We start from the raw sequence: 129,375 nt of genomic DNA, 5'->3' as shown, positions 1-129,375 counted from the left end.
TTGAGAGTGGAGACGTAGCACATATTCTGCTGGTCACTTTAACCAACCTTTGCTGAGAGTATTCTAATAAGGTTCTGGGAATGCAAGTGTAGTCTGCCCTCTAGGAGCTTACCTTATAGTGATAGTAGTAACAGGTGTCATATTTTGAGCGCCTATTATATGGCAAGCACACTACATGCATTATTAATAATCCCTACATCAACCACACAAGATAGGTATTGCTGTTTCTCTTTGACAGATGAAGAACCCACAGCTCAACTGGAAACTTAGCCAAGCTCACACAGGCAGTCAAAGTGTAAGAGATCTCTCTGTTTTAAAGCTTCTGGTCTTTCTACTGTTTACATGACCTTTCCCTCCTGTGTAGTTTGGTCCAGCGGAGAAACTCATAAAGTATTTATTTCATTAAATAACATGTGGGGAGTAAAGAGGCTGGTATGAGGCATCAGCCTTAAGGGATCCTATAAGCATTACTGAATTCATGGAGGAGTATGTTTAAATAAGAACCTGTCCAGTATAGAAAAAACATTCCCTCTGGTTCACTAACCACTATTTTTTTGTTGAGGGAACATTGAACAAGTGGAACAAAGGGACCGAAATGTATAATGAGGAGTTGCTTGACCATCCATCTATCCATGTTTTCATCCAACAACTATTTATGGAGCATCTCTCTGTTCTAGGCATTTTGCTAGATGTTGGGGAGATGATTAAAAACAAGATAAGGACATTTTACAGTTTAGGAGAGAAGATGGGAACTTAGCAAATTATCTCACAAATAATGGACTTTATAAGTTAAAGTTCTAATAAGTGCTATGGAGAACTTAGACATAGCGAGACATGTAAGAACAAGTCGTAGAGAAAGCTGATCTTGCCCTAGGGGTCAAAAATGGTGGCTTGAAAAAGTGACATTTAAGCTTGAATTTGAATGATGAATAGAGGGTACTTAGGTATAGAGAAGGGAAATTGGTATTCCAGGATAAGTAATCATTCATTCATTCATTTATTCATTCATTATGATTTTTTTCTGAATGCATAGTATATACCCAGCACAGTTCTAGATGCTAGAGATTCAGCAGTGAGGAAAGAGAAACTAAAATCCATGCATTTTGGGGAGGCTACTTTCTAGTTAGGGAATGACAGACAAATAATTAAGAAAGTAATGTACTCTATGGAAAAAAATAAAGCAGGTAGTGTTAGAGAATGAACATTTTCGACAGTGTGTGAAAAATCTCAAGTCTGAAGTATTAGGGTTTGAAAGAAGACCAGGGTATCTGGAGACAGAAAAGCAGAGTGCTGTGAGGTTGTCTTTAAAAGTAGGCTGAGTCCAGATCACATAGGGGCCACACGATGTGCTAAGGATCTTGTAGAGCAAATGAAAATCAATAAGAAATTAGAGCAAAGGAGTTAATCATTAATTTATAATTCAATGGAAAATCTGTTCTACTCAATTTGATGTGTAGCACTTTCAAAAACACATGTGGTGTGCAGAGCAAGCTACCTTTGAATTAAAAATCATTCCCTTTCATTAATATATAATCTCAATAGGGAAAATACAATACTTGCAAATAAGCACACCATCCAAATATATATTAGTGTTTAATCCAGCAGTGGGATATAGAGAATAAATGTTTAAATCAATGATATAGAAGCTGAAAATAACACATTAATCTTCATTCAATACTCATCTTACAAATGTGGTCTCATTAAGAGTTCTCAGCATGTAGTGTATTTTTCATTTTCTAATCTCAATTGATCTCAGTTAATAAGGAGGCTGTTGTTCAAAAGAATGATCTTGTTCAGGATGATTTACCATGGTTAAGATGGCAAAGGAAATTGGAAATTTAAAGATCTGTTAAAAAGACCTAGATGTCAGGTTAATTGATACATTTTGGTTACCCCTTGAAATTACATCCATTTTTAGAATGCCAGATGATGTCTCCAAAGAAGAAGAATTACCCGTTAAACATATTGCAGAATCATCATCAAATAGTTATTTATTAAACAGTTCAACAAACATGTACACATTCTTTCCATCAGCAGTTTTTTTGTTTGTTTCTTAGAACCAAATATTCATTATATATAACACTCAATCACAATAATGAATACAAAAGTAGCCATTATGGAAAACAATAATTTTGCAAAAATAAAAGTTTTATTGCCCTAATTCATAATGAAGATCTCTGGTACCCATTACTGAGTTTTCCCTGCATAGCTCTTTATCCATGTTTTCTCATATCTCTGTCCATTCCTGATTAGAAAGAAATTAAAGAATTTAAAGGTCATCAGATTTGGCTGTAAAGTGTTTTCTACACCAGTCACTTAAAGTATATAAAAGGAGATGTAACCCGTTTACCTCAACACCATCCTTATTGCATAGCCTTCCCAAAGTTGATTCTTAACGTCTTCATTTACCTCCAGAACTTCATTATGCCCAAGTGCACTCAGGTGAGATTTTGTACCTAATGGAGGAACATATAAATTGTCTCTAATCCAGCTCCTTCCCCTCTCAGGTGATAACTGTAGCCTTCCTTTCACCCAAGCCCAAAACCTTGGAGTCATCCCTGACACTGCTCTTCTCTCACCCCACATCCAATCCATCAGCAAGCCCCATGTACAAAAACCTGGCCACTCACCACCACCAGCCTTGCTAACACACTGCTCTGAGCCACTCTCATCTCTCAGCTAAGTACTGCAGTAGACTTCTGACTGACCTCCCTATGATCACCTTGACCTTGCTGCTGTCTCCCTACACAACAACCAGAGTGAGCATGGCTCAGAACCTTCCATTGACTTCCCACCTCACTCCAATAAAAAGCCAACATCTTCAAGCTCTGACATGAAGTGCTGCCAACCACACCCTCACTTCACCAGTGCCTCCCTGTCCACACTTCCTACTGTAACTAAAAATGGGGTCTGGCTACTCTCCCCTCAAAAGCCAATAAAGAGGCAAGTTTGGTGGAAAGGAAAGTTTGCTTTATTTTGGATGCTGGCAACTGGGTGGAGGGCGGACTCCTGTCCAAAAGCCAACTTCCCCCCACTGACAATCAGTGGGTAAGAGCTTTTATAGGTGAAGGGAGGGGGCTACATGCAGAAACAGCACAGCCAGCTCTGACAGTCATTTTGAAATTGGTCATCAGGGGTCTGACCAGCATCACCTTGTTTTAAATACAGTTAATCTTCAGTTCCAGGGTTGGTTTGTTTCCATTTCTTGAAGGCAGTTCTCAGAATTGTGGCAGCTGATGTCATGGACACAGTTTGGTCATCATGTAACTTCTCCACCTGATGAGGGTTTCAATATCTATAAGATAGCTCAAAGGATAGGGCTCAGAATATTATGTATAGCCCTGAGGAGGAACTAAAAGTCCTTGAATTTGCTTAATGACTAAACTATTATTATTTGGTCTCCTTTGACTGTTTTCCTTTATTTCTGTATTTTCTCACTTCTCTGATTAAACTTATTCTTTTTTGTTTGTTTTTTTGTTTTTGGGTTTTTTTTTTGCGGAACGCGGGCCTCTCACTGTTGGGGCCTCTCCCGCTGCGGAGCACAGGCTCCAGACGCGCAGGCTCAGCGGCCATGGCTCACGGGCCCAGCCGCCCAGCGGCATGTGGGATCCTCCCGGACCGGGGCAGGAACCCGCGTCGCTTAGTATCGGCAGGCGGACTCTCAACCACTGTGCCACCAGGGAAGCCCTAAACTTATTCTTTGGCTAAAGTTTTTTCCACAGACAAAAGGCAGGCAGAGGACATGGGAAGCAAGGACCGTAGGGTCCTGCTCTGTTTCACTACCATTCCCCGCAGTCCACTCTGCTCCAACCACACTGGTCTTTCCACTCCAGCTAGAATGCAGCAGGCACACTCTCACTGAAGAGCCTTTGTGCTGGCTGCTCTGCCCAGAAACCAGACAAATGTTTTGTTCACTCCTTCACCTTTCTTAGGACTTTATTTAAGTATCACTTTCTCACCCCACTCTGTTTAAAATTGCAACCCTCTCCTCTCACCCTCCTACTCCTACAGAACCCTTATTTCCTTTCCCAACTTTATTTTTCTTCATAGCATTTACCACCATCTATCATGTGCTATCTTGGTCTTGTTATTCCGTCTATGTTTCTTGCCCCTGCTCCCCATGAGAAATGAGATTTTTATTTATTTTACTCATCATTATATTCCCAGTTCCTAGAACAGACCCTGGCACATCGTAGGCACTCCATCAATATTTGTTGAATAAATGAATGAATGAATGAAGAAATACAACATAAGTGATAAAATATTCAAATGATGGTATAAAATACGAAAATTTTTGGAAATGCATTTCCTAGATCTAGTCATCTTCGTCATGATTCTGATACAGAAGAGACACCTATCCTTCTAATTTTTTTTTTTTTTTTTTTTTTTTTTTTTTTTTTTGCGGTACACGGGGCTCTCCCGTTGCGGAGCGAAGGCTCCGGAAGCGCAGGCTCAGTGGCCATGGCTCATGGGCCCAGCCACTCCGCGACACGTGGGATCTTCCCGGACGGGGGCACGAACCCGTGTCCCCTGCAGCGGCAGGTGGATTCTCAACCACTGCGCCACCAGGGAAGCCCCCTTCTAAGTTTTAAGTCTGAAACCAGTATGCAAAGGTTCTTACAAAATCTCTGGCTGTCTTACTGGGGCAAAGGAAAAAACTTTGGACAGATGTTTCACCCAGCACTTTAGAAGGAAGTAATCACTTTCTCATATTCAAAATGTACTCTCTAGAAATGAATTCATATTTTTAAATATTTGACTCCTTTTCATTGGTGAGAATTTCAAGGAGTTGTGCTAATAGTAGCTGTTATTGCACATCCAAAAAACTTCTATAGTTAATTAATTATATGTGAATACCCAATTTGTCCCAAAACACAATTGAAGATATCATTTCAAAATAATTTTATGTATGTTTATCAAGACAACTAAAATTACTTCTCTAAAGAATAATTACCTGTGAAAACTCCTTCTGAGACAAACCGTTGCTAAAAGAAGATGATGCTTTCCAAAACGCAGATATGTAATGCACAAACATACACACACAGATGCACACATTGGCTGTTATAATAATAGTAGTGATGGTAGTTTTGATGATGGGTTTTTCTTTGTTCACACCCTTCCTCAACTCTACTGATTAAGCCCTAAACATTATAAAAGCTCTGAGTTTCACATAACACTGGTTTTTGTTCTTCACAATTCTGTTGCCTTCCTTTAAATGCGCCCTAGATTGCCTCTTTCACACTTGAAGTGTGGTACTCAGAACCAAGCACAGTATCCCAGGTGTTTTTGACCAGTCAAGCAGAATGAAACAAGCTACCACGTTCATGTTCCTTGTTCTGAAGATTATATTTTTATTAATACTGATTAAGATTATAAAGCTTCTGGTGAAACTGAATGTCAATGTAGACTTGCTCATTTGTTGATTCAGTGGACAGATATTTTTTGAGGCCTTACCATGTGTCAAGCACTGAACAATTCTAGGAAATATAAGAATGTATATTGGGGTAGGTAGAATAATTCTCCCCTCAAAGTTGTCCACATCCTAAACCCTGAAACCTGTAACTATGTCACCTTATATACCCAAAGGGACTTTTCAAGTGTTAGTAGTTAAGGATCTTGAGATGGGGAGAGTATCATGAAATATCCAGGAGGGTCCAATGTAATCACAAGTGTCCTTAACAGAGGAAGGGCATAAGGGTCAGAGTAAGAGAAGGGAGAAGTAGAGAAGGACAGGAAAAGAGAGATATTTGAGGAGGACACATTGCTGGCCTTGAAGAAGGAGGAAGGGCTCATAAGCTAAGGAATGCAAGCAGCCTTTAGAAGGTGGAAAAAATAATTGGAGAATTAGATTCTTCCCAAGATCCTGCAGAAGGAACACAGCTGTGCCAACACATTGGTTTTAGGACTTCTGACCTCCAGTACTATAAGATAATAAATTTGTGTTGTTTTAAGCCACTAAATTTGTGGTAATTTGTTAGAGCAACAATAGGAAACCAGTACATTTAACAAAGGAGCTGATCTGATCTGGGGCAGGTCCTAGAATCTCTTTTGAGAGCTGAAGATGAGGAGGATAAAACCGAGTAAGTTTGGGAAAAAGAGACAACATCCCAGACTAAGAGACTAGTCTATGAGGTTGAAGAGGAGGACAGCTGGTAATTACAATTATTTAAGAGGTCAGTGGGGAGAAAGAGAGTAGTTTTAGATGCTGGAGACAGGGAGACAGGAGGTGAGTAATTTTTTTATAAGCCATTCAATGAAATGGGAATAATAATGGCATATATCTTAAAGTGTTGTGAAGATTAAATGATTCATTTAAGTGCCTGGTACATAATAAAATAATCAAGAAATTTTAGCTGTTATTGTTAAGTTTGAATTTAGAATATTCAAGATTTGATTTCGAATATGGTATGCAAGGTAAATTGATATTCAGGGTTATAACAAATCTACAGAAAGGTACATAAACATATAGAGACGGATTAACAAAGAGTTATACAGTGAGTATCTATATAACCACAACCCAGGACCCTGTTCTCATAGAGCTTACAGTTTAGAGGGAGAGACAAACATTAATCAAATAACCATACAAACAAGTAGAAAATCGAGTCTGGGACAGATGCCTTGAAGGAGATACAAAGTGAATGTCATAATAGCAGGATTTGTCCTAGTCAGAAAGAACAAAGAATTTCCTGAGGAAAAGATACTTGAGGCACAGCTAAAAAATAAAGCAGAAATTAACCAGATCGAATGGGAAAGGGAAGAGCATGCCAAGTAGAAAGAACAGCAATTGTGAAGCGACTGAGGCTCTGAGGAGCACCCATTATGAAGAGGCCTTTGAAAGAAAAAGTGTGAGAGAAAGTTGGGTTGAGCCAAGATTTGAAAGGCTTTAAATGCCAAGCAGAGTCATTCCTTCCTAGACCATGTGAGCTCCTTGAGGTTGGGTCTTAGTCAATTCTGTATCAAACCTGGAATAATATCTGATATATAACAGATGCTCAAAAGACTTGCTAAACTGACTTGAGTGCAGAATTTATTTTGTAGCTAATAGAAGCCACTGAAGATTATTTTGGTTAGGTAAATTATAATCTTGCCTGGTTAGTGCTAGTAAGAAAAGTATGTAGCAGGTGCTACTTTAGCAGGTGGCTGATGTCCTGGAGGATTGAATTTTGTCTGTGCACTCTGAAGGCTTTCCCAGGTGAAAGGTTAACAGAATTACACTCTGAAGGTGGAATAAGAGTGAAACCTATTTGCTAAACTGATCCAATGATAAGAATGAATGTGAGGGCACTTGTTAAAAACATAGCTTCCCAGGACCCATCCCAGACCCTCTAAATCAGACCCAGGGAAGATGTAAGTAGCTGTATTTATTAACAAACACTGTACCTGATTGTTATTCTCAAGAAAGTTTGGAAAACTCTGGTATAGAAAACATTCAAAGGAAAAGGAAAGGCATGTGACAAAGTATGAACATCTTAAAAAGCCAGAGGTATTTTATGGAAGTGACTGGGAAGTGGGGAGCTGAGGGGAAGCAGTTATTGCTGAGGCTGGAAACTGTGAAGAGCTTTACCAGTTAAGTTTGTCCCAACTAAGCTAAAAAATCTTGTGAATAGTGGAGACCCAGTGGAAGATCTTAGGGCAAGGAAGTTAGTTTTTGGGGAGCAAATTACTCAAGAAATTGAAGAGTACAGGTTTGAGAGACATTTTTGAGACATAATTGAGAGTGTTTAATGGCTACTTCCATGAGAGAAGTAAGAAAGGAGAGGTGGAAAATGAATCCAAGGTTTCTAATGTGGCAGACTTCCCTTGTTAGGGGATGATGTGGTAAGAAAGCATTCCAGTTTAGAATTAGAAATATGGAACTAGAAACCTCCAGTTTGGGAGCAAGTTCTCAGGGCAGAGAATGTGGTTATGGGATCATTGGAACCATGGGAATTTCACTTGAATGAGGATGCAATTTGATAAATAGACCAAGCACAAAATTACAGGGAAACAGGCATGTTTAAGTAGCATCTAGAGGAGAAATCAGCAAAGGAGACTAAACAGAGATGGAAGACTTAGCAACTGTGATCTTGGCTATCTGAATCATTTAATGCTTCCTATACTCCCAAGCTAGTGAACTGAAAAAATAAAAACATCTCCATTAAGATTGGACTGATAAATGAATCTTTGCCACCTATCTAGAACATTTTAACAGTAAAATTCTAGAAAACCTGCCATTGGTTGATCCAATCAGCTAAAAGAAACATACAAAATCTAGGTAAGCCACTGATTCTTAAATTAAAGAACACTAGAAGTCTTTGATACTTGGATTTTAGTCCTCTTCCACTAATTTGGCCAAATTATTTAACTTGTATGAACCTGTCTTCTCATTTTCAAAAAAAAAAAAAAGGTCGGGATAGCTAGATATCTTGTTATTTCCAGTTCTAAAATCTAAAGTTTCTCCAGAGACCCAAGCAAAGTCTGAGATGAAAATTTTAAATACATTTATTCAAGAGCAAATCTTGAAGTAAGGATACCTATTTCCCAACCCCGCACTTCCCTCTTCCTCAATGAATATTGATTGGGAAATATTTAAATTTATATAGGAGGCACTGGATATTTTTACAATTCCTCTCAGTACAGCTTTGTCACTCGTCCACTCTGAGTCGTGTCTTGTGTCACGTCAGTGGAATGGCATCCATTTGCATCCCACCTAGAAGAGCCTCTCCTTTTTCAGTATCTTTGGAGTGGTTGTCAAGCACATGAAGCTCCCTACCTCCCTACATCCCAATGGAATCACCACAAGCTTTCTTCAGGACGTGTGTTAAATGAGTCTGTGCTCTCAACTGAGGGACCCTATGCGGCTCAGTGCACACTCAGGACTTCAAGAGCTAGAGACGTTTTTTTTCCTACTAGAAAGTAAAAAGTAAGGGCAGGGCAGAAAAAGAAACGTCTACTTTTAAAAAACCCTGACTCCTTTGAAAGGAGCATTTATATAATCAAGTAACACTGGTGTAGGACGAGTGAGGAATTGAACCAGGGTCGGTCTACTTCACTTGATTCCTGCAAATACTTGTGCCAAACTGTGCTTCCTAGAGTTATGGAGTTATGTTAATCGAAAAAAAAAAAAAAAAAATCCTTGTGAGGCCTTCCGGGACTCCGATTGCAGCACGGAGGAGGGAACGCACGCACGCACGCAATCTTCCATAAAGGCAGCTGGATATTTTCCTAAGGACTGGGCGACAGGACTTCCGCCTGTGGGAAAACCGAACAAAGAAACCACCTTTTTCTCCTGCCGCCTCACTAGGCGAACCAGACAGCAAACATTCAGAACAGGGAACTCGGATCAGCCCGATCGCTTTCAGTACGCGCCCCGCCCCACCTGCGGGCTCCGCCCCTGGGTCCACCCCATTCCCAGCAGGCACCGCGCGAGTGATCTAGTCCCGCCCTGCCGCGGCTGTGCCCGCCTCTCGCGGCGCTGGGAGATGGCGGAGTTGGACATTGGGCGACACTGCCGGTTGGAGCAGTGCCGGCAGCGAGGTGATTCAGGAGTCCCTAGCTCTGGTCGCGGGAGGGAAGGCCGTGGGGCGAGGCGGAGTCTGAGGAGGCAGGGCGGTCGTGTCCCTTGGTGGGGGGGGTCTGCCTTGACATGTGTTGATGCCCTTGATGCCCCTTTTGTTGCCCTTGAGCGTTTGAAAGAGGCTCCTTGGAAGGGAGCCATGCGTTTCTCCAAAACATACCTTGCAGTCTGAGCTTTGATTTTCGAATGCGCCTTGCCAAGAAGTCGCTTCGCGCCCACTCCTTTCTGATGATCACGGGCAGGGAGGACGCTTCGGTCTGGGAATCAGGAGAGTTCCCTTCTGAACGTGCCACTGAGACCTCGGGCAATCCACTTCTCTCCCAGACTTTTTGTTTGCTTATCTGTTACTTATCTGTCAGAGGAAGGAGTTGGGTGAGATCAGTTTTTAACCTCATTTTCGCGGGCTGCTCAGGAGACGAGCTTATAGTGAGAAGGCCCTTAGCTTTTCCTCCAGGTGATGATTACGCTCTCTCAGCTCTGTCATTCTTTGATTCTGATTATCACTGATTCAGTAAACATTTACTGAGCACCTCTTTTGGTGCTGGGACCACATAAGGGTATAAAATATAGCCCTTTCCACAGAAAAGCTTTCAAGATAGGTAGCTGCTTTTTAGAGCATTAGTAAGGGGATGTTCTCTCTCCGCTGAACTGAGAGACCTTGTGATACACATAGCCCAGCCTTATAGCCAGTGGTAGTGTGGTACGGGCCTTAGAAACATCTGCAGCAAGTGTCCTGAAGCACTAGAGCCACACAGAATGCTCAGTCTTTGGTATCTGGCTTTCACTCCAAATGGATGCTACCACATCTGGCTCATACTACACTGGGTGACAAAATAGGTTTGATCTCCCATTGCAGCTACAGTCATTGGCAGCAGGTAGCCACCCGGTCACTGCTGAGAAGGACTCTGGGGTTTAGCCCAGAATTAGTGGGAGTGCTACAGTTGATAAATTATACCTGTTGTGTGTGGTGGGCAAAAAGACACAATCCCTGCTAGGTTATTGTTACTTTCAGCACCCTGATTTGTATCTTTCACCACTGGCTGTCATCTTCAGCCGTTCAGCAGGCAAGAACCAATGTTTCCTTGCAGATCTTTCATAGGGAAGCTTAGCCAGTTGGGTTTTGACTGTAAGTTATGTAATTCTGGTATACCTGATTATCTCTAACAAGTCCATAATATCTACCATTTGTGACATAGTTCATCTTCCTTTCCAACTTCAGGTGTCTCTTAAAGTGTAAATACCTGAAACGAGGCCAGGGTCTAGCTCTTTTGGACTCTTGGAGAGCAGTTAAGATTTAGAATACGATAAGTGAGGATCCTAAATTTCATTTAGCTGCTGGATGAATAGAAGGATGGTGTCAAGTGTTAGGAAATTATCTTGATCTTAACTCTTACCCCTGGATTCTCTTGGTTTGCGTCTAATATTTAGTTGGTCACCAAAGTCTCAACATAGTGAGCATGTACATTTTTCAGATTTGAAAGAGACATAAAAGTTTTGTAAAGTATTATATACTTCAGTTTCCTTCTCTTTTTGACAAATGTTTACCTACTTTCTTGCTATGAAACAGATACTTACAGTAACACACTTTCAGGACAACAGTGACGATGCATTAAGTTCGCTTTTCAGGTGAAGGAAGAACTATATTTGGGCCCTCTTGTCCGACAAGCAGAAACATCCAGTGGTCCCTTTGGGTTATAATAGGACCTCTTCTTTTTCTTTTGGGTTAGGATACTCTGTAGGATGAGATATTTGGGGAGCAATAGTAACTTTCTCTAAAGTGCAGTACTTTTTGTTTTCATTTTGTAAAAGTGGTGTGATTAGATATAGCCAGCCTCACTTGGCTGTATACTGTAATTTAATATGAGGTACACTGAAAACAATTTAGAGAAGAAATGATTGTATTCAGTGATTTATGGTCAATTGTCACATCTAAGAATGGATACTTTCATGTGCTTTCCAAAAATTCATTTCCTAACTTAGTTGTTACTTAGTCCTAACTTAGTTGTTCCTCAACAGCAAGGAGAGAAACAATTCAGGACTAAAGTTTGCAGTATCAATCAATCCATCCATTGAATTTCTAGAATTTCTTTGAACACATATCTACCTAGTCACCACAGGATTTTTCTTGAGTTGAGTGTATTCAAAACAAGTTAAGTGCTATAATTATTCTTGTTAATTACAGGTATTATCTTACTATTCTTATCTTTTACACGTATCTCATTTGGTTTTTACAGTTACCCTGTGAAGTAGGTGTGGCATATAGCATAGATACATACACACGCACACATACATACATATGCACACAAACACAATATACTTATATCTATGTCTATTTTTATGCATATTACCTAATAATAGAGCTTTGGTTTTGTATACATACACATACATACACTGTATACTATATATCAAATATATATATATATATATATACAATATGTATGTATATAATCCAAAGCTCTACTGTTAAGTAACTTGCCTAGCACTGCTAGATTAGCAGACAGTGGAATCAAAATTGAAACCTAGGATTGTCACTTCAAATGCAGGATTTTTGCAGTATACTGTCCTCAGAAACAACACCTAGTAAATCTGGGAAACAAACAGAAAACTCACAGGACTTCTTTTTTTTTTTCTGGTTTAGCATGCTACAGCAAGTAACATTTATCTTCTGATAATCCAGTTAATTTCAAAGTGCTTGAGGTTGTGATGGCTTTTGTTTAACCACTGCTTGCTGCACTAGGATATTGTTCAAAGAGGAAAGTTCTCCTATAGCCATAGTTCAGTACTTTGAGATTCTTTTTACTTAAGAAAACTAAATCAAAATCAGTTACTGACCAGAATATATAACATTTCCCCTCAATTTTAGATTTTCTTCCATTTGTATGTGATGGTTGTTCAGGAATATTTTGGTAAGTTTTTATGCTTTATTGGGGAGTAATTTCAGTGTTTATAATATGAGATTTATTTCTAAAAAGTAGAATGATTTAAAATAGTTTTTACTTTAGCCACTGATATCTGATAATCATTATAGTAATCACTTGGGGGAAAATAACAGACTAGTCATAGACTCTGATTACTTGTACATATATGTGGCTAGTCTTTACACTTTCCAGAAATGGGGTGATGTGTGTGATTTTTATGTAAAAGTCATATATATATCTTTTAATCACAAGGTGAGAACATATCCACAATATAAAGAATATGGTAAAAAAATCCAGTTATGATTATTAGTCTTTATTTTAATTAATAAAATGAAAAGAGCCCAACCTTTATATTTCTTAAATTGAGTACTGTACATCCTTTGCACACACATCACATGCAAAGTAAAACCTTAAACTTTCAAGTATCAGGTATTTAATTTATTAAATAGAGCACTGAAAGAATAAATTCTTTTCAGAAGATGATTCCGAAAGATTTATTTGAAGTAAATAAAAATAATGCATATTTTTAAGTCATTCAGAACTAGAACACTCCTTTGACATTTTATTACTGATTATTTTTGAGAAATAAAAGAATCAAAAGGGTCTTTGCATTTTCACACACCTTAAAGCACTCAAAGTAAAGGTAATTAAGAATGGTGAATTTTTGTACTCATTGAAGTTGAATAGTAGTTGGGTTTTAAAACTTTTGAGACTATAGATGCTCTATCTTTTATTTATCTGTCATTTCAGTTTATTCTTATACGTAGAGCTGTTAATGTAGTGTGAGTGTAGTTAATCTTAAGGATACTAACCATTAAAATATCTCAAATTACTGCAGTTATCTTTAAGTACATTATTTGATTACATTTAAATAAACACTTTTTTGTTGTTATTTAAGCCTTGAACACAGGAGCAGGGAGTCACATAGCTGTCCTGAGGTATGTTAATATCTCCCAGTAAAACATGTTTGTATTTATGTACTTTCATTCAGAATTTGATTCAATTTAATCCCAGTGTACCACAGATTAAAATTTGGCAGACTAAACTGATTATGTAAGACAGTCTTTATTTATATTATTTTTCTCAGTATGTTTTAACATAAACTAGTCTACTTGGTATTTATAAATTTTTGTTCTTATAATTCTTATTCCTTTGTACTTCAGTTCTGTTTACGTAGCCTGCTTAATAGCTTTAGGCTCTATATTTATAAATACATAATGGAATTAACATCCTCATCGTATACTCCCTCCAGTTTGCTTCACTGTTTCATTCATTTTCACTAGTGCCTGGTGTTAGGACTCTGTGGTAATACATTGTTCTGACTCCATCAGCCTTAGGTCACCAGGAGCAAACCTGTAGTCTAGCAAAATCTCCCTACCCTAATTTGGACCAAATCAAGAGATAAAAAGGGCTGTTAAATAGAAGCCAAAATATCATCTTTATTACTGATAAAGAATAAGTTGAATGATATAGCTTAGTGTAGAGCCAAAAGGGTCTGCAAAGGAAATCCAGAATTAGGTGGATTTGCCCACCAGTCACAGCAATGCTACACCAGGTTAGGTTTCCAAGGAAAAAAAGAGAAACCTAAGCCTAATATAATTTTCTCAAATTTGTAATCAGAGAAGTTATTCCACCTCCCTTGGATCAGAGATCAGCAGAAAGTTAAACTGAATTTATTCCATTTGGAAAGAAGCGTTTACCTCACAATTTGCAGCTGATATTTATTCCTGCCCACCATTTACCAAACACTTTACCGAGTCTCTTGATTATAGAAAATTAAGGTTAAATGAGCTTCAGTCAAAATCTGGCCCTTTGAAGTTTTGGTGATTTATTTGAGAAAATAAAAATTAAGTAACATATTGGTATTATTCAGGATTACTTAGAAGGAAATACTCATATAGAGTCATATAGTAAACATATTGATGTTTGTTATACAGCTTGTAAATCTTCCCTGGGTTTTCCTTTTTCATATATGATTTGATTTCTATGAATGTCTCTTAGAATGTCTCTCAATTAGATCTTATTAATTTAAAGGTGAAATAAAAATCTTCTACCTTTAGGCCATTGGAATAAATTTGAAAAAATAGTTAAGGAGTTAATTCCAACAAGATGTAACTATCATTTATATAGAGGAATGCCCTTTGGTTATAGATTTCAAGCAATTACAGTTGACCCTTGAACAACAGAGGTTTGAACTGTTTGGGTCCCCTTATACGTCGATTTTTTTCATTAGATATGTACTGTACAATGCATTGGATCTGCAGGTGCAGAACTGCAGATACGGAGAGCTGACTGTAAAGTTATACTTGGATTTTCAACTGTGTGGAGGGTTTGTACCTCAGCCCCTGAATTGTGCAAGGGTCAACTGAGTTCATTCAGTTCTAAAAACCTATTAATACTCAAAATAGCCTGAGTGATCTGGATTTTTTTTTTTAATCTCATAAAAGCTCTTTTTCCTCTGATGTAATATTTGCTAGTAATACAGTATTAAATACAAAATAAAGTATGTCATTGTGTGGGACTTCCCTGGTGGCACAGTGGTTAAGAATCCACCTGCCGATACAGGGGACATGGATTCGAGCCCTGGTCCAGGAAGATTCCCACATGCTATGGAGCAACTAAGCCCGTGCACCACAACTACTGAGCCTGCGCTCTAGAGCCCACGAGCCACAACTATTGAGCCTGCGAGCCACAACTACTGAAGCCCACGCGCCTAGACCCCATGCTCCGCAACAAGAGAAGCCACTGCAATGAGAAACCTGTGCACCGCAACAAAGAGTAGCCCCTGCTTGCCGCAGCTGGAGGAAGCCCGTGTGCAGCAATGAAGACCCAATGCAGACAAAAATAAATAAATTAATTAATTTTTTATAAAAAGAATAGTATATCATTGTGAAAACTGTCTTTAACCCTCTGTATCATGGAAAAACATATAATTTTAAGTGTTCTTTTACATGTATTTAAGCCTCTAAAACCAGTATAGAAAGTAGATATGCCTTGCCATTTGAGGAGTGATGAGCTGATTACCTAAGCATATTATTATGGAGGCATCTTTGTGTAGTATGTTACAAAGTAGAAGACTAAAATTATGGAGAGTAACTGAGTAGTCATTTTAACTTGACTTAGAAGATAAATACACCACAGTAGGAAAACTTTGAAAATGTAATGTAGAGCAGTCAGCACAGTAATCATTTCTCACACGAACAATCTTTTTTTTTTTTTTTTTTTTTTTTTGCATTACACGGGCCTCTCACTGCTGTGGCCTCTCCCGTTGTGGAGCACAGGATCCGGACGCGCAGGCCCAGCGGCCATGGCTCACGGGCCCAGCCGCTCCGCGGCATGTGGGATCTTCCCGGACCGGGGTTTGTGCCCCCCTGCATCGGCAGGCGGACTCTCAACCACTGCACCACCAGGGAAGCCCCTCTCACATGAACAATTTTTATAATCTATTTGAGAGTGTGTGAGTTTCTCCTATAAGTTTAAGCAAAAATGATATGGATATCCAGAATAGATTTGTTGATTTGCTTTAAATGTGAAATATAATGCCATGTCCCCCATTTTACATTTTCAGGTGACTGTAATTGAGAGACTGAAGTCAGATACACATACATCTTACCCATGCTCATTCAAGGACTGTGCTGAAAGAGAGCTTGTGCCAGTTATGTGTCCTTATTGTGAGAAGAATTTTTGCCTGAGGTGATCACTGAGACCATTCAAACTCTGTATATCTGTTTAAGTCACATGCAAATACATGAACTAGTGTCACTCTTCTGTTATTCATAGACATCGTCATCAGTCAGATCATGAATGTGAAGAACTGGAAATCCCTAAGTCTCGTATGGCTGCCACTCAGAAACTTGTTAAAGACATTATTGGCAAGTATCTAGAAAGCTTGTTTTGTTGTTTCCCTACTGCTCTATACTCTATATGAGTTCCAGAGCCCTGCTTCTTGTGTCAGCTTGCCAGTTATGGAACGTGTTGTTAGCAACCCTGATGGTTATAACTTGCTATAGATTTTGAGGACATTCTTGTGTCAGTATTTCTCACAAGGCTTTCCAATGAAAATTTGGAAATGCTATGGAAATACCCTACCAGATGTTCTCTTTTGTCGGACCATTTATATCAGCTGGTTAGCCATCTTGGCTAAAAATTGTATTCATGAGGCTAAAGTAGTGGTTTACATTCTTTAAAGATTAAAGTTTAAGCCCAGTCATCTGTCCTGTGAGAGCTGCTGATATTCTGACATATGAGGAAAGAATGTATCTGTGATTTAGACCAGTCTGGCTGCTACCATGTTAGTTCAGCTGAATTTTCATTTTATATTAAGGATGTTACTTTAAATTAAATTAATCAAATTAAAATCTTCTAAAACCACATCTTAAAATTTTCTGTAGAAGTGTTAGTGATTGCTCTGGATGAAATAGATTTAAACTGGAAAGAGGCACACATAACTTGAGTTTTTGACGTGGAAATCACTTAGGTCAACTCAGTGGTATTTTTCCATTGATCATATCTATAAAATGAATGTGGTCTCTATATATCTCTATTATATGTAATTCATGTACATTTCAGGGCCATAGTTAATAAATAATAATAAAAATAAAACTCTGGAAAACGTAAAAGTTCTTATTTGCTTATATGCTTACACTTATTTCTTAGATTCCAAGACAGGAGAGACAGCAAGTAAACGACGGAAAGGTGCAAAAAATAGTGAAACAGCTGCAAAGGTAGCATTGATGAAATTAAAGATGCATGCTAATGGAGATAAATCATTGCCACAGGTTGGTCTTAGAGATTTTAGGAAACAAAATGTTCTAAATACAGTTGGAGCTCCCTTTTTACTCTTCCGTCTCATTAAGTATGAGAACCTTATATGTATCATTTCTACTATTACATGGTATAAGTCTGCATAAATAATACATAGTTTTTATGAGTGTTTTTCACTTTATAGAAACAGCAGTAAACCATATGTGTTCTTCTTCAACTTTTTTCTTTTACCCGTGGTATCATTTTTTAAAACTTCATCCATGCTGATATGTTGAGTCTTGTTCATTCATTTTGATAGCTCACATTTTTCTGTAGTATGAATATCCATTTATCCATTCTTTTAGTGAACACAATTCAGATTTCTTTTCCAAGTTGTTTGCTATTATAAACTGTTCAAAAGTGAACATCCATGTGTACTTGTAGGAACATTTCTCTAGGGCAGCTTCTTTAAAACTCCATATTGCCAGTTACATTTTCTATAACAATTCAGTATACATGTACATTCATACATACCTTAACACAGTTTCAGTAAGTAACTGATGTGTATGTATATACCTTATGCGTATGTGTATATTCTGATATTTTTTATTCTACTTTAAAGATTGTTGATTTTGTAGCCCCTGAAGAGTTGAGACCATCAAATTGAAAAATGCTACTCTAGGGAACATACCTAGAAATAGTAAAGCTGGATCATGGGGTCTGCTCATCTTCAACTTTACTAGATATTTTCAGCTTTTTTTTTTTTAATAGATATTTATTGGAGTATAAGTGCTTCACAATACCAAGTTAGTTTCTGTTATACAACAAAGCAATTCAGCCATATGCATACACATGTCCCCATATCTCCTCCCTCTTGAGCCTCCTTCTGATCCTCCCTATCCCACCCCTCTAGGTCATCGCAAAGCTCTGAGCCAATCTCCCTGTGCTATGTTGCTGCTTCCCACCAGCCAGCTATTTTACATTTGGTAGTGTATATATGTCAGTGCTACTCTCACTTCACCCCAGCTTCGCCCTTCCACCCCCATGTCATCAAGTCCATACTCTATGTCTGCCTGTTTATTCCTGCCCTGCAACTAGGTTCATCAGTACCATTTTTTTTTTTAGAGCCCATATATATGTGTTAGCATACGGTATTTGTTTATCTCTTTCTGACTTACTTTGCTCTGTATGACAGACTCTGGGTTCATCCACCTCACTACACATAACTCAATTTTGTTTCTTTTTATGGCTGAGTAATATTCCATTGTATATATGTGCCACATCTTCTTCATCCATTCATCTGTCGATGGACATTTAGGTTGCTTCCCTGTCCTGGCTATTGTAAATAGTGCTGCAATGAACATGGTGGTGCATGTCTCTTTTTGAATTATGGTTTTCACAGGGTATATGCCCAGTAGTGGGATTGCTGGGTCACATGGTAGTTCTGTTTTTAGTTTTTTAAGGAACCTCCATACTGTTTTCCATAGTGTTTGTATCAACTTACATTCTCACCAACAGTGTAGGAGGGGTCCCTTTTCACCACACTCTTTCCAGCATTTATTGTTTCTAGCTTTTTTGATAATGGCCATTCTGACCATTGTGAGGTGATATCTCATTGTAGTTTTGTTTTGCATTTCTCTAATTAGTGATGTTGAGTATCTTTTTATGTGCCTCTTGGCCATCTGTATGTCTTCCTTCGTGAAATGTCTATTTAGGTCTTCTGCCCATTTTTTAACTGGATTGTTTGTTTTTTTGATATTGAGCTCCATGAGCTGTTTGTATATTTTGGAGATTAATCCTTTGTCTGTTGATTCATTTGCAAATGTGTTCTGCCATTCTGAGGGTTGTCTTTTTGTCTTGTTGGTTTCCTTTGCTGTGCAAAAGCTTTTAAGTTTAATTAAGTCCCATTTGTTTGTTTTTATTTCTTTTACTCTAGGAGGTGAGTCAAAAAAGATCTTGCTGTGGTTTATGTCAGTGTTTTTCCTGTGTTTTCCTCTAAAAGTTTTATATTGTCTGGCCTTACATTTAAGTCTTTAATCCATTTGGAGTTTATTTTTGTGTATGGTGTTAGGGAGTGTTCTAATTTCATTCTTTTACATGTAGCTGTCCAGTTTTCCCAGCACCACTTACTGAGAGGCTGTCTTTTCTCCATTGTATGTTCTTGCCTCCTCTGTCGTAAATTAGATGCCCATATGTGCATGGGTTTATCTCTGGGCATTCTATCCTGTACTATTCATGTAAATTTCTGTTTTTGTGCCAGTACCATACTGTGTTGATTACTGTAACTTTGTGGTATAGTTTGAAGTCCGGGAGCCTGGTTCCTCCAACTCCGTTTTTCTTTTTCAGGATTGCTTTCGCTCTTCGGGGTCTTTTGTGTTTCCATGCGAATTGTAAGATTTTTTCTTCTAATTCTGTGAAGAATACCATTGGTAGTTTGATAGGGGTTGCATTGAATCTGTATATTGCTTTGGATACAATAGTCATTTTCACAATAGTGATTCTTCCAATCCAAGAACATGGTATACTTCTCCATCTGTTTATGTCATCTTTGATTTCTTTCATCAGTGTTTTATAGTTTTCTGAGTAAAGGTCTTTCACCTCCTTAGGCAGGTTTATTCCTAAGTATTTTATTCTTTTTGTGCAATGATAAATAGCAGTGTTTCCTTACTTTCTCTTTCTCATTTTTCATTGTTGGTGTATAGGAATGTCAGAGATTTCGGTGCATTAATTTTGTATCCTGCAACTTTACCAAATTCATTGATTAGTTCTAGTAGTTTTCTGGTGGCATCTTTAGGATTTTCTATGTATAGTATCATGTCATCAGCAAATAGTGACAGTTTTACTTCTTCTTTTCCAATTTGTATTCCTTTTATTTCTTTTTCCTCTATGATTGCTGTGGCTAGAACTTCCAAAACTATTTTGAATAAGAGTGGCGAGAGTGGACATCCTTGTCTTGTTCCTGATGCTAGTGGGAATGCTTTCAGTTTTTCACCATTGAGTATGATGCTTGCTGTGGGTTTGTCATATATGGCCTTTATTATGTTGAGGTAGTTTCCCTCTGTGCCCATTTTCTGGAAAGTTTTTATCATAAGTGGGTGTTGAATTTTGTATAAAACTTTTTCTGCATCTATTGAGATGATCATATGGTTTTTATTCCTTAATTTGTTAATGTGGTGTATCACATTGCATGATTTGCGTATATTGAAGAATCCTTGCATCCTTGCATCAAGATCCCACTTGATCATGGTGTATGATCTTTTTAATGTGCTGTTGGATTCTGTTTGCTAGTATTTTGTTCAGAATTTTTGCATCTATGTTCATCAGTGATATTGGTCTATGATTTTCTTTTTTTGTGATATCTTTTTCTGGTTTTGGTATTAGGGTGATGGTGGCTTCGTAGAATGAATTTGGAAGTGTTTCTCTCCCTCTGCAATTTTTTGGAAGAGTTTGAGAAGGATGGATGTTATTAGCTCTTCTCTAAATGTTTGATAGAATTCGCCTGTGAAGCCATCTGGTCCCGGACTTTTCTTTGTTGGAAGATTTTTTTTTTTTTTAATTAATTTATTTTTTGGCTGCGTTGGGTCTTCATTACTGTGCGTGGGCTTTCTCTAGTTGAGGTGAGTGGGGGCTACTTTTCATTGCGGTGCGCAGGCTTCTCATTTCGGTGGCTTCTCTTGTTGCAGAGTACAGACTCTAGGCATGTGGGCTTCAGTAGTTGCAGCATGCAGCCTCAGTAGTTGTGGCTCATAGGCTCTAGAGCACAGGCTCAGTAGTTGTAGCACACAGGCTTAGTTGCTCTGCGTCATGTGGGATCTTCCTGGACCAGGGTTCGAACCCGTGTCTCCGGCATTGGCAGGTGGATTCTTAACCACTGCTCCACCAGGGAAGCCCTGTTGGAAGATTTTTAATTATGGTTTCAATTTCATTACTTGTGATAGGTCTGTTTATATTTTCTAATTCTTCCTGGTTCAGTCTTTGAAAATTGTACCTTTCTAAGAATTTGTCCATTTCTTCATGGTTGTCCATTTTATTGGCATATAGTTGTTTGTTGTAGTCTCTTATAATCCTTTGTGTTTCTCCATTGTCAGTTGTGGTTTCTCCTTTTTCATTTCTAATTTTATTGATTTGTGTCCTCTCCCTTTTCTTCTTGATGAGTCTGGCTAAGTGTTTATCAATTTTGTTTATCTTCTCAAAGAACCAGCTTTTAGTTTTATTGATCTTTGTGATTGTTTTCTTCGTTTCTATTTCATTTATTTCTGCTCTGATCTTTATGATTTCTTTCCTTCTACTGACTTTGGGTTTTCTTTGTTCTTCTTTCTCTAGTTGTTTTAAGTGTAGGGTTAGATTGTTTATTTGAGATTTTTCTTCTTTCTTGAGGTGAGATTGAATCGCTATAAACTTCCCTCTTAGAACTGCTTTTCCTGTGTCCTGTAGGTTTTGGGTCATTGTGTTTTCACTGTCATTTGTTTCTATGTATTTTTTTATTTCTTCTTCAGTGATCTCTTGGTTATTTAGTAGAACACTGTTTAACCTCCATGTATTTGTGTTTTTTACAGTCTTTCTGCTATAATTGATTTCCAGTGTCATAGCATTGTAGTCAGAAAAGATGCTTGATATGATTTCAATTTTCTTAAATTTTCCAAGGCTTGATTTGTAACCCAAGATGTGATCTATCCTGGAGAATATTCCATGTGCACTTGATAAGAAAGTGTATTCTGCCACTTTTGAGTGGAATGTTTTGTAAATATCAATTAGATCCATCTGGTCTGTTGTGTCATTTAAAGCTTGTGTTTCCTTATTTATTTTCTGTTTGAGTGATCTGTCCATTAGTGTAAGTGGGGTGTTGAAGTCCCATACTATCGTTGTGTTACTGTCAATTTCTCCTTTCATGCTTGTTAGCATTTGCCTTTGTATTGAGGTGCTTCTGTGTTGGGTGCATAAACATTTATAATTGTTATATCTTCATCTTGGATTGATCCTTTGGTCATTAGGTGGTGTGCCTCCGTATCTCTTGTAACAGTCTTTATTTTAAGGTCTATTTTATCTGATATGAGTATTGCTACTCCAGCTTTCTTTTGAATTCCATTTGCATGGAATATATTTTTCCATCCCTTCACTTTCAGTCTGTATGTGTCCCTAGGTCTGAAGTGGGTCTCTTGTAGACAGCATGTGTATGGGTCTTATTTTTGCATCCATTCAGCCAGTCTGTGTCTTTTGGTTGGGGCATTTAATCCATTTACATTTAAGGTTCTTATCAATATGTATGTACCTATTACCATTTTCTTAATTGTTTTAGGTTCGTTTTTGTGGGTCCTTTTCTTCTCTTGTGTTTCCCACTTAGAGAAGTTTCTTTAGCATTTGTTGTAAAGCTGGTTTGGTGGTGCTAAATTCTCTTAACTTTTGTTTGTCTGAAGTTTTTGACTTCTCCATCGAATCTGAATGAGATCCTTGCTGGGTAGAGTAATCTTTGTTGTAGGTTTTTCTCTTTCATCATTTTAATTATATCCTGCCACTCCCTTCTGGCCTGCAGAATTTCCACTGAAAACTCAGCTGATAACCTTATGGGGATTCCTTTGTATGTTATTTTTTGTTTTGCCCTTGCTACTTTTAATATTTTTTCTTTGAATTTAATTTTTGTTAGTTTGATTAATTTGTCTCTTGGTGTGTTTTTCCTAGGGTTTATCCTATATGGGACTCTGTGCTTCCTGGACTTGGGTGACTATTTCATTTCCCATGTTAGGGAAGTTTTCCACTATAATCTCCTCAAATACTTTCTCAGACCCTTTCTTTTGCTCTTCGTCTTCTGGGGCCCCTATAATTTGAATATTAGTGCATTTAGTATTGTCCCAGAGGTCTCTGAGATTGTCTTCAATTATTTTCATTCTTTTTTCTTTATTCTGCTCCTTGGCAGTTATTGTCACCATTTTGTCTTCCAACTCACTTATTTTTTCTTCTGCCTCTGTTATTCTGTTATTGATTCCTTCTAGTGTATTTTTCTTTCCAGTTATTGTGTTATTCATCTCTGTTTGTTTGTTCTTTAGTTCTTCTAGATCTTTGTTAAACAGTTCTTGTATTTTCTCAATCTGTGCTTCCATTCTATATCCGAGATTCTGGATCGTCTTTACTATCATTACTCTGAATTCTTTTTCAGGTAGATTGCCTGGTTTTTCTTCATTTATTTGGTCTTGTAGGTTTTTACCTTGCTCTTTCATCTGTGACGTATTTTTTTGCCATCTCATGTTTTTCTTTTAATGAGTGGGATTGTTTTCCAGTTTTACTGGTTGTTTGGCCTGAGGCTTCCAAGACTGGAGTTTGTAGGCTATTGGGTAGATTTGGGTCTTGGTGCTGAGATGAGGAACGCTGTGAGCCCTTACTCCGATGAATATTCCCTGAAGTCTCAGGTTCTCTGTTAGTCCAGTGGTCCAGACTCAGAGCTCCCACTGCAGGAGCTTCCGCCCAACCCCGTGCTCACAAATCAAGATCCTACAAGCCACATGTGGTGGCAAAAAACAAAAAAGAGAACAATAACAAATAATAGGAAACTAACAGATGTGTTAGAAAGAATGCAAAAATAAAAATATAGATGAATCAACAACTGGAAGGTATATCAGTACCACAGTAGTAAAAAAGAGGAGGGAAAAGAAACAAAAAAGGAGGGGGGAAGGCCTTGGCTGTGGAGAGTGGGGCCTAAGCAAGGATGAGGTTTGGGTGGTGGGTGGGGCCAATGCTCAGATCCCACAGGGCTGGAAAAGGCCCTAGGGGCTGTGGGGGGTGGGGCTTAGGCTCAAGGAACAGAAGGAGCCCAGGCGTGCCCCCCACTCCTGGTCTCAGAGAAGAGGAGACCTCACCTGGGAGCTCAGCAGGCTTCCTGGGCTCGAGTGGGCAGAACAGACGCCCTCCTTTCCTCTCCTGCTGTTCCGGTGTGGGGTCTGGGAGGGCTCCTACTGCCTGCCTCTCCTGATCTCCCTGCCTCCCTCCTATGCCCCCAAGGAGCCACGCAGCCTGTAGTGGGCTTGGAGAGCAGGGGATTGGCCTGGGAGCTCAGCAGGTGAGTGGGCGGGCCAGTCACCCTCTGTTCCTCTCCTGCTCCTCCTGGAGGGCCCATTCCACCTGCCTCTCCTAATCTCCCTGGCCTCCCTCCTATACCATCAAGGACCCACGTGGCCTGGAGTGGGGTTTGGAGGGTGGGGGACCAGCCTGGGAGTTCAGAGGCTCCCTGTGCCCAAGTGGGCAGGACAGTTGCCCTCTGCTCATCTCCCTCTCCTCCTGGATGGCTCCTCCTGCCTGCCACTCCTGATCTCCCCAGCCTCCCTCCTATGCCCCCAGGACCCTCATGGTCTGGATGGGGCTTTGTGTGTGTGTGGTGGCGTGGGGGGACCAGCTTGGAAGTGTAGCAGGCTCCCCGGCCCCGTGGGCCAGGCGATCGTCCTCTGCTCCCCTCCCACTCTTCCCGGAGAGTCTCTCCCACCTGCCTCTCCTGATTTTCCCGGCCTCAGGGGTGCTGGTCTTGTCTGGCCTCCACTTCTCCTCCCGCCTCAGTCCTCCTACATCCTACCGGTTCACTCTGGGGTTCCTCCCATCTCCTTGGGGGTTAAAGTCCCCCACCAGTGGCTGACAGGTGCCCTAGTTGTGGGGAGATGCTAACTCCACATCTTCCCACACTGCCATCTTGCCTTCTCCCCTCCTTGTCAACTTTTTATTTTAAGTAGTTGTACAGATTTATCTCCTTCTTGTAGTGTCTGAGAGTTTCAGTGTTTCTTGCCACCATAGGGTATTATTCATTGTTACCAATCTGATAGATGTGAAATGATACTTCAGTGAGGTTTAAAGTTGAATTTCCCTGTGACTAGTGAGGTTCAGCTACTTTGCATATGTTTATTGGATATTGGGCTTTCTTTTGTGAATTATTTGTTCATATCCTTTGCCCATTTTTCTGTTGGGTTGTGGAACTTTTAGATTAAGTAGTTGTACAAATCTTCTCAGTCTGTAGCTTGTCTTCACTTTGCTTTTGATCTCTTTAGTAATTCAGACTTTCTACATTTTAATACACTCAAATTTATTAATGATTTCATTAAAATTATACTTTTAAAAATAAGTTATTTTCTTATATTTTCCTTTAGAAGTTTTATTTTATATTTTTGTTTAGCTCTTTATTCCATCTGGAATTTAATTGTAAGTAAGTAGAGGTAGAGATTTCTTCCTTCCCCTCCCACCCAATGGGTTACCTGTCGTTGTAACTTAAGATATTGAAGCGTTCATCCTTGTAATGACATTTCTCTCATACACCAGATTCTTTTGTATATGTGGGACTAGTCTGGGGATCTCAATTCAGTTCCTTTGGTCTGTTTGTCTCTCTCTGCATTAATTCAAACTGTCTTAATTATAATAGCTTTATAATAAGTAGGACAGTCCTCTCCACCTCATTCTTTGCTTTCAACTGTGTCTATTCTTGGCCATTTATTCTTTTGTAAAAATTTCAGGATCACTTTGTCCTGTTCTGTTAAATGTTGATTTTGATAGAAATTGTGCTGAATTTAAAATTAGAGACAGTTGACATCTTTAAAATTTTACTCTTCCCATTCATCTCCATGGTCTATCCAACTTTATTTAGGTCTTTTATGTTTTTAAGCAACATCCTATAATGCTTACCATATATATTTTATGTGTCTTTTCTTAGGTTTATTCTTAGGCTCTTCATAATTTTTGCTGCCATTGTAAATGGTAATTTTTTTATTTATTATTATTATTTTTTTTTTGTGGAACGCGGGCCTCTCTCACTGTTGTGGCCTCTTCCGTTGCGCAGCACAGGCTCCGGACATGCAGGCTCAGCGGCCATGGCTCACGGGCCCAGCCGCTCCGTGGCATGTGGGATCTTCCCAAACCGGGGCACAAACCCATGTCCCCTGCATCAGCAGGTGGACTCTCAACCACTGCGACATCAGGGAAGCCCCATTGGTAATTGTTTTTAATTAACATTTTTCTAATTGTTTATTTCTAGTTGTTGTATAATGTCCTTCCATCCAGCAAATAAACTCTAATAGTTCCCATAGTTTATAGTTTTCCTGGCTTGTTTTCTGTGCAGTCACATCTTCTGCAAATGACAGTTTTGTGAGTTGTTTTTTTTGTTTCTGTTTTTGTTTTTTTTTCAGATTTGCTTTTCTCTTGCTCTTCCACCTTCTCATTATTATTGTTAGTGCATTGGCTGAAATTGCCACAACAATGTTGAATAATATGAGTGATAGCAGGCATTTTCATCATATTTCTGACTTTTAATGTAAATTATTCTAAATTTTCATCATTAAATATTATATTTGCTGTAGATTTTCGATAGTAGCCTTCCTTAGGTTAACAATATTTTTCTATTCCTAGTTTTCTAGGAATTTATATCAAGAATAGGTATTAAATTTTGCTATAATTTTTTTCCCTCCATCTAGTAAGATGATTATGTCGAGTATTTTTTCCTTATCAATGTGGTAAATTACACTGATCAATTTTTTTTGTTGTGAATCACCCACATATTCTGGGATAAACCGGTTGACTCTGGTATATAATTCCTTTAAAATGTGCTGCTAAACTGATTTACTAATATATTATTTAGTGTTTTGTCTTCATGTTAGTAGCCAAAAAATAAAATTAGTTGAGTAGCTTTCCCTCTTCTATTCTTTGAAATAGTTGGGTATTATTTGTTCTTGAAGGTTTAGTAATGGTTGTTATAACTTTCAGATTTGTTGCCTTTTTTTGAGGGGAGAATTTTGAATACTCTTTTACTGTATTAAATAGTTCTTGGCTTATTTGGATAATCTATATCTTCTGAAATATATTTTGGTAAATAACATCTTTCTTAAAAATTTCTATTTGATGTAGATCTTTCAGTTTATTGTTATAAAGTTGTTCAACTTATTTTCTTATGTTCCCAAATCTCTATTGTGTCTTTCATTAGTCATTCTTAATAGTTTTCATTTGTACTTTTCTTTGATTTCCCCTTGAACAGTCTTGCTAGAAGTTTGTGTTTACTTTTTAAATTTATATTTTAGTTTTTTCAAAGAATCATGTTTTGGTTTTATTGACCTCTCTATTGTTTCTTTGCTTTCTGCTTCACTAATTTTGCACTTATATTATTATTTCTTTTTTTCTGCTTTGTTTAGATTCTCTCTGATGTTCTTTTTCTAACTTCTCACACTGAATAATGAACTTGCTTATTTCAACCTACTTGTTAGGTGTATTTTTTTGTTGTTTTTTTGGTAACCTTATTTTGATATAGTTTCAAACCGAAAAGTTGCAAGAATAATACAAAGAATATTTTCACATTTGTTACCCAAATGTACCAATTATTTACATTTTGTCCTGTTTGTTATTTCATTTGCATTCTCTCTCTGTCCATATGTATATGTGTGTGCATGCTTACTAATTTTTGGTTGGCTTGATCTATCAGTTTCTGAAACAGATGGTATCAAAATCTCACTGTAGCTGTGGTTTTGTCAGGTTTTTTATTCCTGTAACTCTAATAGTTTTGCTGAGTTGTATATTATCAGATACATTGAATTTCTTCATCATTATGTCTTCTTTATGAATTTTGCCTTAAATCAAGTTTTGAATTATAATATTGTTTCATTACCTTTCCTTTGATGAATAGTTAACTATTATGTCTTTATCCCTCTATATTCAACTTTTCTTGTTGTTTTATTTTTAGGGTGTTTCTTATAAGCAGCATGTAGCTGGACTTTGTTTTTTTAATCCAATTTGATAGTATCTTTCTTTTATAGGTGAGTTGAACCCATTTATATTTATTATGATCACATGTATTTGAATGTATTTCTTCCATCTTATGTTTTTTGCTCATCATCCTTTTCCTTTTATTATTTATTTCTCTCCAGTCATTTTTTGTATCGACTGAATTTTCTGTATTCCCTTTCATTCTGCTGGTTTAGAAACCATTGATTATAGTCTTCTTTGATTATCCTTAGTATTTCTTTTTGAAAACTTTTTTATTTGTTTTCAAAATTATAAAGATACATACTTTCAACAAGGGTAACTTTAAAAAAACTGTATAAAGGAAAAAAACTAAACACACCCTCCTGTGCTCATGTCCATCTCAACTAAGGATGGTTTTGCCCCCTTGGGGACATCTGACAATGTCTGGAGACGTATTTGGTTGTCACAACTGGACATGGGGGTGCTGCTGGTATCTAGTGGGTAGAGGCCAGGGATGCTGCTAAATGTCCCACAGTGTACAGGACAGCACCCACAGGAAAGAATTTTCTGGTCTAAAATGTCAATAGTGACATAGTTGAGAAGACCTGCTCTAAAGTATCCAATAATATTATTCACGTTACTTTGCAATTATTTTATTACTTAAAACATAATAGCAAAAACTTCTATAGCACTAACTTTGTTCCAGGCCCTCTTCTATCACATTTAATCCTCACAACAGGCTTGTGAAATATGTACTATTATCTCTGCCTAATAGACAAGAAAACTGAGGCACAAAAAGGTTAAGTAACTTGGTAGTAACACAGCTAGTAAGGGGAGAGCTGCGAATTGAAACCAGGGAGACTGCCTCAGAAACCATGTTCTCAACACATCTAACACTTGATCATAGAGCATGCAGGTCTATAGATAGTACTTCTTTCCCTGTATCATTAATATTTGTGTGTGTTTATACATATATATACTGATATATTATTTATCTATATAGTACCCATGTATATGTATGCATATACATGTGTATAATTTTACGTAAATGAAAATGGCTATTGGTATATGCATACAAAGACATAGTTTTAGGGTCATTATTTCATAAAAATGGCATGATATTCATTTAGTTAGCACTTTTTTTTGAATACATGCTATATATCAGGTCCTGGGGGTACAACAGTTGGTAAAACAAACCTGGGATACAACAGTAGGTAAAACAAAGTCCCTGCCCATATGAAGTTTATATTCCAGTAGGACGAGACAGCTATTAAATATATACTATAATTTCAGATGGTGATTAAGCCTATGGATAAAAAATAAAGCCCGCCTCAGGTAGCTAATATATCCTTTTATCTCTATATATTCTTCTCATGAATGCCTAACAGAAATTCCCCCAAGGGACCTGGTATGGTTCTAAATCATTTTCTTTAAAAGCTTGGATAATTTTCCAAGTGGTGTGGATCTACTGCGACTTATATCACCATTTTCCTATTGGTGAACATTCACTTTGTTTCCAGTTTTGGCAACTGTGCTAAGAAGTTTCCTATTTCTGGTTTCCTATTTCTGTGAGATAAATTCCCTGGAGTGTGTTTTCTGGGTCAAAGGGTATGTATATTTTAAATCTTAATAGATGTTGCCAAGCTGCTTTACAAAGAAGTTGAAACAATTTACATTTCTAGCATCAGTAATTACAATGGTCAACTTTTATTGACTGATTGCACTATGCCAAGCATTGTTTTGTGGCTCTAGATTTTTATCTCCCTTAGTACTCATGGCTATCATATGATATATTATTATCCTCATTTCACAGATTAGTAATCTGAAATGAAGTGCTATTAAGATCACTCACGTGGTCAGAGCCGCCTGCCATTCTACCCTGTTTATTACTATACTGCCTCTTGTGGCCATACATGAGAGTACCTTTCCCCTCCAATGTTTTCCAGTAGTTGTTTGTCTTTTAAAATGTATTCCAGTCTAATGGCTGTAAAAAGATAATTCCTAATTGCTTTACTTTGCATTTCCTTGACCACTGTTCAGTTTGAGCATCTTGTGTTATGTTCATTGGCCATGTATGATTGCTCTTCCTTGAATTGCCCATGCATATCCTTTGATCATTTTTCTTTTAGGTTGTTATTTTTATTTTTATTTCATTTTTATTTTGCTTGGTCAACTATGGAAATTCTTGGAGTAGAATGGATATTAATCCTTTATCTATAATCAGTCTGCTTTGGAATCTTTTTTCAAAATCTGTCAAACATCTTGATTTTACTTAGGTATCTCATTGACATCAGTGTTCTAAATTTTTCTAAGGTCTGTCTTTCATTTCTGTTTTCTTAGGGTTTTCATTATTTTTCATCTGTCTTTAATAGATCTGGAATTTGATGTTAGCATATGAGATAAGGACTCAATTTTATTTTCTTCCAGTTGATTAGCTAGTTTCTGCCAACCAATTAAAGAATTCATCTTTGTCCTATTGAATTGAAATGCCAAATATCACCTTCATGATAAGTTTAAAATTTATTTTTACTAGATCAGTTTTTGGATTTCCTATTCTATTCCATTCATCTATTTTTTATTCATATGTTAATACCAAGTTGATTTGATATAATAACTTTATAGACTGTTCTAATATATGATAATGTAAGTCCCATCCATATTTTTCCATAGTTTTTCTTAGCAGTTTTTTTTTTTGCTTTATTCATCCCTATGAACCTTGTGATTATTATATACAATTTTTTTTAATCTCTCAGGATTTTCATGGTTGTCATAATGAGACAAGGTTGTGACAGACTCCAGCAGATACTGTTAAAGAATGTAGCCTCTTTAAAGGTCAAAATGGAGAAACTGAAAGAAATCATTATAAAAAGCAAGAGAGAACACAGCATGGTTTTAGGCAGAAATGTGGCTTCTCTTCTTTGAAAGTTTCCCACAAGGATGTTGGCTGTGAATAATAGTGCCTACAGGAAGTGAGAAATCTGCCATTTATGAGAAGCCTGATTTGCCATTCTCAGGAGGATTTTATACCCAGTTGGCCTCTTCCTTTTGATTCTAGGGATTCTGGCTCCTTCCCTACCCACCAGGTGCAAGTAACTGAGGCAAAACCTCTTTGATACATTATCAAGTGATTTCTGTGAAGTTGGGTGAAGTAAAATTCAACTTCCCAGCAGCATCTATTAACAAGTCCTGACTGAGGATCATTCCTGAAGGATTCTCTGAATTTGCATTATATGATATATTAATGTTGAGAGAAATAACATTTTTATGACATCATTTTCCTATCTAAGAACTTTACGTCTTTTAGGTCGTGTTTTATTGCCTTCTGTAACATTTTATATTTTTCTTCATTTAAGTCTTATTACTCCTTGCTTATTTTCATCTCTAATTATCTTATGGGTTTTTTTTCTTTTGTGAATAGAATATTTCCCTTTACCTCTATTCCTAGTACTTACTGTTAATATAGAAGAAAAAGGTCTTGAATTCTGTATATTCATCTTATTCAATCACATCGCCAAATTCTTCTATTTATTTTAGAAGGGTTTTTTTTGCCTTTGATTTCCTAGGTATACAATCATATCCCATTGACAGTAGCTTTAGTTTTTATTTTTTAATAATTATACTAGTTATTTCATTTTCTTATATTACATTATCTATAATCTTCAATATAATGTTTTATAATAATAGTGATAATAGGCATGTGCTTACATTTAAAAATTTTAATGTGTATAATTAAATACCAATTCTCCTCTCAAAATCTAAAGTTACTTTGTATTATATCCTCTTGAATAAGAAAAAGAGTTTGACATGCTTTATGCAGTTGAATATCTTCCATCCCATCATCTTTGTTCACACAAGATTATTTTTAAGTCACTTGCTATTTAAATTTACCAATATATTTTTGAGTTTCTTTTTTCCTTAAGACTCACTTTTATTTTGGCTAAAGTCCATTCTTTAGCAGTTCATTCATTAAGAGTCTTTGTTGGTAAACTCTTTCAGTCTTTTGTTTGTCTGAAACTGCCCTTATTTTCCCTCACTTGAGCTGGATTATCTGTTAGATTCTCTCAACTCTCAATGAATATACTATTCATTGGCTTCTTTTGTCTATTGTTCAGGAAACTTGGGCTGTAGATCTTATTCTTGTTTATTTATGGGTAATTTTTCTTTCTTTTTTTTGTGTGTGTAGCTTTTAAGATTTTATCAATATTTTCCAGTTTCAGTGCAATGTTGCTAGGTGTGGATTTGTTTTAATTACACAGCTTGACCCTTGAGATTGATTTTAAAATCTGATTTATCTCTTACTCTTGGAAAATTATTATTATTTTCTTTCTGAATATTACTTCCTTTTCTTCTCTTCTGGAACTCTTACTAGACATATTTTAGAGATTTATAATTTCTATCTTTATGTCTATTTGTGTTCCTTCTAGATGACTGCTTCAATTCATCTTCCAATCAATTAAAACTTTTTATTGATGATTATAGAAATTTATTGTGCTTGAATTTCTTATTTCAGAAACTGTATTATTAGGTTTTTATATTTCTAATTGGATCTTCATAGCTTTTCCTGTTTCATTTCTGCCTGTTTCGGTTTTACAACTTTCTGTTCCATTTTTATGAATATTATTCTTTATCTACTTGTACATCCTAAGTAACTTTTATAAATGTCTTTTTCAAGCTTATTTCGTTTCACCTGCCCATAATAAGTTAACCTTTGATTTGTTTTGAAATTTTGGTGTACAGCTTCTGCATGTTCGTGTTGAGTAGGAGTTTCTTTCTGTGTCTCTCTTACTGTTTTCACTCACCTCTCCCTGCTAGGAGTCTCACATTTTCTTCCACAGGCCCACCTACCCATGACCTCTATTCCAAACCCAAGTTTGAGATTGGCAGTTTGTGCTTCTGCTCTACAAAGATTTTCAGATTATTACAGCTCCATTTACTGAGCTGGAAGGCTTTGGCTTTGTTCACTGTCAAGAGGTTTTATCTGTGCTTTTCTGCCTCCCTATATATCGGTTTTTGTAAGCAATAGCCTACATCAACATTCAGCGATAACTTCTTAAGCCTCCTTTCCTGGAGTGCACGTCCCACACAAGCCCCTGCTTTCAATCAGTGAGCCGGACGTAGGTGCTCCATCACCATGTGACACTGTTATTTCCCGTTAACCCAAAAGCTGAGCTCTTGCTACCTCTTCCTCTTCTGGAGCCCTGAAAGTCTGTGGCTCAGCCTGCCTACTGTCACTTTGCCTTTCTGTTTTATTTTTGGATCCTCAGACTTATTTTTTTACTTTTAGGTGAGGGTATATCTTTTTAAATTTCTCTTTCCACATTAATGCTCTTGTTGCTGTGTTTTTGGAGCAAGGGGCTATGAGGTTATAGAGTTGGCCCAAAGCTTGAATTTCCAATGATTTCTTATTTTTCTTTTAATACTTGTTCTCTGTAATAGTGCACTCCACTGGTCTCTAACAAATCTAAATTCCTTAGTGCTGAGATAGAAATGTGTTGAATCTATTATTTCTTAGAATAATTGTGATCTTTCCCTACAACCTAGGGATCCTCCAGTTATGCTGAAATATTTACTGTAGTAGGAATTGGTCTGTAAAGCCAGCGCTTCTTTAAAGCGATTTTAGGAAGAAGGGAAAATCAGAAGCCAATACCTTTGCTCCTCTTCTTGTTTCCTACATTTGTTAATTTTGCAAGAAAGTACAATATAAAGGAAGCATATAGTGTATTCTGGAGGAACCATCTCCAGATTTCTGAATCTTTCTCTTTTGTTGATATGGTGCTTGTCTAACTGTTGTTGTTGTTGTTTTTTTTTTTTTTACGTTTCTTTGTTTTCAAAAGCCCTGCTGTCTCTAAATATGCAGTGAGGTCTTTCAGGTGAAAAGAAATGTTATATGTCTCAGGAATCTTTTAATTGTAAGTGACAGAAACTTGACAGAAACCAACTAGCTTACTTGAAACAATTTTTCTTTTTCTCACATAATGGGGAGTGCTGCATTGATCTGGTCTCAAGGTATTGACTGAATTCCAGGACTTAAATGCTGTTGAAAGAGGCCATCTGTTTCCTTGACTTCTCTCTCTGTGAGTTAGACTCACTGTTTTTCATTTGAGGAAACTTTTCCACATTGGTTCAGGAATGGCTGAGAGGCATGGAGGATAGCTGCAGGCAACCTCAGGTTTAATTCAGCAAGACTTAAAAAAAACTCTGGACAAATATTGCTCCTCCCTGCCCCCAGGTTTTGAATGTAAAATCCCAGGAAAGGACCTTGATTGGCCTAATGTAGGTCACATGCCTATTTTTACATAGATCATCCTGACTAGGGTCTTAGATCCTCTGCCCATGCATTTAGGTGGATGATGGGGTTCTATGATTATATTCCCACTAGAAGTTGTATCATTAGAGGGTAATCCTTCTCTGACCAGGAGGAGAGAGAAAGAAATGTCACCAGACAAAAACAGATGTCCATTTCATGTATATAATCTATATTTTAACTTTTTATTTTTACAGATGGAAAGAATTTACTTTCAGGTTTTCTTACCTAAGGGGAGCAAAGAGAAGAGTAAGCCAATGTTCTTTTGCCAGCAGTGGAGCATTGGAAGGGTCATAGACTTTGCAGCTTCTTTAGCCAGTCTTAAAAATGACAATAACAAATTAACACCTAAGGTAACAACAGGTTATAACTTTTTCCCTAAAAGTTTTAGAATACTCTATAAGGCATGTTAATTACATTATGATGTATTTCTCTCTTAACAGAAATTGAGGTTATGTCACAGTACCTCAGGAGAAGCCTTACCCTTGGATCATATTTTGGAAACGTGGATTGCTAAGGAGGATTGTCCTTTATACAATGGTGGAAGTATTATCTTGGAATATCTTAATGATGAAGAACAGTTTTTAAAAAATGTTGATTCTTACTTGGAATAGTCATTCAGGGAGTCAAGTAGAAATCACAAGGAAAATTCAATGTTAATCAAATTCTTTTACTACAAATACTATGTATTTTTTATTTTTAAAACTTGCTTTTTATTGCAATTATGTCATAATTTACATTATCAGTCTTCTATTAAATTGGATTTGAATTTTTGTGTTTTCAAGCTTAGCTATGAACTGACATTTAGCAAGTTCTCTTATCTAATTAACTTTTATTAGGTTATGCTGTAACAACAACAAAGATATATTTCTCATTTGGTGAATGTCAGCTTTGATTGGCTGTGACTCTGCTCTGTGGTATCTCTACTCCAGAATCTAATAGGAAGGGATGACCCCTTTTGGGAACATTGCCATTTTTATGGCAGAAGAAAGAGATGGCTCTTAGAGGATAACATGTATCACTTTTGCTTTAAGCAAGACACATGACCAAGCCTACCATCATGGAGCCTTATTATCTATCTACATCATGGTATGTAAATTGATGTGTATACATGAATCATAGAAACTTAGAGGTCATCTCACTCACTCTTCAAAGTTTGTGGATGAGGAGTCTCAGGCCTAGAAAGGGAAAATGATTTTCTTGTTGTCACCTAAGTGCTTTGGGGCATACCTCTGATAAAAAAAACTCCCTCCAGTAGGATTCACCATTTTGTCTGTATCATATAGTACAGATAAGAAGAAAGATGGGATAGCTAAACTACATTACAAGTCCTTTATATATATATACCAAAGCAAAACACATGCCAAAAGTAACTACATTTTACCAACACATTAAAATTAATGCTCCTGACTGATGTATTCTATCTATACTCAGCAAAGTACTACTATAGAGAAGAAATAGAAGTTATTTCTGTTTGTTATTTGTCCCTTTCCTACTTTGCGATAGACAGGGATAGTGGCTTTAGGTTTAATTAAAGGAATAAACTCACAGTTTTTATTTCATCTCTAACTCTTTCTTCATATTATTTTCATGCCGTGAATGGAGATAACTTCTGACTTCTATCAGCTGCTTATACATTCATTTATTAACCTAGTTATTCAAGTACCTACTAAATGTAAGGATTTGATTCTAACCGCCTTGGTGGATACAATGAAGAGATGTATACGTACTTAAAACTATAATATAAAGCAGTGTGGCAAGTGCCAATGAATATACAGTAAGTATAGCTATGTTCTAATAGGTCTTTTATCAGAAACCATAAGACCAGAAGTAGAAATAATCTTTAAATATATTCCCACATACCAGAAAGGTTTTTTTGTTTTGTTTTGTTTTTTCTTGCGGTACGCGGGCCTCTCACTGTTGTGGCCTCTCCCGTTGCGGAGCACAGGCTCCAGACGCACAGGCTCAGCGGCCATGGCTCACGGGTCCAGCCGCTCCGCGGCATGTGGGATCTTCCCGGACCGGGGCACGAACCCACCTCCCCTGCATCGGCAGGCGGATTCTCAACCACTGCGCCACCAGGGAAGCCCCCAGAAAGTTTTAATGCAAATACCTTAGCATCTGCATAATTACTTGCACACGGTAGATGACCGACACACGTCTCATGAATTGAACTGAAGCTAAATATACCGGAAAAAATACCAATGCGGGTTGAAAAGAAGGGAAGTAAGGCGGGCGGAGATTGAGCTACACTTAAGGATACTAAAGAAGAGGTCCTGTCAATGATTAGAAAAGAGACAAAGCAGCATGGAGGGAAGGACTTAATGTCATCTGGTCCCAGATAGTGGAGCAAACTAGTCTGTAAGAGACACAGGTGCCAGCATTCTTGGAGGCTCTGTGGACGGGGGCTCCGGCCTGAGAAGTCTCCTGAAGAGAGCAAGAGAGGAAGTCCCCCCAGTGTCTCGTTTCCAAATTACTCTGAAATCAGGCATATTTCTCAGGCTTTCTTTTAGGGCTTTCAGTTGAGTCTGCTTAATATAATTCTAGGGTCGGCTGTCCGCACCGCTTCTTAGAATCTTTCTACCTGCTCACAGGCAACTAGAATTATAAGCAGAAAACCCACAAGTAGAAAAATGTTTTAAATTCAGATAAATATCTAACTACATATAGTATGATACAAATGAGCTTAAGCTTCATATAATCAGCCAGTAAACACACATGAATAATAAATTACTAGATTTTTCCCAGATTGTCAGATTTTATTCCAGGCAGTTTTCAGATAAGAAGCCTTGGAGAACCTGAAGAAGGGGAAAGGCTATAGATGGAAGGATCCGAGGAAAGCAAAATTTACATTCCTCACCTCTTTGACCTGGGCGACAAAAATTGTGAATTAAGATATTTGGTCACATAACTGTAAAGATAGCTTTGGTTTCATAAAGTTCTTGTCTTATGTTTGTTTTGTTTTTGTCTTTTTAAACCAGGGAAGTTCCCTGGGAACTTAACTGAAATATCACAGAAACATTAGTTCCGGTCCCTCTTTTCAACATCGGTATAGTGTATTTTGTTTTTCTCAGTGTGGTACATGGAAATAAAATTTATGGACTATAAAGTCTATTGTATTTGAAAGATTAACCTACATGAGTCAAATATTTAAAAACTTGTAAAAATATCCAATAGAAATTACTTTGACAATTTTTGAGGAGCAAACATTTTATGATCTAAAATACTTAATGTGTAACTGTCATTGTTGCATTTGACACAGATTGTGTCATGATTACAGGAAGGATCTGCTGAAATGATTATATGATCAGAGACTACTAGATCTGTAGGCTCAGTAGTAGATAACTGTAGTGAGGTTTTTTTTCTTGTTGTTCTTTGTCTTTTTTTTCTGCTTAGCATCAGAAGCCCCTCCTCGTGTTTGGGAAACAGAAAGCGTTTGTGAATCTGTGGGTTGAAGTTCAAAAAACCTGACTCTTTTCCTTATTCCTGGCAGCCAAGACAGGCATATGACCTAAGTTGGGTCAATTGAATATCCTTGCCCTAGCTGTGAGTAAGGAGTAGTGTTACTAGGAAGGAATAAAAGATTAGAATTAGTCAGTGGGCTTCGATTGCCCCATTGTGTCAGGGTCCAAGTGTCCAGCATCAGTGGTCCCTTAACCAGGCTGTACCTTTGGCCATGGATCTGGCTATGTGCTCTCCCTAGGTTGCCAAGCTATCTGGTAACCATCCAGGAATTTTTTTTTTCTATCTAAGGACACCACAAACAGTTCCAGTTTTTGCCTAACTGATACCATCACTGTTTATAGAGTCGTGGGAAAGCCCTAACTAGCGTAAGGATGCTGCAAGGCCAATTTATGGGCTCTGCAGTTTCCTAAGTAATGATAAAGAGCCACCAAGACTCAGTTCCAGGAGGGAAGAGTCACCTAGCTTGATTACTGCGGTATACTTAGCTCCTAGCTCAGGGCCCTAGAACACATTCAGTAAATTTTTATTTGATTTTGACCTGAATGAATAAGATAGTAACACCCACCTCTAGGCCTCCTCAACATCTATTTAAAATTTTTGGATCCTGTCTGCTTTTAGTGTAGATTTTCCTTAGGAAGGAACAGAACTCAAAAAAAGATGACACGAAGGTTTTAAAGTCAAGTAAGTAGGAGGCTGTTTTTCCAGTGGCAGAAATGAGGAAGTCAGGAGTAAAGATTAGGTTTCTGCTGTGATAAATTGAACCTGTTAAATGCTATGACTTTTACATGTCGTAACTGTCGGTTAAACCGGTTATGTCACTCATTAGATAGCTCTGTATTTGTTTGAAAAGTACAAGAGTCCCTCCTACTGGACTTTGATCTAGCAGAAACAACTGTTACCTAACAACCTCAGACCATCGCTGGAACTGTATGAAGAACGTTCTTTAGTTTATTTAAATGGTTTTGCACATGTAATTTATTTAAGCCTTCAAAATGATTAGAAAACTTTTTATGGTCCTGCTTTTGTCGTCTGTGACTCTTGGGGAAGCAAGGAAATCGTTTCTCAGTTTTCTGAACATAGAAAAGACTGAAATACTATTTTTCACAAAGACTGAAGAAACTGTCGTTGTAAGGTCAAGTTACAGAGATAAACAGCCAAACTCCAGCTACCTCTTTGTGCAACTAGAAGATCCTAAAATGCTCCAAGTGGTGAATGTGACTAAGACCTTATCAGATGTTACCAACTTTACCATAAACCTGGTGACAGATGAAGATGGGGAGACAAATCTGACCATTCAATTGTGGGCTTCTGAAGGTAGGCAAGAAAGACTCATTGAAGAAATAAAGAATGTCAAGGTCAGAGTGCTCAAACAAAGACAAGACAGTCTTTTCCAGACATCAAACCTTATTGATAGAAATATCCTTATGCTTTTTCTACCAATGATACTGTTAAATAAATGTGCGTTTGGTTGTAAGATTGAATTACAGGTGTTTCAAACAATATGGAAGAGACCTTTGCCAATAATTCTTGGGGCAGTTATACAGTTTTTTCTTATGCCATTTTGTGGATTCCTTTTGACGCAGATTTTGGCATTGCCTGAGGCACAGGCCTTTGGATTTGTAATGACCTGTACCTGCCCAGGAGGGGGTGGGGGCTATCTGTTTGCTCTGCTTCTAGAAGGAGATGTCACTTTGGCCATTTTGATGACTTGCACATCAACGTTATTGGCCCTGATAATGATGCCTGCCAATTCGTACATATATAGTAGGATGTTAGGGTTATCAAGTACTTTGCATATTCCTGTTTCTAAAATTATGTCAACACTCCTTTTCATACTTATACCTGTATCAGTGGGAATAATCATCAAGCGTAGACTACCTGAAAAAGCAAACTTCCTGGAGAGGATCATTAGACCTCTGAGTTTTATTTTAATGTTTGTAGGGATTTATTTGACCTTCAGAATGGGATTAACGTTTCTAAAACCAGTGAACCTAGAGGTGCTTCTATTGGGTGTCTTAGTTCCTGCTTTGGGTTTGTCGTTTGGGTACTTTTTTGCTAAAATTTCTATGCTGCCTCTTCCTGTTTGTAAAACGGTCGCTATCGAAGGTGGGGTACTGAATAGTTTCTTAGCCCTTGCTATTATTCAGCTTTCCTTTTCACAGTCCAATGCAGACTTGGCTTCTGTGGCTCCTTTCACAGTGGCCATGTGTTCTGGATGTGAAATTTTACTGATCCTTCTGTTCTACAAGGCTAAGAAAAGATGTATCCTCATCATAGAAGAGAAGAGAAAGAAAAATCCCCCGGTCTAACAGTTAAAGCTTTACTGAATTTTCCTACTCTGAATGAGGTACTGTGGGAGATTCAAAGAATATCTGAAATGATGCCTGCTCTCAATTCACTTATGATCTGATTGAAAACTTGACATTAGGGGAGAAATATACATACAGATAATCATATGTGCTAAACACCCAATGAATAGTACAGACAGTTAAATGTACAGGAATTCAGAGGAAGGAGACTACTTTTCAACTGTGTTGGCTTGGAAATGTTCTATAGAGTTGGATTTGAATATAATACTTTATTATGGTCTCTTGAACAGGAAAGAGCAATTAAAAAAAAAATAGTCCTGTAGTGATTGTGTATTTATGGAAGGGCTGCCCTTCCATAATAGGCATTTGGTACATGCTCACACAGTGAATGAATATGTAAATTCCTATTTGGACTCAATGTCTTAAACTAAATATAGCATTTCTGCTCTCATAATTGTACTCCTGTCTGTCATCTCCCACTAAAGACTTTACCATTTACCCTGAAGCACAGGGTCACCTCTTCCCCCTCTTCTCCTTGCTTCCCTTTTCTTTCTGTCATTATAGTCAAACTATTTCCTACAGGCAATTTCCTGTGATATCTTTTTATCAGTCTCCTCTCTCTTCCCAGTACTACCGCTTTTGTTCTGCCCTAGATTGCTGCTTCCCTAAACCTTTCTTACCGGGCTTTTGGCCTCTTTGTCCACTCTCCAAGCACTGGCAGATTAATCTTCCTAAAATCTAACTTTGATCATGTGCTTTCCCTGCTACAAAACTTTCTGCCTCTTGAATAAACTCTGTATTCCTTAGTGAGGCATTTTCTACACTCTGCTCACTGACTTCACCCTAGCTTTCCAGTTTTATCTCCCCTCCCACTTTTTTTTTTTTTTTTTTTTTTTTTCCGGTACGCGGGCCTCTCTCTGCTGTGGCCTCTCCCCTCGCGGAGCACAGGCTCCGGACGCGCAGGCTCAGCGGCCATGGCTCACGGGCCCAGCCGCTCCGCGGCATGTGGGATCTTCCCGGACCGGGGCACGAACCCGCGTCCCCTGCATCGGCAGGCGGACTCTCAACCACTGCGCCACCAGGGAAGCCCCCCTCCCACTTCTTTAAACGCAGTCTTTGCTCCAATTAACAGGTAACTTGATAACTCATGACTCTGCCTTTGTTCACACTGTCGCTGCAACCTGAGGGGACCACGTCATCTCTGTCTAGAGTTTGACCACTCTCACAGACCTCGCTCAAATACCACCCTTGCCATGAAGCTTTGACTAATCCCCCTTAGCTACTGGGAACTGAAATTTCCTGTCAATTCTCATTATAATTTTTTTTTTTTTTTTGCGGTACGCGGGCCCAGCGGCCATGGCTCATGGGCCCAGCCGCTCCGCAGCATGTGGGATCCTCCCGGACCGGGGCACAAACCCGCATCCCGTGCATCGGCAGGCAGGCAGACTCTCAACCACTGCGCCACCAGGGAAGCCTTCATCACAACTTTTTATGCTCATAGTACTTAGCCAACCTGGCTTGCATTACAGCTATTTGTGTTCCTATCGTATCCTCCCTATTTTGCTATAAATCCTTGAACATGCAAATTATAAACATAATATAATATGTAAGCAATATAACAATATTAACAGTACAATATAATAGTATGAACAGTATAATATAATAATATAAACAATGGAATATGATAATACAAACAATATTCATTTTGATACTCCCCATAATAGCTAGCATATTTCCTGTGTGCTTATTCAAATAAACTGTTGAAGTACAGACTAGGGCCCAAATGAATAGTATGCTCGTTTTTATACCACTGTTGAGTTTTCAAAAGCAATTTTTAGTATCTAGTTCCAGTTTGCACTTCTCTCCATCACTCTAAATAATTCTGCTTCCCACATTTCCCAGGCCCTTAGTTATAGGCAAATTACTTAACCATCCTATAGAACCATTTCCTTATCTAAAAAATGGAGATAATAGTGTAAACTCCATCAAATTGTCATAGGAATTAAATGAGATCATATTGACAATGTACTTAGAACAGAGTACATGCTCAGCAAGTGTTAGCTGCTATAATTATTTTACCAGACTTTAAACTTTGACCCTGATATATCTACTGTTGGTTTGAAATGCTAATCTGATAACTCTGCATAGAGCCTAAAACTTCGAACATTTTCCTATTAGTGTTATTCACCATCTTACTCATAGTATTAGGGAATTTTTGTTCAGTTTGCCAGCTGATAAGACAACCAAAGTTCTTTTTTTCTTATTTCACCAAATCCAGATGTTAATACCAAGATTCATCAAAGCGCTGGTTTGCATGGTGATGGATGGTTATTATTCACCTTATAAAATGTTAATTGCCTACGTGAAATGCTTTACTACTGAGTCCTTTAAATGGAAATCTCCACTTCGGGGTTTAAAATATAATTAAGCTTGCATAAATTTGACTTATGTCCATTTTCATGAACATATTTTACTGATTGGGAGACAAGAAACTGCCTTTCTAGTTGCTCTTTATCCTTAACTTTGTGGTCTCGAGCAAGACACTTCTCTGCAGTTCAGTTTTCAAATCTGTAAAATGAAGAGATTCAACTAAGGTTTAAGATCTTGCTTAACTCCTAAGCCTGTAATTCTGGCATAAAACTCTGGGACATTAACACCACGGGCAGGGCGATGGGTTCAGGTTGACAAGAATAACCATTCACAGCTGCTGTTTTCTACTTAAAGCAACAACCAAAATATGAGTTTCTTGAGGGGCAGGGACCACAAATTATTCTTTGAATTCCCTACAGTTTTTAACCAATACTTTTAATTGAGCTGGTGCTCATAAAACATTGAATTATTTAATCATTGATGTCTATGAAAGTCACTATCATTTACTCTAGGGCCAGATTATGCCGGGGTCTGCAATTCCAGCTCTGTCACCAACTGGGTGACATTGGTCAAGTTACTTAATCTCGCTATGCCTAAATTCATGCGGAAAGTGGGGATAATGATAGTACCAACCTCATGGTATTGTTTTGAAGATTAAATGAGTTAGTATTAGTAAGGTCCTCAGAATAATGCCTAACACATAGTAAACTCTATAATTATTATGGTTACTCTCTGCATGTTTGATCTGGCACCTTAAAAGCAGATGAACGTGTACAAATGGAACTTGGAATATATTTTATTTACCTTATAGATATATCATGGAAGATTGAGACTTTTATGTAGGAACATTTGTCTAATTTGGATGAGGATGAAGTTATTCAAGCTATTTATTTATTGTTTAAGAATGAGAGGCATAAAGCAGGCTAAGTAATTGCTTGAGTTCATACCAACCCTTTGTCCAACAATAATCAGTATCAAGGCTGCAAAGAACAAAAGGCTTTATTTGAAGTCTTAAGAATTGCAATTCAGGAGACAGAGATTTGGGACTTCCCTTGCAGTCCAGTGGTTAAGACTCCACACTGAAGGGGGCCTGGGTTGAATCCCTGGTCAGGAAATAAGATCCCACATGCTGTGTAGCACGGACCCCTGCAAAAATCAAAATTTATTTTAAAATTAAAAAAAAAAAAAAAGGAGAGAGACAGGAGACAGATTCGGGTAAAACTGAAAGAGTATTGCAGGGGAGAGGAAAGAGTCAGGAGCTTATGCAGGAAAAAGCCACAAGATTGTTCAAGAATTATGACTGACCCTGATTCAAGAAAGGAATTATTTGTCCTTAAGGCTCTCATGAGTTATTTTAGGGTAAGGGTCCAATAAATATCTTGAGTTTCTGGAACATTGGGTAGATGTTTTGGATACATGTGTGAAGATAATAAGTGGTCAAAAGTTTCATTTGGTCTGAGACATGCATAGGTCACACTTCCTCGATGGCCTCCTGGCTCCATTTTAGAGAGCTCTCTTAGCAATACCAACTCCATTTTGATTTTCCTTTCACACATTTTACACAGCCATGATTGGTTAGACAAAAGATCCAGAGGTAGAGGGATAAGCCATTTAAAAAAACAATAAACTTTCATTCTAACCTTTAATAGAGATGATTCTATGATGCATTTTTTTTCCAGAATTAAAAACTCTATCTATAATTCCAACCTATATTATGTCAAAATGTGAAAACTTGTTAGGTATCCTGAAGATTCCACCCATAAGGAACCTGCATTTTGTGTTTATAAATTTTTGTCATTTTTAATCAAAGTCCGCTAAGTAACTAACTATTAATTAAGAAGGTCTTGGTATGTGGAATCTGCATTTTTTTTTTTTTTTTTTTAAATGAAAGGAGTTGCCATTTGAAAGAAGTCAGTTCCAGGACTTCCCTGGTGGCGCAGTGCTTGACAGTCCACCTGGCGATGCAGGGGACACGGGTTCGTGCCCCGGCCTGGGAGGGTCCCACGTGCCGCGCAGCGGCTGGGCCCGTGAGCCATGGCCGCTGAGCCTGCGCGTCCGGAGCCTGTGCTCCGCGAGGGGAGAGGCCACAGCAGAGAGAGGCCCGCGTACCGGAAAAAAAAAAAAAAAAAGTCATCTCCAGAAACTAAATAAAGTTAGCAAGATACCCAAGATTGCAGGAGAAGAAATCACCATGAAGGACGCTGTTTATTATGCAAATACAAGGCACCTATCACTCATATAGGTGATGACCAGAGCACTCTGTGGCTTGACAAAGGCCATCCTTCCCAGAACCCCTCCACGAATAGTCAGGTGTCTGGGGAGGCGTCAGGGGCATTGGATCTTGCCTCTCTTCCATTTTGAGGGTTAGCATAATTGGAACCTCTGTCATTGATGCAAGTCCGCTGGTAGGAAAGGATATCAAAAGCCCCCAAGAGGGAACTCCCCATTAGGGAAGTCTGGAACAGTGATCTGGTCACCACACCAGGGAGCAGATTTTGTCCTGGTATAGTGTGTGGCTAAGATTGGAACCTGACCCCTCCGTAACCCCAAACCATCTTGGCACAGCAGACAGTCTTCGGGGTTGGGAACAGCGGCTGCAGATGTGACTATAGCTTTAAAAATTGCCCTTTTGGGAAGCCAAGATCAATGCACCAGGTACCGAGGTCTCTGCAGCCATCTGAATCACTCACAGCACTGGACAAAAATCTTTCGGATTGTGTGGGACCAGTTTGCAACACTGCCAAAACCAGATCGGAGCGCTAGACCTCCCTGTGTACTAGAGGATTCTTCATTTCACTTTCAGTCAGGCATTTGAAAGCAGAACAACCTCCTTGGACTGAAAAGTCCCTGAGTTACTTGAGGACAATTGTAAAGTAGCAGCTGAGGCTCCTAGAAAAAGATTGTACTTCTTGCTCATTAGAGGTAGGAAGCTTGAAATGGTTTTAATTTGAAGGAATGAGATATTCTATCTATCTTCACTTCGATTACACCGATTTTAGCAGCTTTGTTTATTTAAACGAGGCTTAAAGAGGACTCAAATGACATTTCTGCAAATGCCTGGAAAATTTTATTTGGTTAAAAACCAACACTTGTCACCACAGAGTTGGCAAGATTTTTATTTTAAGATGACTGACAATGAAGAACCAAAAAGCTAATTTCTAAAGTTTTTTTTATTTTTTTTAATCAAGAAAACAAAAGGATCATTTGCTAGACAAATTGAGGTGTTCAAATCAGATACTTAGAAAGAGACAAAGTTCTGGCTCTTTGTGAGGCTTGAGAATTGGTCCCACACTTCATGTCATTCATCTTTGGGAACTCTCATTTGCAACACATTGGTGACAATACCCTGTCTTCTGATCAAGCTAAGAGAAGCAATCACTGCAAATGCAAGGAGCCAAATAACCGACTTCCCCGATCCTGTTGTGGCTAGGACATCTTTTACCTGTGCACTGCCTTTTGCATTATAATAGTAAAACTATATGATGCCAGACCTGTAATTTCAAAAAGCGGAACTATTTTAAGGACCATAGACTAGTCCTTGTATTTCATGTGATGCAAGCTTATCGTACCATTTATTCCCTGAATATGGACTTTGGAATCAGTGTGTTCTACTCTTTGCTCTTGCTGTGTGACTTGAGGATAAATAACATCCCCTGAGCCTCCGTTTCCCCGTCCATATGATGAAGCTGATCATATCTTCTCATGGAACTATTGCAACCTTTAAGTAAAATAATGCGTATGAAAACAAAAGTGCCTGAAGCATGGTAAGTCCTCACTGCATGGTTACCGAATGAATTATTGAGAATAGGGGCAGTTGGTTCTGGCCAATAAATGTCTGTCTGTCTACCTATCATAGGTTTACTATAGTGTATATTGTTGGGGAGGAAGAAAACTTTCCTCTAGGAGACCTTCTAAGTTCTTCTGGCTGGTCTAAGAATTAAATTGACATGAGACAGATTTAACAGGAGAAAATCAAATTTAATTTTATACATATGCGAATCCCACACACATAAAGAGGCCAGAGACCCCACATGCATGAGAGGGTCAGAGGCAGAAAAGTAAAATGAGGACTACATGCCCTCCTGAGCTAAGGAATGAGATGGGGGCCTGGGGCTTCCAAGGACAGGAGGATGATAAGAAGAAAAGCAAATGTTTGGTAATTAGATATTTGCCCTACCATATAGATGGGGCCCTTTAGATAAAGCATATCTCCAGTAATAACTCTCTTCTGAGAAAAATTTCCAGTTTAAATTCTTCTAGGTAGTTAAGGGAGGGAGAGTATTTTCTCTTGCACTCACCAGGTCTCAGTTGCCTTTAGCTCAAAACAATCCTCATGCAAAAATGGAACATTTGGGGGACACTCCGTTATGAACCCCTACGATATGTATATAGTGTAGCTTTACCCAACATAGTTTTAACAAATAAAAGTTGCAAAGCTGGAGTCGTATCTCTAGTTTGTGTTTTGCCAAAAGAGTAGTATGGAATAAAAGACAGGGACAAAGAAAGGGAAACAGGAAAATTGGAAGGAATGGAAGACCTAAGGGATGGGCAAAATAGAGGAAAGGAATTTTTTTTTAATTACAGAAGAATGTACAGGCAGGAGAAAGAAAGAAGAACCACAGACGAAAAAGAGGCCAGATCTGGAAGGACTAGGCAGAGGGGGACGGGTCAGGAAGCGATCACCTGCACATCTTGGGGCTGGGGGTTGGGGTTTGGAGGGCTGTGCTCCGTTGTAGGGCGGGGCCAGAAGAAGCCTAACCTCGGGGGCGGGGCTCCAGGGGCGGGACTTCCTGTCGGAGGCGTTACCAGCTTGACCCTTCTCGCCGTCCGGAAGAGCCCAGCGTTGCATCCGGCTAGTATCCTAGCGAGCCTCAAGCCCACCACCCCGAGGTGAGACCTTCCTTCCTGCGATCCGGGGGGGTCGTCGGGCGCTGCGGGCGCGGGCGGCTCTCCGGAGTGGTTTCGAGTGGGTGGGCTCGGTCAGCGGTGCGGGGTGGCGCCCAGGGACAGAGGCCGCAGTTGGGGCGCCTTCACCCCTGCGGTTTTGTCCTGAGCCACGGCCGAGTGACACCAGGAACGGTCCCTGCGTGTGTAGCGGTTTCGCCCCCGGGATCTCGCTGAACCTTTGCGGCAGCTTGTGTAGAATAATCCCCTCTTTTTCATTTTACCGATTCCAAAGAAGCTCAGAGAGACCTGGCATACGTCCAGAGGCGTGTAGTCCCGGTATAAGCCCCTGATCCCGTGCTGTCCGCAGTCCCGCTGCCGGGGACAGGTGGCAGGAAGGTGGCATGGCTCCCACCGCAGGGAAGGTGGTAACCAGGACAGAAAGTTGAAAATATTTCACGTGTTTGTCTCTGAGAAAGTGAAGGTGAACAAAATGTGTTCCTTTTTGAGATGTACTCAAAACTGGTTGGAAAGATAAGGCATGCACACAAATGACCGAAATGTAAGGAAAACATTCCTGAGTGCCCTAAGAGTGAGGTACAAAGTTTTATGGAGTCTTCCAGGCTTGGGTGTCCTGTGAGCTTCTCATGGCATGTTCCCTCCTAAGGAATGTCATTCAGACTCAGGACTCAGTCGTTGCCTACTCAGATGCCTTGCATATTTATATCTGCAGGCCATACCTCTCCTCTGAGGTCACGATCCATACAGTCAGCTGCCTAATTGACATCTCCTTTTGGTTTCACAAAGGTTCCTCATCCTCTACTAATTAAACTTTTGTTCTCCCCACCTCCTACCCAGATCCCAAATTTCACTCTTCTATTACTCCGTGTTTCAGTAAATGTCACCATTATCCGTTCAGTTGCCAAAGTGAGATATCTGGGCATCATTAAACTCTTCCTCTCCCTCATACTACATATCCAATCTATTGCTAAGTGCCCTCAGCTTTACCTCCCAAAACAAATATCCCCACTGTCTACTCGTCCCTCCACCCTCTAATCCATTCTGTTCAGCAGCCACGATGTAGTGATTCCTCATGGCTCTCAAATCAAAATCTTACCTCTAAGGCCTCGCTGGGGATGATCCCTGCCATCCCCCGGCTTCACCCCTCCCCCATTTCTCTTGATCTCTGAGCTGTCACACTTAGGCCTTTCAGTGCTCTTCCCATACCAGGAGTCCTGCAGTTGAGTTAGTTAATACCTATTCTCTTGTCCATCAAATCTTGGTTGAACCACGTTCTCAGGGAACCCGTATCTGGTACCTAAGACCAGGTCAGAGTTCCCCTGTTACATGCTTCTCATTGCACTTCTGCTTAGCCTTTATTACATTTGTGATGTTGCATGTGGTCTGTGATTTTTTTTTTTTTTTGATTAATATCTGACTACCCACTAGAGAGCAAGTGTGAAACTCTGCCTGTTTTTCCTCACTGTGATGCATTGCACAGCATATAATAGATATTCAGCACACAGCTCTTGAGTGGTTAAACAGATTATGACTTCTGGGTGGAGAATCCCTAGAAGAAAGGGTAGCTTTTGAAATGAGCCTGGAAAAATTGGTAGGAGATATCAGTGCTGTTAGCAGAGGGAGATATGAATGGCTTAAGCAAATTTTCTGGCTAGAAAGCAGATTCATAGTGAGAACATCTAGTTCTGTTTAAGCCTAGAAGAAAGAAATGGGAGTAAGTAAGAATCAAAAAAAAAAAAAAAAGTTTGGGAACGATTGTTGAAGTGCTCTAAGCAGTTACTCCTATAACTCAAAACGTGGCTTCCTTTTAAAATTATTTAAATGCTCATATCAAGAAGAAGAAGCAACTAGCAGAAACAGCTCAAAGTATCTGTCCTTTGTCCTCCCTTCCCTTCCCCTCCCTCTCCTCCCCTCCCCATTGGGATTTCCAACCAGTCTTCAAGGTGAAACTCTGTGTAAGTTATTCTCAAATCTACAGATGACAAAATTAGGGTTGCTTTATAAATGATCCACATTTTTCTGAGTCTGACAGCTGGAAAAGCTTCACTGTCCTGGGTACAGGTTTTAGAGTGTGGTCAAGCCAGTGGGGAGTTATTTTATTTTTTTTAATTTTTTTATTTTTTTGTGGTACGCGGGCCTCTCACTGTCGTGGCCTCTCCCATTGCAGAGCACAGGCTCCGGATGCGCAGCCTCAGCGGCCATGGCTCACGGGCCCAGCCGCTCTGCGGCATATGGGATCTTCCCGGACCGGGGCACGAACCCGTGACCCCTGCATCAGCAGGCGGATTCTCAACCACTGCGCCACCAGGGAAGCCCAGTGGGAAGTTATTTTAGTCTTCTCTTCAGAAGTCAGTGGAAAGCTGGACAGTTCAGAAGACAAAAATGTGCTGTTTTTTTTTTTTTTTTTTCTCTCTGAAACTTGGGGAAATTCCTTTTTTACTTTATTGTTATTTTTTTAGTCCTGGAATTTTCCTTCCTCAGAATGTTATGATAGAAAGAGTAGTGGACTTTAAATTCAGAATTGAGTTCGAATTCTGACTGGGTCATCTGCCTAATAAAACCTTGGGCAAATTATTTATAATCACTGAGCTGTAAGTTCTTCATCTTTACAACCTCATTAAAAATAAATTCACATGTATAAACTACTGAACTACTTGACATTCAATCAGTACATGTGCCTCCTGCTTCTTGCCTTCAAAGCTTCTTTAATTTCTATCCGTGGTTAGTGGAATGCGCGGATGCCAAAACTGCAGGTACTGAAAAGTGTCTGGGTTCCCTGTGTTCTTTCTCTAATTTTCACTTTATTCTTAACCCGAACATGCACCTGTCTTTTAAGATATTTCTTGTGTCCTTTCTTCTCCATTCCCTAGACCAATGCTGTTTTTTAAAGTGTATGGTATGGGCACTTTGGAGACATTATTTATTTATTTATTTATTTATTTGCGGTACGCGGGCCTCTCACTGTTGTGGCCTCTCCCGCTGCGGAGCACAGGCTCCGGACGCACAGGCTCAGCGGCCATGGTTCACGGGCCCAGCCGCTCCGCGGCACGTGGGATCCTCCCGGACCGGGACACGAACCCGCGTCCCCCTCATCGTCAGGCGGACCCTCAACCACAGCGCCACCAGGGAAGCCCTGGGAGACACATTCATAGAATACTTTTTCTTATTAAAATGTTTCTACAATAGAAGTGAAGTAATTTAGATAAAAAGTGTTTCTTCTTGGACCTGTGAGTGAATACTAAAAAAAACTGAACTCTAGAATCAGGTAGAGGGTGAATCCTGAATAAAAGTATTTTGCAGATTGAGGAGTTTTTGTGAACTAACTATTCCGTGATTAATATTTTTAGGGATTTGCAACTGCTGCATCTTTGTATGTGTTAAATCTGTTCAGAAGATGGCTGATCCTTGGCAGGAATGCATGGATTATGCAGTAACCCTAGTAAGACAAGCTGGAGAGGTATGAACTGAAATCTTTTCAGCCATGATGTGTTGGATGTGGACAGCGTGTGGTTGCCTTGTTAAACAAAACATGTACTTGGATTAATCTGTATTTGTTTTCATTTTATTAAACTTTAGTGGAGTGATACTTTAATTTTATGTCATTAAACTTTTTGTGATGACAGTTGTGAATCTAAAATAGGATGTAAGATTCTATGATTTTATACCTAGTAGGTATAAAGGATTTATTTTATTTTATTTCATTTACACTCTGGTAAGAAATATTTAAGAATATCATGTAAGACAGATTGAATGTTTCAGACCATTTCTGTATTTCTTCTTTTAGTTGATTTAAAATGACTTATGCTGTTCCTATTTGCTTACCAAAAAATCTTTTTAGATGGCTCGTGAAGCCCTAAAAAATGAAATGAATATTATGATCAAAAGTTCTCCAGTTGATTTGGTAACTGCTACTGACCAAAAAGTTGAAAAAATGCTTATCTCTTCCATAAAGGAAAAGTATCCATCTCACAGGTATTTCTTACTTCAATTTCTGGTGATGAAAATGAAATCTAGGTTGGAGTCAATAGTACTAGACAGAAATTTTGATTTTTAGACTCAGTAATTGACTATACTTAATTTAAGCTGAATGGGAATTTATTTGGAGGGTGTTGGGCAGCTCAGGAGCCCTGAGAGCAGGACTCAGGTGGGACCCAGGGAGGAAGGCAGAGCTGGGTACCATTGGGTTAGGGTTAGGGTTAGGGTTAGGAGCCATTGCTTCAGATGCTGCTGGTAGCCTCACTCCTGACTGCTCACTTTGGATATCGTTACCCCATTAGCTCAAGATTACAAATCCTGGGCAAGAACATCTGCTAGCTAAACTCAGATTGTTTGCCTAAGCTCACACTTCCAGGGAGCAGTGAACAGGGGCTATTTGGATTCCTTTATAGTAAAAGGAGTGTTTGGATGCTGGGAAGTTGACGTGACAAGTGTCTGGCACAGACAAGATTTTAAAGTTCAGTTTCATTCTCTATATTGCAAACATTTTTAGGTGCTAAAGTCATGGTAGCTTTAAGGAGTTTGAGAGAAAATACTAAAATCAGGGCTTTCTTTATAGGCACAGAAATATAACCAAAATATTGTCATCATTTTAAGGGTTTAACATTGTCATTCTCTACTTCTTTGTGATCATGCCATTGGCCATTCCTGGTATTTTAGTCACTGAGGAGAAAAAAAATGTTTAAAGCTAAATATATGCCTTCTCAATGAAAAGGTTTATAGCCAAGAGAAAAAGAGATACAAGAAAATTATGATAATGATTATTAGGACTGTTCAGTATTGAATAAAGGACATAAATAAAAAAGAAAGTAGCAACAGAAAGAAGAAATCCAGTGAACTCAGACACCATTATTTACACAATTCACCTGAGATTTACTGTGTGGCGTGTTTTAGGAAAGCATGTAGACACAGTAATTTTGGTGGGTGATTTGCTTTCTCATTGACTTATTTAACGTTCTGTATATTATCTATTGCTGTATAGCAAGTTACCCTAAAAACGTAGCAGCTCTAGACAGCAAACATTTATTATCCTAGAGTTTTCTAGGGTCAGGAATATGGTAGTAGCTGGGCTGCATTGTTCTTGCCAGGGTCACATAAAGTTATAGTCAAACTGTGGGTCACCTCGGGCTCAACTGGGGCTGAAGGGTCCATTCGCTTATGTGATTGTTGGTGACTTCAGTTCCTCATGGGTTGTCTGTGGCAGCTCCCCTCAGTTCCTTACCATCTGGGCCTCTCCACAGAGCAGCTGATAACATGGTGGTCAGCTTCCCCCAGAGCGACAGAGGGAAGGAGAGGGAGGAAGAAATAGATGGAAATAAGATGGAAACCTCAGTGCCATTTTGTGAACGAGTCATCCAAGTTGCACTTTGTCACTTCCACTTTGTTCTGTTGGTTAGAAACGAGTCACTAAGTCCAAATCCACACTCAAGGCAAAGGGTGTTAGGCTCTGCCTCTTGAAGAGAGGAGTATGAGAGAATCTGTGGACTTATTTTTAAAACCTCCACATTTCCTTCGTAAGTTCTCATCTGCAACAAATTCCCTTTTCAGCATGTGTGCCTTCACTTATCCTGGCATTACGTCTGAGAATTTCAGATTCTGTTATTTTTCACATGACTTGGTTCTGGGGGAAGTAAAGCTTTCTCACTTTCATTAGTCTGCAGGAAAAACAATAGAAAAGTGCAGTGTACGGACTTTTGGTATGTTTTATAGTAGACCCTGGGTAGCTTAAGGTTTGAAAATTGTTGAAAGCAATGTAAAGATTCAGAGTTTGCAGCCATAAAAAGAAATGAAACTGAGTTATTTGTAATGAGGTGGATAGACCTGGAGTCTGTCATACAGAGTGAAGTAAGTCAGAAGGAGAAAAACAAATACCGTATGCTAACACATATATATGGTCTCTGAGAAAAAAAAAATGTCATGAAGAGATTAGTGGTAGGACGGGAATAAAACACAGACCTACTAGAGCATGGACTTGAGGATATGGGGAGGGGGAAGGGTAAGCTGTGATGAAGTGAGAGAGTGGCAGGGACATATACACACTACCAAATGTAAATTAGATAGCTAGTGGGAAGCTGCTGCATAGCACAGGGAGATCACCTCTGTGCTTTGTGACCACCTAGAGGGGTGGGACAGGGAGGTTGGGAGAGAGGGTGACACAAGAGGGAAGAGATATGGGAACATATGTATATGTATAACTGATTCACTTTGTTGTAAAGGAAAAACTAACACTATTGTAAAACAGTTATACCAATAAAGATGTTAAAAAAAAAAAAGATTAAGAGTTTGTCATTTTTGTTTTTAGTTTCATTGGTGAGGAATCTGTGGCAGCTGGGGAAAAAAGTATTTTAACTGACAGCCCTACGTGGATCATTGACCCTATTGATGGAACAACTAACTTTGTACATGGGTATGTTTGAAAAATTTTAATATCGTAATTACTGTTTGTATATTAACTGAATGGACTGTTGGATATTTTGTTCACAAACATATATACTTTAGAGAATTGTGTAAATTGTAGAGTAGTTTGTAAGTGTATTATGCATAATTTTCATCAGCTGTGGCAGAGGTGATGAACTATTAATGTTGTAGACTTGTCTTGTGCAGGGAAGTGCCCTGTTCACCATTCTTTTTCTCACTGTTGAAACCACACAAAAATGTATGCAAGCAACATTGCTGCTTTGAGATCAATTAAGGAAATAACTAACTCAATACTGGAGTGTTGTCTATATAAAATGGGTTCAATCCAGGAGAAAAAAACTGTTAAAAAGAGCATGGGTTTTAGGATGTGTGAATTGTGACCTTGAGCAAGTTGCTTAATCTTTCTAAGCCTCAGTTTTTATTTTCATTCTATAAAATGGGCACATTAATGGTACCTGCCTCATAGAATTGCTTGCTGATGGGACTCAATGAGTTGTACATGTATATGAGAACTTACTCTAGTGCCTGGCACAAAGTAAGTATATAACTCAGGATATTTAGAAGAAAGCCAGATGGAATTGCCAGTGAGAGTTCAAATGAGTAGCCTAGTTTGGTGGGATGACACATAGTTGTTACATTTGAAGTTACCACGTAGCTGTATGTATCTTTACTAATAGAATTGTTAAAGCCATAAAGCTAAGATGTAGAATCGATACGTGATGGAATGTTAATGTGGAAAGATGCTCATAATATTATATAACATAGAGAAGATTGTAATATAGTGTATAGTGTGATCCCATTTTTGATAAAATTATATTCATGGAATTCTACACTTAAATGGTATGAAATGGCGTACAGTGCCAAGTGGCCTTCCCACTTCTGACCCCAGCTTCTCAGGACCCATCTCTGGAGGTGACCATTTTTATCAGCTTCTTGTGAATCCTTTCAGAGATGTCTCATGCCTGTAGAAGCATCCTGTATGTATGCCTCTCTACCCTCCCCATCCCCTACGATTTACACAAAGGGTTGCATACTGTACACACAGTTCTGGGGGAGGAGGGATAAGACTGTTCATATGAAAAAATCTGTAAGCAGTTTTATTATGAAAAAACATGTTTGTTGAAAATAAGTTCTATTTTGATAAATTTATGTGTGTGTTTTTTTTTTAAAGATTTCCTTTTGTAGCCGTTTCAGTTGGCTTTGTTGTAAATAAGAAGGTATGTTGTTTAAATTTATGGTTGGTAAAATGCCTTGCTCTCATTTTCTGAGAAAGAGTAAATGTGTCTCCATAATAAATTTAGGTTTGTCTCTATTCAATTTATGTAGCTGCATTATTTTGAAATAAACTCCAGAACTGTTAAACTTGACATGATACTTTTTCCACTGAAGAAAATGTAATGTTTTCTGAGAAGATTTTATAAGGAAAAAATACACACAAGTAGCTGAAATGTGATTCAGTATTTAGTCCCCATTATATATATGATAGAGTCAGATAAGATAGGCGTTGAGGTAGGGTCTAAAATGCTTAAAGGAAGAGGTGCTCTTTGAGCTAGGAATGCTTTAGTAGGCATTGTGAAAGGAAACACCATGTAGTGGTAGGAGCCAAGCATGGTTAGAAAATGCAGACTATGTTCAGGAACCTGAACCCTTGCTGTATCTAAAGTCCAGTAGAGTACAATCTCTACCTGTTGCATTTCCGTGCTGTTTGGGTATTTGATTGATCAAAACACGAATGATGTTTACTAACATCTTACAAAGCTGTCTTCAGGGGGCTTGCGATATATTTGATCAGCATGTACACAAGAGTTAAGAAATCTCTGAGAATAAAAACACAGATTAGTGCAGATGAAATCTTAGGCAGAGGATTGTGTTAATCAGTGAGAACATTCAAAGGGAGATAGGTGAGCATTTCTCATTTAATCAGCCCTGGGCTGTTGAACTCCCAGTTCAGTGCAAAAGTTACATGTGCGAACAGATAAAGGTAATATGTGGTGGAACTGTGAAAAAAAAAAAATACTATGAGAACATGAAGAGGGTGTAAAGCAATTCTGCCAAGAGTAGTTTGGGGAAATCTTCATACTAAATGGAAGGGGTCTTAGAATTTGGTCATGTGAGTCGGGTCACAGCAAATTAGGGGTTTGCCAGACAAAGAAGAAAAGGAAAGCATTTTAATCAGAAAGAACAGTTTGGAGAAGAGCATGATGTGTGTGGGAACGGTGAGGTGTCCATTGTGAGCAAAACTCTGGAAATGGCAGGAGGAGAACCAATGAGGTGAGTTAGTTGTGGTCTTGCCATGAGGCACCGTGGCCTGTCCATGTCAGAACATTTAGATTTTTGTTTTTAGGTGGTAGGAAACCAGTAGAGGTTTTTAAGTGCAGAGTGACAGATAATTCCAGCAACAGCAACGTAGAGGTCACACCAGAGGGGCAGGTGATTCTGAACTCAGATAGAGGTGGGGAGAATGGCTGAGGAAATGCCAAAAATCAGGAAGTGTTTTCAAGATAAAATTGGAAGGAAGTGACTAATGGGGAAGGAATGAGGCACGAGTGATCAGGTAGTGAGTGAGTTTGACGTCCTCAATTGAGGTTTCTGCAAGCCTAGGTTCTGAAGCACAGCTACTGACCTGCGAGGATGGGGTTGGCGGGAGCCACCGTTAGAGAGGTAGTTGAATTTGTGGACCGGAAAGAACAAACCTGTAATAATCGAGAGAGCTAAAAGGGAAATGGAAGAAAAGGAAGAATGAAAAACTCCGGGGAACACAACTTTTAGGGGTTAGGCAGAGAAGAAGGTCATAAGAAAATGTGACACCAAGACAGATCAGTGAGTGTAGTAGGAGGACTAGGAGAATACTGCCAGGAACACGGAGTTTGGGATTAACTGATGGTGGTCAGCCGTCTCCAAATCTTCAGAGGAGGCATTTGGTCAGCAAGAGTGCATTGGTGATCTCTTTGCAAGGAGTTTCAGGAGATGCGTGATCAGGGAAGAAGCCAAATTGTAATGTAGTAAGAGAATGGGAGATGCAAAGTCTAGACCAGTCTTTGGCAGTGAAGAGAAAAGGAGAAGGTAATGTTTTGAAGGTTTTGTGAGGGAGGAAGAAATTTAGCGAGAAGTACCGGAATGAAAGTCCAAGAGAGGAGGGATCAGTTGATAGAGCAGTTTTCCAGAGAAGTATAACACAGGAGGAAGGATCCACCCTAGAAACCAGGAACGATCTGTCTTCATCTGAGGCAGGAAGGAGAGAGGTCAAGGTGGGTGCCCTTAAATTTAGAAATGGATGAGACAGGAGTCAAGTGTTTAGGTCTGATGACTTCTTTCCTCTGACTAAGCTGGGAATTAGCATTTTAAATATCCCACGGTTTAGCCATTTGAAAACATTATTAGTATACCAGATTTTCTTGTTACTTTCTTAGCAAAAGTATGGATAAAATGAGAAAGAATACTCAGGTTTGGTAAAGGAAACTTGTTTTCCTTCTGCAGATGGAATTTGGAATTGTATACAGTTGCATGGAGGATAAGATGTATACCGGCCGGAAAGGAAAAGGTGCCTTTTGTAATGGTCAAAAACTACAGGTTTCACGCCAAGACGGTAGGTTTATCCTCTAATTTTTGGTGTGATTGATATTATGTATTCGTATGCTATTGTTTTTGAATGTTAACCTGTAGAGCTCTCCAAGTGTTAACTGATTCATAAATTGTGTCTGTTTTCTCTGTACTTTTTAATTGTGACCCCAATTTTGGATGTGGTAGTGGAAGCAGGGGATGCAAGTGCAACGGAGCAGAAGACATTTGAGGTCTTGTGTTTTGTCAGGGGCTGGGGAAGATGAGTAAGAATGACTCTCTGCCCTCATGGCATTCATGTTTTAGTGCTTCAGCCACTGCATCTCAAATTCTTTGTAGAATTCCTTTGTTCTGATGCCATTGGGCCCAGTTATTAGTAAATTGAGGGGGAAAAGGCACTTCAAGTAGGGAATCATAAAAATGAGGCATAAAACTATTATATATAGGATGCATAAACAACCAAGTTCTACTGTAGAGCACAGGGAACTATATTCAGTATGCTGTGATAAGCCATAATGGAAAAGAATATGAAAAAGAATACATATATATGTATAACTGAATCACTTTGCTATATAGCAGAAACTAACCCAACATTCAGTTATACATATATATATATATTCTTTTTCATATTCTTTTCCATAATGCTTTATCACAAGATATTGAATATATTTCCCTGTGCTGTACAGTAAGCCTTGTTGTTTATGCATTCTATATATAATAGTTTGCATCTGCTAGTCCCAAACTCCCAATCCTTCCATCCCCCTTGGCAACCACAAGTCTGTTCTCTATATCTGAGTCTGTTTCTGTTTTGTAGATTTGTTCATTTGCATCATATTTTAGATTCCACTTATAAGTGATATCATGTGGTATCTTTCTCTTTCTGATTTACTTCGCTTAGTATCATAATCTCTAGGTCCATCCATGTAGCTGCAAATGGCATTATTTCATTCTTTTTTATGGCTGAGTAATATTCCATTGTATGTATATACCACATCTTCTTTATCCATTAATTTGTTGATGGACATTTGGGATGTTTCCACATCTTGGCTATTGTAAATAGTGATGCCATGAACATAGGGATGCATGTATATTTTCAAATTATAGTTTTATCTGGATATATGCCCAGGAGTGGGATTGCTGGATCATACAGCAACTCCATATTTAGTTTTTTGAGGAACCTCCATACTATTTTCCATAATGGTTGCACCACTTTACATTCCTGCCAACAGTGCTACCGTTTAATTTTAATTTTTGTCTTGTTTCAAATCTATATATAAATTATTAAATTTCTAAATTCCACTTTAAAAAAATATGTAAGGCATTTGCTCGTTTCCCACTAAATGTATCATGCATTCAGGCAGATTGGTTATATTCTATACTTTTGGGGGGGTTGTCTAAGGAGCTAGACTCTTTTTGATGATTATAAAAATGATGATAAAATAACTAAAAGAGATAATAAATTGATAAGTATTTTAATATTTAAAGCCTTAGAAAGAAACAAATATGATACAACTAGGAAGAGGAATAAAAATGTCCAATTTGTTCTGAGTTACAAGTGTCAAATTTTTTATCAGAATTCTTATTAATAAACTCTAATGATTATTTAAAACATTTTATTTTAGATGTTACCAAATCACTCTTGGTGACAGAGTTGGGCTCTTCCAGAACACCAGAGACTGTGAGAATTATTCTTTCTAATATGGAAAGGCTTCTTTGCCTTCCCATCCATGGGTAAGCTCTTTTCACTTTCTCCCTAAAGTTGAACATTCTATGTTAACATTATAGATAATTTGACATTCTAAGTAATGAATTTTTCTTTAGAAATGAGATTTTTAATTAATAGACATGGGATCAGTACCGTAATTCTAATTTATAATGTAATTTTTAAAACTATTTCAAATTTAACAAAATTTTCAGAAATAAAAAACTACAAGAAACAGTAGTATACAGTTTATCCAGATTCACCTATTGTTAACATTGTACCCCATTTGCTTTATCATTTTATCATTCCTTCTTTTCTCTGTCTCTGTCTCTGTCTCTCTCTCTCTGTGTATGTGTGTGTGTGTTTGTGTAAATATACTCCTTTTTTCCCCTGAACTATTTCATGGTAAATTATTTAGATCATGGCTCTTTATCCCTAAATACTTCAGTTTGTTATTTCCTAAGACTAAGGATACTCTCTTCCATAACCACAGTACAATTATTGACTTCATGAATTTGCTCTTTATCTAGTCTACCATCCATACATACATAGCTTTGTCAGTTGATCTAATAATGTCTTTTATAGCATTTTTCTTCCTCCAGTGCAAGATTCAGTCTAGGGTCAATATTATGTTTAGTTGCCATGTCTCTTTTGCCACCTTTAATCCAGAACATTTCCACAGCCTAAGTAATTACCCACTTCCTCTAAGTTTTCAAGTTATTTTCATAGAGGTATACAAAGTAGAATCTTATAGTTTATTTCTGGCCTCTCTGTATCAGTAGTTATTTCCCCCTTATCATTTCTTATTTTTTAATTTGTGCTTTCTTCTTTTTAAAAAATCTTGATTAAGTTACTTGGTGGTTTGTCTATTTTATGTTTTTTCAAAGAACCAGGATTTTGCTTATTAATCTGGTCTACTGGTTTTCTCCTCTGCTTTATTATTTTCATCATTGTGCTTTCTTTTTGTTCATTTTGTTGTTTCCTGTTTTTTTCCTTTTTAAGTAGAGAATTTATTTTTATGCTTTGATTTTTTATTTATGTTAAGTATTTAGGCTATGAATTTTTATCTGATTACTGCTTTAAATGTATCCCATAGATTCTGATGTGTTTTCATTGCAATTATTTTTCACAAAATTTGTTACTTCTGTTTGTATTTCCCTTTTCACCCAAAAGTTGTGTTCTTAAATATCCATGAGGAAATGACTTTTTTTGCTTTTTTAATTTAATTTTTAATTTTTAATTTTATTACATTGTAATAAATATATATTATGGAACTTTATGTTTTCTTTGTGCCCAGTATATGATCAATTTTTGTGGAACTTCCATATGCACTGAAAAAAAAGTACATTCTGTATTGTACTTTGATGTTTGAACTTGAAATCTACTTTGACATCAGAATTGTGCCTGGTAAATCTTTGTCCACTCTTACTTTTAGTCCTTTTGAATCACTGGGTTTTAAGTGTATCTCTTGAATACTGCATAGAGTGGAGTTTTGCTTTATAATCAATTTGAAACTCTTTTTTCTTTTAATAAAAACGTTAGGCTTATTCATTTATTGATATGACCATTTTGTTTGGTCTCAATTCTGTTGTATTATCTTACATTGTAATTACTTTGTATATTATGTTATAGTTACTGTATTTATTTGGTGTATCCTCTTGGCTTTTTTTCTTTTTAGAATTAGAAATTTATGAAAGGTTCAGTTTTATTCTAGTGGGTTTCTTTTGTATTAAAACTCTTTATAATGCTCTTAATATTCTCTTTTCTTACTTGACCATTTACTCTCTGTAAAGGCTCCAGAATGTTTTGGCTTCCGCCTGTTACCTATATAACATTCAGTGATTTTACTCTACTTTCCCCTTCTTCTCTCCCTTTTCATCCAGTTTTTTAAGTTGCATTCTTTGTACTTTGTCAGACATATTATTATTACATATTCTTTCACCCACGGTCCCATCCTGTGGTCTTAGTTTTTGACTTTATAAAATGCTCACAGTCCTTCCATGACGTTTTCCTGGTGTCAAAAGTTCATAAATAACAGAATTAAAACCAGTGAATCACTGAAGTATAATTAGTAAAAGTTTATTGTGCACACACCAAAAAGACAAACCAGGAACAATGCCTATAGCATTGTTCTTCCAGCCTAGGGTTCTATGTTTGAATAGAACACCAAGAGATAATTTGTGAATGATCTTGGTATTTTCTTTCTATGACATGAGAGCTGAACTATCACATACCCTTGAGAAAAGGAGGAAAATACACCATTATTTATAAACTAAAAAAAGCCACTAAAGTTAATTTGGGTTTATATATTTGGAAAGCAGTCAAACACCTATGGAAGTTTATCGAGGTTGCTAGTTCTTTCTTAAATTTGATATATAGTAAGAATATAGGCAGTAAAATGTATTTGAAATCAAGCGCATCATGTAATTCTGATCCTTTTTTGAAAAAAAAAATTGCTTTGGCATGAAGGATGTACTCAGGTGCAGTACTTTTTTTATTTTTTTTTCTTCTTTTTTTTTTTTTTTTTTTACTTTTTTTTTACTTTTTTTATTTTTAAGAAACAAAACAAATACCACATTAGTCATCAATTTCCCATTATTTCTTTTTTTTTAACTTTAATTTTATTGGGGTATAGTTAATTTACAATGTTTTGTTAGTTCAGGTGTACAGCAAAGTGATTCGGTTATACATGTACATATATTCATCCTTTTTAAGATTCTTTTCTCATATAGGTTATCCCAGAATATTGAGTAGAGTTTCCTGTGCTATACAGTAGGTCCTTGTTGGTTATCTGTCTTACATATAGTAGTGTGTGTATGTTCATCCCAAGCTCCTGATTTATCCCTCCCCCTTGTGTCTCCCCTTTGGTAACCATGGCTTGTTTTCTATGTCTGTAAGTCTGTTTCTGTTTTGTAAGTAAGTTCATTTGTTTCATTTTTTAAAATTAGATTCCAGAGCTTCCCTGGTGGCGCAGTGGTTGAGAGTCCGCCTGCCGATGCAGGGGACACGGGTTCGTGCCCTGGTCCGGGAAGATCCCACATGCTGTGGACGGCTGGCCCCGTGAGCCATGGCCGCTGGGCCTGTGCTCCACAGCGGGAGAGGCCACAGCAGTGAGAGGCCCACGTACCGCAAAAATAAATAAATAAATAAATAAGTTAGATTCCACATATCATATGATATCACTCATGTGGAATCCCCTTATTTCTTTAAAAATAAATAGTGAAGGAACTCAGTGAACAGACCTGACTGCTTTATTTTCAGAGGTTTAAACAACTAAAAGAGAAGCTTGAGTAAAACCCATTTGAAAGTAGTAACTTACAGACATGATGACCTCTTTTTCTTAAACATTTCATTGTGTATATTTTTGATAAAATAGACATTCTTTAATATAACCACAATTAAATAAAACCAGGAAATGAAGTTTGATACATTATCTAATATAGTGACTTAATTCGTATTTTGAAAGAATTCTAATCCAAGATCCAATCCAGGATCATACACTGCATTTAGGTGCCATTTCTCATCGATTTCTTTTAATCTGGATCAGTTGCTTAGTCTCTGTTTTGTGACCTTGACATTTTTGAAAAACGTAGGGTAATTATTTTATAGTATGCCTTTTGATTTGAATTTGTTGGGTTTCCTCATGATTAGATTTGGGCTATGCATTTTGGGCAGGAATGCTACAGAAGTACTTTTATTTCCTTCTCAGTGCATTATATCAGGAGGCTCATGGTACCTTTTTGTCCCATTATTGAATATTAACTTTGATCACTTGGTAATGATCTTGCTATCTTTCTCATTGTAATTATTGTGTATCTTATAGGGAGATACTTTGATATATAAATATCATTCATCCACTCATTTTAGCATTTATTGATGCTTCTCTCCTGAATCAGTTATTATTATAATGGCTAATAAAGTAATGTCTGTACTTACCTTAACTTGATATATTTCCACGGAAAAGCTACTGTGAGAAGGCAAACCTGAAATAATCTTTCCAGGCAGGCCTAGATCTAAGCAGAGCCCACCAGTGCTGTTATCTCTTTAGTCACGTGTACTGATGCCCATGACATTGGAGATGACCGGGAGTACATTTTCACCCTTCTGTAAACTACTTGTATTGTGGGGCTATTGTCCCTGGGTTTAGACCACAATGAATATACATGCATGCCATGATAGTAGAATTATAGCATTTTCTTCAGTTTTTTTTTCCCCAAAATATCCTTGTTTTAAAGTTTATATTATAAATGATTGCTTCATACGGATTAGTTTTGTCATTTATATAGTGCATCATGACCGTTGCATCAGTCAACACTTAAAAGAAACTGAAGTTAAGGAGGAATGCCTTATTTGAAATAATTTTTTTCTGTCTTATTTTTAAAATGTTATTTGTTAGGATCCGAGGTGTTGGAACAGCGGCTCTTAATATGTGCCTTGTGGCAGCTGGAGTTGCAGATGCATATTATGAAATGGGAATTCACTGCTGGGATGTAGCAGGTGCTGGCATTATTGTAACTGAAGCTGGTGGAGTACTCTTGGATGTAACAGGTAAAATTATGGGACAGTAAAGCATTTTTCTTTCCATATCTGTTGGACCTTCCTCTATATATGGCTTTTTTCCTTTAATGTTTGTTACATGTTATACCTCAGCTCTTAAGGCAAAAAAAGCCATGTAATTTTCTATACAATCAAAATAACAAACATTGGGAGATGGAGGTAAGGATAAGAAACTAATGGTAGCATGGGATTAATAATGATAAATGGCTTAGCCTCTTCAAATATGAGTATCAGGAACTCTTGAGAGGCTATAGAAAAAGTCTAGAAGGTCACTGAATCTGAGAATTGTACCAAGAGTTCTTTGAATGGTAACCATGGTGGTGGTTGAACATGGACTTCCTCCACCATCACTTTCTACCTTGAGCCTAGAGGGGCTACATATTTCCTCTGCGCTGGTGGTGAGATTTTTAAAAGTAAGAGTGAACCTGGGTTAAAATAATTCATCAGTGGCCTGGGAGAAAGGCAGCAAAGTATTAAGGAAATGGGAAGGAGAGTGGTGTGAAAATGCATTGGAGTCAGATTTTCTGTCCATAGATTCCCAAACATTAAAGAGGTAATAAAAGTAATAAAAAGAAGAAATAGAACACACAAAAGGTGAAATAGAGAAAAGATGACATTTTCCAGACTAGTGTGATTGAGATACCAGTTCCCTCCACAATTTACTAAAAGAAGGTGCTTAGAAACTCACTTATGTATTATCGAAGCTTAAACATTATGGTTATGTGACAGCATAGATCTTTTTAAAGATAGTCAAAAGTATTAAAATGTTATGATTGACCACAGTACATATTGCTATGCAAATTTTATAGGAATTATTTTTGTACAGGATATAACCATGTTCCATATTTGATTTTAGGTGGACCATTTGATTTGATGTCACGAAGAATAATTGCTTCAAGCAATAAGACATTAGGAGAAAGGATAGCCAAAGAAATTCAGATAATACCTCTTCAAAGAGATGATGAAGATTAATTCTAACAGCTTCATACATTCAGTCACAGTTGCATCTCTCCAGGTTTGCGGATGGTGTTGCAAAATTCAGGACATCTGTTTCACTTGAATAATATTGGTTTCAGTTGTCTTCAATGTCCAGATTAAAAATTGCAACTTGTTCTGTATTTTACTAAGAGTAGGTATGCAAGAATGGCTGAAATGCTTGTTTCCTTGTTTTAAAAATGTTTGCGTGTTAAGAGTGTACTTTGGGAAAAATATGCAGGCAGTGTATGAGACAGTATCACATCAACTGAAATAGTCAATTAGCAATTTAGAGTTTCTAAGTATTTATGAGCCTCTGAAATTTTGACTTAACTATTTATGTGCATATGCATTCTTAATTAGAAAGTTAACTTTCTGGAAAAGTTTTTTTCTTTACTTCCGAAAGCCATACTTAACTAAATTTGTAAGAAGTATATAATGAGTACTTCCTAGACCAAGGTTTCTTTCTTTGCAGAGAACCTTGATTTATTAATCAGTGAAGCACCAAACATGGTACCTGTTAAATAGTAGGCAATCCAAAAATAAGCACTGAAAGAATGAATATTTTAACGGTAGCAATTCCTAGTTGCTACATAAAGTAATGAGCTCATCATTCTGTAATTTTACTTCAGGGTTGGAAGTAGAAATTATCTAGTCATCCTTTTTATATTTCACATTACCATTCCTTTTAACATTTTACATTACCATGCCATTTCAATTAACTGTACCTATACCTCCTGATACATTTCAATTACTGTATCTCCTGATATCATTTGTTATTGTGGGCATTTCTGCAGTTTATATGCTTTTCAAAACACTGCATTGCAGTATTTGTTTGGATTTCTTTAAAGTCCATATATAAAAGAGAAGAAACAGTTTCAGAAAAGCACTTTCATCAGGTATCTGATGCAACTAGATACTGTATGACACTTTACTAGACTCAAAATTCATTCCTTAATAGTCTTTGGCTTCTCAAACTCAAAAAGAAAATTGTTCTGGTTCATAGATATTTTTAAAAGAATAACTTGTTGCTTAGCCTTGTCCTTTGACACATGAACAGTATTAAGTTTTGTTACAGGCTCATGTGACCCTTATATGTGATGAAAGGAGAAGTGCTTCTATAAAGTTTTCAAGACAGGATTGTTTTTTTTTTTAATTGTCATGCACATCTAATACATTAAATATCTATGAACCTAAGATTTGAGTATTATAATTACTGAATTTGTACTGTTGGTCACATGCATCTCATACTGTATTATTCTAAGACAGGTTGTTTTGCAATTAACTATATTGTGGTTAAGAATATGATTGTGAATAAAATTTTAAATAAAAAGTATATAAATATTATAGTCAGGGTTTATAGTCTTCCCAAATGTGTACACACACACACACACACACACACACACACAAAATATACACACTTGAACACCCCTCCTTTTTAAAATAAAAAATGAGCTCATTCTATCACGTACTTATGTATGAAGTGTCCTTTGTATTCAATTTGAATTACTAGCTATTCCTAGAAATGGTTTACAATGTCTGGGTCAGTAGTTTGCCTGTGATATATATCATTTTGACTCAGTTGTCCTTCATTTCAAGATCTAATCTAGAGCCTAAGATACAATGTTTAAAGAAAGAAAAAATAATCATTTCAAATTGTTTCCATTTGCTTCAAGTTCATAACCCCCTACCTTTACCCTGCCTCATTTGGAAAAATTAATTCTTTTATTATCCAATTAATACATACACATAGTTCAAAGTTTCAAATAATACACGGAGCTCAGAAGGAAAAGCGACATTTTCCTATCCCATTCCACCTCACCCCTAAGTTGATCTCTCCAAACTCTTTAAGTAGTTTCTTTTGGTATTTACCTCCATCTTAAAAAAAAAAAAAAAAAAGAGAGATAAACATATTCTGTTACATCTTTCTTTATTTATTGACTTTATTATCTATAACTTGCTATTATGGAAGATGAGGATTTTGTACTCTTAACTCCATGAATTACTTTTAGCTCCTCCTTTCTATTCTTCTGGTATAGTGTTATCTATTATTTGTTGTTGTTGTTAAATTTATATTCAGTGTTTAACTTAGGACTTTTATTCACTGCTAACTAGTAGTGTGTTATGATTACATTTTCTTTCCTGTGCAACTTTCTGTTCTCTCTGAAGTTGACCAATTTTCCACAGGACTGTAAGTGCATTTTGTTTTCCATTTGTTCAACCATAATCAGGTATTCTCTTCTATTAGTACTATTTTCTTTTCCTCTTGAAGATAGATCTTTTGGGGCCCTTTTCCTTTTCTTCTAGTCTGATTGGTTCCTAGCTAGATATGCTGCATGGCAGTTCTTCTGGGGTTTCTCATTGCTTCTAGAAGATAGCAGAGGAGAATATCTTCCTGACCTTGGTAGACAAAGAACTGGTAAATAGGACACAAAAAGCATTATGCATAAAGGAAATAATTGATTAATTGGACTACATTAATATTAGGAACTTCCACCATCAAAATACACCAGAGAGTCAGAGGGCAACCCACAGAGTTTGTAATCCATACACCTGACAAAGTATATCCAGCATATATAAATAACTCCTACATGTCAAGTTCCAACAAACCCCCGATGATACCAAGGGTTGATAAGGATGTGAAGCACCTGGCCCCCTCTATCACTCCAAAGGTTCTGCCCTTTTTGAAGTGGCCAGTGATGTCCTAATTTAAAGAAGCCAGATCTTTTATGCTATTAATTTACTTGACCTCTCTGTAGCTTTTCATCTCACCCGTTCTCTGTGTTTTTAAAATTACATTTGTCAAATTCTCCTCTGTCCACTTCTTGTCAGTCTTATTTGCTGACTCTTCTTCCTCTGGTGAAGATACTGTGCTATTAGAGAGCCATTCTTGGTCCCCGCTTCTATCAAGTCACTCAGGAAACTCATTCATGTCCCTGACTTCAGCTATCACAACCATTCTGCTGAGTCCCAAATCCAAATCTTAACTTAGTGCCCGCATTTCCCTTGTGAGTTCTTACCCTGATTCATCTCCGTCTCTTTGCTGGACGGCCCCTTCTGAATACCCTCTACTTGTATCAGCTCAGCATGTCTCTAAACAAACTAATTAATTTTCTGCTCATAATTTTCTGCTACTGTCCTATATACAGTCACTCCCTACCCCATCGTCTCAAATAAGAATCTGTTATATTTGATGTGTCCTTTCCACTAGTCTTCCATTCCAATTTGTCAAAGCCAAGTTTTTTATAATATTCCCCTCTCCCCAACCCCCCCCCCCAATATTCCCATTGAATACTCCAGCCAAACAAACACTTGCTCTTCACAGGACTCCTCTGAGACTTTTCAGATAATATTCTTTCTGCCCAGTATTATTACAGTAATATTGATCACTTTTTATGACTGTAAAGATACCTCTAAGTCACAATGATTCCCCTTTCGCTGGGAACTGCCCCCAACACACAGGGCTGTCCCTACTGTTACCATGTCAGTAGGTGATATGGTTCTGCCCCCTGATTAATTCATGAGATGACATCTGACCCAAGCAGGACAAGTGAAATTTGCTAGGGAATTGGGCATTTTGAATCCAGTTAGGAATAGGAATAGGACAGAAATTAGGAATGATTAGGAATAACTTATAAAGTTGAGGTCAGTACTGAATATGAAGTCACGTGCTTCTCAGGGAGTGACTGACCCTCAGGCTGTGCTGGGTATCAGCATTAAATCCCACAAATCTTCCAGTTTAAGAAGAATAGAAATAGGCCTTAGTCACATGTTCTAATTTCTAGTATTCCATCTGTTATATATTTATATCCCTTCAGTTGTTTATTCCCTTAAATAACTCATAAAATATCCTTGATAATAAATATTGTTATTAACAGTAGCATTTGTTGAGCCCAATGTACTATAAATTATGCTAAGCACTTTTCATTCATGATCATATTTAGTTCTCACAATAACCCCAGGAGAGGTTATTATCCTCATTTTACTGAGGCACATAGATGTTATTTAATTAAACCAATATTCCTGCTCAAGGCCATACAACTAAGTGGTGGAACTCATGTAGAGATACAGCTGAGTCCACAGTCTTAACCCACCACCCAGTGGTCCTCTCCCTGGCTGTACATTAGAATCACCTGGGACATGAGTCTCACGGAGTGAAACTGACTTACTAGGTCTGGAGAGTGGCCTGGCCATCTGTATTTTTTTTTAAGTTCCCAGGTGATTCTCAGGGTGGCACTAATTGGGAACCGTTTGCTCCAGCGTACTGCTTCCCAGAAGTAACCGATGTTTTAGAAGTAGCCAACTCACCTGCCCGCAAACTCCCTCAGCTCCACAAACCTCAGAAGGTTTCATGATATAATTTGATGTCTTAAACTTGAAATGTTGCTTTGAGTCATCCCTCTGCCACCGAGTGAGACAGATTTGAAAATTATTGTACCAGCCTTTTTTATTTCCACAAATTAACAGTAGATGGCAAACTACACATAGGGAATCGTCTTATGTTAAGCATTTTAATCTCTGAAACATTTGATTTTTTCCTTCAAATAACCTTATTAGCCAGTATTTGAGTTTAATAATATAGTATTAAAACCAGGGGGATTTTTTTCATAAATTGAATTACTCTGTATTGTGGATCAACTCATATTCCCTTAAGCAGAACCATAGATACCCTGGATGTACATGTACACTATGGCCTTAATTTTAGTTATTTTTTCAGCTTCAGCTTTAAAAAGGGGTTCATTAATTATAAACGTATATAAAATGAAATATTCGTGAACACTTTTCTACCAGTAGATTTTAATGTCCTATCAAAAACTTGACTCATTAATTAAAACGTTTACTAATGTCCTGCTTACGTTTCCTAGGAAGTTTGTGGAAAGCCAGCCCTGCAAAGCTGGGGTCACTTAGACATTGTTATATGCCCACTTTTCCTAATGGCTCCCTCATTTTCTTGGAATACAGTTTAAATTCCTAAGTATGGATTAGAAAACCATTCAAGATCTGGCCTGACTCTCCTGTTTTCTCAACTTTTTCACTCCCAGCCCCACATATAAACATATAGAGCTCAGACTAGATTTCTTTCATCTTCAGCAACGTATCTTCTGTTTCATGACTGTTCACTACAAGCTGGGATTTGTTTGTTTGTTTCATAGCATTCTCTCCCACCTTCCATTTTGAAGCCCATCTCAACCCACCTTCACATGTTTAACTTCTACTTACATATTAGGTCTTAGCTTACATGTAAGTTCCTGCAAGAAGCCTTCCCTGACTACTCAAGTATGGTTTTGTTTTCTCTCTTTAGAGTTCTGCATTTCCTCATTCAGACTACGTACTTAGCACACTGTGTTATAATTACCTCTTTTGTGTCTGTAAAGACTTCAAACACCATGGAGGCAGTCTTGGTCACTCTTGTATTCTCATCAGCTGTCTCAGTGCTTGGCAAATACCAGGTCCTCTACAGGCATTTACTGAGCGAGTGAGGTCTCAATATCTAATAACACCCTTATGCCGTTTTGTACCCAGGTTTGACAGCAGTAACTTTTATGCACACCTGCAAATAACAAATTGTCTAAAACCAGCTCAAATTGTCCCTTTCCTAGAAAAACAAAAGACCATCCCATCTAGTAATTGATTTATTTAAAAAACAAGACAAAACAAATTATCTAGAAAGCACCCCCAAAGTCTTGTAGATTTACTTCAGATTCAAGGTGAATCTGAATGTGATGTGAGATATGGAAAATAAAATGTATGTCTCTTTCGCCACAAAATTGGAAGGAACAAAACTTTACATGATCATGCAAAGTTTATGTGTATAGAGAATTTCACCACATTGAGAACTTTTGATGATTTGGTTCCACTAAAAACAGACTTACGTCTTCACAAAATTTCCATAATAAGGAGGCGCTCACTTCCTTCCATCCCCCTCCTTCTGCCTCCTCCCTCAATCAGAATTCAAGCCTTGAGGATAATGTAATTTCTCAAGAATAAATTCTGAATATAACTAGATAACATTTCTTCCAGACCAAAGGAGGCAAGAATATACAGTGGAGAAAAGACGGTCTTTTCAATGAGTGATGCTGGGAAAACTGAACAACTACATGTAAAAGAATGAGATTAGAACATTCTCTAACACCATACACAAAACTAACCTCAAAATGGATTAAAGACCTAAATGTAAGACCTGATACTGTGAAACTTCTAGAGGAAAAGATAGGCAGAACTCTCTTTGACATAAATCGAAGCAATATTTTTTTGGATCTGTCTTCTCAAGTAAAGAAAATAAAAGCAAAAATAAACAAATGGGACCTAATTAAACGTTAAAGCTTTTGCACAGCAAAAGAAACCATGGACAAAATGAAAAGACAACCTACTGAATGGGAGAAGATATCTGCAAATGATACAATCGATAAGGGATTAATATCCAACATACATAAACAGTTCGTACAACTAAACATCAAAAAATAAAACAACCTGATTAAAAAATGGGTAGAAGAACTGAATAGACATTTTTCCAAAGAGGAAATGTAGATGGCCCACATGCACATGAAAAGATTATCAACATCCCTAAGTATCAGGGAAATGCAAATCAAAACAAAGAGATACCACCTCACACCTGTCAGAATGGCTATCATCAAAAAGAACACAAATGTTAGGGAGGATGTGGAGAAAAGGGAACATTCCTAACTGCTGGTGGGAATGCAAATTGATGCAGTCACTGTGGAAAACAGTATTGAGGTTTCTCAAAAAAACTAAAAATAGAACTGCCATTTGATCCAGCAATTCTACTCCTGGGTATATATCCAAAGAAAAAACCCAAAAACTAATTTGAAAAGCTACATGAACCCCTCTGTTCATAGAAGCATTATTTACAAATGCCAAGATAGGGAAGTGTCCATCAACAGATGAATGGTTAGAGAAGAAGTGGTATATATATATATATATACAATGGAATAGTATTCAGCCATAAAAAAGAATAAACTTTTTTGCCATTTACAGCAACATGGATGGACTTGGAGGGCATTATGTTAAGTGAAGTAAGTCAAACAGAGAAAGACAAATGCTGTATGATATCACTTATATGTGGAATCTAAAAATACAACAAACTAGTGAAGATAACAAAAGAGCAGACTTACAGATATAGAGAACAAACTAGTGGACACCAGTGGGGAGGGGGGAGGGGCAATATACGGGGGGAGTGGGAGGCATAAGTTATTGGGTGTAAGATAGGCTCAAGGATGTATTGTACAACACAGGGAATATAGCCAATATTTAGTAATAACTATAAATGGAGAGTAACCTTTAAATATTGTATAAAAATAATTTTTAAAAAACTTTAAATGGAATAATAATAATAGTTAATGGGGTTATTATGAAGTTAAATGAGATAATGGATGTTGAAGGCCTAGCACAGCATTTGATGCAGCTGATTTTTTAATAAAGTAAATTTCCTTCATTGTGAAAAAAGAAAAAAAAAAGTAGGTAAACCTCAACACTGACATAGCCCTGAGACTTGTATGCTTTGCTGACATATTTACTAAGGGAGTCTTGATTTTTGACTTCGTATAAAGATAATAGTATTAGTAGATATAAAATCCTTTTTAGTTCCTATCCTGGGTTAAGCAAAACTGGCAAAAATAAAGTTCCTGCAGAATGTTGTTATTTTTTTTGACCCCTCTTTACCAAATCTCAATGTAATTACTTTCACATAACTATATGAAATTTATTTTGAAGGTTATTATAAGCAACAGTCTGTGGGCTTCTAAAACTCATCTTAAATCCCTGTAAGAATGTTCATTGTATTTCTTAAGGTTTTCCTTGTCATTCCCTGGAAGAAAGTTCTGTATGATCTTTATATATATATATATATATATATAATATTGTTCTCCTGAGAACTTGGATTGCTTTTATCTGAGAGATCAGTAGGAATGTGCTAAGATTATAAATTCCATGCTTTTACCTCAGATCAGCAGAATTTGAAATTCTGTTGGTGGGGCCTGAGTGATTCTAGTTTTATAAGCTCTTCAGGTAACTCAGGTACTCAGAAAAGTGTGGGAATCCCTCTTATAGATAGATTTATATAATTGACTATATTTCTCTTCAAACTTGGCCACTGGCAAGCTGAAAGACACATTTATGGTGCACTGGTAGCAGATGTGTAGATTATTATGCTTTTTAATTCTTTTCCTGTCTCCCTGTGTTCTCATCTTTGGTTTGTTTTTAATTTCTTCTTTTACCTCACTTCTAATTTAAATTCTTGTCATATTACATATTCACATATGCCATCTTAAATCCTTTTTGGAATATGACAAGAAACAGATATGTAGATAGCTACACAAATATATAAATAATTATTACACTCAGCTTCTGTCAAGAAAAATATTGCAGTTGGTACACAGATTAAGCACCCTTGGCTGATCTGGAGAAAGCCGCATGCATGTGTGTGTGTGAGTGTGTGTGTGTGTGTGTGTGTGTGTGTGTGTGTGCGCACGCTCACATGTATGCTCACTCATGCTGAGAGAAATGGGAGAGGAGTTCATGCGTGTGCATTACAGAACTATTGTACATCTGTTTAAAAATCAGTAAATGATTTTTCAATTTTTCTGTCAAAAAGCAACTGTATTTCCTGGTTGCTCTTCATTAAACTCATGGTACATGTACCAGCTAGAAAACTCACATCTGAAACAATGACATGGATGTTTTGCTGGGACTGACCCTTTCCCTCCATTGTGCCCTTTTTTGCTTGGCCCCAAACCCTTCCACCTTAATCCCTGTCTTGTCTTCCATTACTTGCTAGCTAATTCCCATGAAGGCATTAAGTTATAGGAGCTTTAGAGAGTGATTCTTAGAATTAGTGAAGGAGACCCACAGATAGTTTTGCTGTGTTTCACTAAGGGAAAATACACTCTCCGCCTTTCTATCTTTACTACAACCACCAAGCCTTTGAGAATCACTACAGATGGGATTAAGCCTGGCAATTATACCACATGGGTAACTGTCTGCTTTATTTATCTGGATGACTGGTCATGTGTCTGCAGCTGAGAGAACCAGACATTCCTCTCTTGTTTTACTCTCCTCAGTCATTCCCAGGAGGAAGCTCCAAGCGCTAGTGAGACCACAGTTTGAGACATATCAGCTAAATGACATCAGGGAGCCATTGGGGTGATGTGGCCTGACACCAGCTCTCTGTCTTAGAAACCAAACTGAGGGCTCTCAGGCTTCACTGTATTTGCTGGGTTTTCACTTTTTGCATATCTACTTATCACACAGCTCCATCTGTTCTGAAACATAAGTGACAGCTAGGCTTCACCATACCAAGATCAGCTTTATAATAATTGGGTCATGTTGGTTCAGCTGAAAACCCTAGAGTTTGATAAATGTAATTGGGAAATATTCTTCAGGGCTCTGTAGGTCAACACAATACTTGTCAAGCTGCTACTAAATTTTGAGATAAGTATTAAGCACAGGGATCCACCTAAAGACAAGGTCCTACTTCAGCTCAACCAATATTCTGAGCACCTAGTTTGTGAAAGGTAGGGGCTAGGCATTACAGGGATCTGGAGATGGGAAAACTGATCATTAGAGTTGATAACAAGAGCCAACATTTAGTGAGCACCTGGTAGTTAATATGCATAATTTAATTGAATTTGAAAAAGTTGAGCATAACTCACTTCTTACAAATAAGATAAGGATAAGAATAAGAATGAGGAATGGATAAGGAACTTGCCCAAGGCTATTTAGATAGGTGTTGGAGCTAGGATGCAAAGCTGCTGTTTTTTCCCAACTATGGTGCCACCTCCAGCACGGAGTGCAGTAATGTGTGTGTGTGTGTGTGTCTCATAAGATATGTAAACCAATAACTATAATACCAAGAAGAAGAAAATAAAGAAAGTGTGATGGAAGAGAACAACAATGTGCTATAAAGATTTGGAGGAAAGAATTCTGTTAGGAGGAATTGGAAAACTGACTTTTGAATTGAGTTAAAGCCCTTAAGGAATGGATGGAATTGAGAAAGATGGAGTTGAGACTGGCATACCATGAAGAAGAATCAGCCTGAGAAAACACCTGGAGACAGGAAAAGCCTGGTTAGTTTAGAGAAGGGTGAGAACTCCCATTTAGTGAGCATCTTAGGTAAGTCCAAGGGCCCATAAGGAGGACAACACTGTGGAGGGCCCTGGATGCCTGGCCAGGATGAGGAATTTCTCTTAAATTTGCTAATGGACTCTCAAGGTTTGGGGGCAGCAGAGAGATTGACAACAGTTGCACGTAAGAAAATGAATAGCAGATTGCAGACAGGGGTGGTATTTAGAAAGCATGAAGGACAGTTAAAAGAGTTTTAGAGAAGTCCAAGAAAGAATGAGGGTGACTTGGCTGTGGGCATCAGGAACTCACAGGAGGGAGACAAATCCAAAACCCATTGTAGAGATATCATCTTCAGGACTTTGGCAATGATTAGAAAGATTAGGAGCAGATTTGGGGAGAAGTTCAGTTTGGGACATGTTGAGCTTCAAGCAAAAGTAGGAAATCCAGGTAGAGCTGCTTAGAGGGCAGTTGGCAGAGCTCCCCAGAGTTTGGAAAGAGAGGATTGGTAAAACGTGAGAGATTTTGGCAGAGAGGTGATAGTTGACACTATAGGAGAATAGGAGATTACAGAAAGGGTGTAAGGAAGAGATGAGAGATAAAGATCCTCATCAGAGGATCTTCAAAGAGTGTGGGTCCATTCATCTGGAGATAGATTTATCAGGAAAGTTGATACATGTAAAATAAAAACAGTGATAAAGAGCAATTTAATCCCATCAGAAACTAGTGTCTTGACCTCTCAAAATAAGATAGTGGTTATCAATTATAAACACAATCTGACTATGGAGAAAAAAATCTAGGTGCAGTGAAAGAAGAGCTGTATAGAATCAAGAAGCAAACTTACCTTTTCATGTTACTGAATGCAGGTCCATGTGCCTGATGTACAGTGAGGCCAAACAAACCTAAATATTGTTGGAGTTTGGAACAGAGAAAGATTTATTGAAGGGCTGAGCAAGGAGAATGGGTCGTTTCTGCTTAAAAAAAACAACAAAAAACTCCCCAAGGGTTTTATTTATTTTTTAAATTTATCTGTCTGCAGCAGGATCTTCATTGCCACTTTCAGGATCTTTGTTGCCACATGTGAGATCTTTTAGTTGCAGCATGGGAACTCTTAGTTGTGGCATAGGAACTCTTAGTTGTGGAAGGTGGGATCTCTTTCCCTGACCAGGGATCAAACCGGGCCCCCCTGCATTGAGAGCGTGGAGTCTTAGCCACTGAACCACAAGGTAAGTCCCTCCCCAAAGGTTTTAGCAAAGCACTTTTTTTTTTTTTTTTTTTTTTTTTGTGATATGCGGGCCTCTCACCGCTGTGGCCCCTCCCGTTGCGAAGCACAGGCTCCGGACGCGCAGGCCCGGCGGCCATGGCCCACGGGCCCACCCGCCCCGCGGCACGTGGGATCCTCCCGGACCGGGGCACGAACCCGCGTCCCGTGCATCGGCAGGCGCACTCCCAACCACTGCGCCACCACGGAAGCCCAGCAAAGCACTTTTAAAGGCAAGGTGCGCGGGCTTCCCTGGTGGCGCAGTGGTTGAGAGTCTTCCTGCCGATGCAAGGGACACGGGTTCGTGCCCCGGTCTGGGAGGATCCCACATGCCGCGCAGCGGCTGGGCCTGTGGGCCTGTGGGCCGTGGCCGCTGGGCCTGCGCGTCCGGATCCTGTGCTCCGCGGCGGGAGGGGCTGCAGCGGTGGGAGGCCCGCGTACCGCAAAAAAAAAAAGGCAAGGTGCAGGAGGGGCATCCCAATCAGCTCCTGCACAATTCTCTGATTGGTTGATGGTGATCAATCCTTAGGTGGCAGCAGGTCTGGGGGCTACATGCTCATGATCATCAAGTAGTTAATTTCTTCCCTTTGGGTTTTTTTTTTTTTTTTTTTTAGCATCTGTAAAACTCAGGAAATACGCATCAGATGCTATTGTCTAGGAACTTCAGAGGAGCTAAAACACAGGATATGGGGAATGGGTCTGTCCTGGGAAGGCCCCATAGGGTCCTGCTTGGCTACATACAGAACTCCACACACACAAAAGACTTAACAAGGAGGAAAGAGCCACCCGCATGACTTTAGAAAAGATTGGATCTGACAGCCTAGGCCTCTTGATTTGTGATATTCAGAATTCCCCTGGGTTGGCTTTTGTTGATGTTGTTTGAATAACTGTCAGCCTGAAGTCACCGCTTTTCAGCCTTCTCCTTTCAGTCTGTTTTACTATGACTTGTGTAATAGGAGCAGACACAGGCAATTCCTCTGTAAAATACAAATTTAAAGGGGAGGCTGAGACAGATCCACCCTATAAGCTGTTCATGCACATAGTAATTTTTCCTGCTTGTCCCAGCCCTGGATCCTGCTTCATTACCGAGTAATTACCTGGGCAGTGCTACAACCTGAGTGAACATTTATTGAAGGCAGAAGCACTTCAACTGGGAAGAGTATTCTTTCAGTATTTACCGTTCTGCCATGGACAGCTTAGGCCAGAATGCTGCTAATGACTTTCACACACACAAAGGTTAATAGATTTGAATGATAGCTATCATGTTCTTTAGTCACTTGGTGAGTGGCAAATACTGCTATAGGGCATATAATGATTGAGGATGTAACTACTATAAAATAACAAAATAACATCGTGGAAATCGACCCCTTTATATAAGCATTAGGTACCACTCACAGCAGCACGTGAGAGAGGGCAGCTCACCTCTGTCCATCCCCTGCTCTCTACCCGCAAAGCATGAATGGCTCTTTAAGGAAATCCATTTAACCCAGAGTGAATATTACTTTGGCTTCTTCCTGTTTCCCCTAGTTGTAAAATTCAGGAGAGGCAGCAAGTGAGAATCTGTTTCAAGATTTTAACTCTTCTAAAGAATCAGATCTTGTTCATGTTTAGATTTGGTTTTCTTTACCTACTCTTTAAGAAAATGGAAAAGAAGTATAATTCTAAAATAATTCAATTGATCCAACCAGTAAGGGGTTGGGGAGAAGGATTTTGGAGTTGATTAGTCCCCGAGTTTAATTTTTGCTCGCTGATTTCATTATCACTAAACCATTAAACCAGGTTATTCTGGAGGAGCAACTGTGGCAGGCTGTAGGTGCTGGGTTATGAGAATAAACAAGCAGGCACAGTGCCTGCTCAGGGAACATAAATGTTAGTTGGAGAAGACAGGCAATTTAAAAAAATGTCATGATGAAAATCAAAACAGCCACTAGATTCAGAGTTCCCAGGTGGTCTGGTCAGGGAAGCTCTGAGGTATTGTGTAACTTGCTCTCTGAGTGATGTTGGCATATTTCTTAGCTTCTCAGTTTCCTCATAGGGTTTTGGGGAGGAGTCAGTTAAATGATATTTGCAAATCACTAAGTACTCTGGCATGTAGGAAGCACACACACAATGAACATTGCCTGATATTATTTTAAGCTCCTCAGTGACAGAATTTTGAATCATTTTGTTCATTTACTGTTGTATCCCCAGTACCTAGAGCTGTGCTTGACACATGGTAGGCATTTAATAAATATTTGTTAGCTAAATGACTTTAATGATGAAGAGAATCATAATGGGAGAAAAATGACAAGAGTGGAGATAAAATTAAACTACAAAAAGGATGCATAGGCTGCTTGGTAAATTGAAAGTAACGAAGTGTAGCTTCTAAGGGAGAAACTAAGCCTAAAAGCAGAGTTAGTGGTCAGAAGTTGAAATCCTAACTAATCCTCAAATCAAGAAATCAAATACTTTCTTCTCTCCTTTACCCACTAGAGGGAGTGTATTACTTCCCACAAGTCAGCCTTTGCCAAGCACATCTGACCCTGAAGCCCTTTAAAATGATAAGTTAATGGAACAATTAGAGCTGATGCTACAGCCGGTATGGTTTGATTTATCTAAATAGTTACCAAAAAAGGTCTCAGATCAAATCATATGGTAGCCAAAAGAAACGATCAAACTCAGAAGAAAAGAAAATTAAAGGAAATAATTTTTATTTCATTGACTGCAAAAAGAATAAAATCTTTAGTAACGGACTGTGTATCTGCTCAGTTTTAAATCTTTAGGCACCCATATTACGATGCTCTAAAAATCATTATGCAAATGTTATTACTTGATTGTTTTAGAAATCAAAGTTTGCCAAGGTTCTTTTTTTTTTTTTGCACATTTTTTTTTTTTTTTTTTTTTTTTTTTTTTTTTAGCGGTACGCGGGCCTCTCACTGTTGTGGCCTCTCCCGTTGCGGAGCACAGGCTCCGGACGCGCAGGCTCAGCGGCCATGGCTCACGGGCCCAGCCGCTCCGCGGCATGTGGGATCTTCCCGGACCGGGGCACGAACCTGCCTCCCCTGCATCGGCAGGCGGACTCTCAACCACTGCGCCACCAGGGAAGCCCCACATTTTCTTGCATGCTTGATTCAGATAGTTTGTGAATCATAATATCTGGCTTTTCATGAAAACTTCTTGCTCTCTCATATTCATGGATGGAGTCTGTAAAGTATGAATGGTCACTATGAAATCAGTGTTGAACATATGTTGAAATGGTGAGACAAGCAGCAAAAGTAGAGCAGTAATCCTCTCACAGAGCCTGGTAATCCTCTGACCCTGGGGGCGGCCGGCGAGGAGAGCTGCCTCTGTACAATGTGCCGGTGAAAGTCCGAGGGTCCTGCCTCAGGTGACTGCTATGTGACTTCCTGGAACTCTCAGGTATGACACGCTGCTGCTTAAATGAAGATGATTTTATTATAGAAAGAACAATTTTTGAAATGCCTTTGGCATTTTATGATATATGTCTAAATAGAATGTTGTCTGGAATTTTCCGTGTTGTTTAAAATTTCAGAAACTCAAAGTTATGAACAAAAGTCATTCTATGGTTTCAATTCCAAATTCAAGGAGGCACCTATGTTAAAGACAGCTGCCTCCCGAAAGGCTAACAAGAGAGACCCCAGTTGGAGCTGGCTTTCTTGCTAAGGTTTGATGACTGGGAGAGGGGAGAAGGCAACCTGTCTTAGAAAGTGCAGTTTGCAGAGAAAGTGGGATGTTTTGCTTCCCAGAACCCAAAGAGATGGAGGTGTCAAGAGAATCCTCATAAGGCTTGGCGCTGCCTGAAAAAAAAGAGAATGGACACGTTTCCCCTTAATTAGATATCTTCTTAGGGACTTGTCGATCGGTCCCATTCTCCTTACGCAGGGGGAAGGTCATTGGAGTGACCTGGCATTTAACATTCTGGGCCAATGATGTAACCTCCTTGTTTTCTCATTGACAAAACCAAGGGGTGACTCTATGAGCCTTTTAACTCCTCTACATAGTAAGTAAAAGACTTGTAGGACTCATTATCCTGAGATGTGGACCCAGGTGGAAATCAAAATAGTTCAAAATATGTGCAGTGGGCTCATGGCTGACAGATGGGCGTGTAAAGAGTAACACAGACAGAGAGGAGCAGCATCCGCAGAGATCTGTGTTGGAAGTGAGCCAGTCTCAGGACAGCTAGTTTGATGAGAGGCAGGTTGTAGTCAAGTTAAAGGGACAAATACTGGGGGCGGGGGTGGGCTAAGGCTTTACAATCCTCGACTTTATAATTCTATTTGAAAGCGATTGCTTTGGGATCTGAGCAAAGAAAGCACACAGGAAGGCTCAGGAGAGAGAGAAACAGTTTCCACATTTGAGAGCTAAGTAGCAAAATGAGGTTGACGGTTGAGAGGTCAGAATTAAAATGTTAGCTGGTGTATGCTCCCTCTGGGGGCTCCGGGGATAACCTGTTCCTTGCCTCTCTCCCGGCTTCTGGTGGCTTCTGCTGGCATTCCTTGGCTTGCTGCCAGATCGCTCTAATCTCTGCCTCTGTCTTCACATCACCTCTTCGTGTGTGTGTGTGTGGAACTCTCGCTCTGCCTCTTCTCTTACAAAAACACTTGCGATGGCATTTAGCACCTGCTCCGATAATCCAGGATAGTCTCCCCATCTCAAGGTCCTGAATCGTGTTGGCAGAGACCTTTTTCTCCTGACTCCTGCGTGAGGGTGCGTGTGTGTGTGTGTGTGTGTGTGTGTAGATAAGTATCTTTTGCTCTTCAGTGAGTGTTCAGCTGACTGAGTCTTCTTGAGGCTCTAGACCCCCTTCTCAGAAGTGGAGAAGAATGGCTCTCGGCTGTCACACTATCGTTGATGACCACTCACCATCTGTGGGCCTCAGTCTGCGGCCTCACGCCTGTCCCTCAGGTCCCCTGCCTTGTGGTGCCGTCGCTTGTGCGGTGACCTTGAAGTCACAGCTAACTCCTTGCCCTCGAGTCAGCAACCAAACTTCTCTAACTCTCAGCTGTGTGAACCCCAAAGTACATAGCAGCACAGAACCCAGCCCCAAGGGTCCCTTAACAGCGCGAGCGCTTTCTCTGGGGTGCTGGACCCTTGACCGCTGAGGTTCTCGGGTGCCCGGAAGTCTGCAGGACCTCAGGATCCTCTGACCCGGAAGCTGATGTGCTCCCCTGGTAAACAACCATCCTTATCTCAGACAGGGGGTTGGCTGCTTCTCAGGCAGTTCCTTCACTGACCTCACTCAGGAGGTCACTCATCTGCCAGGCCCTAGGAAAATTACTTAACTGTTTAAGACGGCAAAATCAATAGCTAAGAACTCTGTAACTTGACCTTGGAATTATTACCATGACTGAAGACTCAGCCCACAGGGAAGACAATTGTGGAGTGAGTTCAATCATAAACACACCCGGCCTGGAGGAAGAAAAGGGCAGGGCCCACACAAACATGGCTTTCTCTGGTGAGCCTGGACATGCCCAACTTCTGAAGCTCCAGAATGAGAGCGGATCCAACTAAAGCAGGCACTTTGATGCTGAATTCCCAGACTCTGTCACTGGAGGTCTTCATTCCCGTTCCTTGTTTGCTCACATTCTAGCCAAGTCTCTCCATCATTGTCTTCGTGGCAGTATGATATACATACAATCATGATGAAGATGAAGAAATATACAGTTTACAATGAGAAAAACTACAAAGTGGCCATTTTGGATATGAATAATCTTCGCATGACATATTTCTTAGGGAAGATTTGGGGCCAGTACACTGATGCTTTGTTGACTTGTTTACATAGTTCCTAGTTTATGCCATAAGGCCAACCCAACCTCATTTACTTTGCTACTTGGTGTGGTTTGGGCGCTTGAGACTTGGGTGGAAGTGAAGTTACATGTTCTAGTCCAATCTACTTTAGATAGTAATCTCTAACCCCCCAAATGCCACAAACTCTTTTTGGTTTGGTTCCCCCTGTAATATACATGGTACAGTAAATTAATGATGAGGATCTGAAAATGGAAAGGATCATGGCTACAGGAAGGGCTTAGAATTATTTGAGAGAAAAGAGTAAAATGAATGCAAGGTATTCCTGTTATTCTACACAGACATCACATGAGTTATAAGCATAAAGGTCGGTTAATGAAATCATATTATGTGTTCTAAAAAATAGTACAAACTACATTTTTACTGCAAAGAAAAATAATATGAGAAAAATACGTGGAAAAAAAATCTGTGGTTCCCATAATAATTAAAGAACGATTTTTTCTCTTCTATGAAAAGCTAACTTTTTGACATATTTAGGGCATAAATAAGTGAAGGGAATTTGTTTCCTTTTGAAAGTGAATTAATACATAGTTTGACTATTTTCCCTATTCTCCTAATAAGTGAAAGCCTCTGTAAGTCTTTATTGGTTCCTGATCTCTTCTCCCCTTTATGAACAACTTAACCTCTTTCTCCCCCTTCTACTATCACACAGTATTTGTATTTCACCCTAGAGTTTAGGAGCTTGAGTTCTGGGGTCAATATCTCTGGATTCAAATTCTGGATCTACTCTTCTTAGTCATATGATCTTGGGCAAGTTTCTTAACCTCTCTGGACTTTGGTTCCTTCACCTGTAAAGTGGGTATGATAATAGTATATACCTTAAAATGTTGTAGTAGATTAGTGCTGGGTTCATAGAAAGCTCTCATTAAATGTAAGCTAGTAGCATTACTTTCTTTTAATATATGATATATTTTTTCTTGTATTAGACTGATTTATGTTTGTGTCCATCTCTCCCACTAACTCGTGAGCTCCTGAAGAAGACATGGGACTATCCTCTTCACCTTTATGCACCTCCCAGGTGCCCTAGCAGAGCACATTGTACACAGTAGATATCTAATAAGTGTTTGTAGTGTTTGTAGAATTGAATTATCTCAGGCACTTGGAAAATCTATGCACATACTATGATGTTTCAAATTAACATTCAGAAATTCAGTATATTGCAGAAGCCAATTCTAAAGGGAAAATGTCTCCTTAAAGACCACACTTGAATCATTTCTCCCTCCTACTGTCTACAGGCTCAAGCTTAAATCAGGCCTCTTACCTGCTGTTTGCATTGGGTCTCCAGACATGTCAGTGGGCTTGCTCATCAGCCCTGCCCTATACCACTGATAATGTCAGAACTGATTCTCCCCTTGAGACTTATATCAAATCATGTCTTCCTGTGGGATGTATGGAATATTCCAAAGCAGCCCTCCACTTTGGTTCTTATAGCTAAACAGCTCTCAACTCTCTTAGGACCCAGTGTCTATCTAATATGAAGTGGGATTTGCAAAGTTGAAATCTCATGAGTCCCATTCTACTTATCCTATAAACAAATAATAAATGTATAATAGCATTTAATATGAGAGTTCACACAGCCACCCAGTTTAAGCAGTAACCTTTGCTAAGAGATATGTTTTCTTAAGGGTCTCCTCTGGAGGCATCTGGCCGAAACCTCTGAGCACCTGGAGAAGGTGAAGGTGAGCACGTGTAGTGACAGTGGATCTGCTGCATAACTCTTGGGTCTAAGAAATGTCACATTTCCTTATTTGTTCAAAATCAAATCAGATCTGGTTGTGAGCTTTATCTCCCCAATCTCAGTCAGGATTGGGGGAATTCCTTCCATTGCCTGAGGGTCAAGAAGGAGGTGTTCCCATGGTTAAGGACAGTAAGGAATAGAAATTTTGGACCATAGGTGAAGTCCTCCTTGTCCAAGTCCTGCAGGTGGGCAGCTGCAGCCCCTCCAGGTTGAGTGGAGCTGTAAGAGCTCTTCAGAGCCAGCTCTCCTCCGAGCCTGCTACCCAGCCTTCACCTTGTGGGTACCTCCACTAGAGCTCAGTGAACCTACTCAGCAGGAGACTGTGGGCTTCTTCTACTCTTGAATACCAGTCCCTTCTCAATCTGTCTCAGCCCATCAACCTCCTCTTGCCCTGGTTTAGAGGTTTGCTTTCAGGCCACTCAGTTAAGACAAAGTCTTCTTGCAAATATATTCTCCCATTCAGTAGGTGGCCTTTTGGTTTCGTTGACAGTTTCCTTTGCTGTATTTCACTGTGCTGTACACCTGCAACTAATACAATATTTTAAGTCAACTATAATTCATTTTTAAAAAGATCTCTTATTTCTTCCCAATGACAGAAGCTTCCAAGATGAAACTGCCTGGATAAAAAGTTAAGGAAGAGAGAAAAAATTTCTCACTCTATCCTGAGTCTTACACAATAGAAAGAATAAGATAGAGTTTGATACCTCTATAAACTATTTTGCTTTGTATTTGACTAGAGCCCTTTGCCTCACTACAGCTTCTCTTTCAACCCAAACTCAGAAATGTAGGCAGAAAGGCCTGTTGCGAGTAGCCAAATGGGCAGGGCATGTTTCATCAGCAGGACTTGGGCCCAGTGTCTGGCTGAAAGGAGTTGACAGACCCTTGCTTTGTTTGGACAATGGAAACCTCCAAGGAACTAGATTGGGACCAGTATCTTGATTCTCATTAGGGAAATATGTGCTTTTTCCATGGAAAGCATCCTAAAAAACAATCAAGGAAGACCAGATTCTGGTCCTTCTTATCTTTGTTGTGATAAGCCTGCATTTTAGCCAATATTACATGTGTGTCTGCTCTATATAGAAAATAACAAACCCGTCCTTGAGTAGACCACTGCCCTTTTGAATCAAAGGAACAGGTTTATTTAATGGACTCATTTTGTTGATAACATATTCAGAGCAAAAATTTTAAGTTTTAGAGTCAAAATTCATCCATATTAGTTAATCCTCAGGAATAACTATGAATTTATAAAAAAGTAAACTAGAGATTATCTAAGGATAGATAAATTGTATTAATTTCAATTTCAAGCATTAATAAATTGAACTAATATACTAGCACCAAATTCAGGTTCTTAAATTTTTTCTTAAAAAAATTAAGCATATTTTTAATTAGAACCTGAAATTTTAATTTATGTATTATTATTTATTACTATTAAATTATTTATTAATCTTAGAATTAGGACCTAACTTGAGTATCACTGGGAATTAGGGGCAGTAAAGCTAGGCTTAGGTATATTTCTTTAAAAAAAATTGTTTTCTCAAGGTATGGAGATTTTTCTTATTTTCTCCTTTTCTTTCCTTTAAAAAAATTAAGATATAATTGACATATAACATTACGTTAAAGATGTGCAACGCGTCGATTTGTTTTTTGTTGTATTTTTAAAATTTTCTTTCTTTTTTTACAACGTGTTGATTTGATACCCATGTATATTGCAATAAGATTACCACTGTCGTGTTAGTTAATGCCTCTATCACATCACATAATTATTATTTCTTTTTTGGGGTGAAAACGTTTGAGATCTAGTCTCTTAGCAACTCCGAGATATATAATACACTATTGTTGACTATAATCATTATAGTGCATTAGATCTCCGGGACTTATTCTTATCTTATAACTGGAAGTTTGTGCCCTTTAACCAATATCTCCCCATTTCTCCAGCTCCTGGTAACCACCATGCTCTCTGTTTCTAGGAGTTTGGCTTTTTTAGAGTCCACATATAAGTGAGACCATACAATATTTGTTTTTTTCCCTGTCTGATTTATTTCACTTAGCATAATGTGCACTGGGCACAAGTCCATGTTGTCACAAATGACAGGATTTCCTTCTTTCTCCAGGCTGCACAGCACGATTGAGCTGCCCCCCTCGATAAAGAATTATCCAGTCCCAATGTCAATAGTTCTGTTGTTGACAACCTTTGGTGTTTACCAATCCAGGGAAGAATATTTCTGTGACTTTAAGACAGCAGTTGCTGGGACCATGCAGTTGTGTGGCTATGGTAACTCCAACAAAGATGAAGTCAGCAGGTGCCAACAGAATCCTCTCTATGGCCAGAAAGCTGACCTTTGTGTCATCATTTGAGGATACAGGAGGGACTGAAGTTGAAGGAATGAAACTGTGAGATGGTCACACTATAAAAATATTGAATCACTAAATTGTACACTTGAATCTAATATAACATTGTAAATCAAGTATATTTCAATAAAACAAGAACATATGTACTACCAGGTGTAGGTGTCCCATATAAGGAATACATCAGAATATTCTTAAAAATCATAATAAAAAATCATAACAGTAAAACAAATTAGAGACATTAAAAAGAGTTTACACGAGGAAGTGGGACTGAAGAGATGTTTGTCTGAAAAGTTTTGTTATTTTTCACTAGGAGGCCCTCAGTATTATTTTTTCTATGTGTTTGTATGTTATACAAAATTGACACATACATATGTATGCTTATTAAACAAAATTAGTAAAGAAAAAAGCAAACATTTCAGTGTTCATTGTCTTTTTTAACAGCTTTATTGAGGTTTAATTGACATTCAAAAAAGCGCAAATATTTAAAGTATACAATTTGATAAGTTGACTTATGTATACCCTCATGGAACCATCACTACAGTCAAGAGAATGAATATGTGCATCTTTCCCAAAAGTTTCCTCATGCCCCTTTGTTATTCCTTCCTCCCTGCCTTCTTCCTCCCCGCCCACCCAGGAAACCTCTGATCTATTTTGTGTCACAACGTATCCGTTTTTATTTCCTAGAACATTATATCAGTGTAATCATGGTATATATACTCTTTTGTCTGCCTTATTTCACTAAGCTTAATTACACTCTGATTCATCTGTGTCATAAAGTGTATGAATAATTCACTCCATTTTTTCAATTGCTGAATTGTAGTTCACTGTATGGATAGATCACAGTTTGTTCATTCATTGAATTGACGGCCATTAGGGTTGTTTCCAATTTACCAATACTACATATTCATATACAAGTTTTGTATGGACGTGTTCTTTCATTTCTCTTGAAAATATTTGGGAATGGAATGGCTGGATTACATGGAAGATATATATATATATATATATATATATATATATACATATATATATTTTTTAAGAAACAGCCAAACTGTTTTCTGGAGTGGCTGTACCATTTTACATCTCTATCAGCATGCGTAAGAGGTTCAATTGTTTTACATCCTTGCCTATACTCAGAATGGTCAGTCTTTTTATTTTTTTATTTTTTTAATTTGGCCACACCTGATGGCATACAGGATCTTTGTTCCCTAACCAGGGATCGAATCTGGGCCCAAGCAGTGAAAACCACTGGACCACAAGGGAATTCCCTGGTCGGTCTTTTAAATTTTAGCCATTATAACAGGTGTGTAGTGGTATCTCACTGTGTTTTAATTTGCATTTCCCTAATGGCCGAACACCTTTTCACGTGCTTATTCATCCTTCTTGGTGAAATGTCTATGTTTTTTTGTCTATATTATAATTGAGTTGCTTGTTTTATTATTCTGGATATGTGATTGGCTTGACTCTGTTAAAGTATGTTCTTTTTTTGTTGGCATTTGCCTCTTTTATTCTCCCTCTGCACAGCCTGGGAGAGTGAAAGTAAAATATTATTTAAAAATAAAGTTAAATTGAACCCACTTGGCACTAATCAAATTGAGCACCCAAGTCTTAGCCAACAGGCAGTTGCCTCCCAATTTATGGGGGGGGGTGGGGAGTATTAATTTACAAAGCAGGAAGTGGCTATCTTGGTTTTTACCCACCTCTTGGTCTATGGGCTGAATGTTTTACACCTAGGACTCTTCAGGTGTCTTCTATGAAGAAAACAACAGGTGTGTTGAAAGGTTTTCTCAGGTAGATGCTGGGTTTGGATCAGATCAGGTAACCAGGTCTGCAGTTGCGCCCAGGGAGCCCCTGGAAGTACAGGTTCAGGTCTGAACTTGTGTGTGATCAGGAGACAGTAACTGCAATGGCCCCACCTGTCTGACTTGGCAGGAAGTTCATGCTCTTAATTCTCTCCTCATTAATATCATACAGTTCCCGGTTGATTCATCTCCTTTTAGGTTATGTGCAGATTTCTGGATCCAGACCCAATTGGCCAGTTTGTCTATCATTCCTTATCAAACATTCCCTGCCCTTTTTCCTGTGTGTTTGACATGGGAATTTTGGAATATTTTTTAACCTCTTCTCAGACACAGTTTATCTAGTGGATATAATTCTAAGATGTAATTAGGGTCACCTAACGTTTTATAAATATATTTTTAAAATTTTTTATTGGAGTATAGTTGATTTACAATGTTGTGTTAGTTTCAGGTGTGCAGAAAAGTGAATCAGTTATACATATACATATATCCACCCTTTAAAATTATTTTCCCATAGAGGTCATTACAGAGTATTGAGTAGTGTTCCCTGTGCTATACAACAGGTTTTTATTAGTTATTTATTTTATATATAGTAGTGTGTATATTTCAATCCCAATCTCCCCTTCCCCTTTGGTAACCATAAGTTTGTTTTCTACACCTGTGACTCTATTTCTGTTTTGTAAATAAATCCATTTGTACCATTTTTTTAGATTCCATATACAAATATCATCTTAAGCATACTCAAGTATAAAACATGGTACAATTTGAATTATTAGCAAAAAAATTTAGGTACATCTGGGATTATGAACTCCCAGATGGGATTCGAGTGCCCTCTTCTGGACACCTGAGCAAACCAGATTAGACCTCAAGCCAATATCCTCCACCTCCCATCCTTCGCACTCCCACCCCCACTCCCTTCACAGCCCCGCCAAAAATGGCCCTGTCCTGTCCTGAAAAATCTTATGCTCTGGGTCAAGAGACAGCACATACACAGGTAAGTTTTGGCATTTAAAAGATGATGCATATGTATAACCGATTCACTTTGCTGTACACCTGAAACTAACACAACACTGTAAACCAACTATACTCCAATAAAAATTAATTTTTTAAAAAAAGACAATATTAGGGTCGTACAGAATTTTTTACAAAGCAGTAACAGCGAACAGATTTTGGGAAGTGTGTTACGGAGGTTCAATAATTGTTGGAGGAAAACAGGAAATAAACTTTCAGATTGGGTTTATCCTGTAAAATCTGGAATGAACGGCTTCTGAAAATTAACCATGTTGCTTCGTGTTTGTTAGCGGTTTCAATGAATGCAAAGCCATGGCTTTAAATGACCCCAGCATCTTGCTGATGAATTTTTACAAGACTGGAGTGTGGAAAAACACTGACGATGCTCTGTAAAAGAAGGTTTGGGTTCAAGTTTGGCCTCTGCCATTTACTACCTAAGTAACTTAGTCTCTCTGAAATTTAGTTTTGTTCATGTATAAAAAATAAACATCCTCTCTCACATAAGAAGATATTTGAAAGAGCTTTGTAACTGTAAAGAAAATGAGAATTATCACCCAGAGGGAATTTTTCAGTGACTAGGAATGTCTTTTTTTTTCTTCTTTAATCATGACTTAAAGAAATGTATTTCATTCTAAAACTCCCTGGAGTGCTTTGGGTCTTCTGAGTGGGCTGTCCGAACGTGGCACTGCTTACTCAGTCTTGAAGTTAGCGCTTCCCTGTGTCTGCCATGTCTGGGTTGGTCTCCTCACTCTGATGGAGACATAGATTAAAGAAGGCAGAGCTTTTCTCCCTTTCAGTGCTGAGTCCACCCCAAAGAAGAAACGACGGCAGAATTGCTAAGTCACCTGCTCTCTTCAGAACACTGCAGAATCAAACTATTTCTTCTTCTAGATGTCAGCTCTTGGGGCCCCAGGATCTAATGCAGTGCATCTCCGTTTGACCCCATCAGAGTTAAACCTGCCTACACTCCAGAACCACACAACAAACCACAATGGCTAAAACCTGTCTGACCACCATCTTGGTTTCAACAAAAAGCCTCTTTTGTGAAATCAACAGTTTAAACACCAATGCATTTTAGAATCTTAGCTACAGTATTCGCAAAGGGAAAAAACAGTTAATGCAGTTTCACTTTTTTTTTGCCCTTGGGTGTGTGGTAACTAACACATTGACCTGATTTTTGGAACTGAAGCCTGGACTGGTATGTCACAGAATTGTTTCCTTTTTGTGAAATACATTCATATACACTATCATCGTGTGATTCTATCAGGAGGTGTGGGAGATGATTACTCCATTTTAGAGATTTGGAACTGAGAACACTTATGTGTTGCTTAAGATCTCGCAGCTACTAAGGTAGACTGAGACTAAAAAGAAAAAGAAAATTCTGCCAAATCTCCATCACACTTCATTGCTTCAAGGAGCTGGGGAATGGTAATGAAAGGTTCTTCAAAAAGACATGCGATCTACTCATGAAGTGAAATGAGAGGACTTGTGTGCTGGGAAGGGTGGCCAGGACCCTCTGCAGCAACTTGGCTCTTCTGGGTCACAGTAACACCCTGAAGACAGCAGCCGAGGGTTAGTTCATCAAGGAGGATTGCAGTTGCTTTCCTCACTTATTGAGTGGAAGTGTCGCAACATAAGATTAAGAGGATGGGCTTTGGTTTGTAAAGGTGTGTCCCTTTGTCTGAACACAACCCAAGTTATCTTTTGTTTGGCTGACAGAGGGATGGCCTACCTAGTATCTAGGATGTAAAACAACTTTCGGAGGCAAATAAAATAAAGACAGGAATTCCTTGACTTTGATTGAAAGGTGGTGTGCATTTAATTTTTTTTTTTTTTTTTCAGTTTGTCAGTGTGGGACTTTATTCCAGCATCTTCTCATAAGTTTGGAGGGATGTGGCTCTCTCCAGATCCTGTCATGTCAGCACACGTAAAGTATGAGAGAGATAAAGAACAGAAGACAGTGGGATAATTATGCCAAATTAGTTCTATCTTCCTTTCTTTCAGTTGGTATTCTTTATTGTAAGTTTTGTGTCATTGTACCAGGAGACCATTACTACAGCTGTAGATAAATACAGCTGAGGGTGTGGTGAGAAAAGATTTTTTTTTTTTTTTTTTTTTTTGCGGTATGCGGGCCTCTCACTGTTGTGGCCTCTCCCGTTGCGGAGCACAGGCTCCGGACGCACAGGCTCAGCGGCCATGGCTCACGGGCTTAGTTGCTCCGCGGCATGTGGGATCTTCCCGGACCAGGGCACGAACCCGTGTCTCCTGCATCGGCAGGCGGATTCTCAACCACTGTGCCACCAGGGAAGCCCAGAGAAAAGATTTTGTTGGGAAAATATCTTTTATGATTTTTTTCTCAAAATGAATTCAAGGAGAAAAGGCTGTGACCTGGCTGGTGCTGAGGATGCAGGTAAAGAAAGAGCAAATATATAAACAGAGCATATCATTTTTCCATATAGAGCATATCATTTTTCCATATAGTGACGTCTGAAGGTTACATTCCAAAAAAGAATTGTTTGTACTACCGAGGAGTCCTTGCCGCTCGTAAATTATGGTTCAGGAGTTCAGAAGTTAAATTGCTTCCTCCTGGACCAGACCATAGAGGGTTCTCACCTCACGCTTCAGACAAGTTATAACGCTTCAGAGTACTCAGTGGCGTGAACCTCTCCCCAGAATAGGTAGCAGTAGTGTTGCAAGACTCACCCAGCCTTTCTTCAGCTCTCAGGAACAGAGGCTCAGATGCTGAATTTTCTACAAAGAGTATAGTCTATATTACCAGGCAAAACCTATCTTTTGGAGGTTTCAGGAAAGGGTAGGTCAAGGGTCCCCCATTAGAGTTGTAGAAAGCAAGCCAGATGGTAAGAGGGAGAAGCTACCTGGCAAGGCAGGTGAGGAAAGAACTCCTTTTCACCGCATGACTGTTGATCGCATTTGAACCAGACCTCTTATCATCCGGGCCGAGGAAAAGGAAGTGGGTCCTAGACCCATAAACGAAAAGAAATGAACATGAGGTTTGCTCTTTGCTGATCCCATATTTGGATCTCAGTAGAGTTACCAAGATGCCACTCTACAGGGGCCCTAAAGCATCTCTGGGAATGTTATAGGATGGAAAAAATTTCGTCACTGGAATTCCTTCTAGGGAGAGAATTGTTAAGTGTCGAGAGGAATACTTTAAGTTTTTTTTTTGTTTTGTTTTTTTCGGGTACGCGGGCCTCTCGCTGTTGTGGCCTCTCGCTTTGCAGAGCACAGGCTCCGGACGCGCAGGCTCAGCGGCCATGGCTCAAGGGCCCAGCCGCTCCGCGGCATGTGGGATCTTCCAGGACCGGGGCACGAACCCGCGTCCCCTGCATCAGCAGGCGGACTCTCAACCACTACACCACCAGGGAAGCCCGAGAGAGGAATACTTTGATAAGCTGCTTAGAATGGGAGTTGGATTGGGGTGAGACTCCCAGGGGAAATGCTCCAGGAACAAGATATGATTGCCAACCTGCCTTCTAAAGAGAAAGGGTTGGCTTCAGCCAAGTCTGTGTATTGCTGAGTCAGAGCACACAAGTTTGGAGCAAAACTGTAAGGACATAAGGAAGGCTCTCCCTGCCACCAATGGTCCTATTCCTCTGCCTTCCTCTGGAACTACTCACTCAGCCTCTATCCACTTAAATGCCAAAAGTACTTTGGCCATGTGATTTCCGAGGGCAGCTGGCTCAGTCCTGGTCGGCCATGACCATGATTGCCTTGGTTGTGAACATAACACGGGCTGGAAGGTGGTGCGGGCAGCAGGCCCAGGCTCCCTGTGCAGCAGAGAGAGTGAAGGAGGGGACCTCCAGGGAGTGGGGACCCGGTCTTTCCAACTCCCACAGTTACCCGACCTAGAGTAGCAAGTGGCTCAAAATCCAAGTTCCTGAAGGATGAATCGGCAGCACTCTTATTCTAGTCACCGTGTGCCCTCTCGGTCTTTGCAGGAGACTCTCCCCTCTCACACATATTCCCTCCATTCCCACTGTGTGAGGAGGGCTGGGAAGGCTGTGCCCTTATATGCACCCCCTTCTTTCTGGGGGAGAATTCTGACACGCTCCCTCCTTTCAGAGCGTGGGGGCAGAGGAGCAGGGGTATGCCACAGAAATCACTTCCCTATTTGCCAATAGTGCTGTTCACGCAATGCTCATGTCCATTTGGCCTAGAGGGGAGCTTGGGCAACCGTGTGCTGTGTGCTCCGGTGGCCTCTCACCCACCTGGCTTCTCATACGCCCCTTGCTGAGTGTCCTGTGCTGACCTGACTCCTCCACAGGCCTCCTGCCCGTGCAGATCCTACGCTTGGTTACCAGGGTGTCAGCTGTCAGGCCTCAGGACCGAAAGCAGAGAACAAGGAATGTTTATCTGATTAGGTCTGTATGAGATTTTAAAAACAAATTTAAATGATTTTAGAATCAATTTTTTTTTTTTAAGAATAGAGAAGAGTTTTGGTTTTTTTTTGCAATTGTCTGAAACTTGTTTTATTTTTATTTTCTTAAAAATTTTTTATTGGAGTCTAGTTGATTTACAATGTTGTGTTAGTTTCAGGTGTACAGCAAAGTGAATCAGTTATACACATGGGAAGAGGGGTTTTATTTACTTATTTATTTACTGGCCATGCCACACGGCTTTCAGGGTCTTCCCCGACCAGGGATTGAACCCGGGACCATGGCAGTGAAAGCACCAAGTCCTAACCACTGGACCTCCAGGGAATTCCCCAACCGTTTTTCTTATAACAAATGTCTTATTTTATCTTTTGACTAATAAAACAAAACAAAACAGAAAATTTTGTTTGTAGAAATGTTTCCTGTAGAAAACAAAATGGAAAATATAATCTTATTTTTGAAAAATAGTTAACATGTTTAACCCATGTTAACTTTTTTTCAGAAATAAGATTATATTTTCCATTAACTTTTTTTCAAAAATAAGATCATATTTTCCTAGGTCAGCCAGGACCTCCCTGTAGTTTGAGAAAACATTTAAAGGTTTTAACTGATTTCAGGCTGAACTGAAATAATTGCTACTTCCATAGCTTTCTTTCAGACAGCTAATCTAATCTTACAGTCATGTGGTATGGTTTTCAGATCAACTTCCATTTGGATATAAGTTTAATTTGGGGCACCACATTTTCAGAAAATCTTGGAAACTTTGAGGCATATTCAGAGGAGATTATGAAAATGATCAAGGGATAGGAAACCATGTTAAAGAAGGTTCAGGAATTAGTTACCTTCTTCCTAAAAAAACAAATTACTTCAGGGGGAAACGTTAACTGTCTTAAAATATTTGGAAGACAACTAGATTTATTTTGTCCACATCATGAAAACGTAATTATATCTAATAAACAGGGAGTTATAGAAAAATGAGTTTGACTCAGTGTAAGGAAGACCATTCCAGCAATTGGTATCCTCTAGAAACAAAATGCAATGCCTAAGAAAGGAGTTTCCCTTCCTTAAAATCATTCAGTCAACAAGCATTTTCTGAGTGACTATGCTCCAGGGATGGTTGTTTTTTTTTTTAACATCTTTTTTGGAGTATAATTGCTTTACAATGGTGTGTTAGTTTCTGCTTTATAACAAACTGAATCAGCTATACATATACATATATCCCCATATCTCCTCCCTCTTGCGTCTCCCTCCCACCCTCCCTATCCCATCCCTCTAGGTGGTCACAAAGCACCAAGCTGATCCAGGCATTGTTTTAAGTACAGAGATATAGACAGGAATAAATTCAAGAGAAGGCTGATAGCCACAACGTAGAATGTTATAGGAAGTTTTTGTATCTGAGGAGAAAAGTTAAATTATGTTATTTCCATGGGGTTTTTTTCCTACTCTAAAATTTTATACTTTTATTCATTTGAAGAAAACAACAGTAACAAAATCCTATTTATCATTTACCCTTAGAATTAGTCCTTTCTGGATTATGATTATTGTCTTATTATTTTTCCCCAGAGCTGCATAGTGTATAAGAATAGGTGCTTAATTAGTTCTGGATTCTGATCCTAGCAAACCCAAGGGAAAGGTAGCAACGGTAATGAGTTTCCTATCTCAGTAGCCAGACAAGTCTGCCCTTTTACAATTGTTGCAGTCAATCAAGACGTCCATCCTTTCCTTTCAAACATATTAGCTTTGATCCTAAACTTTGCAAATCAGTACATTGGATAACATGCCTTCAGTGTCCTCATTCAGAACAGAACAAAGTGTTCCTGCTAGCTTTCATCAAACCACTAATCCATGTTATTGTGTAAGCAGAAATGAAACTTGCTAACTGTAGTACTATATACACAATTGAAAAAATTTTATTAACACAGATATTGTGAAAGATTTTGAGAAATGACTTTTAAAAATATGAAGGCACTGTGTTTTAGCATGGTCTGTTCTGCTCATTAAAAACTATGATTCGTTGGGCTTCCCTGGTGGCGCTGTGGTTGAGAATCTGCCTGCCAATGCAGGGGACACGGGTTCGAGCCCTGGTCTGGGAAGATCCCACATGCCGCGGAGCAACTAGGCCCCTGAGCCACAACTACTGAGTCTGCGTGTCTGACGCTTGTGCTCCGCAACGGGAGAGGCCGCAACAGTGAGAGGCCCGCGCACCGCGATGAGGAGTGGCCCTGCTCGCCGCAACTGGAGAAAGCCCTCGCACAGAATCGGAGACCCAACACAGCCAAAAAAATAATAATAAATAAATTAATTTTTTTAAAAAGCTATGATTTGTTATTAAAATACCATGATCTCCTAGAATCACCATTTCATTTCCTACATACTAACAAACTCATTTATTTTAGCAATTTATTTTAGCAATTTTCCACAATCCAAATTTACTTTTTTTTTTTTTTTTCTTTAATTAGAACTTCTAAAATCTTTGGTCACTCAAGCTAACTTTCTCCTCTAGTGTCTTTAGGGGTGAAATTATTGTCCTGAATACTTTTGATGTTCCATGTCCTCTTTTCCATTAAAAATTTCTATTAAGAATATATTTTAAAATTTATTCCAAGCCAGAATTTAACAGAATAGGTATATTTTAACTATAGTATAGGATGCTGCTTTAATTGAATTGATACTAAGTAATAAAGAATACTTATAGACATAAAAAATAAAATTTGATAAATCTCCTAAATGTATTCAAGCCTTTAAAAAAATCCTTAAAAGATGAAGAACTAGCCTATGCCACTATATTCTTTCCATCATTCCCATGGAAGTTTTATCAAGTCACTGAATAAATTTTCGCTTTAAAACTGGGCTTCCATTTTCGAGTATTTTACTGCTAAACAAAACAAAACAAAACAAAACTGGGACCATTTGTCTGGCATTAGGACTTTGCATTTTTAAAATTTCCCCAAATTATTAAAATTAGGTTTTCCAAACTGTGGGATAATTGTCCAACTTTTATGTTTACGAATCTCATTCCCACCGATTAGAATGTCCGCTTTCTAAGGGGATGGCACTTTGTATGACTTTGTCCCGTGCAGCCACGGTCTAGAACAATATCTGACACAGAATAGGGGACAAATAAAAATATTTTGACTATGTAACTGACTCACAGTTATATTCTCTATTTTAAAAATTAAGACAATGTGGTAGTTGTTTCCCAAGGAACACATGACTCCCTTTAGCCCACAATCTTCCCTCAGTCAGAATTGAGCATGAAGTACGAGTTTTCCTCATTACTTTTTTTTTTAACATTTTGAGAGTGGAAATTGTCATCCAAGAAACTGCATAGAAAGAAAAATATAAAAATATTTGCCCTGACCTCCCTCCACTTCGAACTCTGTGGAGGAGTGCAGGCTGTCGGCCAGGACCACTTTATCTGAGATCGTGGCTCAAGACTGGTTCTTCCCCTCAGTCCTGAGGATTTGGCTGGGCTTTAGTGCCTGAAGATGGTAAATGGTGAAGGAGGCAGGGAAAGTCAGTTACTTTATCAGCTCCTGAACAAGTAGAAAGTGGTCCCCTGGAAGAAAATCATGTTCCATCTTATTACTGAGAGATGAGCAATAGGGCTGGATTTCAGTGATGTCAGCATATCGTCATGGGAAGATGGGCTTTGAGTTCAAATCCTGCCTCTGTCATTCAGTTCTGTGTGCCCTTGGGAAAATTACCCCAAATCTCCGATTCTTGGTTTCTCTACATGAAGATTGACATAAGATTGTATACGCAAAGCATCGAGTACAGTGTTTTGTACACAGTAGGGCTTCAGAAATGGATTCCATTGTTGTTAATATGCAGTCAGAGGATGCAGTCAGTGGTGTGTGGATAATCCAACACCCCCTTGCCATTCTCTTTGCTGTCCTCAATAAGCTTAGAGGATGGCATTTGGGATACAGCAGTGAACAAAACAGATAAAAAGGAAAATCACTGTCCTCTATGGTACTTAACTGGAGCCTTAGTCTCTGCGATTCTCCTTAAAGTTTTCACAAATCACACTTTTCTTTATCTCACTGTCATTACCCTAATCCCAAGCATGATGCACTCTTAATTCCTTCCACAACTTTCTAACGCGTCTCCTTTCATCTAGTCCCCAGTTCCTCTCCACAGAGTAGCCTGAGGGAATTTATTAAAATCCTAATCTGATCAAATCACTCCTCCATTGAAACATTTTTAACAGCTTCCAATTGCGCGAGGACAGCACCTAATCTCCTTAGATCCACAGCTTGTGACCGGACCCCGGCTTCCTTTCCAGCACAGCGTTGCAACAATCCCACCTTGGCACCACCTGGTCCTATGTTCTGAACTTCCTCCAACTGCCTTAAGGGGCCTTGCGCTCTTCCTTACCCAAAGCATTTGTAACTGTTCTTCATCTGTCTCCCCACTGTCTTTTGCTCCTGCTATTTCCATTCATTCTTTTTTTTTTTTTTTTTTTACTTTTTAAAAATCAAAATGGTTTCCTACTATGTGTACTGGCTGTGTTTTTCTTTTTAACATCTTTATTGCAGTATAATTGCTTTACAATGGTGTGTTAGTTTCTGCTGTTTAACAAAGTGAGTCAGCTATACATATACATATATCCCCATATCTCTTCCCTCTTGCATCTCCCTCCCACCCTCCCTACCCCACCCCTCTAGGTGGACACAAAGCACAAAGCTGATCTCCCTGTGTGATGCAGCTGCTTCCCACTAGCTATCTATTTTACATTTGCTGGTATATATTAGTCCCCGCCACTCTTTCACTTCGTCCCAGCTTACCCTTCCCCCTCCCTGTGTCCTCAAGTAGATTCTCTCTGTCTGTGTCTTTATTCCTGTCCTACCACTAGGTTCTTCATAAGCACTTTTTTTTTTTTTAGATTCCATATCTATGTGTTAGCATACAGTACTTGTTTTTCTTTTTCTGACTTACTTCACTCTGTATGACAGACTCTAGGTCCATCCACCTCACTACAAATAACTCAATTTCATTTCATTTTACAGCTGAGTAATATTCCATTGTATATATGTGCCACATCTTCTTTATCCATTCATCTGTTGATGGACCCTTAGGTTGCTTCCATGTCCTGGCTATTGTAAATAGAGATGTAATGAACATTGTGGTACATGACTCTTTCTGAATTATGGTTTTCTCAGGGTATATGCCCAGTAGTGAGATTGCTGGGTTGTATGGTAATTCTATTTTTCATTTTTTAAGGAATCTCCATACTGTTCTCCATAGTGGCTGTATCAGTTTACATTCCCACCAACAGTGCAAGAGGGTTCCCTTTTCTCCAACCCTCTCCAGCATTTATTGTTTCTAGATTTTTGCATGATGGCCATTCTGACCGGTGTGAGATGATACCTCATTGTAGTTTTGATTTGCATTTCTCTAATGATTAGTGATGTTGAGCATTCTTTCATGTGTTTGTTGGCAATCTGTATATCTTCTTTGGAGAAATGTCTATTTAGGTCTTCTGCCCATTTTTGGATTGGGTTGTTTGTTTTTTTTGATATTGAGCTGCATGAGCTGCTTGTAAATTTTGGAGATTAATCCTTTGTCAGTTGCTTCATTTGGAAATATTCTCTTCCATTCTGAGGGTTGTCTTTTCATCTTGTTTATGGTTTCTTTGCTGTGCAAAAGCTTTGAAGTTTCATTAGGTCCCATTTGTTTATTTTTGTTTTTATTTCCATTACTCTAGGAGGTGGGTCAAAAAGGATCTTGCTGTGATTTATGTCATAGAGTGTTCTGCCTATGTTTTCCTCTAAGAGTTTCATAGTGTCTGGCCTTACATTTAGATCTTTAATCCATTTTGAACTTATTATTGTGTATGGTGTTAAGGAGTGTTCTAATCTCATACTTTTACATGCAGCTGTCCAGTTTTCCCAACACCACTTATTGAAGAGGCTGTCTTTTCTCCACTGTATATTCTTGCCTCCTTTATCAAAGATAAGGTGACCATATGTGCATGGGTTTATCTCTGGGCTTTCTATCCTGTTCCATTGATCTATATTTCTGTTTTTGTGCCAGTACCATACTGTCTTGATTACTGTAGCTTTGTAGTATTGTCTGAAGTCAGGGAGCCTTATTCCTCCAGCTCCATTTTTTGTTCTCAAGATTGCTTTGGCTATTTGGGGTCTTTTGTGTTTCCATACAAATTGTGAAATTTTTTGTTCTAGTTCTGTGAAAAATGCCAGTGGTAGTTTGATAGGTATTGCATTGAATCTGTAGATTGCTTTGGGTAGTAGAGTCATTTTCAGAATGTTGCTTCTTCCAATCCAAGAACATGTTATATCTCTCCATCTAGATGATACAAATAGATGGAGAGATATACCATGTATCTTTTTGAATTAGAGTTTTTATCTTTTCTCGATATGTGCCCAGGAGTGGGATTGCTAGATCATATGGTAACTCTATTTTTATTTTTCAAGGAACCTCCATACTGTTCTCCACCATGCCTGCACCAATTTACATTCCCACCAGCAGTGTAAGAGGGCTCCCTTTTAATTGGAGACATTTTTAAAAACCCAATTATATCAGACCAATACTACTCTCTGAGGATGGGACTCAGGTAGCAGTCTTTGAGCTCCCCAGGTGATTCTAATGAAAACCACTACCATAGCTCATAAGATAAACATGTGGAATGGGTAAACAGCAACAGCTTGGACTTGTGCACCCAGAAAGGGATATTTGTTATAGCAGAGGGTGTCTTGGTGTCTTTATGTTTGCCCAATGGGGGATCCATTTTCAACTCAGACACTGTTTACTTCCTCAAAATGGAGATGTTTATCGTCACAGTCAGATAATAGAGTTGTGTGGCTACACAAATAAAAATATAACCCCTTTGGGGGATATATATTTATTTAATTTCTTTCTTTTATTTATTTATTTTTGTCTGCGCTGGTCTCTGCTGTTGCGCACGGACCCTCTCCAGCTGCAGCAAGCAGGGGCCACTCCTCATCGTGGTGGCCCCTCCAACTGAGGATCACGGGCTGCAGGTAAGTGAGCCCCAGAAGCTGCAGCACGCGGGCCCAGCAGTTGTGACTCTCAGGCTCCAGAGAGCAGGCTCAGCAGCTGTGGCACACAGGCCCAGATGTTTTGCAACATGAGGAATCCTCCCGGACCAGGGGTCGAACCCATGTCCCTTGCATTGGCAGGCAGACTCCTAACCACTGCGCCACCAGGGAAGCCAAGCCCTATTTTGGGGATATTAAATAGCAGATATTTTATGGAGCATTTTAGAGGAAAAAATCATGGTTGTTCCTAACAATTGATTGAGACTCAGTTGAGCTGAGCGACTGCTTGACTAGAACCTGATAGAATTTTCTGTAAATAAGAACACAGGTACTTAGGTTTGGTGCTGACTGATTCTTCAGACTAAGTGAGCTCTCCTGTCATTTCTATGTGTGCCTTTCACTCATTGCACTTGTTGCTAGAATTTACATGGATCTGTATGATTTCTGAAACATTTTCTGTTTAATCCCTACTGCATTGTAAGCTCTAGGTGTGCAAAGACTCTGTTTTTACTCATTGTATCCTCACCCAGCTTTGTCCTTAGTATGGATTCAAACATACTTGCTAAATGAAAGAAGGGGAGGGGGTTTGAGGGAGGAGGAGGGCCTGTCTCCTGGAGAAGTATTTTATGCCTATTGGAATCTTCACTCACAAACGTTCTGCTCCATAAACTTTCTAGAAATCCAGCACATGCAAAGAAAACCCCCAACACATTTGCTAAGCTACTGGGATCCCATCAGGTGTCTGAGTCAGTATCTTTTATAACATGCCTCCTTACTTCTTGCATTTTAACACATAGTTTTATAAGCTATCAAGGGATTATAATGAGAGCAAGATTGTGTCTTTTGTCTTGTTGAAGACTGTACTGAATTCCCAACACCTATCACAGTGTGGAGATTAGAGTAGGTACTCAATAATATTTATTTCATAAATTCTGAATGGAGGGAATAAATCTATGAAGGAATGAAGTGGCGCCTCCACACATTACTAATAAAACACTGGAGAGGGAACTGACAGATTTTAGACAAATTAAGGAGAACATCGAGACTGGTCTAGAACTAAGAAAATTTAACTACAAAGCTACAACAAGGGTATGATAAGCACAGATGATTTCAACAACATTTTTTAAACAAATACATGCAGCATCTTTTCCCATCCTTCCAATGGCATTAGAGACACAGATGTGTGTGAGCAGAGTCTTTGCAAATCAAGTTAGAATGGTAGGTTATAAAATTCCTAGTGTTCTTCGTATACATCCTTTGAAGTCTAACTTGATTTGTTTTAGTTCTTAAAACTCTGGGATAGTTTTCATGGCGACTACATCAAAAGAGTACAGATTGAATGTCTCAGCAAGTGACAGCAGAACATGGGCTTGGTACCTGCATGAAGGATTTGAAACCCAAAGCCTCATTTTTCATTACCCTGTTTCACCTCTTCTTCCATTTTATCCCTGTGATGTATTGGTGATTCTGTGGCATAACAGTGAAGGAAATTGACAGTAGCAAACTTCTTAATCCTGCTCTAATAAATTATGTGGTTTTGAATAGCTGCTCCTCTTTCTGTGGTGTCAGAGAAAAGGGATTAATCCCTACTCTATACTGATATTTTTGTTTCAAGCTGAGTGCCAAAGGCAAAACCTGTACTCTGAAGACTCACCTGGTTTATCTGAAAACTTCTATAGTCCCAATCTGATAAAGTCCAAGTTCTTTAGCTTGTTCATGAAGGCCTTCCTTTAATGTATTCTGTCATCTTTCTAACCTCTCCTTTCTTATTAGTCAGGGTTTTCCAAAGAAACAAAACTAACAGTGTGTGTGTGTGTGTGTGTGTGTGTATGTGTGTGTGTGTGTTCATGTATATCTATCTATATCTATCTATTTATCTATTTATCTATCTATTTATCTATCATTTATCTACCTACACCTATCTCAAAGGCCTTCTGCTGGCAGAACTCCTTCTTGCTTGGTGGAGGTCACTTTTTGTTCCATTCAGGCCATCATACAATTGGATGAGACCCACCTGTATTATCTACTTAACTCAAAGTTCACCCATTTAAATGTTCACGTCAACCAAAAAATACCTTCACAGACTCATCTAGGATTATACTTGACTAATTATCTAGGCACCATGGCACAGCCACATTGACACATAAAATTAACCATCACACTTTCTCTCCTAATTATGTAGATTTCCTTAACATCATCATTCCCCTCAGTACATATTATACTCATTCTAGCCTATTTCCCCCAGTAACAGCCACTCTTCACCTGCCAATAATGTCCTCCAAATTCCCACTCTCTAGTCTAATGATTCTCAAACAGTGTTATGTATCAGAATCACCAGAAGCAAGCAAAGAATAGAGTGGCCCAAACTTGTGGAAGTACCATAAGGCCTGGGTATCTTCATTTTACCAAATTCCATAGATGGTTCTGATACACACCCAAGTTTCCGAACTGAACTAGACTTTTGACTGTAGTCAAAAGTATACCCTGCCTTCAAGTGCTTTCCCTATATTCCCTTCATTTGTGAAATTATACTTCCATGAACCCATCCATATTAGTTTGCTAGGGCTTCCATAAAAAATTCCACAGGCTATGTGTCTCAAACAACAGAAATTAATTTTCTCCACGGTTCTGGAGGCCAAGAGCTCAAGATCAAGGTGTCTGCAGCGTTGGTTTCTCCTGAGACCTCTCTTCTTGGCTTGTAGATGGCTGCCTTCTTGCTGTGTCTTTACATGGTCTCTCCTCTGTGTGTGTGTGTACCTCTGGCGTCTCTTTGTGTGCCCACGTTTTCTCTTTTTATTTTTATTTATTTATTTTTTGTTTGTTTGTTTGTTGCGGTACGCGGGCCTCTCACCGTTGCGGCCCCTCCCTCTGCGGAGCGCAGGCTCCGGACGCGCAGGCTCAGCGGCCATGGCTCACGGGCCCAGCTGCCCCGCGGCACGCGGGATCCTCCCGGACTGGGACACGAACCCGCGTCCCCTGCGTCGGCAGGCGGACTCTCAACCACTGTGCCACCAGGGAGGGAGGCCCCCATTTTCTCTTTTTAAAAGGACACCAGTTCGATTGGATTAGGGTCCATCCTAAAGACCTCATTTTAACTTAATTACCTCATTAAAGCCCTGTCTCCAAAATACAGTCACATTTTGAGATACTGGGGTTAGAGTTTCAACATGTGAATTTGGGTGGGGGGAGCACAATTCCATGCATAACATCATCCCAGTTCCAAAGGTAAATTTGCCTTTCATGAATTCCTTTACTTTAAATATGTACCACCCTATTCCAAATATCCTTATGCATTACCTCAAAATTGTTTTCCAAGTGAGCTATATTTTTATGTATTTATCTGTAACTTCCGTACAGTGTAAGCCTTTTGAGGGTGATGACCTTGTTTTGTATTCCACTTCATCTAAAAAACGAAAGATTCTCAATCCTGGATGCACTTTGGCCACATTTGGTGAATTTTTAAAATCTTTAAACTCAGGCTTCACTTCCAGAGATTCTGACTTAATTACCAGAAATGGACATTGGTGCTGGTGTGTTTTAGAAGCTCTCTAGGTTATTCTAGTGTGTTCTCAACCAGAGTTGAAGGCCACTGCTACAGTGGAAAGAAGTGGGAGGAAAGCGCCTTTGTTTGTTTTGTATCATGGTGTATCCCAGGGCAGTGCTAGACACTTGGTAAGAGGTAAATCAAAGGATGGAAAAAATGAGTCTGGTTTTCACCATTTTTTAGCCGTGTGAGCTCTGTGAAAGCTTTCATTTCCCTAAATCTGTTTCCCATCTTTATAAAATGGGGCTGACAATAACTATGGTTTTGGAGAATAAATTAGATGACAAAATAAGTTATTTGGCCCAGAGTAGATGCTTGTCAACCTTTAACCTCCTTCCCTTCAAGATCTGTGTTCTCACCTTGTTTCTGACACTGGCAGTAATGCTGTGAGCACAAGGAAAAGTACTTGTGAAATGTGTATTGAGTGAATGAATGAGATATGGAGAACTAAACGGTAGTTACAGGACTGAATGATTTAAACGGGGCCTAGAAAGTCAGTCACAATGTCTCATTTTAATTGTTGGCTTTGTGGATCCTGCTGCCCCACTCTGGCAGAGATAAGACAGTAAGTGTTAATTGCAGGATGTGTTGCAATTATTTACACTGGAATATTTTTGCCAGTAATACTGCAATATTTCTGCTGAATGGACAAGAAAAGCAGTTATAATTTATGTGTATTTTCTCTCCTTAAAATTAATGTGTAGTAATTAAGAAACTGGAATGCGATCAAATGAACTCATCTGTCCCCAAACCTTACTTGCAATAAATAATGCGTTTGATTTTCACTGAATCCCAGCGACATTTGAGCTTATTGTGTAGTGTGAAGACTGGTAGGGGAGGGGAGAAAGGAGGAAGGGAGAGAGAAACACACTTTTTTGTTTCTGGTGGACATGGGTTTTTTGATTTTTTAATTTTATATTGGAGTATAGATCTACAATGTTGTGTTAGTTTCAGGTGTACAGCAAAGTGATTTAGTTGTACATATACATATATCTATTCTCTTTCAGATTCTTTTCTTATATAGGTTATTATAGAGTATTGAGTAGAGTTCCCTGTGCTATACAGAGGTCCTTGTTGACTATTTTATATATAGTAGTGTGCATATGTTAATCCCAAACTCCTAATTTATCCCTCTCTACTACATTTCCCCTTCGGTAATCATAAATTTGTTTTCTAAGTCTGTGAGTCTGTTTCTGTTTTTAAAATAATTTCATTTGTATCATTTTTTTAGATTCCACATATAAGTGATATGGTTGATTTACAAATTTATATGTTTCAGGTATACAACACAGTGATTCACAATTTTTAATTATACTCCATTTATAGTTATTATAAAATATTGGCTATATTTCCCTGTACAGTAAAATATATTCTTGTAGCTTATCCATTTTATACATAGTAGTCTGTGCCTCTTAAATTGTCTCTTCAGTTGTCTATGGTGTGTGTATCTTTGTGTATGTGTGTATGTGCATGTGTACACACACACACACACACACACGTTTTGGTAACATCCTCTTCCCCATTCACCAAGTTAAGTTAAAGTTGGCCCAGAGGTCAGGACTTTGTGAGCTGGCAAAGGATGACTTCTATTCCTAAATTTTGCTAATTGTTCAGCGTCTGCTTTTTTTCCTGTCGAGATATAAAGCATGGGAATCCTGGTTTTTTTCTCCTTTCTTCTTCACATTTCTCAGAAAGTACACGTAAAGGGAACAAGTGAGTTTCTGCAAATCACTCTTATAAATCTGTCTGAGCAAGTGAAAATAGCCTCAGAAAAATGGCTGTATTCCAAGGGCCTCACTTCAAAAGAAACCCGAGCATCCAGAGAGTCAGGGAGGGCGGTTGAAGACAGGCAGCTGTCCCTGTTAGACTGATCCAGCTCAGTAAGAGCTAAGAAGTGGAAACATAAAGAACAGATAACAAAATATGTAAAGTTTACTTGTTGAAATTTTCTCACCGACGTCTGCTTGCATGAAAAATGATACAGGAAAATATGTATGCAGTGCCACTGTATACATTAGGACTTAAATTTTAGTCCTACTGTGGAATTTGTTTCAATATGACAAAGATAATTTAAGAACGATTCCTGTGAGGAGAATTTTTTTTCTGGATTATTTGGGCATTTTCTTTAAAATTTCCACTATATATAGAAATGATTCTAGTTCGCTGGAAAATGTTTTTTTTCCCTATACCTGTACTCTGTGGAAACTTTCTTTCCACAGGAGAGCAAGTTGATTTTGAATTCCTCAAATGCAACTTTCACACTGGACTCGTTACAGGTGCAAAATTATTTATCCTTAACCCTTGGCCTTGAAATCAGAAATCGCTGGTTCAGACATTTATCAGACCTGAGAAAGGTAACATGAGGCATGTGTCATATATTATGGGGCAACACCCTATATTCAAATATAGCATTTCTTCAGCAAAAGATGTTTATTCAATCTAAAGTGGGTATGTGAAGACTACAAAAGGCTTCATGTTAAGTCAGGTTCACCACCAAGTGAGTCACACCAGATTTATTCTTAAATGTTAGCTTTTCAAAGCTGTTGAGATTTGAAACCTTGGGTAACCGATTGTGAACTCTGTTTCCCCATGTCCCTTCTCAGCCATCACTTCCTCTCAGCTGTGTCCCTCTTTGTCCATTTTCCCAGGTTAACAAGCCCAGAAATCATCTTTGCTCCTGGCCTCTGCTAGAGCCCACTTTCCTGTATCCCACGTGGTGTCCATTTACACGGCTACCCTGCTCTTAACTATCCTTCTATCCTATATCTTTGGAAAGCCTGTGCTCAAAGTGGATCGGTCTAAGCTCATAGAGCCCCAAATGATTCTTTAAATTCTTTGGTGACTAGCAGTCTTCTTTCTTTCCTCACGCAGGACTGCCTTTAATGTTCCAGATCTTGATTAGAATGGGACGCAAAGGTAAGGATAAAGATCTTCTGTGTAGGGCTTCCCTGGTGGCGCAGTGGTTGAGAGTCCGCCTGCCGATGCAGGGGACACGGGTTCGTGCCCCGGTTCGGGAAGATCCCACATGCCGCGGAGCGGCTGGGCCCGTGAGCCATGGCCGCTGAGCCTGCGCGTCCAGAGCCTGTGCTCCGCAACGGGAGAGGCCACAACAGTGAGAGGCCCGCGTACCGCAAAAAAAAAAAAAAAAAAAAGATCTTCTGTGCACAGTAGCAGCCATTACCACACCTCTTGTTCACTTCCACCCCAGGCCTCACCCACTAGGGTTACCCAACCTTTCCCTCTTCCCTAAACACTCCAGAAGCTTCCCAGCCCCCAAGCCACTGGTCGTGAATCCTCTTCCTGGAATTAACCCTCCTTCCCCACTTTTTTTTTTTTGCCAGTTTCCACTTAGACTCTTCTTTGATTCTACAGAAAATTACTTTTTACCTCTCACTGAGCCTCCATCATAAATACTTTGAACATTTTTCTATTGCAGCACGTAAACAGTGCAATCCAATTATTTTGCTTCTTTCCCACTGGCCTTCATGAAGGCTGGGATTGGGTCTTATTCATCTTTGTATTTACACTGGGAGAAGAGAGTGCCAAATGCATTGGGGGAAAGATATGCTACACAAAATGAAGCAGGTCTTTTTTTTTTAAGTGTAGGACTTCTCATTGCCTAACCTATACAGAGACACTTTTCCCTATAGTTATTTATTTTTTCAAATTTATTTTATTGAAGTATGGTTGACTTACAATGTTGTGTTAATTTCTGCCGTACAGCAAAGTGATTCAGTTATGCATAGATATACATTCTTTTTCATATTCTTTTCCATTATGGTTTATCATCATAGGATATTGAATATAGTTACTGTGCTATACAGTAGGATCTTGTTGTTTATCTGTTCTAGAATATATATAATAGTTTGCATCTGCTAATCCTAAACTCCCAATCCATCCCTCCCCACCCCTATAGTTCTTATAATTTCCTGACCTTATTCCTATCATGGGTTGAATGGTGACCCCCCAAAAGATGTCCACATCCTAATCCCTGGAACCTGGGAATGTCATATTGTATGGAAAAAGTGTTTTTGCAGATATAGCTAGGGATTTGGAGATGAGATCAGCCTAGATTATCAAGGTGGGCTCTAGATTGAATGACAAATTTCCTTATAAGAGACAGAAGAGGAAAGGACACACACACAGAGGAAAAGCCCGTGTGAACACAGAGATAGAGATTGGAGTGATGCAGCCACAGACAAGAAATGCATAGAGACACCAGAAGTTTGAAGAAGGAAGGGAAGAGTTTTTGCTAGAACCTTTGACACCTTGATTTCAGATTTCAGGCTTTCAGAACTTTGAGAGAAATTTCTTTTGTTATAAGCTGCCCAGTTTATGGTAATTTGTTATAGCAGCCCTAAGAAACTAACACACTCCCTTTTTCTCCTCACCTCACTGGTTGTTGTTGACATGTTAGTTTTCGTACAGTTCTGCATGTGTTGCTTGTATTTTCCACTCTAATCTAGGGTGACCCCACCCACTTCAGATCACTACGTCTTTTTTCCTTTTTTTTCTGATCCAGATCTTTACTTCCTGTGCCCCAGATCTGTGTATCCAACTTCCTAATGCACACTTTGCTATTTAAATTGAACTCATATCTCCTTTTCTTCTACAATACTGCTTCCCTTTCTGTATGTCCTATTTCTTGCATAGTACCAGCATCAGGAGAGCACTTTAATTTCTGACCTTAACTCCCACATCTTGACAGTGTCACAAGTCCTTGTTGAATACACTTTATTTAATCATTTTAATCTTTTTATTATTGTTATTTTACATGGGGTCCTGTATTGTACTGTTCTTTTTACATAAAATTACATTTACCATTTTAACCATGTTTAAGTGTATAGGTCAGTAGTGTTCAGTATATTCACATTGTTGTGCACAGATCTCTAGATCTTTCCATCTTTCATCTTGTGATGTTGAAACTCCCTCCCCCTCCCTCTAGCCCCTTGCAACTACCTTCCTACTTCCTGTTTCTATGATTTGACTACTTTAGATACTTCCTATAAGTAGAATCATATAACATTTGTCCTTTTGTGCTTTATTTTTTGAAAGGAATTTATTCTTTTAATTATCGAACAATTTCAGACAAGCTGAAATTATTGAGAAGTGGGAAGAAATAATTTACTTGCCATTGTCCTGTCATCTAAGACACTCACTATTAACTTAGTGCATTTCATTCCAGTCATTTTACTATTTTTTTTTCATATTTTGTATACCCACAGATGAATGAATGAAAAAAGCTCATCAATTTTCAAAATTATTGGTGTTTGTTTTTAGACATAACATAATATCTCACCTGTTATCAACAATCCCCTAAATTCATTTCAAAATAGTATTTGCTTTTCATCTTCACTTTGACTTCAAACAGCCCAAACACTAAACTCATTTACCCCCTTATGTTCCTTCCCGGTGGGGCCATCATCATTAAAATAGCGTGAGATGACTTATTCCCTTATGACAGCTACTCTACGTTGCCCAAACATACTGAAGAAGGATCATATGCAACTGTTCCTGAAATATCATCATTCACTTTAGGTTTCACAGTTGCTGTTAATATGAGAAGAATAAATGACTCACATACTGCCTAGCCTACAGCTAATTAGTTTCATAATGCAGCTTAGGATCACAAAGCCAAAGTGTAAAGGCTCTGCCTCCTATGACAACCCCAGAAAGTTGCATACTGGTTATCCATGACCTACCTACCACCTGCAGACATGTGGGCACATCCAGCCCCATCCAGAACTTTCATGGCTCAGAGAGATGTGGAATCCCATCAACTTCTCCCCATTACCCACTCAACAGGTTGGTTCTAACTTTCACTTCATCGTATGGTTGCCTCAGTTACTCTCAAACATTTGGGTGCTGGTGCAACTCTTCCCTGAAAAATCCACGTGTCATGGTCTTATTCACACAATGTTTCCTGAGGATGACACTTGCTAAGATGCCCCAAGGAGAGGGCCCAGTGTTTCCCTACCAAAGCAAGAAGCCTGGTCTCCCTTTTGGCAGACTGGGACAGGCATCTGTTCCAGGACTAATTTCTCTTGACTTTCAACCTTCAGATATTCACTGCAGCACATTCCCCCAAGAGAAGAAGGTTAATGCCAACAGGTCCAGGGGAAGTATCCATGCTCACCATTCTAGCTGGATTTTATAACATCCCATCAGCAAACTATCTTTATAACATCAGTAAGTCGGTCCTTGTTTCTGAGACTGCAATGTCACAAAAGGGAAAAGTCTGGGCACAAAGGAAATTGTTTACCTTTCTAGTTCCATTCCTAAGCCTCTAGTGGCTCTTAGCCATTATCTCGAATCCCAGATCCTGTTGAACCCACTTTTTTGGTAAACATTGGGATCTCTAGAAATCCTGTCTTTTTGTTGAGCTATTTGATGGAGAAGAAAGCTCTCCACATGCCATCCTATCTCTAGATATTTCCAGGCCTGGTTGAATCTGCAAATAGAGTACAACATCTGAGTTTATAGTGACAATAGGTGGAAATCCCAGCACTAATCAGCATGGGAGGTGCATGGAACAATGTGACAGAGGGCTTCTAGGAGGCAGCACTTACAATACCAGACATGTCAACAAGAGGAAAGTCTGTGGCAGGTAGCAGGCCCCAGGCAGTGTTAAGGATCAAAGGTAAGACTCCTGTCTTTTAAGGGAAGAAATGTCTCACAAACAAAAGATTGGGTCTGAGCCTCTAGGGGGGGGTGGGGGTGGGGGATCGTGTTAAAATGTAAGGAATGAGCCGCAAGGAGTGGCACAGAGCTTAGCATCTCAATCAGGTTGAAAAATGAGCTTGGGTTTTAAGAAATAGGCAGTTGCTCAATAATCAAAACTGGTGTGTGCTGTTGGTGGGAATGTAAATTGATACAGCCACTATGGAGAACAGTATGGAGGTTCCTTAAAAAATTAAAAATAGAACTACCATATGACCCAGCAATCCCACTACTGAGCATATACCTGGAGAAAACCATAATTCAAAAAGACACATGCACCCCAGTGTTCACAGCAGCACTATTTACAATTACCAGGACATGGAAGCAACCTAAGTGCCCATCGACAGATGAATGGATAAAGAAGATGTGACACAAATACGCAGTGAAATAGTACTCAGCCATACAAAGAAATGAAATTGAGTTATTTGTAGTGAGGTGCGTGGACCTAGAGTCTGTCATACAGAGTGAAGTAAGTCACAAAGAAAAAAACAAATACGGTATGCTAACACATATATATGGAATCTTAAAAAAAAAAAAAAAAAAAAAATGGTTCTAACGAACCCAGGGGCAGGACAGGAATAAAGATGCAGACGTTGAGAATGGACTTGAGGACACAGAGATGGAGAAGGGTAACCTGGGATGAAGTGAGAGAGTGGCAATGACTTATATATACTACCAAATGTAAAACAGATAGCTAGTGGGAAGCAGCCTCATAGCACACAGAGATCAGCTCCGTGCTTTGTGACCACCTAGAGGAGTGGGATAGGGAGGATGGGAGGGAGGGACATGCAAGAGGGAGGAGATATGGGGATATATGTATATGTATAGCTGATTCACTTTGTTATAAAGCAGAAACTAACACGCCATTGTAAAGCAATTGTACTCCAATAAAGATGTTAAAAAAACAAAAACAAATTGCTTAGCTGAAATAAGTTCAATACTCCAAAACACTGGAAACTCTTGTATGGTGGGGTTCTCCTCTCTCCTTCTCTGCAGGAATATAATCTCTGTACTTCTGTGATGGATCAATGTAGTTACAATACCTTTCTGTAAAAAGAGAACCAATATTTAGAGCTATACCTTATCTGTATTACATCTATGTCAATCAGTTGGCTCATTGATAGCAATGGGGAAATGGGGATGATGAGACTCTGAAGCAAAATAGGGGCCGGGTGGCAGCACTTGACTGCCAAAGCCAGGGGGCTGCAGCTAAGGGGGCTTGACTTGGAGGGCACTGTGGAGACAATTACTAGAACATGGCGCCCCTATAGGCAAAATAGATGAATAACCAATGGGGGTACTTCTTAATCCATACAATCCAAAGAAGGCAAGAATAGATGAGCAGCAGTCTGAGGGTGGTCACCCCCACAGAAATTCATGATCGTTTGCCCAGATCTCAGACCTCAGGCAGTTTTCAGACCCAGAAACCATTGGCTGAAGAGGTGACCAAGTCCATAGGAGGAAGTATCTTGAAATACCATGGGAAAAATATAGTATGTTAATTTCCCCCTTTTCCTCAAAAAAGACCTACAGTAATTCAGCTGAGTAAATACACACTGGGGAAAGAGGAATATCCAAATATTTTGAGGGTGTTGGATCTGAATTAACATTGATTCACAGAGTTCCAAAACATCATATTAGAGAGGAGGCATACCGGGGCCAAGTAATAAACAATATCCTGGTCAGAGTCTGGTTCTCAATAGGTCCAGTAGGTCCGTGGACCCAGCCTGTGGTCACGTCCCCAGTCCCTGAATGTAGAATTGGGATTGATGTAGGTGGCTGTTGGAGTAGCCTCCATCTTGAATTCTTCTCATTCAAACCAAATGAGCTATCATAGTGAGAAGGTGATGTGGAATCTTTTGAAACTTCACCTCTACTCTCCCATCCCTTCTATCCCCATACCCTTGTCAGTCCTGGCTAAGATGGTGAATCCAAAAATATTGCATTTGGAGGTGGTGATGAAGAGGAATGGTAGAAATTAATGCTACTCTAAAGGATCTTAAGAATGCAAGGGATAGTGGTCCGTATCACAGCTCCATTTAATTCACCAGTCTCACCACTGTACAAACCAAATGAATCTTGGAGAATGACTGTAGGCCACAGCAAGCTCAAATAATAGCCCCAATTGTGGCTACTGTGCTAGATGTGTCACCTTTGCAAGAGCAGATTAATATGGTCTCAGGTACATGGCATGCACACAGGGATTTGGCATTTTTTTCTGTCCCAATCAGGAAAGATCAGAGACTGTTTGCAATTACATAGAACTGATAGCAATATACATTTACAGATTTGTCTGGGGCTACATTACCTCCTGCCCTCTGTCATAATATAATCAGATAATATACGGGCTGTCTGGACATCCTGCGCAAACTTGTGTTGATTACGAGGGTGAGCAAGAAGTGGCTGGCATACTGGAGGTGCTGGTAAGACACAGGGATTGCAAAGTATGAGAGTTAAAGTTGGTGACAACTGAGGGAACCTCCACTGTTGTAAAGTGTTTAGTGATCCAGGTGGGTCAAGGGCAGGTGAAGACATCTCTTCCGTAAGATAATTTGCTGCATCTTACCTTTCTACCAGAAAGAAGGAAAAAGAATTCCTGGTAGGATGCTTTGGTCTGTGATGCCAACATATCCTACATCTAGGAATGTGTTCCAGCCCATATGCTGGGTGACAAGTAAACCTCCCTGCTTTGAGTGAGGCCTGAAACCGGAAGTCAGGGCTGCAATGCAAGCAACCCTGCTGCTTGGGCCAGACGATCTGGCAAGCCCTATGCTGTTGGAGGGGTTAGTGACGGGAAACGATCCAGTGTGACACATAGGTGAAGCCTAGGTAGGATCAGCACAGACCTCCGGCATTTGGGAACAAGACCATGCCATCTGCAAAAGAAATGTATATGTTTTTTTGAAAAAGAGTTCCTGGTGTGTTAAGGGGGCTGAGTAGAGATAGAATTCTTGATTATGGGACACTAAGTAACCATGGGTCTGGTACTGTCCATTATGATCTGGGTTCTGTCAGACCCACAGAGTCATAAACTCGGGCAGACCCAGCAGCAATCCAACATGAGATAGAAATTGTGCTACTGGGTTCGAGGCTAAGCAAGACCAGGAGACATGAGGTAACTGCATGAGCAGGTAGCCCAGACCATGTCACCCATCACAGGAGTACCAGCACCCAAGCCCTCAGATCGTTCCTAGAACTGGAGGGGGGAGGGGAGGGAGGGGTGTCTCGTGTGACCAGCTGGAGCAGTAGGAGAAGCCTGGATATCTGTTATGGATAGGTCATCTCAGCGTGTGGATGCAGGCTGAAAGTGAGCAGTGGTTTGATTATACTCAGGTGGGGAGGGTACTTGAAAACCAGTGGTGAGAAAAATCATCCCAACAGACAAAGCTCAGAGTGGTGTTCCTTTTACTCATTTTTTGTGGAGGGAGAAGAGGCCTGAGATGAGAATATACACATCTTCGTAGGTCGAGGGAATACTGTCTGATAGGCTGGTCAGGGGTTTGAAGGAAAAGGACTAAAAAATGGGAGACAAAGAAGTTTGGCATAAAGGAATATGGATGTACTTACAGGAAAGGGGATAATGTGTAGAGATCTTTAATACACATATTAATGGACACCAGAAAGCCTTCATCACAGAAAAGGCAGGAACAACCAATCAGACGCATGACTAGGCCAGTGTACATTGGCCGGTCTTTGAACTGACACAGTGATCACAGGAACGGAGGGACCACGGGGGCAGAGTTAGAGGCTGTGCCCGGGCTCTGGTCCATGGACATCTTTGAACACCTAACCTGCCAGCAATGGACACAAACGCTGAGCTCCCAAAGTGACTTCTTCGAGGACATGATTTTCTATAGGTGATTTTCCTTATGTTGGGGGATCAATGTGCATCCAACATATGAGGCAACACCGTGGACATTTTCTTGAAAAATCCAAGGAATTTTAACATCTTTGGTGCCTAATTTTAATCTCATTAGGACCTTCATAGGTGAGTCATTTCGTGGAGTCAGCCCCATGCCTATTCAATTGAGTGGGCATAACTTTACAAATTGTGCACATAAATGTAAAAAAAAAAAAATCATAACGTTGAACTGCCTAACACAGGAAAGGAAGAAAAACAGAAGCAAACTATAGTATCCTTTCCAATTCTAGTGTCTGCAAAATTGCTTAGCCTCATATTAGGCGTATAATCCTAGTTGTTCCATAAATGTTTGTTGAATAATTTTTGGTAAGACCATTGGCCTGGATAAGTGTCTTTGCGGAAATTTAGATAGTGGAAATTTAACATTTTAATGGGAATTGTTATAGAACGTTGTATTTCCTTTCCTGTCTTAAAAAGATTTTAATTCATTTCACTTTTTCTTAGTAACTCTGTGTCAGAATAGGGACATCAAGCACTGCCTGGAATTAACAATGATGTCCTTGGGGCTGATGGTATGCATAAGGCTGTGCTTGTCTTGTAAGTTATCCTTTAGAGACTCCTCTTCTCTAGATGGTGTATTTACTATTATATTTCATTTCCTGTGTTCTGATTCCTAACAGATATAGATGGACATCAAAATGTTAAAGTCAAGGTCGAAAGGAGCAGAATTTAGCCTAGATTAAGGGGGATTTACTAAGAAGATATTTGGTGTTCCCATGGCAATGATGACTCTCTAAGTTTATGCGAAATTGAGCTGGCATATGGAAAAGCATCAATAACAATCTTTGTGTGTTTGTGTATATAACACAATCTCTTTACTTATTTTTATTTTATTTTTTATTTTTAATTGAAGTTTAGTTGCTGTATTTCCTTCTTTTTTCTCTGCTTCATTCTCTTGCTTAATATGTACTTGACTTAGCCCTGACTAAACTTAGCTTTTCGGTTCAAATGCCAAATGCCATTTCTGAAGTCTCTCTGGTTTTTAGTTCAAAGTATCAAAATTGAGACTATGATAAACTCGCTAAACAGCTGATAAATTGGCTTTTTTTCTAGATCATCCTTGCTCAGTGAAAGAGAGAGAAAGAGCTGGAGCTTAGGGGTCCTATGGCATAAACACAGCTGCCTAGGTTTACCCCTTACACATTGCTCTGTGTGTACGGCAGTTCTTAGGGAAGGAACTAGAGAGAATTCGTAACATCCAGTTTTGATCCTAAATTAGAGATGGAAAAGTTATATCTAGTCCTGCTAAAATCTGTACCATGTTCCATTTTCATCCTGACTTACTCACATTTGAGAGAGCTTTCCGGCTTTGGATGGTTTGATGGGAAGATGACAAGGACTAGAGTGTCTTATTTTTTTCCCTGGCTTTTCTGCACTATCTACCAGAATTGTATTAAAAACAGGTTCCAACACTATTTCAGGGAACATACTCATTCATATGATGCTATTTTTTCTTTAAAGTCAGCTTAGGCAGAATGGTTGATCAGTTCCAGGGAACATGGAAATCCATTCCTTGTGAAAATTTTGAAGAATATATGAAAGAACTGGGTGAGCCATATTTACTTGCATATCATAGCCAGTAAAAATGGGGGCTTTGATAACACAGAACTTGCTCTGTATGAACCCCTCCCTTCAGTTTTTCACACAGAAACAATAAATATTAATTTAGCACCTAGATACAGTTTTGTGCAAAACTGGTTGAAATTGACATAACCCCTCCTCTCATGTAATTGACCATGGATTTACATAGATAAAACATGCATGTGCCATATACTAAATGGCAAATGATTTCAATAAATGATTTTAAACAAAAAGTCACAATTATTTTTAAAAAATGTTCATTTTGCAAACATTTGCTCTAAATTTTCCGAGGATTTTCAGAATAGATCTTGTGTTCCAGTTTCTGATGACTTGCTGGCATTCCTTGGCATGTGACCACAACACTTCAGTCTTTGCTCCTATTGTCACATTTTCTCCTCTTCTGTAGTTTCATATCCCTCTTGCTCTTCTTACAAGGAAAAATTCTTCTTATACAGAAGTTTGTGACTATATTTAGGGTCCACCTGGTTAATCCAGGGTAATCTCCCTATTTCAAGATCCTTAAATTAGCCATATTTGCAAAGTCCCCTTTGGCATATAAAGTAACATTCACAGGTTCCAGGGACTAGGACGTGAGTATCTTTGGGAACAGTTTTCCCACCTGTTACATCTTGCCATCATGTTTCACAATATGAATTCCATGAACCATGTTACAGTGTCTCCCCAATGTATCTTCTCTTAGAAATTTAACTTAGGTATTGAAGTATACGTAATACTATTTCCATAGAATATACTCCTACATGTACCGCACAAAGTTGTGTGTGCAGTGATGTTCACTACAGCATTATTTGTAATACCAACAAAAAAGGAAACAACAAAATGTCCATCAATAAGGGGACAGATAAATAAATATTAGTATTAGTATGTACAGAATTTTTAATAGTGACAATGGTTGTATAACATTGTGAATGTACTTAATGTCACTTAATTGTACACTTTAAAATGGTTAAAATGGTAAATTTTATGTTATATGTACTTTACCACAGTAAAATTACATAATAGAAAAAACAAACCCTATACATGTGAACATGTAAGAATGTAAGGGAAGAAATAAAGATCTGGAAGAATCCTTTAAACTGGGAAAAGAGTTGAGGAAACCACACCAGGTGGCCATAAAACTAAGGTGAGACCTTCAACACTCTTTCAGATAAATTTCACAAGAATGTTAATTTTGAAATCATCCCAAGTAAGTAAGCAGTTATAGCAAACATATCTAAAATCTGTATTAGATTAATTTTGGGCTAAGGTCTGCGTCTGAGGAACTCAAATTTTAATACACACATAAATCTCTCAGAATGTTTGTAAAAAATACCTACTTCTAGGTCTCATCCCAGAGGCTCTGATATCTGGGGCCAGTACCTGAAAACTGTATTTTTAACACTTCTGATCCAGATGCTTAGCAGAACACATTTTGAGAATTATTTCTTTAGATTGTTCTCTCAGAAACAAAATGTCTACCTTTCTATTTTGCAGCAGTTTTCCACACATAGAATTACAATAAATAAAACTTGTATTAGCCAGTATAGGTGAGGTCATATCAATCACAGTAACAAATTATCCACAAGCTCTCAGTAGCTTACACATTTGGAGTTCTAACTCGTAGTACATATTCAGTGTTGTGGTGGAGTTGGGGAAGTTTCTGTGTGGGGGGAGAAAGGGGCAAGAAATGGGGGCATATGGTATCTGCCCCTCTTAATTTCTCCAGGGCCCAGGCCAAAGGAGGTTCAACTATCTTATAGTTGGACCATCTGAAGTTTGTGTCCTCAGTCAGCAAGATAGAGAAAGACACACTGGGCTTTTTATTGCCTCAGCCTGGAAGTGACACACACAGTTTCACTCATCTCATGGGCTCCAAATTGAATACACAATTTATTTATATTTTTTTGTTTATTGTCTGTTCTCCCAAACTAAAATGTAAGATCTTCAAAGAAAGGAATTCTTGCCTGTTCTGTTTTACAGAACCCAGTGTTTGTTACATAATGTGTGGCTCAATAAATATTTATCATTTGAATGAATACACTCAATAAAGGATTGTTAAACAATATGGAGGGTGAGATCCTAACAAAAGGAACTGAATACCACATTATCAGATAGTTCTTAAATAATACGAGACTTCAAATTCCGGTATAATATCAAATGGAAGAAGAATTTTGACCAAAAGTGTTTAATAAAGATGCCTATAGTAAATTAAAAATCTACTAGAGTAAAAAGGCTGAAAAATATAGGAGAGCAGAAAGAAAATTTGGTGACTGTCATTACCTCTGTCACGGGACAGACTGTAAATAATTTTGGTAGAAGGCCCAACTTGGTAGATGTGTAAACCCTGAGATGTATGCTTCCCAATGATTATATACTATGGTATTGCACTAGAGTAGAGTTTAATCAGAGATATCTTTAAACTTTGTGGAGCAAGATACAGACTCTGGCTCAGAACTGCTTGAGTGTGAATCTCACCTCTGCCACCAATCAACCATGTGACTTTGGGCAAGTCACAGACTCTTGCCGACTCAGTCTTTTCATTTGCAGAAGGGGATTATTATAGTACTTACATCGTAAAATTGTTGTGAGGATTATATGGGTTAATATATTAATATTCTTGAAGAGTGCCTCACGTAATAAATAGTGCTACATAAGTGGTAGTTATTGTTTTTGTTGTGATTATTATCATTATTTTTATTGTGCCTGCCAAAAAGTTCGTTCGGATTTTTCCATGAGCTGTTACGGAATATATTGTTGAGGTAAGAAGAGGAAATGTGATCATACAGTAGGGGTTTGAATTGGCTTTATGTGCATTTTTAAGGTTGAAACTTACCTGTGATTCTCTGTGCAGAAAGATAATACTTGGCCTATACAATAAAATATTTTTAAAAATCTTTACTTACTCAAGATATTTTGTTTTCACTTTTATAAAACTTTTTCTATCCCCAGAAGAATAAGCCAACAAATTTATTGTTGACAGAGTCTTAAAATAAATGGAATTGTAAACACCATTCTAAAGCTACCTGAGAGTATCACAACAGCTGAAAAGAATTTGGTACCTGATAAAATTTTAGAGTTCAAATATGACAGTCTGAGCTGAATTTGGTCTTGCCTGTTTTTCAGAGTACGGTAACCTTAGAGGACGACTCTTTGATTCAGACTCAGGACTGGGATGGGAAAGAGACCACCATCAGGAGGGAGCTAGTGGATGGGGAAATGGTGGCGGTGAGTGAGATGTTTCTCATTATTTTTTTCACCTACTCCAACACCTATATATAAAATCACTCAGCTAGCTTGTTCTAAAACAGAGGTAGTGTGTGTAATTTTTCTTTTCCTCTTGCTTTATAAGAATGAGAGAGGGGGAATATTGGCAGATAAATGTATGGTCATAAAGATTATAAAATGTGCAAGGATTGAGAAAGTAAAAAACTAGAGATAATTTTAAAAATTGTCTTGCCTAATTCTTTGATAGGCGTGGAAGCGAAAACAAGCATGTATTTGTGCAAGAAAGATTACAACAGGGACTGAGAGTTGTTGTTGATCCTCTGTTCCACACCAGGATGAATTTCTTAGCGTTTTCCAGATCAACACCAACCAAAAGCATGAAAAGGAAATTTAAACTAGGGAAGCAAAGCTTAAGTGTTGTCTGTTTGATGTCTGGATCAATTGGCACAAATAAAAACTAACATTTATGTGGCTACGATGTCGCCATGTTTTCATGTATTACTTACCCAATTTTCATAATAGTCCTGTCAAATAAGATTATTTAGCCCACTTAACAGGTAAGAAGATTAAGAGTCAGAAACTGACTTACCTAAGGATATTTGGCTAGGCAAATGTGGTGGTGCTGGGATTAAAATCCAGGTTGGCTTAATTCCAAAGTCTATACTTTTTTGAGTCTATCCTGCTCCCTCTCAGGACGGCTTCCCGGGTCATCTTTCTCAATTGTACAAAGTAGAGGGAAATATGTCCAGGATTCTTCTCTTCCCAAACCCCACCTCCACCAAAATGAATAAAGTAATTTTGGACATAATATAAAATAGTTCTTTCTAAGGGAATATGCAAGAATTGTGAAGTTAAAAAAAATCTATCCTCATTTCTTAACATAGGAGTATTTTTCTTTCAACAATGAAGAGCACATTTCATTATAAAGTAAGAAGTGGAAGACTAAGGATAATTGATTTTATTGATGAAATTAATCATTAAACAGATAGGTTTTATAGCTCATTAGAAAAAATACTAGATTCAGAATCCGAAGACATGGATTTCCATATCTGCCTTCAGTACTTACGTGACCTTGGAAAAGTCATTCATCCTTTCCAAGATTCAGCTTTCAAAATGTAGAAAATGTTTTCTTTTCTTTTTTTTTTTTCTTTTGGAGAGAATTAAATACCATCATGTACATATTAATGTTCTGAAAACCATGAAATACTGTACTGATGTAAATTATTATTTGAAAAATAGAGAGTATGTAAAACTCTACAAAAATGCCTCAGTGTAGGCATTTAAAAATGTTTTAATGGAGATTTCAAATTCCTATAAATATGCTTTTTTAATATATATAATATACATATATATACACACATTTATATACCATATGTCATGTGTAACATATATATGATTTGCCATGTATATACATATATATATATATGCTCTTACTCTAAGTAGAATGTTACTTTATCACAAGTAAAATATTCTGTTTCATTAGTGCCAAATCTCATATATGTATATATGGCAAAATCACTCAGCCAATAGTTACGATTTATGGTTGTCTATAAAGATCTCTTTTCCAGATTTTTAAGGAATATATGGATGGATAGTAGTTAGTATTTTCCTAAATGCCAATTGCACCAACAGTGCTGAAATGTCTTATCCTTTGTTTGCCTTCTAGGAAAGTGCTGTCAACAATGTTGTCTGCATTGGAACATATGAGAGACTACAAACAAACTCAGTCTCAAACTCTGCGGCACCCTCAAACTGTGATCCAAACTGCTGAGGCTGTTTAAATAAAAATATTATGATGGCTAATATGAGAGAACCTTTGCACAAACATCAACAATTTTGTTTGCCCTGTCGAATATGTCTGTGTCTAATAGTACCTTGGCATTGACAGCCATGAGAAACCAGGATGATACATCCTATTTAAATCAGGGCTGCTATAATATATTCGGGCAGACACTTCATGCTGATTTTTAAAAATTATTTATTTATTTATTTAGGCTGTGTTGGGTCTTTGTTTCTGTGCGTGGGCTTTCTCTAGTTGCGGCGAGCGGGGGCCACTCTTCATCGCGGTGCGCGGGCCTCTCACTGTCGCGGTCTCTCTTGTTGCGGAGCACAGGCTCCGGATGCGCAGGCTCAGCGGCCATGGCTCACGGCCCTAGTTGCTCCGCGGCATGTGGGATCCTCCCGGACCGGGGCACGAACCCGTGTCCCCTGCATTGGCAGGCAGATTCTCAACCACTGCGCCACCAGGGAAGCCCTTCATGCTGATTTTTTTCCTCATTGGACATGTGTTAATCTTTTAAATTCAACATGATCTGAACTATATTGGGAAAATAATACTAATTTTTTAATAAACGAGTTGGGACATAGTGTAACTCACAGGTTATATCTCAGCTGTATGTGGAAGGGTAATAAACAGGTTTGGAACCAGAGAAATAACTGATAATCTAATATAATACCAAACTATTTTTACAGAGACCACGAGAGTCACTACCTCCATCACTGAAAACCAACACGAAGGAAAATATTCTATTTTATTAGCACCAAATAAAATAGGCCAGAGAGAGGTTTTAGACCAGAGAGAGATTTTAGAAACCATGTGGACTGATCCTTTATCTTGTAGATGGAGAAACAGGCCCAAATTGATAAATTATACATGTCAATATCACCCCAGCGATTTCAGGAAGAACTGGAAATAAGAATCCATGTTTCCTAAGTATTTACCTCACAGTCATAATAAAGGGAATTTAGGTAGAAACAGGTTCACAGTGTAGAGTTATGAACCAAATACAACACAACATCAAACTAAGGAATACACAAGCTTCCCTTCATCTTAAAATGTGTGGCAGGATGCCACAGCTATGTCCAGGTGAGGACGTGCGGTCTGACCGTTTGAACTCGTGGCCTGTCACTACTTATTTGCCTGCATTGAACTACACGTGATGACACTCTGGAGAAGTGAGAAAAGTGCTTGCTTATTGTGGGTGTACTGAAACGATGCAGAAGACAATGCAAGGCATAGAAAAACATTCTCTGAGCTTCCTGGACTGGTCAGGGGAAGGAGTCCAGACCGAAGCTGAAAGAGTGGTTTCCCTGGGGCCCGGTAGGTTGTGAACGTGGGCAGCTCTGTGGCAGGGCCCAGGTAACAGCTTGCTGCAAAGACATGGGAAAGAGCCTTCTCCCCATTGGAAATGAATCCAGCACCACTCTGACACCTCAAGGGTCAGTGGTTATGGGACCTTCACAAACAGTGCTTCTGTCGTTGGTATGAGGGTACCTTGTCTGCATTAGCAAGGGGTAGTCTCACAGGTAGCAGGAGCCCATTCGGGAAGCCTTGAGGTCAAGCGATAGGTATCAGGTACAAGCAGAACACAGGACACCCTGATGACTCCCAGGCATTTGGATATGGATGTTAATATGATTTTATTTGTCAACAATCTGATGAAGTCTACAGACTTTAGGGTACTCCTAACACACACACATACACACACACAGATACAACTGAAGCAAGCAAAAGTTTTCACGGGAGGTTTACGGCCCAGCGTCTTCTCACCCCTTCACCTGACTGAAAATCATTAAAATAGAAGGTCACTCACTCTGGCTAATGGACATGGAATATCCCTCAGGTATGGTTGGGCAATCCATCCAAAACCAAATCCATCAAGACTACCACTGCTCTAAGGTGATGTTGTAATTCAGGATTTATTGCACATTCCAGGCATTGCGTGAGAACTGGTGATGGAAGGAGAGCTAAGTCGTGTGCACTGTCCTTGATTGACACAGAAGAAAAGGGATCTGTTGGAAAGTGTCATATCAGCACGCTAATCTCAGGGAATTTACCAATATAAATACAGACGGTTCATGATTTTTCACCTTTTGGTGGTGCGAAAGAAATACACATTCAGTAGAAACTGTACTTCAAATTTTGAATTTTGATCTTTTCCCCAAGCTAGTGATATGCATTTTGATGCTCTCTTATGATGCTAGGCAGGGCAGCGAGCCTCATCTCCGTCCGCCACGGGAACAGGAGGGGATACAACCAATATATTTACAACCCTCTGTACTCACACAACCATTCCGTTTTTCACTTTCAATACAGTACTCAATAAATTACATGAGATATTCCATACTTTATTATAAAATGGGCTTTACGTTAGATGAATTTGCCCAACTATAAGCTAATGTAAGTGTTCTGAGCACATTTAAGGTAGGCTAGGCTAAGCTGTGATGTTTGGTAAGGTAGATGTGTTCAGTCCATTTTTGACATGATGTTTTTGACTTATGATGAGTTTACCAGCATGAAACCCTATCATAAGTCAAGGAAGGTCTGTAACAGATTATAAAACAAATGTCTAACACCACTTTCTTGGTGAATAACTTTCTTGCTCAGGGGGAAAGAATATTAACAATAGGGTGGCAGGAGCAGCAAGGATGAGGACAGCAGTCTTGGTGGAAGAAGAACAGGTGGACCCTGTGTCCTACTTTTCTTCTGTCCTAGGGAGTGCAGCCTTCTGTGCTGCAGCTTCAGAGCGATTTGAACCAATTCAGTTCAAGTCAATGAGCATTATTCAGGATATTTAGGGAATGTGGAGTTAGTCCTAGAGAGGCATAATCTGAACTGTACCTCCTAAACTGGGAAAGGTTTTTTAAAAATCCAAACTTAAAAAAAAAAATTTTTAAGTTTTTTTAAAAAATGGATTAAAAAATCATACTCTTTGATTCAGATTTGGCCAAAATATTACTAGAACAGAAATCAGAAAACCACTGACTACAGAAAAGGAGGATATTTAGGTCTTATTTAAACAGTGGAATTAACAAATGTTGAATATTTTCTATCTGGTAAATATGTTGGGGAAAATCATGTTCCATTTGAATAATTCAGTTGACAATAATCTGAGATGGAAAATAGAATAACAATAATAATAGCAGACTGTTTTTTCAGTGGTTATTAATTGCCAGACACCGTGTTTAGCACTTTCTGTGCAAATCTCATCTTCTTTCTCTTCTGTGAAGTATTAACAAAAGTATAAACTAAAAACTCAGGGAGGTTAAATATTTTGCCTGAAGTTCCTCAGCTCATCAATACCATGGTCAAAGTTCAAAGCTAGGTGTCTGTGACCCCAAGTCTATGTTTTTTAACCATGATTCCAGAATGCCTCTCCCAGAAGTCAAGATGAAATTATTAGAGTTTCTTTTAGAGTCTTTCTATGTAAAAATAAGATAAATAAATGCATAGTTAAAACCATTAACCTGAACATGTAAAGCCTGAGAAACCTACCCTACCTAAACTCTCATTCCCTCAATGTTTTAAAAAGATTAACTTTTGGAGCTGAAGGTTTAAGAAGCAAAACAACCAAACCATGACTAATCCATCACCTGTATGAGACGGATTTGTCAGAAAATTCTTCCTCAATGTACTAAAGAAAAGGAATAAAATCTAAGATTCTGAGACCACAGGAGCTGACTAAGAGAAACGGAAGGTCTAGTAAGTTTTAGCTTAGCATTTGTAGATGAGAAGTATGTTTAAGTATCAGTGGAGAATATTGTTATACATGTTATGAATTTGGGAAATTTTCACATTGACACAGTGTGGAGAAGTCATGGAAAGATGCTTCTAGCTCTAAGCAGGGCTCTGAGGCTCATAAAATAGAATTTTTCATTTAAGAGACTAGGGAACCAAGGTGCCCTTGACAACAGAGGTGACCAGGTCTTGTCTGTGGTTGTTCCAGATCTGACTGCCTTCTGGTGTGTGGTGTGGATTTACTCTTAGCAATCGCTGTAGACCATTTGGAATCCTATAGACAAAATGAAAGGAAAACTAAAGTCACTAGTCTAAACCTGCCCTGAGGTTTAGAATACTGAATCCAGTCCAGAACCAGATGCAAACATGACTCTTGCCGACTGAAAGAGACTCACTTAAGCCTTAGGGCAAAGAATTATACCTTCCTTATTTTGTGATATGAGCACTTTTTTGCATACCCTGCAAAACTTATTGATCTAATTTTGGTCATGGGCAGTTTTCAAACACTTTTTAAAAATTAATAGACACTTTTGACAAATCAATTGTGTGCAGAGCCCTAATGTATACAACAGATCGATGCTGCACCCTTCTGCATGTGCAGCCTGTCCCAGGATCCCATGCATGATTCCATCTGTCTTTCCCATGTTCCAGGAAGGCTCTAGAGGACACCTTTACCTCACTTCCTGTCTGCTGATAGCCACTTCTTGTCTGCTGATAGCCACCTTCATGAGAGACCCATGGGGTTGGGACCCAGATTTCTGAGGAGGAGACTCCAGATGGCTGGGGCTGGCTTCTCTGATGTGAAATAAGGTTGGTTCTGAGAGGGTTGGAAAACTGAACTGAAAACAGTTGCAGCTACTGGAACCTACTGCTGCTGGTGGTCTGCAGGAATATTGCTGGGGTTGTGCTGATAGGAACAAAAAACATGACATTTGAGTAAAGCTATGAGGAAGTTAAGGAATGAGCCAGTCATTTAAGCAGATCAATTAGGAAGTTGAAACCATACTCCAAGCATGTGATGACGTGACTTGCAATGGAGATGGCAATGGGGATGGCAAGAAGTCGTGGGATTTGGGATTTAGTTCTAGAGTTAACAGAATTTACTGATGGGTTGAATTTGAAAGAAGGAGAGAGCTAAGGATGATTTAAAACTTTTTGGTCTTAGATTTTAGAGAGATAACATGTTACTAAGTGACATTACATCTAAGCTATGCCATACAATTGTCTGAGTTTATAAATTCCCTGGAAAACTGAACAGGGTACGAAAATCAACTAAACTGGTTAATTTATTTATTTAGAAAACATTAAAGACTTTCTTCTTGGCCAAGATGGAGTAGCAGGGGTCAGATTTACTTCCCACCTGAAACAGTAGAAAACCACACACATGATATGAAACAGTGGTTTTTAAGACACAGGACTTCGGAAAAATCAAACAATAATCCGTAAGAGAAGGGAAACAATAAGGTGAACTCATTCACTGCCCCAGTCTCTTCATATACTCAGGGGGTACCAACGCCAGCTCAGCAGCATATGCCCTCTACTCAGAAGTCTGAATCCCAGCTTCATGGGACACCTCCTCAAACCTTTTAAATTGTAAAACCCCAGTCTTCTTCCTTTGCTCCTGCAGCTATAGGGGTAGTAGCTAAATCCTGCTGTTGAGTATCTCTGTGTTATCTCTGTGTGACTCTTTTAGTTCTCTACTGCCAGCTTCAACAATTCCTTATATTAAAATCTCTCTGCTGTGTGATTTCTACTTGTTCTGACTGGTATAGAATGCCTACTATGTGTCAAGCGATATGCTAAGTCATTTATACTTAAGTCTTGGAGAAGTTAAATAATTTCCCCCAAATTTTGGAGATGCTAATGGCACATCCAGGATTCAAGTCTACCTCACTGTAAAGGCTTTGTTCTAAATCACTAAGTAACACTGCAGCTGGATAAAAGGCTTTGAAAGTAAAGTAAGGCTTTCGGCATTACTTCGGAGATTGTGCCTTAGCCAGGATTATTTCTAATTATGTGTTACTTTTTACTTCAAAAGATGTTGAAGCCTAGCAAAGGATAGAGAAGGAATGGAAGAATAATTTAATCCCAAGAATTCTATAACTATTATTTCAATGCCTATAGTAAAGTATTGGGACTTTCTGTTGATTCTTTTGGCAATGGTAACCCTTGAATACCAAGCACAAATTTATCAAATGTGAAACATAGGAGCTCTTACATGCAAGATGTAATATCTTGTGTTTGGCAATCTTTATTTTGTCTATTCCCTTGAGGAGAGTCTAAAATGTGTTTCAAAATAGTAAAGTCCTGGTAAGCCCCCAGCTTGCAATAGAACAGTTCAGGTCAGCATAATTTTCAGTCTAGATTCCAGCTCCTTTCTTCCCTTGCAGTACTACCCTTCATTTTTTGTTCATGTGTGTTTCCTAGAGAGATACCATTTCCTGTACAAATGTAAGAATACAGAGAGGCAGCATGTTGTACTCATGGCTATCAGCATCTCAAGTCTCTATTCCTAGCACCCACCTCCATTCCCACTACTTAAGGATTGGCAAAGAGAAAAAGCTATGTCCTCTCCTACCTTAGGACCTCAAATAGATGTTCTTAAAGAACAATATTATAAAGATGGAGATATGAATTATCTAAATGAACTTGTATTCATACTATACTACATGTGCAGATTAGATAAAAAGAAAATTTGAAACTTTACTTTTAGCCATGGTGTAGTGACAAAGATCTGGACTTACCTTTGCACCATAAATGGCTAGAATACTGGACAAAGTACATGAAGCACCTATTTTTATATATTGAATTTACAGGAAATACAGGGCCATGATGTTTTAGAGAAGGTAAATACTTGAGGGGAAATCCCACCATTGATCCCAGTTTTCTGCCTGGGGACACTTCCCCAATGGGAGTGCACGGAGGTGAATCACAAAAAGAGTACAGTGGTCTCATTGAGTTGACAAGACAGAGATGGGACGGTAGGGAGTTTGATGCAGCTGGAAGATGTGGGTCAGGGTTCTGGTGAGGAAAGATTTACAGAAAAAATGGCTCTAGAAATCTGCTTTAAATTTCTTCTTCATTCTTGGCAAAATCATCAGCTGCTCATGCATAGAATAAAACTTCAGAGGCCAGAGAAAGAATGACCAGAGGGTTGTAAACTGACCACTCACAGAGCCCATACAGGGCAGGAAGTTGTTTAGGTTCTTGCAAGAATGGAGATCTTTAGTATTCAGTTCTGGGTCAGAGAGACCCCGGAAAGGTCTTCTCTTGGTACTAGAGCTAAACTATCCCCAGAATAAAGGTGAGGTTAGACCCACCTTAACAAAGGTTAATAAAATCCTTGAAGGATTAAGCTGATCTGCCAGTAACTTAAATTTCTATGAGAACAAAGATCAATACTCTTTGAAGGAAAACAACATTCAGATACTCAACAATGTTACATTCACTAGGTCCATGCATCCAATCAAAAATTATTAAACACAAGAAGAAAAGGGGATGGAAAATGAGATCTATAGTAAGGGAAAAAAATCTGTCAGTAGTAACAGACCCAGAGATAACAGAGATGAGGCAACTAGCAGACACAGAATCCAAGATTGCTTTAAAACATATTAATACTGGCATAACGTGGAGATATTATGGGTTTGCTTCCAGACCACCACAATAAAGAAAATATCTCAATAAAGTGAGTCACACACTTTTTTTCATTTCCTAATGCATATAAAAGTTAAATTTACACTATACGGTTGTCTATTAAGTGTGCAATAGCATATGCCTAAGGAAACAATGTACATAACTTAATTAAAAAATAATGCCATTGAAGAAAAGGCTCTAATAGATTTTCTCAATGAAGGATTGTCATAAAACTTTAATTTGTAAAAACAAAAAATACAGTATCTGCAAAGTGCAATAAAGCAAAGCACAATAAAATGAAGTATGCCTATATGCTGAAATGCTAAATGATTTAATGAAAACCTGAGCATAATGAGGAGATAAATGGAAAATAAAGCTTCTGGCAATGAAAAGTACAACATCTGAAATTAACATTTGCAGGATAGTTTAAGAACAGTTTAGAAACTGCAGAAGAAAAGATTTGTGAACTTGAAGACATAGAAATAGAATCTATCCAGATTGAAGCATGGAGAGAAATGAAGGCTGGAAACTGCTTTTGGCTACAAAGAGCTCCCAAGCTTAAACACCCTTCAGGAAGGAGGAGCAGCCACAATCCAATGACTGTTTGATATAAGGGTACAGTTATTCCAGGATGGGATCACAGCTGTGAGTCTTTAGAAGCCTACACCCCTGAAGCTGGGATGGATGTGTGCCTCAGTCCTAAAAGGGGGATAAAGCATACCTTTTATTTTAAACAATCTTAGAATTGACTATGGAGGGGTACAAAAAAACTCTGATTTATGCAAATCCCTTATGTGAAAAACCACCTAAAAATACACCATGGTCTTCTATGTTTATTTTCCACACAAAGGCTTCCTCTGAATTCTCAAAATATTTTTAAAATTGATTTTTATTGGAGTATAGTTGATTTAAAATGCTGTGTTAGTTTCTGCTGTACAGCAAAGTGAATCAGTTATACATATACATGCATCCACTTTTTTAGATTCTATTCCCATATAGATCATTACAGAGTATTGAATAGAGTTCCCTGTGCTATATGGAAGGTTTTTTTTTCTTTGTTTATATTTTATACATCAGGTTCTTAATTAGTTACCTATTTTATACCTATTAGTGTATATATGTCAATTCCAATGGCCTGATTTATCCCACCACCATCACGCCCCACTCCAGCTTTCCCCCTTTGGTGTCCATACGTTTGTTCTCTACATCTGTGCCTCAATTTCTGCCTTGCAAACCAGTTCATCTGTACCACTTTTCTAGATTCCACATATAAGTGTTAATATATGATATTTGTTTTTCTCTTTCTAACTT

General features: G+C 38.7%; 3 protein-coding genes across 3 annotated transcripts; all 3 read left to right on the top strand.

Annotated features, from left to right (window-relative positions):
- Nucleotides 1-9,401: 9,401 nt before the first annotated feature.
- ZFAND1 (zinc finger AN1-type containing 1) lies at nucleotides 9,402-39,178 on the top strand. Its single transcript, XM_059043599.2, has 9 exons — nucleotides 9,402-9,516; nucleotides 12,420-12,462; nucleotides 13,373-13,412; nucleotides 16,043-16,167; nucleotides 16,255-16,346; nucleotides 17,131-17,252; nucleotides 34,411-34,566; nucleotides 34,657-36,083; nucleotides 36,312-39,178. Exons 1-8 carry the CDS (start codon nucleotides 9,462-9,464, stop codon nucleotides 34,825-34,827), a joined length of 804 nt encoding a protein of 267 aa, XP_058899582.1. The 5' UTR covers nucleotides 9,402-9,461; the 3' UTR covers nucleotides 34,828-36,083; nucleotides 36,312-39,178.
- Nucleotides 38,671-40,279, top strand: SLC10A5 (solute carrier family 10 member 5). The gene has a single exon (XM_059043596.2). The coding sequence runs from the start codon at nucleotides 38,671-38,673 to the stop codon at nucleotides 39,985-39,987; it is 1,317 nt and encodes a 438-aa protein (XP_058899579.1). The 3' UTR covers nucleotides 39,988-40,279.
- Nucleotides 40,280-47,139: 6,860 nt separating this feature from the next.
- Nucleotides 47,140-65,939, top strand: IMPA1 (inositol monophosphatase 1). Its single transcript, XM_059043598.2, has 9 exons — nucleotides 47,140-47,247; nucleotides 50,610-50,719; nucleotides 51,101-51,234; nucleotides 53,561-53,665; nucleotides 54,848-54,893; nucleotides 57,154-57,262; nucleotides 58,857-58,965; nucleotides 63,333-63,484; nucleotides 64,350-65,939. Exons 2-9 carry the CDS (start codon nucleotides 50,657-50,659, stop codon nucleotides 64,463-64,465), a joined length of 834 nt encoding a protein of 277 aa, XP_058899581.1. The 5' UTR covers nucleotides 47,140-47,247; nucleotides 50,610-50,656; the 3' UTR covers nucleotides 64,466-65,939.
- Nucleotides 65,940-129,375: the final 63,436 nt, after the last annotated feature.

The sequence above is a fragment of the Kogia breviceps genome, chromosome 17 (genome assembly GCF_026419965.1).
Source record: "Kogia breviceps isolate mKogBre1 chromosome 17, mKogBre1 haplotype 1, whole genome shotgun sequence".
Taxonomy (NCBI): Eukaryota; Metazoa; Chordata; class Mammalia; order Artiodactyla; family Physeteridae; genus Kogia; species Kogia breviceps.
This window is presented reverse-complemented; position numbering and strand designations above follow the sequence as displayed.

Coding starts and splice junctions, on each gene's coding strand:
- ZFAND1 (XM_059043599.2), top strand. CDS start 9,462: ATGGCGGAGTTGGACATTGGGCGACACTGCCGGTTGGAGCAGTGCCGG. Junction 9,517..12,419: donor GGAGCAGTGCCGGCAGCGAG/GTGATTCAGGAG, acceptor CCTCAATTTTAG/ATTTTCTTCCATTTGTATGT. Junction 16,347..17,130: donor ACTTGTTAAAGACATTATTG/GCAAGTATCTAG, acceptor CTTATTTCTTAG/ATTCCAAGACAGGAGAGACA.
- SLC10A5 (XM_059043596.2), top strand. CDS start 38,671: ATGATTAGAAAACTTTTTATGGTCCTGCTTTTGTCGTCTGTGACTCTT.
- IMPA1 (XM_059043598.2), top strand. CDS start 50,657: ATGGCTGATCCTTGGCAGGAATGCATGGATTATGCAGTAACCCTAGTA. Junction 54,894..57,153: donor GCTTTGTTGTAAATAAGAAG/GTATGTTGTTTA, acceptor TTCCTTCTGCAG/ATGGAATTTGGAATTGTATA. Junction 63,485..64,349: donor AGTACTCTTGGATGTAACAG/GTAAAATTATGG, acceptor ATTTGATTTTAG/GTGGACCATTTGATTTGATG.